Source organism: Leucoraja erinacea, chromosome 23, assembly GCF_028641065.1.
Source record: "Leucoraja erinacea ecotype New England chromosome 23, Leri_hhj_1, whole genome shotgun sequence".
NCBI classification, from domain to species: Eukaryota; Metazoa; Chordata; class Chondrichthyes; order Rajiformes; family Rajidae; genus Leucoraja; species Leucoraja erinaceus.
Window position 1 is genome coordinate 26,975,518 of NC_073399.1, and position 117,970 is coordinate 27,093,487.

A 117,970-nucleotide genomic window follows, 5' to 3' on the forward strand; every position below is an offset into this window, starting at 1 on the left:
AAAAAACAACATTTACTGCCTGCATCAGTGGCAGGGGAAGTGCTTGAACAAACCCAGTGTGGATTTATGAAAGGGAAACAAATCTGTAGTTTGATGGTTGAATAGTTAAGGAAGAACCAATGGAAGTGATCTATTTGAACTTTCAAAAGGATTTTGATAAGGTCACACAATAATGTTTGTGTGCAAAATTAAATTATTATTTTTTTTAATTTTATTAATTTATTGAACATGTTAAAAATTACAAACACAAATAAACTTGTAAGCAATAAAAAATAAAACACAAAGGAAAACAAACAAATAAGTAACTCAAATAATACAAATAATATCGTTCATGTTCAAAAGGGGTAAGTTCGAAAACTTTTCTGGTCCTACCCTCTCTTATTTTCTATACATTTTCATGGAAAAACAAAATAATGGGAACAAATGGACCCAAAATCTGTTGAACAGTCCACAAACAAGAAATAACCAAACAGAGAAAAAAAAAATCACTGGTCCAGCTCGTAACCATTCAATCTTTTGTTTCTGAAGAGTGTTTTTAGTTTGAATAGAGTCTTACATTTTTTCAGCTCATCATGGCAGTTATTCCAGAGACTCACACCCTTTGCTGTAACACAATGGAGTTTTGCATTTGTTCTTAAATCAGCTGTGATTGGGGATATTTTGGAGAAAAATAATGTTAGAATAAATGTGTCTTTTACTGTGCGCTGGTGTGTGGTGGGGTGATGGTGAGGGGTGGGGTAACGGTGAGGGGTGGGGTAACGGTGATAAGGTACTGGTGAGCAGTTGTGTAACGGTGATGGGGACTTAAGTGGTGGGATGACAGTGAGTGGTGGAGTGCTGGTTATGGTAAGTGTTGGAGAAATCACTGCTTGTGCATCCACTGTTCATAATACAAATGATTAGGATGGGGAAACTAAATGTTTCATTTTCAAGTCCACCGATGACAACACTGGAGGATGCACGTCTGATTTGTTTTTTGAAATGTTGGGTGCGTGGGCAAAAGGTGGCATGCAGCATCACACACTAACTACCCCCCCCCCCCCCCCCGCACTCGTGCTAATGGAGGGAGAGAGAGAGAGAGAGAGAGAGAGAGGGGGGGGGGAGGAGAAGAGAGAGGGAGTGCTGAGAGGGGGGTGAGATGAGGGGCGGGGGAGAGGTGGAAGGAAGGGGGTAGGGGTGTGTGAGGGGGGAGAGGAGGGGGGGGGGGAGAGGAGGAAGGGGGGAGAGAGGAGGAAGGGGGGAGAGAGAGGAGGAGAGGGGGGAGAGAGAGGAGGAAGGGGGGGAGAGAGTAGGAAGGGGGGGAGAGGGGGAGAGGGAGGGAGAGGGGGGGGGAGAGAGGAGAGGAGGGGGGGAGAGAGGAAGAGGAGGGGGGAGAGAGAGAAGGAGGGGGGGGAGGGGGAGAGAGGATGGGGGGAGGGAGGAGAGAGAGGAGGAGGGGGGGAGAGAGGAGGAGGGGGAGGAGAGAGGAGGAGGAGGGGAGAGAGGAGGAGAGGAGGAGGGGGAGGGAGGAGGGGAGGAGAGAGAGGAGGAGAGAGGGGAGGAGGAGAGGGAGGAGGAGAGGGGGAGGGGAGGAGGAGAGGGGGAGGGGAGGAGGGAGGGGGGAGGAGGAGGGGGGAGGGGAGGAGAGAGGAGGGAGGAGAGGGGAGAGGGGGGAGAGAGGAGGAGGAGGGGGGAGAGGAGGGAGAGGGGGGGAGGGGGAGGGAAGAGGAGGAGAGGGGGGAGGAGAGGAGGAGGAGGAGGAGGGGGAGGGGAGAGGAGGAGAGGGGAGGGAAGAGGAGGAGAGGGGGGAAGAGGGGGGAGGGAGAGGGGGGGGGAGAGGAGAGGGGAGAGGGAGGGAGGAGGGGGGGAGGAGAGAGGGGGAAGGGGGGAGGAGGAGGAGGGAGAGGGGGGGGAGGAGGGGAGGGAGAGGGGAGAGAGGAGAGGGGGGAGAGAGAGAGGGGGGAGAGAGGGGGGAGGAGGAGAGGGGGGGAGGGGAGGAGAGGGGGGGAGGAGGAGAGGGGGGGAGGAGGAGGAGGGGGGGAGGAGGAGAGGGGGGGGAGGGGAGGGGGGAGGAGGAGGGGGGGGGGGGGAGAGGGGGGGGGAGGAGGAGGAGAGGGGTGAGAGGAGGAGAGGAGGGGGAGACGATGAGAGGAGGAGAGGAGGAGAGGAGGAGGGGGTGGAGAGGGGGAGAGAGGCGGAGAGGAGGAGAGAGAGGGAGTGGTGAGGTGGAGGAGTGTGAGAGAGGAGGAGGCGGGAGGGGGAGAGAGGAGGAGGGAGGAGGAGAGACGAGGAGGGAGAGGGAGAGAGGGGGAGGGGGGAGAGGAGGAGGAGGGGGGGGAGAGAGGGGGAGGGAGGAGGAGAGAGGGGGGGGAGGGAGAGAGAGGGGGGGGAGGAGAGGGGGGGGAGGAGGAGGGGGGGGGAGGAGGAGAGAGGGGGGGGAGGAGGAGGAGAGAGGGGGGGGGGAGGAGGAGAGGGGGGGGGGGAGGAGGAGGAGAGGGGGGGGGGGGGGAGGAGGAGGGGGGGGAGGGGGAGGAGGGGGGGGGGGGGGGGGAGGAGGAGGAGAGGGGGGGGGGGGGGGAGAGTGCCTTTTTACTTCAACCCAAAACAAAAAAACCATTTGCAGGCAGTGCTTTTTTACCTCTAACCATATTTTCATTTTCAAACCAAATTAAGGGTACTCACAGTGCTGTAGACATTTGTCAGTGTCATTCAGAGTTCTGATTGAGGCACACCACTTGCAGAGACTGATTGAGGCACACCACTTCCTGGTTTTATAGTCCCTCCCCCTCCCTCCAGCAGGGGCAGCAGAGAGAATGGGGAATTTTGTAAAAACATTAATATCTCTGTCAATTTTCATCGACGTGAAAAACCCTCGGCACACATGCGGCGGAGGGGGGCTCTGAGCGAGGTGGCCAAAAATGACGGCCGTAGGTGGCGGCGTACTCTCGGAAATCGCAGCACAGAAAGCCAAAACCGGTCAAGAACAGACTTTTAGTAATTTATTATATATAGAAAGATAGATAGATAGAAGATAGAAGATAGATAACTGGACCAACAGACATGATGGTGGGAGGTTGTTGCTGGTGGCTCAGGGTGCTATGCCATCCAGGCATGATTATTTTTCCACCCAGATGGTGATGAACCCGTGGAGCGCTTCATCACAGAGAGCAGTGGAGACCAAGTTATTTAAGATCTTCACCGAGGAGATTGATATGTTCTTCAATGCATCAGTGATCAAAAGGAGATAGACACAAACAGCTGGAGTAACTCAGCGGGTCAGCCAGCACCTCCGGAGAAAAGGAATAGGTTTTTGATCGAGACCCTTCCGGTTTAAGACGGCATCTGTAGATCCGTCCTACACTGATCATAGGGAGTAATTGGTCGGAAGATACTGAAGTCACAATTACTCGTGCCCCCCTTTCATAGAAACATAGTAAATAGGTGCAGGAGGAGGCCATTCGGCCCTTCGAGCCAGCACCGCCGTTCATTGTGATCATGGCTGATCGTCTCCACTTAATAACCCGTGCCTGCCTTCTCCCCACATTCCCCGATATGACCACTCTCCTGACCAGTTTTCTATGTTTCTACCAGCTCGGGAGGAAGCGTCGAGGCAAGAGGCTGGTCAATGTATTCTACTTGTTGCGCGACCGTTAAAGGGCCGCCTGGTTTTATCTGGACACGGCTCGTGCCCGGGCTCCGTGCAAGGAATCAGTGTCTTGCCGGCGCGCGCGGGCGCGAGAAACAGGCGCCTTGTCTTCCACCGCCAGTGGGCGCGCGGGGCAGCCACCGGGACCGCGCCTCGGACACGCGCTGCCGCTGCCGCTGCCGCTGACTGAGGGCGACCGACCGACCGGTCGTAGTTGGAGCTGCTGCCGGGGCCCGGGATCGGGGTGTAGCTGGGGGTCGGGGAGAGGCCGGGGATCGGGCCTCCGCCATGGCGTCCCGCTTCGACTACATCGCGCCGTGGTGGACCTACTGGCTGCACAACTTCCCCCACTTCAACCTGCGCCTGCAGCCAGGGGACGGAGCCTTCCGCCCGCAGGAACCGGACTACCAGCAGGTCAGCGTGGACCTTGCCCCTCGCCCACACCTCCCTTACCCCTCCTCAACCCATCGCCCTCCTCAATCCGTCCCCTCACTTCCACTCCTCGCCCACTCTTACCCCCCTCACTCACAATCTCTCCCCCCTCACCCCCCACCCCTCCCCCTCCCCCCCCCCCCCCCCATGGCACCCCAACTTGACACCTTCAGACCCCCTCCGTCCCTCCCGTCATCAATCCCACGCCGTTCCCTCTTCACTCATCCAGTCCCCTCCTTCGGCTCCCCTCTTCCCCTCTTGCCTCTTCTTCCCCGTCACACCCCTCCCTCCGCCCTCCCCGTCCCACTCATTGTCGTTCTCCGCCCGAATCCTTGAACTGCCAGACCCCCCCACCCTGCCCCTTTCCCTGAGCACTCATTCTCCATTTGTCTGAATCCTGACCCCCCCCCCCCCCGTTCTTTCCATTCCACTGCCAATTCCTCCCGCTGTCCCTCTTTTGTCTCACACTTTCCATCACCACTCCTCTTTGACCTCAGTCTCCCCATTAACTCCATTTTCCAATCTGTTTCCCCTCCTATCTATAGTTTTCTTTCCTGCTCTTCCCATCTCTGTTCGCTCTGAAAAGCTGTCTGTGTTCAGAAGGGCCACTATCATTTTTCAATTTCCTGCAAGATTTGCAAGCAGCTGTTTTAGTGTAGTTTAAGTAAAAATGTAAGCTCTATAATATTGGCTGAGTTGAAAGGACAGAAACATCTGGAGAAATCTGACTCCTTGCAGACGTGACAAGAGCCTCTTTCCTTGTTCCATGTCACCCTGTTTGGGCACATGTGTGACGAACAGTTGGTGTAAAGTCAGACGATAAAGAAATTGGACTCAATGCACAGTGCAGAGCTAATGGGTGTGCGAAGTTGAAACTGACCATTCGGCCTCAGAGTCGCATCTCCATCTTTAGTCTGAACTAACTCTGAAATTGTTTCCAAAAAGATTTAAAAAAACAAAATGTGCTGTGATATATGTAACTAACATAGGTTTTTACAATGTTACTTTACAAGGAGCCTTAATGTAAGAACTGGAAATATATTGCAATATTGGGTTTTTTTATGAACAGAGGTTTTAAATTGAGGGTTACCAGAATAATGCTTGGCGGTATTGGGTAAAAGGAGAGACTTTTTACTCTTTAGACATACAGCGTGGAAACTGACTCTTCGGCCCACTGTGTCCGCGCCGACCAGCAATCATCCCATTAACATTATCCTACACACGAGGGAAAATCTTTTTTACAATTTACTGGTCAATTAACCTACAAACCTGTACGTTCTTTGGAATGTGGGAGGAGACCGCAGCACCCAGACAAAACCAAATCAAAGGCTAGAGGGCAGAGCTTTAAAAATGAAACTTCAGACTAATTGGGGTGGGTGGAAAGTGAGGAGGAGGGGAGAAATAGATGAATCAAGTGGGGTATGGGGAAAGGGGGTGTGCGTGCGATGGAGGGGGTTTGTAGTTAGCTAGAATTGGCAAATTCAATGATCATACATATGGGTTGTAAGCTAACTGAACGGAAAATGAGGTGTTGTTTCTCCAGTTTGTGTGTGGCCTGACTCGCAAGTGAGGCTCAGGACAGAATGGTCAGTATGGAAAGGGGAGTTAAAATGATTAGCAATCGGGAGATCCAATAGGCCTTGGCAGATTTGAGTGCAAATGTTTTGCAAAACGGTCGCCGAGTCTATGCTTGATATTGCCGATGTCCAGGAGACCATATTGAAAACACTGGAGGCAGTAAATCAGGTTAGAGGAGATGCACATGAACCTCTGTCTTCCCTGGAAGGACTGCTGGGCAAAGTTTAAAAGTAATGCGCAAGGCAATTATGGTGGTGAGTGTCTGGAACGGGCTTCTGGGAATGGTGGCTGAGGCAGATATGATAGTGGTGTTTAAGAGACTTTTGGAAGGCACATCAATATGCATGGAATAGAGGGAAAATGGATTATTGGTAGGTAGATAAGATTTAGTCTTGGCATCATGTTCTGCATAGACATGGTGGGTCGAAGGGTCTGCTGCTGTGTTGTGCTGTTCTATGATCTACAAAAGTGACCAGCCTCCTAGTAATTTCCTGGCACCATTTACCCCTGCAAGTGCTGACAGATTTGGGACTTCCGTGTGGGTGAGCGGGTCGATCTCTGATGGCCATCTCACAGCTGCAGTCTGCGTGGAGTCCAGCAGTGGAGCAGGAACTTGCCGGCATTTCTCGGCATTTGCTCGGGGGAATTGCTTCTCAGATCATGCGCCAAGTTAAACCTGGCACAGTATCTGACTGCTCATTCATCTGGACAGCAATTGTCGGGCTGCCTAGGATCAAGATAAGAAGGCTAAATTGTATATTTGTCACTTTAATGTTTCAGTATTTAAATGGATTTATTTCATGCATTTTAAATATTTTAATTTTTTTTAATTGTTTTCTTTATTTTACTGGTTTTGTGTGTCTGAAAGTTGAGACGATCTGAATCATTCAAAATCCTTCTCTGCTTTGATAGATGGCAGAACTGTTTTCAAAAACAGTTTCAAGAGCTCAACACTAGTTCCAGCCCACCCACATCAACTGATAACATTGTGTTGGGCCCTGCCAATGCACACAGCTTTGCTGCTTGGTTCTCAGCAGGAGGACCCACTCTTCGGATAAAGATCAGATCATGTCAGGATGCTTGGGGATACACAGCGAGAGGGTGGCTCTTAAAATCCAAGCTGGGAATCTTTGCCCATTGCAGTGGCCTCTCAGACCTTTGATGCAGAAGGAAACCTACAGAATTGAAGTATATAAAATTATGAGAGGCATAGATAGGCTAGACGGTCAGAACTTTTTTCCAGAAGAAAATATCAAATACTAGAGGGCATAGATTTAAAGTGACAAAAGGGGCAAAATTTAAAGGAGATGTGTCCAGCAAGTTTTTTTTTTTTATACAGAGAGTGGTGGATGCCTGGAACATCTGGCCAGGAATGGTTGTGGAGGCAGATACCAAAGTGGTTTTAAGAGGGTTTTGGATAGGTGTATGGAGGTGCAGGGAATAGGGATCACATGGAGGCTGGGGTGATTAGTTTAACTTGGCATCATGATTGGCACGGACATTGTGAGTTCAAGGGCCTGTTTCCGTGCTATACTGTTCTATGATCTATGTTTTTCAATGGCTCTAAAATATAACACACATTGGCATTGAGGGAGAAAAGAGGGGAGAGAGTAGGAGATTTCCCCCCCCCCCCCCCCCTCCCGCATAGTTCCATCAGTCCAAAGAAGGGTCCCAACTCGAAATGTCTGTCCATTACCTCCTCAATGCTGCCGACCAAACCTGCTGACATCCTCTGGCACTTTGTGTTTTGCTCTCATAGCGTGGATCTTGAGTGTTTGGGCTTTAGCAGTGCTTAGGGATACATCCATGTCATGGTTGTCAGCAAGTGGCCTGCACTGTCTCCATCCACCATCTGCTGCATCCATGCCTCCAGTAGAGCTTTACTTTTCCCCATGAATGAAAGTTGACATTTCCAATCCAGGAATAGTCCAGATTTCCGTGGATTTACTCCTTACCCTCCCGGTCAATTTCATCAAACCAATCCTGGATTTTATTGGTAGAGAAGCTTGGAGTTTCTTCACATTCAGTTTTAGCCGACTACACAACAGGCTGTAATCTGCGAACATTTTGTTGCTCCAGTATGCCGGAAGTACAATACAATCAATACAGTAAGTTTTATTCGTCACTTGCACATAAAGTGCAAGTGAAATGAATTTGCCAACAGCGGTACAATGAAAAAGAACACACAAAAACACAATTAAAATTTAACACATTTAACAGCATTCATCACTGTGGTGGAAGTCACAACATTTGGCCAGTCCTCCTCCATATTCCCCCGTGGTCGGGATCTCAATCCTCCGCAGCAGTCGCTGCGGGCATCCAGATGAATGAAAGTCAAGGTAAGGCCTGAAACTGTGACTCCCCCACCGGAGACCGCGGCTTCAGGTTGGTGTAGGCTGCAGGCCGGCGGTCAGAGTTTTAAAGTTCCCGCCGCGCCGCAGCCAGAAGCACCGCAGACTGCAGGGCCGGCGGTCAAAGCTCCCCTCCAGGGGTCCCCGGCGAGGGACCCCGCTCCTGATAGTATGTCCACGACGTGCCCGCGGTAGAAGTAGGCCGCGTGACGGCAGTCAGAGTTTCTTCTCCCGTGTCCCCAACGAGGGATCCCAGGCTGCGGACCGCGGCTTCAGGCTGCCGCGGGCCAGCGAACGGTGCGCTCCCCTCCGGTGAGGGCTCGCCCGCTCCACGCTGAGAGTCCGCGCTGCGCCCGCCGCTGGAGCCCTGGGCACGTCTCCGGGAAAGGCCACACCGATCCTCAATGTGAAAAGTCGTCTCTCTGCGGAGGAGACGGCCAAAACGGTTTCTCCCTTACCCCCCCACACCACCCCCCACACAAGACACACAGAGAAACATTAAAAACATACATTTAAACACACTAAAAAAAATAAAAAAGTTGAAAAAACTGACACGCTGCTAGCAGGGCTGCCGGCTTGCAACGCCCCCACCAACCTAGTAGGCAGGTAGTCTGAGAAGAGGTATACAATGGCGCAGTGATGGAGCAATTGCGCCTTGCAGCGCCAGAGACCCAGGTTCAATCCTGATTGCGGGTGCTGTCTGTTCAGAGTTTGTACGCTCTCCCTGTGACCACATGGGTTTTGTCCGGGTGTTCCAGTTTCATCCCACACTCTAAAGATGTACAGGTTTGTAGGTTAGTCACCTTTGGTAAAAATTGTAAATTGTCACTAGTGTGTCGGAGAGTGCTAGTGTAAGGGGATGATCGCTGGTTGGAGTGGACCGAAAGGCCTGTTTCCACACTGTATCCCCAAAGTCTAAAGAGCTACTTTTGTGGGGTCCTCGAGAACTTTGACATCAGACTCTCGAACACCGACCTTCCTCAAAGACTATGATCTCCAATGACCTTGTTTTAGTGACACTACGGACTTTGGCTTTGCACTGTCATGGTCTACTTACCTAGTATTATTGGTTAATAAATGCATATTATTAATTAATGTATATTTATCTGTGTTATTAATGGACCTATAAAGCTGCAGTAAGTAAAAATGTCATTGTTATGTTGCCAGTACATATGGCAATTAAATACTTTTGACTCTTGACTTGATCTGACTGTGGCAGCAGTTATGTTACATGTTTTGAGGCAGATTGATATGCGTAATAAATTAAATTAGGTAGTGGTTAACCCTGCTGTCTGGTGCATATTATGGCTTTGATCTTGTGAACTTCGAGTCCTTCACTGTAGTGATGATAGCATCGAACAGGTGACAGTGTTTGAATAAGGGAGATCGCCACAGATGGGGCACGTGTTGTGTTCTTCACTTGTTATGGCAAGCCTGTTCTACAAATAATTTATCAAGGATGGGAATGGACCTCAAAATCAAGCACTCTGCTGCGGGAGCACATTTTAAGGTGTTCAAAGGAAAATGTTCAAAGGTGTGATCAAAGTTTCCTTGAAGAAATGCAACATCTCCACTAACTCATGGAACTATCTGGCCCATAACTGTTCAAAGTGCAGACAGGGTGTCCAGAATGGGATTGAGAACTCAAGGCCATGTATTGGGAGCAGGCACTCTTGCACAGGTAGCGGCATGAAAAACCCTCATTCACCTCTAATGTCAGCCACCTCCTACCCTGTCTGTGAAAGAGTCTGCAGACCCTGCCCTGGCCTTGTTAACCATCGCTCACGGTGGAAGCAAGCAAAACATTCATCGTTCCAAAAGTCTGTTTTAGGAGAACGGCCAAAGCCATCATCTGGCTGCAAAATTCACATTCAACTTCAAGGATCCCTTTGCTTTAACTTTTGCAAGTTTTCTTTAAGCATGTGAACAGTTTTGAAAGTTCACATTAGTTGGATGTAAAGTCTTCAATCTGAAATGTTTAAAGACTTAAATATCAGCAATCCCAAAGGATCACGAATTTCCCTGGACATGCACATGACTTGAGTTAATGATTTGTTAACAAAGTTTGTGCGTGTAGTATGTCAGTTTTGACAAGAATGTCCCTATTGTAACATGATTTGGCATGGAGTACGGTTTCTGTAAAATAATGATATTGCGGGTATTATGATATGTGTCAGTTGTTCTGTGACATGAAATGTGATAGTTTGTCCAATGTTGAGGAAAATCTTCTCGTGTTAAAGGAAATAATCCAGTGATTTACAGAGGCTTTCCCATTTATCATTGAGTTGCTGGCAGTGCGTCTATTGAGCTCATTGTTAGCAGGATGTCTTCAAAATGTTCAGAAGGGAGTCAAGGGCAGAGAATAAACAGAATAAGCTATAATACGTTCATCGTTATATAATGAGATAAAGATATTTTTTAAATATATTAACCTTTAGACCTGGTGAAGTGAACGTTTGCAAACAGAGTGTATAATGAAGAGGTTGAGACGAGAGGAGTTCAGTAGTTGAACTCAACTCAGGATAAGAGTTGATTTAATTGAAATGCACACATCTCTGAAGAGGTTAGCAGGCAGCTGCTATGACATGTTTTCTCTTTTAGGGGAGTAAGAATCTATGTTTGTGAAAATTTGGAATTCTCTCCCAGAAAATATATGTATCATTAATTGTAAGCTAGCCACCTGAACTATATTGTTGCTTTAAATTGTCTTCTGAATAATCAACCAGGCATTTCAAAGCCATGATCAAGTGTTTAATTGTCATATGCACCAACAATGAAATTCTTACTTGCTGCAGCTGAACAGACCCATAAACGCAAGAACACACAGGTACACACAAGAACACACAGGTACTTGCTAGAATTTAGAAGATTGAGGGGGGATCTTATAGAAACTTACAAAATTCTTAAGGGGTTGGACAGGCTAGGTGCAGGAAGATTGTTCCCGATGTTGGGGAAGTCCAGAACAAGGGGTCTGGATAATTTAAGGATAAGGGGGAAATCTTTTAGGACAGAGATGAGAAAAACATTTTTCATACAGAGGGTGGTGAATCTCTGGAATTCTCTGCCACAGAAAGTAGTTGAGGCCAGTTCATTGGCTATATTTAAGAGGGAGTTAGATGTGGCCCTTGTGGCTAAAGGCATCAGGGGTATGGAGAGAAGGCAGGTACAGGATACTGAGTTGGATGATCTGCCATGATCATATTGAATGGCGGTGCAGGCTCGAAAGGCCGAATGGCCTACTCCTGCACCTATTTTCTATGTTTCTACACACAAGAACACACAGGTACACACAAGAACACACAAAGAATACGGCAAATTAATAACCATAATCGTGCAAAGCAGAAATCCGTATTGTAACTAAAGAATTAGTCCAAAGGAGATCACAGTTGCTGAGGTCGGTGTTCAAGAGCCTAATGGGAAGAAACCGTTCTTGAACCTGGCAGTCATGGTTTTCACCTTTATCCTCATTTGCTACAGGACAAGAGGTGGGAATTAATGATAGGATGGAGAACATTCTGGAGGTCTAGGGCAAATAGGTCTGCCCTTGCCTGAGTGGCATGGAAAGCCAGCCAAATATAAATAATATGAAGAGGAGGGGGCACAATTTAAATCAGTAACGTGACTGACTGCAATTAGATAATATTAGAATAGAGGATTGGTTAATCAAGTGAAAATAGCTAGCCTAAATTTTTCTTTCCAGGTTGGTAATTAATGAATTAAATGAAATCACAGCATTTGCAGCTGACACAAAGATGTTGGGAAAGGAAGGTGTTAGTATGGCCCAAAGTTTGTCAGGGGACATAGACTGGTTAACAGAGTGGGGGGGAATTTGACAGATGAAGTGTGGACACGTGAGATTGTCCATCTTGGTTGGAACAGTGGAGAAGCAGAATGGAGAGAGATGACAGAATGCTTCTGTGCAGAAGGGTTTGGGTGTTTTCATACTTAAAGAATAGAAATCCTAGAGACACATAGAAACAAGGAACTGCAGATGTTGGTTTACACAAAAGGAGTAATTCAGCGGATTAGGCAGCATCTCTGGATAGCATGGATAGGTGACATTTTGGGTCTGAAGAATGGTCCCAACCTGAAATGTCACCTATTCATGTTCTCCAGAGGTGCTGCTTGACCTGCTGAGTTACTCCAGCACATTGTGGCCCTTTTTTAAGCCTACGTACACATTCAGCAAATAATGTGGAATAAGAGCAGGGAGGTCTTGTAGGTCTAGAACTGGAACACTAAATCCAGTTCCAGCCTCAAGAGTCAAGAGAGTCAAGAGTGTTTTATTGTCATATGCCCCAGATAGAACAATTAAATTCTTACTTGCTGCAGCATAACAGAATATGCAAACATAGTATAATAATGACAAACGAGAGAGAGAAAAGAAAAGGTGTGTGTGTGTATTTCATAGAAACATAGACATAGAAACATAGAAATTAGGTGCAGGAGTAGGCCATTCGGCCCTTCGAGCCTGCACCACCATTTAATATGATCATGGCTGATCATCCAACTCAGTATCCCGTACCTGCCTTCTCTCCATACCCTCTGATCCCCTTGGCCACAAGGGCCACATCTAACTCCCTCTTAAATATAGCCAATGAACTGGCCTCAACTACCCTCTGTGGCAGAGAGTTCCAGAGATTCACCACTCTCTGTGTGAAAAAAGTTCTCCTCATCTCGGTTTTAAAGGATTTCCCCCTTATCCTTAAGCTGTGACCCCTTGTCCTGGACTTCCCCAACATCGGGAACAATCTTCCTGCATCTAGCCTGTCCAACCCCTTAAGAATTTTGTAAGTTTCTATAAGATCCCCTCTCAATCTCCTAAATTCTAGAGAGTATAAACCAAGTCTATCCAGTCTTTCTTCATAAGACAGTCCTGACATCCCAGGAATCAGTCTGGTGAACCTTCTCTGCACTCCCTCTATGGCAATAATGTCCTTCCTCAGATTTGGGGACCAGAACTGCATGCAATACTCCAGGTGTGGTCTCACCAAGACCCTATACAACTGCAGTAGAACCTCCCTGCTCCTATACTCAAATCCTCTTGCTATGAAAGCCAACATGCCATTCGCTTTCTTTACTGCCTGCTGCACCTGCATGCCTACCTTCAATGACTGGTGTACCATGACACCCAGGTCTCGCTGCATCTCCCCCTTTCCCAATCGGCCACCGTTTAGATAATAATCTGCTTTCCCGTTTTTGCCACTTTCCCGTTTTTGCCATTTCTGTGTGTGTGTTTCTGTGTGTGTGTGTGTTTCTGTGTGTGTGTTTCTGTGTGTGTGTGTTTATGGGTGCCAGATTCGGCCTTTGATTCCTTGGCCCGCCAGCATTCCGTCATGAAACTCCGTCATTTATTCCATTTCGCTAGCTCATTCACTTTTACATTCAATTGTGCATTCCTCAAAACATTTAAATTTTTTTATGTACCCATTTTTAAAATAAAATCCTCCACACCCCCCCCCACTCCCGCATTTTGTCGCCTCCTGCTGGCGGCTGCTGACGCCCGCCTATGCTCCAAAAACGGCGATATTTTTCCCTGCCGCTGGTGCCCGGCCCGGCTCGCTGCCTCAAGCCAAACATTGCATCTTCAACCGCTGCTTTTCCAGCAGCGGGAGAACAGCCAGTGCGACAGAGCCGGCGTCTCAGAAGTGCCGAGGATGCGAGGCCTCACACTCTCTAACCACAGCTTCACTGACTGAGTTCATTAGCCACCCCCCCCCCCCCCATACACACACACACACACACACACACACACAACTAGAACAAGTGCAGACCCATTCAGCTGCGGCTCACACTCACACCAACCACATACCACACACACAGGTGGGGGGAAGGGGGAGGGGTGAGGGGTAGGGGGAGGAGAAAAACGGGGGAGAGGGGGAGGGGAGAGGAGAGTGGAGGGAGAGAGGGGGGGGAGAGAGGTGGGAGAGGGGGAGCGAGGGGGGAGTGGTGGCAAGAGAGGGGGGGGAAGTGGGGGGGAGGGAGAGGTGGGAGAAGGTTGGGGGAGGGGTGCAGAGAGGGGGGAAGGAGGAGGGGAGTGAAGAGGGGGGGAAGAAGAGGAGGAGGAGTGGGGGGGGAAGGAAGGGAGGAGAGGAGGAGGGAGGGGAGGGGGAGAGAGAAGGAGGGGGGAGAGAGGAGGGGTAGGGAGGGTGGGGGGGGGTGGGGGAGAGAGTGAGAGGGGGAATAGTGGTGAGGGAAGGGGGGAGGATAAGAGTGCGGAAGAGGGGTAGGGGGAGTGGTGGAAGAGGCAGAAATGGGTAGGGGGAGAGGTGGGGGGAGAGAGGGGGTGTGCGGGTTGACGTGAGAGGGGTGAGGAGAGAGGGGGGAAAGGGGGGAGGAGGAGAGAGGGGCGCTGGAGGGGGTGAGAGAGGGTGGGGGGGGGGGGGAGGGGGGAGAGAGGGGTGGGGGGAGGGGGGAAAGAGGGTGGGGAGAAGAAGGGAGGATGGAGGGGAGGGGGAAGAATGTGGAGGGAGAGGTAGGGGGAAGAGTGGGGTGGAGGGAGAGGGAACGGAGGGGGGAGAGAGAGGGGGTGGGGGAGGGAGATGAGGGAGGGGATGGGGGTGGGGGGAGGTGGAAGAATGGGGAGGAGGGGGGAGAGAGGGTGTACGGGGTGTAGGGGGAAGTGGGGAAGTGGGAGGGAGGGGTAGGGGGAGTGGTGGAAGAGGGGGAGAGAGAGGGGTAGGGGAGGGAGAGGTGTGGGGTAAGGGGGGAGAAATGGGAAGAGTAGAGGGGGAGAGGGGGGTAGGGTAGGGTGGGTAAGAGGGACAGGGGTAGGGGCAGGGGGAGAGATTAGGTGGGGGGGTGGGGGGTAAGGGAAGGGGTGGGGGGGGAGCAGGGAGGGGGAGGAGAGGGAGATGCAGAGGGAGGAGGAGAGAGGGGTGGGGAGGGGAGGGGGAGGAATGAGATGGGGTGGACGAGAGAGGGGGGAAGAGTGGGGAGGGAGAAGGGGGTGGGAGAGAGGGATGGGGGTGAGGGGGGAGGGGGAGGGGGAGGAGGAGGAGAGAGGGAGGGGGGGGGGGGGAGGGAGATGGCGTAGGGGAGAGAGGGGAAGAGTGTGGGGGAGGGAGAAGGGGGGTGAGGGAGAGAGGGATGGGGGTAGGAGGAGGAGGTGGGCAAGGAGAGAGGAGAGGGAGATGGGTGAGGAGAGGGGTGGGGGATGGGAGGAGAGAAGGATGGGGGAGGGGGGGAGAGGGGGGGGGGAGGGGGGAAAGAGGTGGGAGATGGGGTTGGGGAGGGAGGGGGAAGAGTGTGGAGGGAGGGGGAGAGGGGTGGGCGGAGAGAGGGGGAAAGAAGTGGGGGGGGGGGAGGAGTGGAAGTGGGGATGGAGGGGGAGAAGAGTAGGGAGAGAAGTGGAAGAGTGGGGAGGGAGGGTTGGGGGAGTGGTGGAGAGAGGGGCAGGGGGAATGGGGCGAGAGGAAAGAGGGAAGGGGAAGGGGGTGAGTGGGGTAGAGAGGGGAAGAGGGTGGGGGAGAGAGGGATGGGTGGGAGGAGGAGGAGGGGGGGTGGAGGGGTGAGGAGAGGGGAAACACAGAAATTAGGTGCAGGAGTAGGCCATTTCGAGCTTGCACCGCCATTCAATTTGATCATGGCTGATCATCCAACTCAGTATCCCGTACCTGCCTTCTCTCCATACCCCCTGATCCCTTTAGCCACAAGGGCCACATCTAACTACCTCTTAAATATAGCCAATGAACTGGCCTCAACTACCTTCTGTGGCAGAGAATTCCAGAGATTCGCCACTCTCTGTGTGAAAAATGTTTCTCTCATCTCGGTCCTAAAAGATTCCCCCCTTATCCTTAAACTGTGACCCCTTGTTCTGTTCTGTTCCCCAACATCGGGAACAATCTTCCTGCATATAGCCTATCCAACCCCTTAAGAATTTTGTAAGTTTCTATAAGATCCCCCCTCAATCATCTAAATTCTAGCGAGTACAAGCCGAGTTTATCCAGTCTTTCTTCATATGAAAGCCCTGACATCCCAGGAATCAAGTCTGGTTAACCTTCTCTGTACTCCCTCTATGGCAAGAATGTCTTTGGCAAGGGAGGGGGGTAGGGGGGGAGAGAGGGGAGGAGGCGGAGGGAGATGGGGTAGGGGAGAGAGGGGGGAAGAGTGTGGAGGGAGGGGGGAAAAGAGCGGGGAGAGAGAAGGGGGGGGTGGGGAGAGAGAGGGATGGGGTGGGGAGGAGGAGGGGAGAGAGAGGGAGAGGGCTGAGGAGAGCGAGAGATGGAGAGGGGTGGGGAGGGGAGGAGAGAGCGATGGGAGAGGTATGGGGGAAGGATGGGGGAGGGAGGGGAGGAGGGAGATGAGGTATGGGAGGGAGGGGGGGTGGGGGGGAGAGTGGGAGGGCGAGGGGGGGGGGATAGAAGTGGAAGAATATGGAAGGAGGGGGAAGGGGGGGGGGGTAGAAGAGGGACAGAGGAGAAGGGGGAGGGGGGAGGGAGGGGGAGAAAGGGGGGGGGGGACAGAGGGAGAGGGGGGGGGTAAGGGGAGAGAAGTGGAAGTGGGGAGGGAGGGGTAGGGGGAGTGGTGAAAGATGGACGGGGGGGGAGGGAGGGATGGGGGTGGGACGAGGAGGGGGAGAGGGGTGAGAGGGGGAGGAGATAGGGGGGGGGAGGGGGGAGAGAGGGGTGGGGGAGGGGGAGGGGGTGAGGACGGAGATGGGGTAGGGGGGTAGTGGGGGAAGAGTGTGGATGGAGGGGGAAAGGAGGGGGAAGAGGGGGGAAGGGGGTGGGGGAGAGAAGGAAGGAGGTGGGGGAGGGAAGGGGGAGACGGATGGGGGAGGGGGGAGAGAGGGGGATGGGGGAGGGGGGAGAGTAGTGTGTGGGGGAGGAGTGAGATGGGGTAAGGGAGGGGGAGAGGGGAAATAGTGGGGAGGGAGAGTGGAAGAGGGAGGGGTAGGGACAATACCCCTGTTCCCCATTCCCTATCACCCCCAATCCTCTTTCTCTATTCCCACACACATGATGACACGCTTCGACACAGGCTTTGGGGCTGCGGCTGCTGCAAAGGCATATGTAAATGGATCCATTCCGATTGGACATCTGTGAGCATTGGGCATTGTGACATCACACGATGGAACGTTGCATTGTGACATCAAACGTTTATGGCTGAGAGCTGTTTTTTTTAAATTTTGGGGTCTTTCCTCAGATTAGGAGACCAAAACTGTACTCAATACTCCAGGTGTGGTCTCTCCAAGGCCCTGTACAACTGCAGTGGAACCTTCCTGCTCCTATACTCAAATCCTGTTACTATGAATGCTAACATACCATTCGCTTTCTTCACTGCCTGCTGCACCTGCATGCCTACTTTCAATGACTGCTGTACCATGACACCCAGATCTCGTTGCACCTCTCCTTTTCCTAATCAGCCACCATTCAGATAAAAGTCTACTTTCCTGTTCTTGCCACCAAAGTGGATAACCTCACATTTATCCACATTACACTGCATCTGCCATGCATTTGCCCACTCACGCAACCTATCCAAGTCACCTTGCAGCCTCCTAGCATCCTCCTCACAGCTAACACTGCCACCCAGCTTCGTGTCATCCGCAAACTTGGAGATGTTGCATTCAATTCCCTCGTCCAAATCATTAATATATATTGTAAATAGCTGGGGTCCCAGCACTGAGGCTTGCGGTACCCCACTAGTCACTGCCTGCCATTCTGAAAAGGACCCATTTACTCCTACTCTTTGCTCCTGTCTGCCAGCCAGTTCTCTATCCACATCAATACTGAATCCCCAATACCGTGTGTTTTAAGTTTGCATACTAATCTCTTATGTGGGACCTTGTCGAAAGCCTTCTGAATGTCCAGATATAACACATCCACTGGTTCGCCCTTATCCACTCTACTAGTTACATCCTCAAAAAATTCTATAAGATTCGTCAAACATGATTTACCTTTCATAAATCCATGCTGACTTTGTCCAATGATTTCACAACTTTACAAATATGCTGCTATCCCATCTTTAATAACTGATTCTAGCATTTTCCTCACTACCGATGTTAAACTAACTGGTCTGTCATTCCCCGTTTTCTCTCTCCCTCCCTTTTTAAAAAGTGGGGTTACATTAGCTACCCTCCATAATCTAAAGAGTTTTGAAAAATTATCACTAATGCATCCACGATTTCTGGGGTTACTTCCTTAAACACTCTGGGATGCAGCCTATCTGCCCTGGGGAATAATCGGCCTTTAATCCATTCAATTTACCTAACATCACTTCCCGACTAACCTGCATTTCACTCAGCTCCTCCATCTCATTTGACCCCTGCTATTTCTGGCAAACTATTTATGTCTTCCTTAGTGAAGACAGAACCAAAGTAGTTATTCATTTGGTCTGCCATGTTCCCCATGATCAATTCACCTGTTTCTGACTAAGGGACCCACACTTGTTTTAACTAATCTTTTTCTCTTCGCATATCTATAAAAGCTTTTGCAGTCAGTTTTTATGTTCCCTGCCAGTTTTCTTTCATAATTTATTTTCCCTTTCCTAATTAAGTCCTTTGTCCTCCTCTGCTGGACTCTGAACTTCTCCCAGTCCTCTGGTAGGCTGCTTTTTCTGGCTAATTTGTATGCTTCATCTTTTGTTCTGATACTATCCCTGATTTCCCTTGTTATCCACGGATGCACTACCTTCCCTGATTTATTCTTTTGCCAAACTGGGATGAACAATTGTTGTAGTTCATCCATGCGGTCTTTAAATGCCTTCCATTGCATATCCACCGTCAACCCTTTAAGAATCAATTGCCAATCTATCTTGGCCAATTCACGTCTCATACCTTCAAAGTTACCTTTCTTTAAGTTCAGAACCCTTGTTTCTGAATTAACTATGCCACTCTCCATCCTAATGAAGAACTCAACCATATTATGATCACTCTTGCCCAAGGGGCCACGCACAACAAAACTGCTCATTACTCAATACCCAGTCTAGAATAGCCTGCTCTCTCGTTGGTTCCTCTACATGTTGGTTTAGAAAACTATCCCGCATACATTCCAAGAAATCCTCTTCCTCAGCACCCCTGCCAATATGATTCACCCAATCTATATGTAGATTGAAGTCGCTCATTATAACTATTTTACCTTTGCACGCATTTCTAATTTCCTGTTTGATGCCATCCTCAACTCCACTACCACTGTTAGTTGGCCTGTACACAACTCCCACTAGCGTTTTCTGCCCCTTAGTGTTTCGCAGCTCTTCCCATATTGATTCCACATCCTCCAAGCTAATGTCCTTCCTTTCTATTGCGTTAATCTCCTCTCTAACCAGCAGCGCGACCCCACCTCCTTTTCCTTTCTGTCTATCCCTCCTGAATATTGAATATCCCTGGATGTTCAGCTCCCAGCCTTGGTTACCCTGGAGCCATGTCTCCGTGATCCTAACTATATCATATTCATTAATAACTATCTGCACATTCAACTCATCTACCTTATTACGAATGCTCCTTGCATTGAGACACAAAGCCTTCAGGCTTGTTTTTACAACACTCTTACTTACCCCTTGTACAATTATGTGGAAAAGTGGCCCTTTTGATTTTTGCCCTGGATTTGTCTGCCTGCCACTTTTACTTTTCACATTGCTACCTATTGCTTCTACCCTCATTTTTACACCCCTCTGTCTCTCTGCTCATGCTCCCATCCTCCTGCCACTTTAGTTTAAATCCTCCCCGACAGCACTAGCAAACACTCCCCCAAGGACATTGGTTCCATACCAGCCCAGGTGCAGACCGTCCTGTTTGTACTGATCCCACCTCCCCCAGAATTGGTTACAATGCTCTAGAAATTTGAATCCCTCCCCCTTGCACCATTTTTCAAGCCACGTATTCAACTGAAATATCTTCCTATTTCTACTCTGACTAGCACGTGGCACTGGTAGTAATCCAGAGATTATTACCTTTGAGGTCCTACTTTTAAGTTTATCCCTTAGTTCCCTAAATTCACCTTGTAGGACCTCATCCTGTTTTTTACCTATATCGTTGGTGCCAATGTGCACCACGACAACTGGCTGTTCACCCTCCCCATCCAGAATGTTCTGCAGCCGCTCAGAGATATCCATGACCCTTGCACCAGGGAGGCAACATACCATCCTGGAGTCACGTTTGCGGCCGCAGAAACGCCTATCTATTCCCCTTACAATTGAATACCCTATTACTATAGCCCTTCGACTCTTTTTCCTCCCCTCCTGTGCCACAGAGCCACCCACGGTGCCATGAACTTGCCTGCTGCTGCCTTCCCCTGATGAGCCATCTCCCCCAACAGTATCCAAAATGGTATATCTGTTTAGGAGGGAGATGACCGCAGGGGACTCCTGCACTACCTGCCTACTGCTACACTGGCTAGTGGCCACCCGTTCCCTTTCAAGGCACTTCATCACCATGGACACTAGTGCCACTGGTCGATGGTCGTTGAGGCGCGTCACCTTATTCTTCTTGGACACCGGTATTATTGATGCTCTCTTACAGCAGGTGGGAACCTCAGACCTCAGTAGTGAGAGGTTGAATATGTCTAAAAACACCATCCAGTCTGCACAAGTTTTGAGAACTCAACCGGGTATACCGGGGATGATCAGCCATGATCATATTGAATGGCAGTGCAGGCTCAAAGGGCCGAATGGCCTACTCCTGCACCTAATTTCTATGTTTCTATACCATCAGATCCAGGCGCTTTCTGAGGGTTCACCCCCCGTGAAGGATCTTCTGACGTCGGCCTCTGTGACCGTGACTGTAATAACATCAGGGCGTATGGGGGCTCGGGAAGGCGCATCAGTGTTCTCCCTATGAAAGCGTGTGTGGAACGTATTAAGCTCTTCAGGGGGTGATGCTTCGTTTATTTAAGGAAGAATATAGTTACATTGGAGGCTGTTCAGAGAATATTCATTATTTAAGGGAGGATATAGTAACTGGAGGCTGATCAGAGAATATTCACAAAGTTGATTCATGGGTTGAAGGGGATATCTTAAATTGAAAGGATGAGCAGAATGGATTTTAAAGGATTTCCAGGCTCACAATAGGTTTACCAGAATCCTGCCTGGATTACAGGGTATTAGCTACAAGGAGAGGTTGGTAAAACTTGGGATTGTTTTCCATGGAGGTTCTTAGAGACTTGATAGAAGTTAATCAAATTATGAGAGGCACAGAGATAGACAGTCAGAATCTTTTTCCCAGGATGAAAATGTCAAATACTAAAGGGCATAGCTTTAATATGAGAGGGGCATATAAAGGGCATAGCTTTAATATGAGAGGGGCAACTTGAAAGGAGATGTTCAGGCCAAGTTCTTTTTTAAACAGAAAGCAGTGAGTGCCTGGAAAGGGCTGCCGGGGGTGGTGGTGCAGGCAGACACGATAGTGGTGTTTAAGAGGCTTTTGGATAGGCAGAAGGATATGTTGGAATATGGATCACGTCTGGGCAGAGGAGATTAGTTTAACTTTGCAACATGTTTGCACCGTGCTCCAAGAGCTGAAGGGGCTGTTCTTGAGCACTACTCTTCTGTGTTCAATGATAACAATCAGAGTTGAGAAGAACGATAGGTTATTAATTGAAAATACTTGCCAAAGGTGATGCTGTTTTCCTTTTGGGAGAATGTGGAATGGCGGGAATGTAGTGTCAGAAAAAGGAGATGCCGTTTAAAAATGATGAGCACCATCTTCTGCTCAAGGTTACTGAAATTTTCATTGAGGTCAAATATATCTCGGGTAGTGATGTATTATTGTATAGTTTTATCAAGGGTTATGGGGATTGAACAGGAAAGTAGAGATAATGTCACCCATTCCTTCACTCCAGAGATGCTGCCTGCCTGCTGAGTTACTCCAGCATTTTGTGTCTACCTTCAATTTAAACCAGCATCTGCAGTTCTTTCCTACTCAGTAGAAATAAGATGACAGATCAAATTGGCAGTAATCTTGCTGAATCGTGGAACAGGCTGCAGTGCCTCCATTTTCTAAAGGGACTGCCAGACGAGCTAAAGATCAGGGAGCCAAATGGGGTTTACAGTAATCTGGTGGTTTCAAGATCTCCATAAATACCAGCTTTTGATTCTGCTATTCTGGTAGTTTTTGCAATCAAATCTCTGGATCAATAGTCCTGGACTTTGGATACTTGTTCAGTAATGTCACCACGTTGCTAACATTCCCTTTGTGTATTCCATTTTTCTTTAAATATTTTGGGCATTTTAACGGAATAAAATAAATAAATAAAGGTAACATTTTGGGGCAGTCTTAAGGAAGTATTGCATTTACCTGAAACCCTCCTTTAGATTAGGTGTTAAAGAAAATTTTCCATGTATAAGCTGCCATGTGAAGAAAGTTTCGTTATCTGTTGTAACTAATGTCAATGAAAACAAATCAACATTATTAATTTTGTGCTGAACAATGCCAAGTGTTTCAACATTCCCAAAAAATGTTTAATCTACTGAGATATAAAATCAGCCCTTGGCTAATTAAGGAGGTTAAGGTTGGTATTAGATTAAAAGAGTCTAGGAGAGGATCACATTGTCAATCTGCAATTTCAATCGTTTAGTAATGAGATGATTTGGTAATGATCTTTTCGGAATCCTGCACCTTGGGATGTTAATGGTGAGTTTTTGAGTGTATGCACGGTTGAATGTGATGTAATATGGGGCATGAAGGGAATTGGACACATGGTGATCAAATGGTGATGTGGATCTGAGGCAGAGGATCAGCTTTGATCTTTTTAAATGATGCAGGTGGCATGATGGTATGTTCCCTTTCTCTTACATTCATATATGGTGAGAAGGCAGGAACGGGGTACTGAATGTGGATAATCAGCCATGATCACAGTTAATGGCAGTGCTGGCTCAAGGGGCTGAATGGCCTACTCCTGCACCTATTGTCTATTGTTTATGACTGTTTGTATCCTGATGTTAAAAGTGTGACTGCATTTTTAAATAATTCATCAAGTCTCTAAGGAGACATGTTGAAGATGTAAGGTTGGGGCACACTTTTCTGCGCACCATTGTTTTGTATCCGTCATTGAGATAGAAACCTTGAAGTGAGCTACTGTTACGTCTGAAGTCAATAGACAATAGGTGCACGAGTAGGTCTTTGGCTCTTTGAGCCAGCACCGCCATTCATTGTGATCATGGCTGATCATCCACAATCAGTACCCCGTTCTTGCCTTCTCCCCATATCCCTTGACTCCGCTATCTTTAAGAGCTCTATCTAACTCTCTTGAAAGCATCCAGAGAATCGACTTCCACTGCCACTGAATTCTACAGATTCACAACTCTGGGTGAAAATGTTTTTCCTCATCTCTGTTCGAAATGGCCTACCCCTTATTCTTAACTGGTTCTCTACTCCCCTGGTTCTCCACTCCCCTAACATCGGAAACATGTTTCCCGCCTCTAGCGTGTCCAATCCCTTAATAATCTTTTTCAATAAGATCCCCTCTCATTCTCAATTCCACTGTATACAAGCCCAGTCGCTCCATTCTTTCAACATATGTCTTTCAACATTCCAGCCATCCTGGGAATTAAACTCGTGAACCTACGCTGCGCTCCCTCAATAACGAGAATGTCCTTCCTCACATCTAGAGACCAAAACTGCACATAATTCTCCAGGTGTCATCTCACCAGGGCCCTGTACGACTGCAGAAGGACCTCTTTGCTCCTACACTCAACTCCTCTTGTTATGAAGGCCAACATGCCATTATCTGTCTTCACTGCCTGCTGTACCTGCATGCTTACTTTCAGTGACTGATGTACAAGTACAACCAGATCTTGTTGTACTTCCCCGATTCCGAACTTGACACCATTCAGATAATAATCTGCCTTCCTGTTCTTGCCACCAAAGTGGATAACCTCATATTTATCCACATTAAACTGCATCTGCGCGTGCATCTGCCCACTCACCCAACCTGTCCTAGTTACCCTGCATTCTCATAGCATTCTTCTCACAGTTCACACTTCCACCCAGCTTTGTGTCATCTGCAAATTTCCTAATGTTACTTTTAACCCCTTCATCTAAATCATTAATGTATGTTGTTAATAGCTGCGATCCCAGCACCAAGCCTTGCAGTACCCCACTAGTCACTGCCTGCCATTCTGAAATGGGACCCGTTAATCCTTATTCTTTGTTTCCTGTCTTCCAACCAATTTTCTATCCATGTTTGTGTAAGGTTTTTCTGCGTCGAACTTTCGCCCGACCTAAGGTCCCTGTGGTTTGCTCTGGTCCCTCGACCAGGCCGCGCACACTGGTTCCCCGTGAGTGGCTCGACCCACTCACCCCCTACGGTTCTAGACACTGGACTTAGTTGCAGGAGCGTTGATAGTGCAGAAAATTCAACCAGACCAGATTTGAAGGCCAGGGTTTAAACATGAAAAAAACTTTTATTTAGCGGTTGGGACTACGGGACATGAATACTTTGACACAGTTCTATAAGGCGTATGCATAATTACAGTTCCTGTTTTGGGATCATAGACGCAATAACTACGATACAATACTTGAGTGCGGGATGGGGAACGTACAGCACATCGTAAAATTTGCCAGCACATCTACACTTACACCCACGTTAATATAACCCCCTCCCCCTCCCCTCTACACTAAACTATGTCCAGGATGTGCAGGATCGGGATACATGCTCACCATGGGACGATTACTGAGGTTACTGGCTGGTCGTGCTGCTTCCTCCGATTAGGTGGCTGTGGAAGGGTCGTCGGCGGTCGTCTCGGTCTTTAGGGTGGTCCCTGGGGTTCACCTCGCCCAGGGGTCCTACTGCTTTCCTTTTCTTTCTACGTGGCGGGGACTCCAGCCGGAGTGTGGGTCACACTAGACACCGTGTACTTTTTAAGCGCTGTCCTGTGTCCTCTCTCTCTCTCCGCAAGTCTCCAGATTCGTTCAGTGACTCCTTCCGTGTCTTGCTCCTTTTTTCTTTTCTTAAACCCAAAAATCATGGCCAGTTATTCTAATCCTGACCCGTCCTATCTCCCGCCAGATCTCGGGATCTCTTTGCTTACAAGATGGGTTTCGAGCTCTCTCTTTGTTCTGCGTTATGTCCGGGAGTACCGGTGATGGCTAGACGGTCTGTTAATTTGTTTCTCGATAAGAGGTGATGGGTTTAACTGGTTTTCCCATCACCGGCCAGGTAGGTTTCTATGAGCTATTGTGCTCCCTTAATGAGATTAATTATGTAGGTCGGCTTGGGGCATTGTGATGCCTGCTGATGTCAGCGCCCCAGTGTCTGGACTTCGACCTGGTTTTGGGGGTTTCTGCACGGCCAATATCCATCTATTGTTCAGGCCGTGACTTTGCAGAGACTGGGCTCTGAGGTTTCGCTTTTGTGGCTGGTCACGAGGTCCCGCGGCCATCTTGGGCCCCACTGATTGTGACATCCCTTGTTAAAACTGATTGCAGCTTTTCTCTCTCTCAGTCCCAGTCCCGTATAAAAAAATGTCCAAAATGCAGCTCTTTGGTTTTGTTGATTGTAGCATGAGGGAAAACTTCTCAAATCTTACATTTGTACCCTACCCCCAACATCATGTGCTCTAATTTTGCCCATTAATCTCCTATGTGGGACCTTATCAAAGGCTTTCTGAAAGTCCAGGTACACTACATCCACTGGCTCTCCTTTGTCCATTTTCCCAGTTACATCCTCAAAAAATTCCAGAAGATTAGTCAGGCATGATTACCCCTTCGTAAATCCATGCTGATCGGACCGATCTTTTTACTGCTATTCAAATGTGCCGCTATTTCATCTTTTATAATTGACACCAGCATCTACCCCACCACAAGGCTAACTGGTCTATAATTCCCTGTTTTCACTTTCCCTCCTTAAAAAGTGGGATAACATTATCTAGCATCCACAGGAACTGATCCTGAATCTATAGAACATTGGAAAATGACCACCAATGCGTCCACGAGTTCTGGAGCAACCTCCTTAAATATGCAGACCATCAGGCCCTGGGGATTTATCAGCGTTATTAGCCGCTGCGTGACTTGAAGTCTTGTGATATTTTTGTCTCTGCCTGTGGATTACTTCATCTTTTGTATGTGGTGTCCATGTGGCTTGAAATGAACTTTGTACATTTTTAAAGTGGTTGGATGAATACAGACTTATTTTCTAAATTCCATTTATTTCAAGATGCAAACTCGCATTCCTATACTTTTTCACAGTTCCTCTGGGTTCCCTCTGCTATAAACCTATTGCCCCATGGGTTTAAAAAAAAAAGAATAACCTTGTTATAACATATACTTTGGTGTAAATAGGGGGAAAGTAGAAAAGCAGCCCTGATTCGTCTTCATTTTGAAATGCATTGGCCCATACTTTGACATCACAGGAAGTTTCAGGACTCGCAGCAAATGCAGAAGTCTCCAACTTGTTGCATTCAGGCTCAATCTCGCTAGGATTTCTCAACAGTTAAGCTGGGGTCATGTTCTTGGTTTCTGCGCCAATCTAGACTTGGCAGAAGACCAGCAAGCTATTCATTTGCAAAGAGAATAAAAGGGAAACATGTTGGCTTGGATTAAAAAAAATCTCTTTAGTTACTCAAGTACTACGTGATTTGAAGTTTTTAAAATCAAATGAAATAGTTAAAACATTTTTAAAGTATTTATGGATGTCAGGTTCCAAATCATTGAACTTGCTGACAGTCTGAATCACCTTTGCCAGCTGCCACAGGCTTTTGGAGGTGTTTTGTAGGGATGGCACACATTGGTCCCAGAGCGTGATGCTTTATTGTTGCTCAACCTCACCACGTGGTCAGAGGATTGTCTTAAAAAAAAGACGGGTTTTCAGGATTCAACGGGTTTGTTCATAAAAATGGGTATCGCAGTCTAGGTCAAAAACAGTTGGTACACAGACCAAGGCGCCTCAAAAGGCCAGTGTGAAAAGAATTGCATTCATGACTTTCATAATCCTGGGATGTTACAACATCGTCATATTTAAATACTTTTGACTATCTTTCACTGTTACTTTACACAAAACGCTGCAATGAATTTCTCAGTTGAATTCCACCTCGAGCAAGGAATAAAATTATGATTTTTTTTTTAATCAAATGGTTTTGGGTCATTCTCAGTTTTGTTTCAGGGAAGTCAGGGCAGTAATTTATTAACTCATCAAAAAGGCAGCACTTGGAGCAAAGCAACCAGAGAGTCATACAGCAGGAAACTGATATCCGATCTAAGCTGGTCCTGTTTGCCTGCATTTGACCCATATCCCTCTAAACCTTACCTTTCCCTGTACCTGACTATGCTGTCCAGGATGCACTATCCAAGCTCATCCTCATTTGCCCACGCCTGACCCAGTCTTAGTAAGACAGCTAAGATTTGTTGGCTGAAGTTTCTTAAGAGAGAACAGACTCATCACTATGTAGTGTGGGGAAGGCTCCTGAGCAAAGGCTGAGACTATGACCAAGAGTTGGTAACACAAGCTCTTTCAGCGACATCAGATAGTTCACTTTGAGCACTTTGTCATATCATCATCTGTATACATGATTTTTTTCATATCAAAAATGAAATATTGTATTAATGGAAACCATGGAAAATGCCATTTGAATCTGGTGCAGTAGAAAATAGCTAATGGATCTGTATGTTACTAACCCATGTCCTATGATCAGATATATGGGAGCTGGTTGTCAGTCTTGGCTACTTTGCCAGATGTGGTCTTTGTAGCAGCTGGCTTCTGGTTACTTCACAGGAAGGGAGGAAAATGGATCAGAATACATTACTGGGCACTATTTGTTATGCGGGTCAGGTTGTGGAGAAGGGGGAGGAGTGGAGAGGGTGACAGGAACACTTGGTATAAACAGGAGACCATGGGTAGTGAAATGCCGCACACAGTAGTGGTATTGTGAGGGAGGGCGGTGAAGGTTTGCCTCAGCCACTTCACTATCTATGCCCCCCCTTCCTTGCAATAAAGCAAAGCCAAATCTGCGGACACATCTAACAGCCACATGAGGAGGAAGAGAGAGAGAGAGAGTTTGCCTAGATACAACTCTGGTTCCAGGTGGTACAGACAGCAACGGAAAGGAAGTAATTTATTTTTAAGTTTCTCAATACTTTAGGGGCATGTTAAAACTAAATCTTCATTTTGCATAATTTAAAACTTTCAACACGTGACGAACAATCAGATTGTCAGCTCAGGCGATGATTATTTGTTGATTGTCTTTGAATATTTTAAAATCACTAAGAAATCTGCCTCGTGTTCCAGTGATTTCCAGTCCATTTATTTCAAGCATATTAAATATTATCTTCACCAGTTTGCAGAACATACTGCTTTAAATAGTGTGTACATTCAGCTTTGTTCATGTCTATGTAATTTGCAGAGCTTTGTTGTTGTGAAAGTAGAGGTAAGGAACATTTCTCCCCAGCTCAGAGCAGCCCAGGGGTATGGCAGGGCAGTAAAGTTACAAGAAACTGCAGATGATAGTTGATAAAAAAAACAGACACGTGCTGGACTCAACGGGTCAGACAGCATATCTGGAGAACATGGATAGGTGACATTTTGGGCAGGGACCCTTCTTCAGAACTTCTTCAAAATTGTTCAGTTCTGATATGTGGTGACTTGTTTACGAGTTATGAGTTTCCTCTGTGGTAGATAACCATACATTAGATGTAAAAAGTGGCTGTGGTCTACCTTCATTGTCAATATTGCTGATAGTGCACAAACATGTTTTCAACATTTTTGTTTTGAGACTGATCTGTAGTCCTTGGTTAAAACTGTTTTCATTTTATTTGCACTGCTTTAAAAATCACCTGAGTCTCATGCTCAAAGCGCATTCAATACCTTGGATTAAAATCATAATTATCATAAAATTAGGTGCAAACTCTTTCTGTTGTAATGATCAATATCCTTTTATTATAGCATGAATCAGTTCATATACAGCATCAATCATGACCAAAAGATTGAGAGACTTCACTCTTCTTTTCTCCATACTATGTCCATTGTCCATATCTGGAATGAGCTGCAAGAGAAAGCTATGGAAGTGGAAGCAATTATGATTTTTAAAAGACATTTAGATAGACATATGGATGGGAAGGGTTCCGAAGGCTAACGGCCAAATGGGACTAGCCCAGTAGGCCAACTTGGCCGAGAGGGACAAGGTGGGCCGTAGAGGTTCTTTCCATGCTGTACAGCTCTATGAATCTGTTAGTGTGCTGAATTATTGCCAGTACCCGTACATGTTATGATCTGAATCTTTACATTAATCAATTAAATACACAAGTGATATTGATGGCTGTGATTCGATGTGTGCAAATGTTGAGCAATAGTTTTAGTTTTGTCTTTCTATTGTTCCCTCAGGCACTGATCTTTTTGGCTGCCATTGCCATTGTCTGCTTGGGCCTCAATTTGATTTGCCTCTTGATTTACTTGCTGTGCACCTGCTGCTGCAAGCCAGCTGATGATGAAGAGACCAAGAAGCCACATTCCCGCTGTGTCACGTGGACAGCTGTGACTGCTGGTCTGATCTGCTGGTGAGTGGGGACGTGGGAGGTGAACAAACCTGTAGGTGTTGTCCTGTGAGCCATTGTGTGAGGTGTAATGTAGTCTTGTTTGAGCTTCATCTACAAACATTGCATGTTTTACGAGGATGCTGCCAGGACTCAAGGGCCTGAACTTTGGGGGAGATTAGGCAGACTTGGACTATATTCCTTGGAGCGCAGGAGGCTTAGGGGTGATCTTATGGAGGTGTAAAAGATCTTGAGGTGAATAAATAGGGTGAATGCATAGTCTTTTACCCAGATAGGGGAATCACAAATGAGAGACCATTGGTTTAAGGTGAGAGGGGAAAGATTTCGTAAGATCAGCCAAAAATAAGCTTTTTCACTCAGATGGTGGTGTACATACGGAAGAAGATGCCAGAGGAATTATTTAAGACGGGTACAATAACAACATTAAAAGGCACTTAGACAGATGTATGGATAGGAAAGGATTAGAGGAATATTGGCCAAATACAGACAAATGGGACCAGCTAAGATGGGGTATCTTGTTTGCATGGGCGGGTTGGGCTGAAGGGCCAGTTTCGTGCTACAATACTCTATGACCACATGTACTCAGTAAAATAGTAAGATTAAACGAGTACTTACCAGTATGAAGTTTGATCTGTATTTTATGAGGAGTTACGGTGAGGTATTACGTGAAGATCCCAGCCCAGTGCGCAGGTGTGGCATACTTCGAAGCAGCGGTGTGAAATCACAGGATAGACACAATATTTGAAGTAAGATAGTAAAGATCATGAGACATCAGTTTATTAGTTTGATCTATATATTGAGGGTGGGAGCGGAGGGCACGTAATACCTCACCGTAACTCCTCATAAAATACAGATCAAACTTCATACTGGTAAGTACTCGTTTAATCTTACTATTTTACTTCGGAGTCACGTGAGTGATTCCGTGAAGACTTCAAAGGTCTGTGATTTCAAACCGTGTAACAGTTTTTATTTCACTCACTGCCGAAGTTTTTGAGGGAGGAAGTGTTATCGTAATCAACCAGTGGATCTGCTTTCACAAGAAACAGAAAGGTATTTGTTAACAATAACAACATAAAGAGCTCCCCTGAGCTTAAATTAATATTGCAGTTTGTAATATTCTTTCTGCAATTAAATCAGGTTTATCAACGGTTTACAATAAAAATGTTCTGAACGTCGTTCCCTTGACCATTCTGCCGTATTGAGAATGTGGTCAACCGGGATGTCCATTCGTTCAGCCGCTGATATCAATGCTGCCCTAGTGGAATGGGATTAAAATGTATTATTATCTATTCCGGCAGCTTTCAGTACCTGTTTGAGCCACCTTGGAGTGGTTTGGCTCGTACCCCGTCTTGGGGTTTCTGTGGTTGACCCATAGGCTTCCCTCTCCCTCTAAGATTGTGGGTTGTGTCTATATATTGTAGTAGATGGGTCACCACACTCAACCTGGACTCTGGTGGGTAGGCCCGGAATCCCACCATTGAATTGGGCGTTCCTGGTCCATATAGCCATATAACGATTACAGCACGGAAAAACACAGGCGATCTCGACCCTACTAGTCCGTGCCGAACTCATAATCTCGCCTAGTCCCATATACCTGCGAGTTAGATTTTTACCAGACCTAGAATATGAACGTGATGCGTCTGGGGTAATCACCATGTTATCCAGTCTAGTTTTATGGAGTGACTGGACTCTGTGAGCGTATACGAGAGCCATAAGCATGAGCGTTTTTAACATAGATTGAGCAAGCTGAGGGATCTGGCTGGTGCCATTCTCTGAGATATGTCAATATCACACCAATATCCCATACATGGGTATACCTGGGTTTTTGGGGCTTATTATTATAGTTGCCCTTCATAAGTTTATCTTCAGTGGATGGGATCCCATGCTCTGCTGTCATGCTGTTTTAGATAAGCAGACAAGGCGCTCCATGCTGTATTTACGGCACTGTAACTCACCTTTTAGTCATGGTGTAGATGTTCCAGGAACTCCAATACGTCAGTGGTTGAATAGTTTGGTATGTTGTCCCTGCGTCGTGGCAGTATTTTACCCATGTTAGCTCTTGGTGACTGTTCGCAGGGATGCCGACATGGTGGCAATTTTGGATAATCCCAGTCCCTGGTAAGGTCTATTCAACACCTGCACCCAGGACTTTGATGTTTTACTGGCATGGGTGGCTTGTGCCTGATACTGGGTTGAGTCAGCAACCATGGTCCACTAGGGAAATCCATAGGTGACTCGCCCACCGTGTCGTGATGAACTGGGAACCATGGCTGTGTAGGCCGGTCGGGCACGTTCAATATCTCTGAGACAGATTCCATCTGTATTACGAAGTGCCCGACTGATGAGGCAGAAGGGAGGAAGGCAAAGCAGAAATTCCCCCTTCCAGCGTGTAGGCATCTATCGCTGCTGCCTCTGATCTGGTTCCTAAGTCACATACATAGGTTACTGGTGATTCCGTCTTGTGCAACCAAATTGATATCTGGCTTTCAAACTGCTTAATACCTTTAGCAGATATTTTGGGTTTGACATCTATTCAATGTTATCATAAATTTTACTCGTGACGTGGTGTTTCCCACTGTTCTAGCTTCCTAGGAAATAGGCAGCTGATAGTTAAAATGTCTTTTGACACACCATTGCCAGATCTGTTTCCAATTTGTTGCACGATAGTGATTTTGTGCTCCCCATATGGTTGATATAAGCCACCACCATAGTATTATCAATCCGTAACCGCATATGTACGTGCTGCATTTGAAATGCATATGCTTTTTAGCCCAATAGGCGATCACCAATCCCAAATTATTGATGCCCGGTGTGTGTAGTAACGATGATTCTGATTTGGTCCATCTGTTACCTGTGCTGGATATGGAGTTTAGTTGCTCCCCAGCCTAAAGTACTGGCATCGGTTTTTAATAACCAAGTTGGGATTGGTGACAATAATAGGGCTGAAAACTATGCCAACATATGTCTGCCCACCACTGTAATTGTGATATAGCTTCAGTGGGTACATTCATGATTTGATTATAGTGACCCAAGCACCTGGCAGAGTAACAGTCATATGGATGGAATTGATATTGAAGCCCAGATAATCCATGGTAGTTAATAGCTTCAATACTGGTTTATCTGGGCGTGGGATGAACCTCAGTGCTTTAGGGAGCTGTTTCGTAGCTAGAACTGCTGCCACAGCTAATCCCTTTGTTTCCCCTAATATGAGGATATCATCCAATATATGCCATGATTAGATTCAAATTCAATTTAATTGTTTTCTTAATATTTTCATGGCTATTTTAATAGTTATAATGGTTTAGGGCTGAGATTAGACCATTGGGAATGCTCTATACTCCCATAGTTGCCCTAACCGGGATATCCATTATCCAGGTAAAATGTTTTGTTTTAGGTATCTACAATGATCCTAGTGTATGGGTATAAGATAGTTTTCATCTTCCATATCAATGCTCGCCATAAGGTATCCTTTGGAGATCAGATGTCTGGCAGTGACAAAACCCGTCTCCATCTTAAAGTGTATATACTCAACAGATTTATTTAGTGATATTAGATCAATGATGATGTTACATTCACCATCTTTTGTAGTTTTAGTGAATATATTCGATACAATTCCAATAGTTCATGTTTACTCCCATGATCCATTTAGTAATGAGCCTTTCTAGTTCAGCTTGACCTTCTCACTTCTCTTTTTTTAGAGGGAGAAAATGCCCTTTGGGCGCATTGCTGAACTGGCGGTAATATGCCCAATTTGAATTCAAGTTTATATCCACTAATACTGTTGAGTATATATTAGTTATTTGTGACTGCACCCATGCTTTATCAACAAGTGTAAATGCCCCCCCCCCCCGCACTGTTAGTAGAACACCCTTATTTAGTGTAAACTGGGAGGAACCAGACTACCTACCTCCATGTTTATTGTTTGTTCATGAAGGCCTAGTTTGCTGGTATGCTGGTACTGTCGATGGGGCGGCGCATTTTCCCACGGCTCCGCTCTGGGCCCCTATCTAAAAAGAACTTTGGGGGTAATGTGAAGCGGTCGCCAGGCTTTCACCAGTCCTTGTTTAAGAGGGAACTGTGCAGGAGGGATCACAGATGGGGGACAGTCTGAAGAAGGGTTTCGGCCCGAAACGTTGCCTATTTCCTTCGCTCCATAGATGCTGCTGCACCCGCTGAGTTTCTCCAGCTTTTTTGTGTAACTTTCACCAGTCCTTGTTTGATATTGCTGGTGGATGCCGAGGGGTGCTGCCAGCTGGGTGTTGGATGCGATGTCCTGCTCGTTCCATGGCCTGCCCTCATGAGGCGCACAGGTTTAGCTGCCTCTCTTCCCGCAGCAGCGGTTTGCATAGCCCCGTATACTTGGGGTTGCGGGCAGGTCTTATATGCACCAATGTTAGTCGAGTATCCCAAATTTGGGAACATCTTAGGCGTCAGCACCCTCGTAGTGCAACGGGATAGTCTCATCCTGGGAGAACCACCTTGGTGATCATGGCGTCTCGCCTGCCAGGTGAGTATGATCCGTGGAAAACAAGCAAAGGCGGTGACATCTTGACCCTTCTGTTAGGAGCTTCAGAATTCGCTGCTTTCAGCTCTTGTCTGCGAGTCTGCTGACCCAGCTGCCTGCGGATTTGCCTCTAGAAAGGCCTGCTCCTGCAGGGCTTTGTTGGGAAGATGGTCGCGTGGAGGAGCCATGTAGTGGCCCACGACACCCAGTAGCTCTTCCTGATCCTGCTCCCCTGGCATACTGCTGTTCTCGTCCGCCTGCCCAGCGTTTAAGCCAGCCCAGCCCTGGCCTCCTTAGCTAGCCTCAAAAGAGGGAGCAAAAGGGTGTGCTATACATTGGAGGAGGCATAGCTCAAACTCCGTTGTTGCATCAATCCCTCGATAAGGGAGATGCTAGTGCAATAGCACTGGGGTAGGAGTGTCAGCTCCCTTGGCATTCAGCCAGTGCCCCTTTTTTCCCTGGAGGTTTTGAACTCCATGACCTCCTCTGGCTTGGGGAGACAGACATACTTATTTTTGCTGTCTCCAACCTGTTCCAGTGTTGGAGGAAGTTGATTCCTATAGAACCTGTAAATTGGTAAGATTTTGTCTTACCTGTATTTAGAGGCTGCCTGCCGTTTTTCAGGCGGCATTGTAGCGGTTCCCGGGCGGCGATTCTCCTTGTCAGGAGTCTGCAGGGCTGCCGGTCGGGTTTTTTAAATTTCCCGCCGGTCCGCTGCTGTTAACCAAACAGCTGTTCAGCGGACCGGCATCAGCGCAGCTCCCTGCAGCGGTCCGCAGCCTGTGCGGTCCCGTTTGCGCCTTTCCCCCTCCACTGTCGGCTCCTTCGCTGGAGTCGAACGGGGGCCGCTTCCTCTGCTATTTTGCTCCCCCTGGAGCAAAAACCACAAGGCCCGATTAAGGTAAGTACTTGCCTCACGTCCTTGGATGCGGGAGCGCCCGACTCCCGCTGGCCGCGTTGCACAGCTGTGCGATAATGCCGCACCTGCACACTGGGCTGGGATCTTCACGGAATCACTCACGTGACTCCGAAGTAAAATGTAATGTTAAATGGTGAGAGACTGGTTACTGTTAATGTGCAAAGGGAATCTAGTGTACTGGTGCACCAGTCACTGAAGGCCTGCATATGGATTCAGCGGAAGACATTTTGTAAGTTAGCCTTTATGACAAAGTTATTGGCGTGAAGAAGTCTTGCTGTGAGTCATCATGACACTGCGTCAAGAGTATTGTGAACAATTTTGGTTTCCTTACTTGAGAAAGGACATACTTGTCAAAGTGGGAGTGCAGCAAACATTCACTGTTGGTTTGTTATATGTAGAGCGATTGAGCTGACTGGATCTGTATTCTCCAGAGTTTAGAACGGGAGGAGGTCTCATTGGTTCTAACTCAGAGGGAGTTAAAGCTTTGTATCTCGCAACCCCAGAGCTCTGTGGAGCTCAGTCATTGAGTTCATTCGCACAGAGATTTGTAAATTGCAAGGGAATCAAAATTTGTCCTCTTTCAATCAGGTACTTTAATTATTTTAAATTCTATCGAATCTGAAACATTTAAATGGTAACCATTGGAATGTTAGATCATTTAGCGTTATGACTTTATAGTTCTGAAGTGTGTGTGTGTCTCTCTCTCTCTGTCTCTGTCTCAAAATATTGGTTTGTACACAATGGTCAATGTTGTTTGGTCCACATTGGCAAAGGCTTCAATGAGCAGCAGCGGAGTCATGTGAGATATGATTGCTAATTTCTTCTCTCTTGACATAAATTCATAAGTGATAGGAGTACAATTAAGCCATTCAATCATGGCTGATCTACCTCTCCCTCCTAACCTCCATTCTCCTGCGTTCTCCCCATAGCCTCTGACTCCTATACTAATCAAGAATCTATCTCTGCCTTAAAAATATCAACTGACTTGGCCTCCACAGCCTTCTGTGGCAAATAATTCCACTGAATCACCACCCTTCATGGTATGGTCAGAGGGAGGTGTAATTCAGTTCCCTGAATGACCATCCAGTCACATATACTGACAGGCGGGGGGATACTCTGTGAGGTATTGCATTAAAATATCATCGGACCACACCAAGATGTTCACTTCCAAGCAAGGATAATTATTGAGGGGTAGCACTCTGACCTTTGGCCTAGCCTAGATTGTGGAGATTTAAGAACTAAAGGTTGGATGGAAACTGATCGTTTTATTTGCATATTCTGACACTTTACCACGCATTTTACACACTGGAATTTCAGGTTAAACACTTTCCAACATGGTGCTAAAGCTTAGAATATTTGTTTTCATCAATAGATTGGCAGGTCAGCAGTAACTAGTTAAGTGGCACAAGATTTTGCTTAGAGCCTTCTCATTTTGCTTTAAATTGAATTTGGTTACAAAATGCTTCTTGTTAACTAACTATAAACAAACTCTTTTTGTAAAACTGTCAGGGTTAAAAATAGCATCTGTCACTGTGGGGGATATCAATAAATTGAATTTTCATGGAATTTAGAATTGTCATGATGGTGGTGCCTGAGTGCATGGTCAAACCAAGTGGTATCTTGTGAGGAGCACACGATGCCAGAGTAACTCAATGTACGTATCTTGTGACTGTGATGTAATTAGTAGGCTGCATTTTCTGATTTGATAGTGTGGCAGTAACGACATTTTGTTCATACTGAACCAGTTGCTCCCTCCTTTCCTAATCCATTTATTTATTTTGGAGTAGAAGTAATTCATTTCAATATTACCCAGTCACGTTTTATCACCAATGGGAGGCATGGTGATGCAGCTGTTGAGTTGGATAGTTTTTGGATAGTTAGTGTACGGGGATCGATGGTCAGTGTGAATTTGGTGGGTCAAAGGGCCTGTTTCTGTGCTGTATCTCTAAACTAAATTCAACTAAACTAAAAATAATAAACAGGCTTTTGCCACTGAGAATTAAGTTGTGATCTGGTGCTGAAATCCCATGAATTTTGAAATTGAGAATTGGTGCTGAAATCCCATGAATTTTTCACCCATTGTTAAACTCTACACTTTAAAACATTAGAGGGAAGGTATTGGATTTGCCAGTCTGTCATTTTTTTTTAGAGTTTCCTAAACTTTCGGGTCTAGATCATGGGTCATGAGTCCAGTCATTTCATGGGCTGAGCCGGTCGAGGGCGACGGAGGAGGCCCTGCAGCAGCTTGGGACTTATCTGGAATCGGGAGTCACTCCCAATACAACGAGAGCGTGGACCAGACTTTGGACTTTTTGAAAATGGTGCCAAAATATGGTAACGCGTGCATATGTGATCTATGCAAAAAGAATTTCACTGTGCAGTGCCATTAAAGCACCATTGAAGCATTAAAAACTGATCACAATCCTATCATTGCCGGATTGTGGAAAGTTCTATTTGTGTGAAGCCCTAGGTACTGTGTGCGGCAGGATAGACCTTTTTTTTGTGGAGTGCGAGGTGGTGGGTGCAGAGAAATGGAGTGTGGGGAGAGTATTGCTGGAGGAGGGGAGGGGGTCAGGAGTAGCAGGATGCATGCAGCGGTTGGTGGAGCGGAGCAGGAGATCGACTCTGGTTGTTGCATTACTGCATTGAGCAGAGAATTATAGGAATGGGGACAGGTTGGTGAGGTTAATGGGTGAAGGTGGAAGGTGAATGTTGATCAGGTGGGGTATTTGCAGACCAGTTGATGGGGCTGGGTGACTTGTTTGGGCAGACAATGGTGTGGTCAGGGTTAGGCTTTGGACAGATCATAGTGGATTGCAAGGTTGGACAGATGATTGTAAGATAGAGTCATACAGCATGGAAGCAGGCATTTCAGCCCAACTTGCCCATGCTGACCAAGAAGTCCCATCTACATCAGTCCCACCTGCTTGTGTTTGGCCCATATCCCTGTAAACCTCTCCTGAGGCAGAGAACTTTATCAGAAAAGCATGGTATAATCAGTAACCTGAACCTGCCACTGTCATTGAAATGATGCTGCCGGCTTTCAAAGAGCAATCCTGTAATATCCCGTTGTACTAAGACATCAAATATAATTGGCACAGATGTGACTGCTGCTAGGATTCGGAATGAATTGAAATATTTCCTGCTGTGCTATTTAGTTACACTGCGTTCAGCTGACAGACCAATATTCTGAAATAATTACACTGGGAAAGAATACAATGTTGTCTGAATCTACAGATGTAAGTCTTTATTCTACATCCAGCATAACTTTAAATTGCTTGTAGAACTAAGGGGCATACCATTATCTTGATTATTTAGCAGCATTATCTTGATTATTTAGCAGCAAAATGTTGACATCATCCTATTAGTGGCAGGTTACACAAGAAAGCTGGAGAAACTCAGCGGGTGCAGCAGCATCTATGGAGCGAAGGAAATAGGCAACGTTTTGGGCCGAAACCCTTCTTCAGACGGAATTAGTGGCATTTGTTTTGACACTTTAATCCCTCTTGTGAGTGCTTGTGTGAATGCGGGATGCATTTTCCCTACTTTTAAGAAAGTAATAAAGTAGCAATTACTGGTCTGTCCATCAAACTCCAAGTAATATGCTTATGTGGCATTCCCTTTAGCAGCATTGAGGTTAGTTCTAAACCATTGAATGAGTAATTCAGAAGTCTATCTTGATTTGACATTTAGAAACAAACACATGAGGGAAGGAAACCAATTAAAATAATGTTTTGCATAGGGAGTTCCTTTTTGGATACCAGGAATATTCAGTTGCATTTCCCATTTTTCGTTAAAACAGCAGCCACAATTTTTACCATTGCCAAAATGACTGTTAATTCTTCCTGCCAAATGCTCAGAATTCATTTCTGTACTCTGTTGTTTGGGTACATTCATCTCTACCCTGAAAATGTTGTTGGAAGCCATTTCTGGACTGTTATCTCTTTAGCTGTTTTCATGGTGTTGTAAACACTAGCTGGGAAGAAGAAATGGCCTCTATCATTATTTTCCTAACAGAGTTTTGTACAGTAAAATTGTGGGAGCCCTGGTTGAAATTTACGACTCATCCTTAAATACAAGAGAGGTGCTGGAAGACTGGGGGGTGGCAAATGTTGTGCCTCTATTCAAGAATGGCTGCAGTGAAAATCCTGGGAACTATAGGCCGGTGAGCTTAACATCTGTAGTTGGAAAGTTACTAGAAAGTATTCTGAGGGATAGGTTATACAGGCATTTGGATGGACAAGGGCTGATTAGGGATAGTCAGCATGGTTTTGAACATGATAGGTCATTTCTCACAAATCTAAGTTTTTTGAAGACATGACCAAAAATGTCTGTACAGAGCTGTAGATGTTACTAGACTAAGTGGGACCCGTTGGGTCCCAGCATCACATGGGAGTGCTGGTCACCAACGCAATATTCCACCTCTCCACCAATTCCAATACTGTTCGCCAGTGGGGGGTTTACGATTTTAAAAGCCAAGCCAAGGCAAACAATTGGGCTGCAGCCACCCGACAACCAAAATTCATTTTGTGAACACAAACTTGTTAAAAAGGCGAGACAAACAGACACCCGACAACCACCCGACAACCCGATAACCTGTCGGGCTACAGACACCCGACAACCAAAATTCATTTTGAGAACACAAACTTATGAAAAAAAAGGCGAGGCAAACAATTGGGCTACAGACACCCAGCAACCAAAATGAATTTTGTGAACACAAACTTGTTAAAAAAAAAAGGCGAGGCAAACAATTGGGCTGCAGACACCCGACAACCAAAATTCATTTTGGTATCAAAGGTATCAAAGGTATTTTATTAGTCACATACACTTAGGTGTAGTGAAGTGAAATGCTTTTTGCCATTTTGCAGCACACAAAAAAAGAATACAGACATAACACCAATGAGAGTATTAAACACATAGAACATCCCCCCACAATGGCTCCCACCATGAGGGAAGGCACAAAGTCCAGTCCCCAACCCCAGTTTCACCCATAGTCGGGCCCATTGAGGCCTCCACAGTTGCCTCTACGGAAGCCCGATGTTCCTGGCCGTTCTCGCCGGGTGATGTTGCTCCGGCGTCGGGAGAGTCCTCCTAGCGGCCTGGGAACCCTGGAACGGCCACTTCCGCACTGGAGGCCGCGGCTTCCGAAGCCGACAAGGCCGCGCCGGTTGGAGCCCCACAACTGGCGATCTCGTCGCGAGATCCCAGGCTTCCGGTGTAAGTTCAGCGCCGCCGCCCGCAGCTCCGCGATGTTGTTCCCGGCAGTCTCAGCTCACTGGAGCTCCAGCGCGGCGACCCAGGCAAGGCATCGCCCGCTCCGTGATAGCGCTCCAGCGTTGTGCCGCCGCCGAAAGCCGGGAACACAAACTTGTTTAAAAAAAAGCGAGGCAAACAATTGGGCTGCAGACACCTGACCACCAAAATTCACTTTGTGAACACAAACTTGTTAAAAAAAAAAAAAAAGGCGAGGCAGACACCCGGCAACCAAAATCCATTTTGTGAACACAAACTTTTAAAAAAGGGCTGCTGCCACTTTACAGCCGCATCGAGGGGACTCACCGTGGAATAGACATGCATTCAGTGTTATTCGCAGCTCAGAGAGCCGTGAGCCGTGACCCTCTCGCTTCCTGGTTCTGGCAGAGACTGATGAGGCACGACACTTTCCTGGTTTTAATAGTCCCTACACATGCCACCAGCGGGGGCAGCAGAGAGAATGGGGAATTTTGTAAAAACATTAATATCTCTCTCATTTTACATCAACGGACAAAATCCTCCACACTCATACGGCGGAGGGGGGCTCTGAGCGAGGTGGCCAAAAATGACGGCCGTAGGTGGTGGCGTTCTCTCGGAAATCGCAGCACAGTCGGCCAAAAGTGGTCAAGATCAGAGATTTAGTAATATAGAGAAGATATACATGGATTTCAGTATGGCATTCAACAAGGTCCTGCATGGTAGACTGTTCTGGAAGGCAAGATTGCATGGGATCCAAGGAGACATAGCTGAATGGATAGCAAATTGGCTTCATGGAAGGAAGCATAGGGTGATGGTGGAAGGCTGCTTCACAGACTGGAGGCCTGTGACTAGTGGTGTGCCTCATGGTTCGTTGCTGGACCCGTTACTGTTTGTCATCTACATCAATGATTTGGATGAGAACATACAAGGCAAGATTAGCAAGTTTGCTGATGATACAAAAGTGTTTTGCAGATAGTGAAGATGGTTTGAAAGATTGCAGCAGAATCTTGATCGATTGAGCAGGTGGGCTGAGGAATGGTTGATGGAATTTAATACAGAGAAATGTGAGGTGTTTTGGGATGTCTAACATGGGCGAGACCTTCACAGTGAATGGTAGGCCTCTGGGGAGTGTTGTAGAGCAGAGGGATCTATGAGTGCAGGTGCATGGGTCCTTAAAGGGCGAGGCACAGGTAGATAAGGTGGTTAAAAAGGCTTTTAGCATATTGCCCATCATCAGAGTATGGATGTCATGTTGCAATTGTTTCAGACGTTGGAGGATGAGGGGGGATCTTATAGAGGTGTATAAAATTATCAATTAATCAATCAATCAATCTTGTCATTTAGAAATACATCAATACATGCAATTCTGAACAAAATTTCGTTGCATGTGGCTTCCCCGTGCAACACAAAATAACAGAAGGATAAAATGGATAAAAAGATAAAATGGATAAAAAGATAAAATAGATAATGGTGGCGGCACATTACATGGCATTCAAGAGTCTGATGGCTCGGGGGAAGAAGCTGTTGCAAAACCTGGCCGTTCTGATCCTTATACTACGATATCTTTTGCCCGAGGGCAGCAGAGTGAACAGTCCAGGTGTGTGGGGTCCTTTATAATACTGCGGGCCTTAGACAAGCAACGTTTCCACGCAATGTCCCTGATTGAGGGAAGAGAAGTTCCTATGATTTTTTTCAGCCGTCCTCACCACTCTCTGCACGAACTTCCAGTCGGAGGCTTTACAGTCCCCAAACCAGACAGAGATGCAGCTGGTCAAAATGCTCTTTATGGTGCCCCTGTGGTGAGGACGGGATGCGGGCGGTGAGCTCTTCTCATCCGGCGCAGAAAGTGCAACCACTGCTGCGCTCTCTTAACTAATGATGTGATTTTTTTGGACCAGGTCAGACTGTTCGTGATCTGCACCCCCAGGAACTTAGTGCCACTGACCAACTTCACATCGATGTCATTAATGTGAAGTGGTGTGTGACTGTGCCGGTTACTCCTGAAGTCGACGATGCCCTCCTTTGTTTTGTCGACATTCAGGATCAGATTGTTCGTGTTGCACCAGTCCACCAGTTGTTTCTCCTTCTCCCTGTAAGCCAGTTCATTGTCGTCCCGGATAAGGCCCACCACTGTTGTATCATCTGCGTACTTCATGATGTGGTTTGTACTAAACCTGGCATAAGGGTCGTGGGTCATCAGGGTAAACAGCAGTGGACTCAGGATGCAGCCCTGAGGGGAGCCGGTGCTCAGAGAGATGATGTCTGTCAGTGAGGAAGTCCAGTAGCCAGTTACACAAGGGGATGCTGAGGCCCGATGGACCCAGTTTGCTTACCAGGTGCTGAGGAATGATTGTATTGAACGCTGAACTAAAGTTCACGAACAGCATTCGCACATATGCATTCTTCTCCTCTAGATGTAGACTCCTCTAGAGGAATAGATTGGGTAGATACACGGAATCTCTTGCCCAGAGTAGGGGAATCGAGGACAGAGGACATAGGTTCAAGGTGAAGGGGAAAAGAGTTAATAGAAATCTGAGTGGTAACTTTATTCACACAAAGGGTGGTGGGTATATGGAACAAGCTGCCAGAGGAGGTAGTTGAGTGGGATTATCCCAACATTTAACAAACAGTTAGGCAAGTACATGGATAGGACAAGTTTGGAGGGATATGCACCAAACGCAGGCGGGCCTAGTGTAGCTGGGAAATGTTGGCCGGTGTGGGCAAGTTGGGCCGAAGAGCCTGTTTCCACACATGCATGACTCTGACTAATAGTGTCCATTGCCACTGGTTGGAAATCCTGATGGTTTGGACTCTTGCTCACTGGGCCTGTTTCCCGCATGTCTTTAACTCACTGGGGCCCATTTCTCACACTTCCTTTGAACTCGATGGGGCCCCATTACCCACACTCCCACCTTATTGGGTTAATTAGAAAGTTTATTACACTACTAAGTAGCATCTAAACATAGGTGAGTTAAAATGTAGAAACCAAGAACTGTAGATGCAAGTTTACCAAAAAAAGGACCAGAAATATAATTTATCCATGTTCTCCAGAGGTGCTGCCTGACCCGCTGAGTTACTCCGGCAATGTGTCTTTTCTTTAATTAAAAAAGTAGTGTTCGGCTGATCGGAGGAACATCCAATTGTCCCCAAAATCCACAAGTGTAGAGGATTATTATTTTAATGTATCTTGCAACCTGGAATGTGAATCAGCTGTATTTGCAACTGCTAATTCTCTGCAAAAATCTTTGATCACAAAGAATTTCTTAATTTGTATGTAGGCACCTTGTTCTGTGGGTACGGTACCTGACTTCTACAGTGCCCTCTATAATGTTTGGTACAAAGACTCATCATTTATTTATTTGCCGCTGTACTCCACAATTTGAGATTTGTAATAGAAAAAATAAAGCGCACATTGTCAGGTTTTATTAAAGGGTATTTTTATGCATTTTGATTTCACCATGTAGAAATTATAGCTGTATACATAGTGTCCCCCTCCCCATTTCAGGGTACCATAATGTTCGGGACACATAGCTTCACATGTGTTTGTAATTGCTCAGGTGTGTTTAAATGCCTCCTTAATGCAGGTATAAGAGAGCTTGCAGCAACTAGTCTTTCCTCCAGTCTTTCCATCACCTTTGGAAACCTTTATTGCTGTTTATCGACATGAGGACCAAAGCTGTGCCAATGAAAGTCAAATAAGCCATTATGAGACTGAGAAACAAGAATAAAACTGTTTGAGACATCAGCCAAACCTTAGGCATATCAAAATCAACTGTTTGGAACATCATTAAGAAGAAAGAGAGCACTGGTGAGCTTACTAATCGCAAAAGGACTGGCAGGCCAAGGAAGACCTCCACAGCTGATGACAGAATAATTCTCCCTATAATAAAGAAAAATCCCCAAAAACATTCAGGAGTCAGGTGTGGATTTGTCCGCAGAAGACTTCATGAACAGAAATACAGAGGCTAAACTGCAAGATGCAAACCACTGGTTAGCTGCAAAAATAGGATGGCCAGGTTACAGTTTGCCAAGAAGTACTCAAAAGAGCAACCACAGTTCTGGAAATAGGTCTTGTAGACAGATGAGACGAAGATTAACATATCAGAGTGATGGCAAGAGCAAAGTATGGAGGAGAGAGGGAACTGCTCAAGATCCAAAACATACCACCTCATCTGTGAAACACGGTGGTAGGTGTGTTATGACCTGGGCATGTATGGCTGCTGAAGGTATTGGCTCACTTATCTTCATTGATGATACAACTGCTGATGGTAGTACAGGTGCACAACCTTTTATCCGGAGTTCCGGAAACCGAAAAACTCCGAAAACCGGCCATTTTTTCCAGGATGTCGTCTGCACACCAAAGCTCGCGTTTGGCGCCAAACTTGACCCGAAACGACCCACGGTCAACCCAGGTCTGTACTACTGTAGCGGCTGCCTCCTCCCCGGAGACCGGGGAGACACTTAAACATCTGTAAATCATTGCTTAAATGTTAGTCAGTTAGTTTGGAGGGCTTTTATGTGAAGGGGGGGGTGAAGGGGTAAACTTTAATTCTTAGTCCCCTACCTGGTCGGAGAGGTGGGGAGCGGTCAATGCCTTACCGGGTCGCCGTGCAGTAAGCTCCGCAGCGCTGGGATACCAGCGGGGAGCGGGCAATGCCTTACCAGGTCGCCGTGCGGTAAGCTCCGGAGCGCTGTGGCCGCCGACTCCCAACATTCGCGGAGCTGGGGCTGCGGGCATCCGACTCCCAACATTCGCAGAGCTGGGGCTGCGGGCGTCCGGATTTGGAGCGCCTCGCAGGCAGGGGTAGAGTTGCCGGGGTCGGAGCTCCAACCGGCGCCGCCCGCGGCCGGACGGAGCCCCCAGCTCCGCGATGTCGGGAGTTGCCGACCAGGTAGGGGACTAAGAATCAAAGTTTCCCGATTTACCCCCGCCCACCACCACCACATAAAATCCCTCCAAATTAACTGACTAACATTTATGCAATGATTTACAATGATTCCCCGGTCCCCGGCTCCAGACTTTTCAAGCCGCCCGCGCTACCTTCCTAATCTACGCTAAAAATCTTCCATTCAGAAATCCGAAAATGTCCGAAATCCACAAGTGTCTGGTCCCAAGGCTTTCGGATAAAAGGTTGTGCACCTGTAGCATAATGAATTCTGAAGTGTATAGACACATCCTATCTGCTCAAATTCAAGCAAATGCCTCAAAACATTGGCCGGCGGTTCATTCAACAGCAAGATAATGATCCCAAACATACTGCTAAAGCAACAAAGCAGTTTTTCAGAGCTAAAAATTGTCACTTTTTGAGTGGCCGTCAATCACTTGATCTGAACCCAATTGAGCATGCCTGCCATATGCTGAGGAGAAAACTGAAGGGGACTCGCCCCCAAAACAAACAGAAGCTAAAGATGACTGCAATACAGGCCTGGCAGAGCATCACCAGAGAAGACACCCAGCAACTGGTGATGTCCATGAATTGCAGACTTCAAGCAGTCATTGCATGCAAAGAATATGCAACAAAATACTAAAAATGACTACTTTCATTTACATGACACTGCTGTGTCCCAAACATTATGGTGCCCTGAATGGGGGGGGGACTATGTATAAAAATTGCTGTAATTTCTACATGGTGAAACTAAAATATATAAAAATAGCCTTTATTAAAATCTGACAATGTGCACTTTAGCCACAGATGATTTTTTTTCTATTACAAATCTCAAATAGTGGAGCACAGAGGCAAATAAATATATAAATGATGGGTCTTTGTCCCACACATTCTGAAGGGCAATGTAACTTTGGATAACCCACGAATCATCAGGGTGATTACTCTAATTCCTGGTTCCGATTCCTATTCCTGTATCACTGACTCCATCTTTCGAGCCTAGCTCTCTGAAACGCAACCAGGGTGTCTGCAGTCCTGAATATCACCAACTTCCATCTCTGTGACATGGGCCAACTCCTCCCCAGCTCCAGCTCCTCTGCGACTGAATCCCTTGCCCTAATTTGACATCTCCAAGCTTGGCAATTGTACTGTATCACTGGCTGTTGTTTCTTTCTCCAATAGTACCCGCCAGAATTTACTGTTCTCCGACTCATTCATTGGTGCAAGAACCTTAGTGACTAGCACCAATTTCCATTTAACCAATGCCATTAAACATTAGTATAAACTTCTCCAGCTTATTTACAAACACTGCCATGGTCCTACCTTTCTGTAGCCCTGTGCTCTCCTCCAACTTATGACCCCTTGTGATGTATGTGCTCCTTAAACTCCTCTAGTTTGGCAGCACAGAGTAATTGTCCTGCCAGTGGTGGCCATGGGCTAGTAATCTCGGCTCTGGAATTCCCTGCCCCAACATGCCAACTCTCCAGCCATTGTGAGGTGCTCCTTAGCCTTTCACCAAACAGTAGGGCTTTGGTCACCTGCTCAACTCTATTCTACAACTCTGCAAGAGTTTATTTTCTTTGACAATGTACTTGTGCTGGGTTGATGATGCTATTTATATATTGTTCTATGATATAAATGCTTATTAACAGCAGATAAAATAAAATATAGTCTTGAACATTTCTACCATTGAAGAACTGCTGGAATTTAGTGACCTGTCATACTTGATCTATTTTCCAACATGACATATTCATTGCTTAAACTTTTTTAAACTTCAGAATCTTCATTAAAGAAAACAACCATTATGCATCATGCCGTAGTTCAACTGATGGCACTCTTCCTCTTTGATCAAAGCTGTCCTGTCAAAGTTTATCTAGGGCAACATTTTCTGTGGTCAGTTATGGTCGCAGAAATGGTTTGTTGATTTTCTCTTGTGATGTTATCTCCATTAACTCTGGGATTTGCTGGCACACGGTTTATTGAAACATACTTCAGAATAATCTGCAGCTACAAGTGCATTGTTTTTTAGTGGATAGTGAATGTTTAGAAGTAATTCTGGTGTGTGTGATTAGTTCTAGAGGCTTGATTGTCCTATCTGGGACATCTATCTATCCATCTATCCATCTATCCATCCCTGCAGTACGGATCCCTTCCTGCCTTTTGATTCGTTGACGGTTGCTCCTTCCTAGCAGCTTCCAACACACTTCGAAACAATGTTGCAAGACAGGAACACTGAACTTTTCACTGCTGCAGCAGGCAGGGGAGGTGCAATTGAGGGAGGCAGGGGAGTGCTGGAAACTTACATTTGGCAACGGCTTCAGTTCCATTGGAGGAGACGGGTGCATGGTGGAATATTGGGTTGGGGGAATCACACCATTGGGGGAGCAGACCCAACGGGTCTGCACTTGGTCTAATATCTATTAATATATAAAACTCAAATCAGTCCGCCTGCAATACGGATCCCTTCCTGCCTTTCGATTCGTTCCCGCCATGCAATGTCACAATGCCCGATGCTCGCGGACGTCCAATCGGAATGGATCCATTTGCATGTACGGCTCCCGGCCGCATTTCTTCCTTTGATGCTCCGCAACTCCGAAACCGGACGCAGAATCGCCGACGTCTTTTCCATTTCGGTAGAGATTTCGCTTTTCTTTCTAAGTATCCGCTCCTCATTACATTTCGTTGTGTTTAAGTACACTTTTTAAATCAAATCCTTCACCCCCCCCCCCCCACCACAATATTTCAAAAAGAAACTGGATTCTAACCCATAAACGCAGCCCCAGCCCCCTGGTGAATGTTCCATCGTGTGATGTCACAATGCCCGATGCTCACAGATGTCCAATCGGATTGGATTCATTTACATATGCCTTTGCAGGAGCCACAGCCCCGGTGAACGTTCCATCGTGTGATGTCACAATGCCCAATGTTCAAATACATTGTTGCCATATTGGGAGTACAGAGAATAGGCTGTGGGCCGAGGAGCTTTATTCAGCAGTTTCGTGACCCAAGTCACCAAACTACATGAAATTGTCACATATTGTGTAAAAATATTTATATAAATCACCGCTGAAACTCGATATGAAGAAGACTTGCACATTTTTATTAAATTAGAGAAAACCGGAAAAATGTCGGGAGTACAGAGAAGGTTCTCCAGACTGATTCCTGGGATGTCAGGACTTTCATATGAAGAAAGACTGGATAGACTCGGCTTGTACACGCTAGAATTTAGAAGATTGAGGGGGGATCTTATAGAAAATTCTTAAGGGGTTGGACAGGCTAGATGCAGGAAGATTGTTCCCGATGTTGGGGAAGTCCAGAACAAGGGATCACAGTTTAAGGATAAGGGGGAAATCTTTTAGGACCGAGATGAGGAAAACATTTTTCACACAGAGAATGGTGAATCCCTGGAATTCTGTGCCATGGAAGGTAGTTGAGGCCAGTTCATTGGCTATATTTAAGAGGGAGTTAGATGTGGCCCGTGTGGCTAAAGGGATCAGGGGGTATGGAGAGAAGGCAGGTACAGGATACTGAGTTGGATGATCAGCCATGATCATATTGAATGGTGGTGCAGGCTCAAAGGTCCGAATGGCCTACTCCTGCACTTAATTTCTATGTTTCCCTCTCCCCACCCCTCTCCCTCTCCCACCCATCTCTCTCTCCCTCCCCCACCCCCCTTCCCATCGCTACCCGCCACCCTCAGAGAGTGGTACCCCTCTGTGTGGAATCTTTCCCCACTCCCCCTACCCCTCCCTCCCCACTCTTCCACTTCTATCCCCCCCCCTCTGCCTTACCACCCCCACCCCTCTTCTTCCCCTCCCTTCCCACTCTCCCCCACCCCCTCCCCCTACCCCTCTTCTCCCTTGGTAGGCCCACTCCTTCCCTCCCCTTGTATCACCCCGTTCCCCACCCCTCTCCCCCCCCACTCACCCCTCCCTCTCCCCCAGCTTTCACCTCTCTCCCACTCTCCCCCCCCATCCCCCACCCTCCCACACAACCCTCTGTCCCTCCTTCCACCCCACCCCCTCCCTCTCTTCTAAACCACCAGCCCTGGTCTCCCCGCCTACCTCGCGCGTCCACCCCTCCTTCCCCCCTCCCCCTTTCCCTCCTCTCGCAGAGTTCCCTACTCTCCACTTCTCTCCCCATGTGGCTCTCCCCTCCCCCCCCCTCCTCCCTTCCTCCCTTCCCCTCCCATCCTCTCTCTCCCCCACCCCCACACCCCGCTCCTCCTGTCTACCCCCCCGCCCCCTCCCCCTTCCCTCACCCCTCCCCCCCTCCTCCCCCTATCCCTCCCTCTCTCCTCCCCTTCCCCTATAGTTTCTAATTTGGCCTCCTTCACTCCCTCGCTACCCCTCTCCACCTCCCTCCCCCCGTCTCCTCCTCTTTCCCACTCTCTCCCCCCCTTCATCCCTTTCCCCCTCCTCTCTCCCTCCCTCCGTTTCTCCACTCATTCCCTCTCTTTCCCCCCCACACCTCTCCACCATCCCTCCCTCCTCCCCATCCCCCCCTTTCCCTCCGCCACCATCTCTTCATAAACCCCTCCCCATCTCTCACCCCCCCCCACAGAAACTCCTCGCTCTCCTTTCTTCCCCCTCCCAAATCCACATAATCTTTTCCTCCTTCCCCTCCTCCTTCCCCTCCCTATCACTCCCCTCCCTCCTCCACCTCACACCCCTCCCCCCTCCCCCCCCCCCCCTCCCCCCCACCCCACTCTGTTGGGGAAACACGACCCAACGGGTCTGCACTTGGTCTAGTTAATATATGTAAAACTCAAATCCGTCCGCCGTCCGCCTGCAGTACGGATCCCTTCCTGCCTTTTGATTCGTTGACGGCTGCTCCTTCCTATCAGCTTCCAGCACACTTCGAAACAAAGTTGCAAGACAGGAACACTGAGCATTTCGCTGCTGCAGCAGGCAGGGGAGGTGCAATTGAGGGAGTCAGGGGAGTGCTGGAAACTTACATTTGGCAACGGCTTCAATTCCATTGGAGGAGACGGGTGCATGGTGGAATATTGGGTTGGGGGAATCACACCATTGGGGGAGCAGACCCAACGGGTCTGCACTTGGTCTAGTTAATATATAAAACTCAAATCCATCCGACGTCCGCCTGCAGTACGGATCCCTTCCTGCCTTTTGATTCGTTGACGGCTGCTCCTTCCTCAGCTTCCAACACACTTCGAAACAATGTTGCAAGACAGGAACACTGAGCATTTCGCTGCTGCAGCAGGCAGGGGAGGTGCAATTGAGGGAGGCAGGAGAGTGCTGGAAACTTACATTTGGCAACGGCTTCAGTTCCATTGGAGGAGACGGGTGCATGGTGGAATATTGGGTTGGGGGAATCACACCATTGGGGGAGCAGACCCAACAGGTCTGCACTTGGTCTAGTATATATATAAAAGTCTGTGGCTGCCGCCTGCCGTCCGGTTGCCAGCTGCCTTTCTTCCTTTTGATTCGCTGCTCCTTCCTGTCAGCTTCCTACCCCGCTCTCCTTTCCCTCCCAAATCTATCCCGTTTCCTCCTCCTCCCTCCCCTCTTCTCACCCCCCCGCAAATGCCGTTGGGGAAACAGACCATAGAGGGAGTACAGAGAAGGTTCAACAGACTGATTCTTGGGATGTCAGGACTTTCAAATGAAGAAAGACTGGATAGACTTGGCTTGTACTCGCTAGATTTTAGAAGATTGAAGGAGGATCTTATAGAAACTTATAAAATTCTTAAGGGGTTGGACAGGCTAGATGCAGGAAGATTGTTCCAGATGTTGGGGAAGTCCAGAACAGGGGGTCACAATTTAAGGATAAGGGGGAAATCCTTTATGACCGAGATGAGAAAAACATTTTTCACACAGAGAGTGGTGAATCTCTGGAATTCTCCGCCACAGAAGGTAGTTGAGGCCAGTTCATTGGCTAGATTTAAGAGGGAGTTAGATGTGGCCCTTGTGGCTAAAGGGATCAGGGGGTATGGAGAGAAGGCAGGTACAGGATACTGAGTTGAATGATCAGCCATGATCATATTGAATGGCGGTGCAGGCTCGAAGGGCCGAATGGCCTACTCCTGCACCTAATTTCTATGTTTCCCTCTCCCCACCCCTCTCCCTCTCCCACCCATCTCTCTCTCCCCCCCCCCCCCTTTCCTCTCTACCCCCACCACCCCTTCCCCCTACCCCTCTCCTCCTCCCTCTCCCTCCCCCATCTTTCCCGTCTCTCTCCCTCCACCCCTCTCCCCCCTCCTCCCCTCCCTCCCCATCCCCCCCCCCCACATCTCTCTCCCCCCTCCCCCCTCCCTCACCCCCTACTCCGCTCTCCTTTCCTCCTCCCAAATCTGTCACGTTTCCTCCTCCTCCTCTCCCCTCCCTCCCCTCTTCTCACCACCCCCCCCCCCCCCCCCCTACCTGTGAGTTTGGGGGGTGGTCAATTTGAGTGTGATTTTCCGCAGCCCCTACTCCCCCTCACCCCCCCAAACCCTGTTCATCCCCTACAGACCCAATGGGTCTGCACTTGGTCTAGTTAATATATAAAAGTCTGGCCCCATCCGTCCGCCTGCAGTACGGATCCCCTCCTGCCTTTCGATTCGTTCCCGCCATGCAATGTCACAATGACCGATGCTCGCGGACGTCCAATCGGAATGGATCCATTTGCATGTACGGCTTCCGGCCGCGTTTCTTCCTTTGATTCTCCACAACTCCGAAACCGGAAGCAGAATCGCCGACGTCTTTTCCATTTCGGTAGAGATTTCGCTTTTCTTTCTAAGTACAGAAATTCTCATTACATTTCGTCGTGTTTAAGTACACTTTTTTAATCAAATCCTTCACCCCCCCCCCACCACAATATTTCAAAAATAAACAGGCTTCTCACCCATAGAAACAGCCGCAGCCCCAGCCCCCTGGTGAATGTTCCATCGTGTGATGTCACAATGCCCAATGCTCACAGATGGCCAATCAGATTGGATTCATTTACATATGCCTTTGCAGGAGCCACAGCCCATGGTGAACGTTCCATCGTGTGATGTCATAATGCCCAATGCTCAAATACATTGTTGCCATAGAGAACGCTCAGCGATTATTCAAATTCTTCACTAACTGTCATTCTGGTTTGCTTGTGAAGTGAAAAGTCCTGAATTGCATTTGTCTGATGCAGGAAGATTGTTCCAGATGTTGGGAAAGTCCAGGACAAGCGGGACACAGTTTAAGGATAAAGGGGAAATCCTTTAGTACTGAGATGAGGAAAACATTTTTCACACAGATAGTGGTGAGTCTCTGGAACTCTCTGCCACAGAAGGTAGTTGAGGTCAGTTCATTGGCTATATTTAAGAGGGAGTTAGATGTAGCCCTTGTGGCTAAAGGGATCAGGGGGTATGGAGAGAAGGCAGGAACAGGATACTGAGTTGGATGATCATCCATGATCATATTGAATGGTGGTGCAGGCTCGAATGGCCGAATGGCCTACTACTGCACTTAATTTCTTCTATGTTGCTATGTGTCCCTCTCCTCACCCCTCTCCCTCTGCCACCCATCTCTCTCTCCCCCCACCCCCCATTCCCTCTTTAACCACCCACCCTTTCCCTCTCTACCACCACCCTCTTCTTCCCCCACCCCTCTGTCCCTCTTTCACTACTCCCCCCTACCCATCCCTCCCCACTCTTCCACTTCTACCCCCTTACCCCACGCCTCTCCCACCCCCCCCACCCATCTCTCTTCCCCTCTCTCCCCCCCCCCCCCCTTCCCCTACCCCTCTGTCCTCATCCACCACTCCCCCCCCTTCCCTCTTCTACCACTCCCGCTACCCCTCTCCCACCCCCGCTCCCCCTCCCCTCCCTCCCTCCCCCCTCTTCCACTTCTCTCCCACTCTCTCCTCCCCCTCTCCTCACCCCTCTCCCATCCCTCTCTACCCCACCCCCTTCCCTCTCTCCCCCCACACCCTTCCCCTATCCCTCTGTCCCTCTTCCATCACTCCCGCTACCCCCTCTCCTCTTCCCTCCCCCCTCTTTCCCCTCTTTCCCCCCCCCCCTCTCCCCATCCCTCCCTCCTCCCCTCCCTCCCCATCCCCCCTCCCCCGTAAGCTCTCTCCCCATCCCTCACCCCCTACCCCTCTCTCCTTTCCCTCCCAAATCTATCCCGTTTCCTCCTCTCTCCCTCCCCTCTTCTCACCCCCCCGCAAACGCCGAAAGTTCACCAATGGAGAGAGTACAGAGGAGATTTACTAGAATGTTGCCAGGGTTTCATCAACTAAGTTACAGAGAAAGGTTGAACAAGTTAGGGCTTTATTCTTTGGAGCGCAGAAGGTTAAGGGGGGACTTGATAGAGGTCTTTAAAATGATGAGAGGGATAGACAGAGTTGACGTGGATAAGCTTTTCCCACTGAGAGGAGGGAAGATTCAAACAAGAGGACATGACTTGAGAATTAAGGGACAGACGTTTAGGGGTAACATGAGGGGGAACTTCTTTACTCAGAGAGTGGTAGCTGTGTGAAATGAGCTTCCAGTGAAGGTGGTGGAGGCAGGTTCGTTTTTATAATTTAAAAATAAATTGGATAGTTATACGGATGGGAAAGGAATGGAAGATTATGGTCTGAGCGCAGGTATATGGGACTAGGGGAGAATACGTGTTCGGCACGGACTAGAAGGGTCGAGATGGCCTGTTTCCGTGCTGTAATTGTTATATGGTTAAGGTTCACCAGACTGATTCCTGGGATGTCAGGACTTTCATATGAAGAAAGACTGGATAGACTCGGCTTGTACTGGCTAGATTTTAGAAGATTGAGGGAGGATCTTATAGAAACTCCTGATATATTTTGTGTCGTATTTATGTAGACATTTTTAATCAAATCCTTCTCCCCCCCCCCCCCCCCCCCTCCCAATATTTAAAAAAACAACTGGCATCTCACCCGTAGAATCAGCCCCTGGTGAACGTTCCATCGTGTGATGTCACAATGTCCAATGGTCAAAGACATTCTTGCCATAGAGGGAGTACAGAGAAGGTTCACCAGACTTATTCCTGGGATGTCAGGACTTTCATATGAAGAAAGACAAGATAGACTCGGCTTGTACTGGCTAGAATTTAGAAGATTGAGGGCTGATATTATAGAAACGTACAAAATTCTTAAGGGGTTGGACAGGCTAGATGCAGGAAGATTGTTCCAGATGTTGGGGAAGTCCAGAACAAGGGGTCACAGTTTAAAGATAAGGTGGAAATCCTTTAGGACAGAGATGAGAAAAACATGTTTCACACAGAGAGTGGTGAATCTCTGGAATTCTCCGCCACAGAAGGTAGTTGAGGCCAGTTCATTGGCTAGATTTAAGAGGGAGTTAGATGTGGCCCTTGTGGCTAAAGGGATCAAGGGGTATGGAGAGAAGGCAGGTACAGGTTACTGAGTTGGATGATCAGCCATGATCATATTGAATGGTGGTGCAGGCTCAAAGGGCCGAATGGCCTACTACTGCACTTAATTTCTATGTTTCCCTCTCCTCACCCCTCTCCCTCTCCCTCTCCCACCCACCCCCCATCTCTCCCCCCACCCCCCTTCCCTCTCTACCCACCACCCCCTTCCCTCTCTCCCACCCACCCCCTTCCTCCTACCCCTCTGTCCCTCTTCCATCACTCCCCCCCCTACCCCTCTCCTCCCTCCCTCCCCACTCTTCCATGTCTCCCCCTTCCCCCTCCACTCTCCCTCCCCACTCTTCCCCTCTCTCCCCCCATCCCTCTCCCACTCCCTCCCTCCTCACCTCCCTCCACATCCCCCCCTCCCCCACATCTCTCTCCCCATCCCCCTCTCTCACCCCCTACCCCCGCTCTCCTTTCCCTCCCAAATCTGTCCCGTTTCCTCCTCCTCCTCTCCCCTCCCTCCCCTCTTCTCACCCCCCCCCCCCCCCCCACCTGTGAGTTTGGGCGGTGGGTTAATATGAGTGCTCCCCCCCCCACCACCCCCCCCCCCCCCCCTCGCAAACGCTGTTGGGGAACAGACCCAACGGGACCGACTGCCGACCGGCGCCCTTCCTGCCTTTCGATTCGTGCCCGATACTCGCAGATGTCCAATCGGAATGGCTGATGCCTCGCAGATGTCCAATCGGAATGGATTCATTTGCATGTACGGCTGCCGGCTGCATTTCTTCCTTTGATTCATTGCCACGCCCAATCCAGACGCTCAATCTCCGAGATCTTTTCCATTTCGTTAGAGATTTCGCTTTTCTTTCTAAGTATCCGCTCCTCATTTCATTTCGTCGTCGTGTTGAAGTACACGTTTTTAATCAAAACCTTCTCTCCCCCCCCCCCCCCCCCCCCCCCCCCACCCCCAAGTATTTCAAAAATAAGCTGGCTTCTCCATTTACATGTCAGCTTCCAACACACTTCGAAACAAAGTTGCAAGACAGGAACATTCTGAACTTTTCACTGCTGCAGCAGGCAGGGGAGGTGCCATTGGATTTTTTTTTAATCCACTGCTGAGGGAGGCAGGGCAATGCTGGAATCTTACTTTTGGGAACGGCTTCAGTTCCATTGGAGGAGACGGGTGCATGGTGGAATATTGGGTTGGGGGATCACACCATTGGGGGGAGCAGCCCCAACGATCTGCACTTGGTCTAGTTATTATATAAAAGTCTGTGGCTGCCGCCTGCCGTCCGTCCGGCTGCCTGTCTGCCTTTTGATTCGCTGCTCCTTCCTATCAGCTTCCAACACACTTCAAAACAAAGTTGCAAGACAGGAACACTCTGAACTTTTCACCTCAATGGGATATCACAGCAAGTGCTTCAACAGGAGGGGGAGGGCCAATTGGTATTGCAATTGGAACTGCTGCAGCAGGCAGGGAAGGTGAAATTGGAATTATTTTTAAATCCACTACTGATGGAGGCAGGGGAGTGCTGGAATCTTACATTTGGGAACGGGTTCAGTTCCGTTGGAGGAGACAGGTGCATGGTGGAATCTTGGGTTGGGGGATCACACCATTGGGGGAGCAGACCCAACGGGTCTTCACTTGGTCTAGTTAATATATAAAACTGTGCCTGCCGGCTGCCTTTCTTCGTTTTGATTCGTTCCATCGTGTGATGTCACAATGCCCAATGTTCACATATGTCCAATCGGAATGGATCCATTTACATATGCCTTTGCAGGAGCCCCAGCCCATGGTGAACGTTCCATTGTGTGATGTCACAATGCCCAATGCTCAAAGACATTCTTACCATAGAGGGAGTACAGAGAAGGTTCACCTGACCTATTCCTGAGATGTCAGGACTTTCATATGAAAAAGACTGGATAGAAACATAGAAATTAGGTGCAAGAGTAGGCCATTCGGCCCTTCGATTCTGCACCGCCATTCAATATGATCATGGCTGATCATCCAACTCAGTATCCCGTACCTGCCTTCTCTCCATACCCTCTGATCCCCTTAGCCACAAGGGCCACATCTAACCCTCTTAAATATAGCCAATGAACTGGCCTCAACTACCCTCTGTGGCAGAGAGTTCCAGAGATTCACCACTCTCTGTGTGAAAAAAGTTCTCCTCATCTCAGTTTTAAAGGATTTCCCCCTTATCCTTAAGCTGTGACCCCTTGTCCTGGACTTCCCCAACATCCGGAGCAATCTTCCTGCATCTAGCCTGTCCAACCCCTTAAGAATTTTGTAAGTTTCTATAAGATCCCCTCTCAGTCTCCTAAATTCTAGAGAGTATAAACCAAGTCTACCCAGTCTTTCTTCATAAGACAGTCCTGACATCCCAGGAATCAGTCTGGTGAACCTTCTCTGCACTCCCTCTATGGCAAGAATGTCCTTCCTCAGATTTGGAGACCAAAACTGTACGCAATACTCCAGGTGTGGTCTCACCAAGACCCTGTACAACTGCAGTAGAACCTCCCTGCTCATATACTCAAATCCTTTTGCTATGAAAGCTAACATACCATTCGCTTTCTTCACTACCTGCTGCACCTGCATGCCTACTTTCTATGACTGGTGTACCATGACACCCAGGTCTCGCTGCATCTCCCCTTTTCCTAGTCGGCCACCATTTAGATAATAGTCTCGGCTTGTACTTGCTAGATTTTAGAAGATTGAGGGGGGATCTTATAGAAACCGATGTTGGGGAAGCCCAGAACAAGGGGTCACAGTTTAAGGATAAGGGGGAAATCTTCTAGGACCGAGATGAGAAAAACATTTTACACACAGAGAGTGGTGAATCTCTGGAATTCACTGCCACAGAAGGTAGTTGAGGCCTGTTCATTGGCTATATTTAAGAGGGAGTTAGATGTGGCCCTTGTGGCTAAAGGGATCAGGGGGTGTGGAGAGAAGGCAGGTACAGGATACTGAGTTGGGACGACAGATGGCACAATGGGCTAAGTGTTCGGCTGGCGACCGGATGGTAGCCGGTTCGAATCCCGCTTGGAGTGCATACTGTCGTTGTGTCCTTGGGGCAAGACACTTCACCCACCTTTGCCTGTGTGTAATGTAATGTAATTATGTGAAGCACTTTGGGGTCAATGCAAGTTGTCTGAAAATGTGCTATATAAATAAGATTATTCATATTAATATTGATTAATAATTAATTATTAATCAGCCATGATCACATTGACTGGAGGTGCAGGCTCGAAGGGCCGAATGGCCTACTCCTGCACCTGATTTCTATGTTTCTAAGTTTCCCTCTTCTCACCCCTCTCCCGCTCCCATCACTCCCTCTCTCCCCACCCCCCTTCACTCTCTACCCTATCCCCTTTCCTCTCTCCCCCTTCCCCCTACCCCTCTGTCCCTCTTCCACCACTCCCCCTACCCCTCCCTCCCCACTCTTCCACCTCTCCCTCAACCCACCCCTTTCCCTCCCCCTCCCTCCCCTCTCCACCCCACCCCTTCCCCCTACCCCTCTGATCCTCCCCACTCTTCCACCTCTCCCCCTCCCACTATCCCTCCCCACTCTTTACCCCCTCTCCCCCCACCTCTCTCCCCCTCCCTCCACACTCTTCCCCCTCCCTCCTCCTCTCCGTCCCCATCCCTCCCCCCCCCCACATCTCTCTCCCCCTACCCATCCCTCTCTCTCCCCCTCTCTTCCACTTCACTTCTCTCGCCCCTTCCCCCTCCACTCTCCCTCCCCACTCTTTCCCCTTTCTCCAACCCACCCCTCTCCCCTTTCCTCCCCTCCCTCCCAATCCACCCCCCCTCACCCACATCCCTCTCCCCCCCCCCCTCTCTCTCACCCCCTACCCGGCTCTCCTTTCCCTCCTAAATCTGTCCCGTTTCCTCCTCCTCCTCTCCCCTTCGAGCCCCAGCCCATGGTGAACGTTCCATTGTGTGATGTCACAATGCCCAATGCTCAAAGACATTGTTGCCATAGAGGGAGTACAGAGAATGTTCACCAGACTGATTCCTGGGATGTCAGGACTTTCATATGAAGAAAGACTGGATAGACTCGGTTTGTACTCGCTAGAATTTAGAAGATTGAGGGGGGATCTTATAGAAACTTACAAAATTCTTAAGGGGTTTGACAGGCTAGATGCAGGAAGATTGTTCCAGATGTTGGGGAAGTCCAGAACAAGGGGTCACAGTTTAAGGATAAGGGGTAAATCTTTTAGGACCGAGATGAGAAAAACAGTTTTCACACAGAGAGTGGTGAATCTCTGGAATTCGCTGGCACAGAAGGTAGTTGAGGCCTGTTCATTGGCTGTATTTAAGAGGGAGTTAGATGTGGCCCCTGTGGCTAAAGGGATCAGGGGGTATAGAGAGAAGGCAGGTACATGATACTGAGTTGGATGATCAGCCATGATCATATTGAATGGTGGTGCAGGCTCTTTCCCCCACCTCCCTTCCCTCTCTACCCCACCCCCTTCCCGCTCTCCTTCCACCCCTTCCTCCTACCCCTCTGTTCCTCTTCCACCACTCCCCCATCCCTCTTCCACCACTCCCGCTACCCCTCTCCCCCTCCCTCCCTCCCTCCGCAGTCTTCCACTTCTCTCCTCACCCCTCTCCCTCTCCCATCCCTCTCTCCCCCACCCCCCTTCCCTGTCTCCCCCGCCCCCTTCCCCCTATCCCTCTGTCCCTCTTCCATCACTCCCCCTACACCTCTCCTGCTCCCTCCCCCCCTCTTGCACTTCTCTCCCCCCCCCCCTTCCCCCCTCCACTCTCCCTCCCCACTCTTTCCCCTCTCTCCCCCCACCCCTCTCCCCCCTCCCTCCCTCCCCCCCATCCCCCCCCTCCCCCACGACCTCTCTCCCCATCCCCCTCTCTCACCCCCCTACCCCGCTCTCCTTTCTCTCCCAAATCAGTCCCGTTTCCTCCTCCTCCTCCTCTCTCCCATCCCTCTTCTCACCCCCCCCTCCCCCCCACGTGTGTTTGGGGGGGGGTTAAGGTTAGTGTGATGCCCCAGCCCCCCCCCCCCCCCCCCCCCCCCCCCTCCCCGCAAATGCCGTTGGGGAAACAGACCCAACGGATCTGCACTTAGTCTTGTTATTATATAAAAGTCTGTGGCTGCCGCCTGCCGTCCGTCCGTCCAGCTACCGGCTGCCTTTCTTCCTTTTGATTTGTTTCCATCGTGTGATGTCACAATGCCCAATGCTCACAGATGTCCAATCGGGCTTTCTTCCTTTGATTCACTGCAACTCTGAAACCAGACGCAGAATCGCCGACATCTTTTCCATTTCGGTAGAGATTTTGCTTTTCTTTCAAAGTATCCACTCCTCGTTACATTTCGTCGTGTTTAAGTACACGATTTTAATTAAATTCTTCCCCACCCCCCATAACCCCAATATTTCAAAAATAAATTTACTTATGCCTTTGCAGCAACCCCAGCCAATGGTGAACGTTCCATCGTGTGATGTCACAATGTCTGATGCTCACAGATGTCCAATCAGAATGGATTCATTTACATATGCCTTTGCAGGAGCAGAAGCACACGGTGAACGTTCCATCGTGTGATGTCGCAATGCCCAATGCTCAAAGGCATTGTTGACATGAGGGAGTACAGAGAAGGTTCACCAGACTGATTCCTGGGATGTCAGGACTTTTGACATATGAAGAAGACTGGATAGACTCTACTTGTACAGGCTAGATTTTAGAAGATTGAGGGGGGATCTTATAGAAACTCCAGATTACATTTCGTCGTGTTAATGTACACATTTTGAATCAAATCCTTCTCCTCCCCCCCCCCCCCCCCCCCCCCCCCCCCCCCCCCCCCCCCCCCCCCCCCCCCCCCCCCCCCTCAATATTTAAAAAAAAACTGGCTTCTCACCCATAGAAGCAGCCCCAGCCCAAGTCCCTGGTGAACGTTCCATTGTGTGATGTCACAATGCCCAATGCTCAAAGACATTGTTGCCAAGGTTCACCAGACTGATTCCTGGGATGTCAGGACTTTCATATGAAGAAAGACTGGATAGACTCGGCTTGTACACGCTAGAATGTAGAAGATTGAGGGCAGATCTTATGGAAACGTACAAAATTCTTAAGGGGTTGGACAGGCTAAATGCAGGAAGATTGTTCCAGATGTTGGGGAAGTCCAGAACAAGGGGTCACAGTTTAAAGATAAGGGGGAAATCCTTTAGGACAGAGATGAGAAAAACATTTTTCACACAGAGAGTGGTGAATCTCTGGAATTCTCTGCCACAGAAGGTAGTTGAGGCCAGTTCATTGGCTATATTTAAGAGGGCGTTAGATGTGGCCCTTGTGGCTAAAGGGATCAGGGTGTATGGAGAGAAGGCAGGTACAGGATACTGAGTTGGATGATCAACCATGATCATATTGAATAGTGGTGCAGGCTCGAAGGGCCAAATGGCCTACTCCTGCACTTAATTTCTATGTTTCTATCTCCTCCCCACACCCTCTCCTCACCCCGCTCCCTCTCCTCCCCCCTTTCCCTCTCTCCCTCACCCCCTTTCCCTCTCTACCCACCCCCTTCACTCTATCCACCCGCCCCTTCCTCCTACCCCTCTGTACCTCTTCCATCACTCCACCTACCCCTCTCCTCCTCCCTCCCCACTCTTCCATCTCTCCCCCTTCCCCCTCCACTCTCCCTCCCCACTCTTTCTCCTCTCTCCCCCCCACCCCTCTCCCCCTCCCTTCCTCCTCCCCTACCTCCCCATCCCCCCCCCTCCCCAACATCTCTCTCTCCCCATCCCCCTCCCTCACCCCCTACCCCGCTCTCCTTTCCCCTCCCAAATCTGTACCGTTTCCTCCTCCTCCTCTCCCCTCCCTCCCCTCTTCTCACCCCCCCCTCCCCCCCACCTGTGTGTTTGGGGGGTGGTTAATGTGAGTGTGATGCCGCAGCCTCCGCTCCCCCCCCCCCCCCCCCCCCCCGCAAAACGCCGTTGGGGAAACAGACCCAACGGGTCTGCAATTGGTCTAGTATAACAATAAAACACTCTCTCACTTTTCATGACTTATATCTTATTTGCAAATAAAAATAGCAGAATTGAGTAACAGAAGGGTAAAATAAGTTCAAAGGTTCAAATGTCTTTTATTATCACGTGTACCAATGAAGGAACAGTGATATTCGACTTACCATACAGCCATACTAAAAAAAAGCAACAAGACACACATCTACATAAAAGTTAACGTAAACATAAGTGGAGTAAGAAGCAAGTTGTCGAAGTTAACTCAGTGGATCAAGCAGCATCTGTGGAAGCAAAGGGACAGTCAAAGTTTCGGATGGAGACTATGTATAAGGACTATGACTATTCAGGCATTATACTTTATCTATGTTGATAAATACACCAAAAATGCAGGACGCACACATACTGCATATTTACCAAAAATGCAGGATTATAGCAATAAGGTGCATTCATTCATTTAAGTGCTAACACAGTGAATATATACTTGCTGTCATAACTGTCACAGGCCACCACACACACACTGATAAGTGATGTCGGGTGGGTGAGTGAGTGAGCAGTTGTCAATGTGTTCCAATGCACCAACACAGTTTACTCTCAATGTCGTTCTGGTCTTTGGCGGATGAGCTCCATGAACCAAGAGCTCTCTCTGGGAATGTTGCCCAGGATGTGGGACTTCACTGGGTGCTGGGCCTGGACACATGGACACGTTACTGAAGATAGACACAAAATGCAGGAGTAACTCAGCGGGTCAGCGTCTCTGGTGAAAAAAATCTCCAGATTTTACTCAGGATTTTCTCCCGAGGTGCTACCTGACCCAATGAGTTACTCCAGCATTTTGTGTCTATCTTCGGTGTAAACCAGCATCTGTAATTCCTTCCTGAACATGGAATGTACGGTCACCTTATCTGAAACAAAATATATTCACTTTATTTCCAAGAAAAGATGTCCCGTGTTATGAGATTAAGCACGGGCAAAAGAATTGGGTTTTTTTAAATATGTCAATTTTTTTAACAGCAAGGTCGAAGCAAAATACTCCCTCCCAAGTTTGATTGTGAACTGAAAATGCTAGGCAGTGGTGAGGATAACATCTAAACAACATTCAAATTCATTTTAATAAATGTTGCCGTATTGTTCAAATGATGCCTGGATTAGGGGGGTTTAGCTACAGGGAGATGTTGGACAGACTTGGATTGTTTTCTATGGAATGCCAGAGGTTGCGGGAAGATCTGATAGAAGCATTTAAAATTATGAGAGGCATTGATAGGGTGGACAGTCAGAACCTTTTTCCCAGAATGGAAAAGTCAAATACCAGAGGGCATAGCTTTCAGGTGAAAGGGGCAAAGTTTAATGGAAGATGCCGACCCAAAATGTCACGTATCCTTTCTCTCCAGAGATGCTGCCTGACCCGCTGAGTTACTCCAGCACTTTGTGTATCAACCAGTATCTGCAGTTCTTTGTTTCTAAAGTTTAATGGAGATGTGCAGGGCAAGTTTTTTTTACACAGAGGGTGGCGAGTGACTGGAACACACTGTTGGAGGTAGTGGTGGAGGCAGATATGTTAGTGGCATTTAAAAGACTTTTGTATAGGCATAAGGATATGCAGGAAATGGGGGGATATGGGTCATGTATAGGTTTGGTAAGTGATGGTTGGCACAGAAATCCACAGTGAGCCAAAGGGCTTGTTCCTGTGCTGTACTGTTCTATGTTGTAAGTAATTGTAGAACAATGGAAATTGATCACTGTGCGCTCTAAATTTATTTCTTGAATGACAACATTCTATATATTACAACTTTAAAATGTACATTTTGTGACCACATAGAAAATTGCCAATCCTGGATTTGTGGTATTGTTTTTATTTCAAGAGTATGTTTGTTTGACAGTGCTGCCATTGGGATTGGCTTCTATGGGAACAGTGAAACCAATGACGGTGTCTACCAGCTGACCACCTCCATCTACAATGCCAATCACACGTTTGCTGCGATCGATGGCTTGGTAAGATGATCAGTCTCGCGTACAGCAATTATCAAGTGATAATTTTCTTTTGTGTAATAAATGGCAGCATATTACTTCAGCCTAAGTACTTTTAATTGCTTTTGATTATTTTGCATATTTCTGCTTGCAGAATTTAATTTTCCCTATCCCAAGAACAAATTATCTTCTAATCCTGTGTTTAATGCTAACCAGAAATTACCCATAAAAAGAGTATTTTGTTCCCTCTTGAAGGATGCTGCTTTTCCAGACAATGTGCATTGCAGAATCCTCTTTTTTTTGTGTCTGTATGGTAATGAGGTGCTTACCTTAATGAGACTTCCAAAGATAATGGTCTGGATTTTGCTGATAAATTCCAGCAGTTCCCTGAGTAAATGTTCTTAAAATTCCTTATTGAATGGTAGCAAGACCAAATACTTTTACACACCAAAACCCCATACTTTCCATTATTTGTAGTCTGCAAGCTCTGTTATTTGGTCCCTGTGGAGTCTAGCAGTGAAGCTCTACTTTTCCATGACTCCCTGGCATTCACATGCTGTGTCACTTAAGCTTGAGCAAGGCATGATTAGATGCAATATTTCAGCAATCGAGATCAATAATGCTTCATGGAGCTTCCAAATGTGAGCACCAATAATTGCAAACTGACCCACCATTAAAGCTATTTTGGTATTGATTTGTTAGATGGAAAATGGGCACTGGCGATTTTTTGAATAATGGCTCCTTTCTCCTCTACTGGAGAATGAAACTATTCATTCATCTTGCCTTTGTGCTTTTTTTTTCACCCATTGATATCTCACTTTTACACAACAGAACTGCTTTTTGTGTTTTTGCATGCATGTAAACACCTGTACATGTGTAAGTGTGTTCTCCTTATTCTCAGTGAGTTGGAGGGGGAGAGGGAATGGGGGGGGGGGGGGGGGGGGGGGGGCATTTCCCTGAGGAGGTTACCATTTATTGCTTACCCGTAAAAGGCAATACGCAATCATCAGCGAATGTCCTCACTTCTGATCTTATGAAAGAAAGAGCTCCATTGATTGATGAGGCAGCTGCAACGGGTTTGTTCGAGGGTAATGCTCTGAGAACCTCCTTAATGATGACCTGGGACTATGGCAATTGACCTCCAGCAGTCGTTAACAATATCCTTTGTATATCGAATGACTCCAGCTGGTGAAAAGTTCTCCCTCGACTCCCATTAATTTAAATTTTCCTCAGGACTTTTTGATTTCATTGTTTGTCCAAGTGTGCTTGTGTTAAGAGCATTCTTTCTAACTTTGCCTTTGGAATCAGCTATTTTGTCAATAAGCAAGTTTGGTATTCTGAAAAACGCAAGAATCATGGGATTTGTCAAAGGTCAAACGCTATAAATAAAAATCGAACTAAGCACTGTAGATTCAGTGAGTATAGTTTAGGTCCGGTTTTTTTTAGTGACTTTTTTCAAGATTTTCAAGTTTGTATTTGTCAGGGGGCAGATAGAGGGGGCAGATACGATTGGGAAACCGTGAGGGGGAAGAGACTGGACCGGCTCTTGGCAGCTGCACGCACACAGAACCGCACCTCATCCGTAGCCAGGATTGAATCCGTGTCCCTGGCGCCGCAAACATTGCCGAACCCCCACTGGAACCTCCTCGCCTGCGCCAGAGTGCACAGCCTCCTCCGGCGCTCGACTGGGCCACGCTGCGGGCGGCCTTCAGTCCCTACCTGGAGTTGGAGCTGGCTCGGGCTCTGGGCTCTGGGCTTTGGGCTGGGCAAGGGAGGGGGAGAAGGTTTCTGCTGCCGCCAACAGCACCAGCAGCTCCAGCGGTCGCCCGGCCTTCCATGGCCGGCAGGAGCACCATCCGCAGACTCTCTCCGACCAGGACGACTACAGCAGCAGCGGCTCTGAGTCATCCGTCTTCGAGCAGGGCCGGCAGCTGCCCATCTTCACCAGGATCTTGATGTCATACTGAGGGGAGGGAGGTGGAGATGGAGGGCTGCCGGCCAACTCGGTGGGACAGGCAGAGCCGAGCTGGAGCCAGCGGCTGCAGCACTGGCTGCAAGTCCGGGGCCGCACTGCTAGCCCATGGGCGACCTCGGAAAGAGATGGGACACCGGGGATGGGGATGGCCCAACAGCACCCGCAGCGATGGAAAACAGACCCCGTCCACAGACGAAACGCAAGCCTGCACACAATGCAGCACCACTGTTGCCAAGTGTTTTTCACTTGTGACCTATGACCTGGGCATGCACAGTCGGAATAACGAACTTGCTTATATTGGGATGAATGATTTAAGGTAATGTACATCACAGTGGCTTGGGAAGGTCATGGAATAGGCAATCTTCAGACCTTCAGAAGCTGTACAGCATGGGATTGACCTTCATACCTTGTTCATACATAGGTACATAGGTTAGATCCAAGCATCAATGGGCAAGACCTCACCTTATCCATGCCCCTCATGGTCTTATACACCTGTTGGACTATAATTAAAACAGATAAAGCTGGAAATATTCAGCACCTTAAGCAATACCTGTGAAATGTGAAACAAATTAACCTTGCAGGTCATTGATCTAGTAGATGCCGAACTTGAAAGTTGATGGTACCTGTCTCTCAGGTTGACAACACTTGTCCCATTTCTGGAGACCTTCGACATGGAAACACATAGGTAAGATTCAATTTTGAATTTTGGATCAGGACACATTTTAATTTTTACTTCTTCACTATCCCATTCTCAGGACTGATTGTGACAACACTTGTGGGAACATGGGGTGGGGATCAGAAATTCTTTGAACTGAGGGTGGGTGGGTGGCTAGAAAGAAAGGGGGAGATAGAGGGGCAGGACAAAGCCTGGCAGGTAATAGGTGGATACAGGTGAGGGGGGTGATGGGTGGTCTCTTAATAATCCAATTACATATATCGATTAACCCCATACATAACAGACATTTTCCTAGCCCAATAATACAGCAGCGTAATACATTGTATTCAAACCGGACTTCGTAAGGAAGCCAACTCAGAAACATTTACCCTGATCTGCCAGAAACCCAGACAAGGCTCAATACCTCATCCAATCAACACTTGGTAAAGCAGAACGCTGCAACATTATCTACAATTATTTACAAGGTGTATGTCTGGTTTGCAGCCATCCAATCTATTCTATGCATTTTGCACCTAATTGACAGGGTCTGCAGATGTTCTTATTCTTTTCTTGCAAATTGTATCTAGGCTCTAGACACCCTGGCACCTCTCAGCAGCTTGTCCCAGCTCTGCAGAGAACAATTCCAAATTGACCTAATCTCTCATCAGCCCTGAAGCTTTCACCACATTTTGAAGTCCTAGCCTCTCCAATTTAGCCAGGATTAACAGTCTCTGCATTCACACATATCTCTTCTGCAAATCACCTCCCCCCAACCCCTTCCCCTAACCCCAATGCAGCTGATATTACAGGTGTCCTGTAGCCTTTTAGCACTTTTGCTTGTCGAAAAGACTAATTTAGAGACCTACTGGGAACATCATATCATGATAAACATGTCTGTTGAATTGGCTTGTGCTGACCAGGTTTGCACCATATGAGACCTCTCAAAAGAAAATTGATCTGAAACCTGTGTTATCTTATCACTTTCCTTATAGCATTAGCTAATTGCAGTACATGATAGGATTGTGTGCTACAATAGAAACAGTAAATCACACTGGGCGAAGTTACGCTGGCTGTGAACTGGTTTAGGTTTATTATTGTCACGTGCACTGAAGTACACATTTTTTTTGTATGCTATCCAACATATCAGATATACTTTACATAGAAGCAATCAGTTCAAACTCTGAAACCGTTTGATGTTTTTCAAATCTTGTGACCAAGATGAACTGGGCCCTCTTTAAATTCCTTGATAAAAGCGATACAGTCCCTGCTTTGATTTAAAAAAAGAGAATGTTTTTATTTGTGTAAATGAAAGGGTTTCTAATTCTGCAAACTGCCGTTCCATTCACAGAAATAAGTTTTAGGCTGTTTACATACTTGAGAAGAATTTTTAAAAGTTATTTAAAATATAAATCATTTTTAAACAAATTTTAAAAAAATCTAAGTGATGCAACTCAACTATTATAGATTTTTTAAATGACCATTTGAAATATCTCAGGAAAATATTTCATTTTGATTGAAAATAATTTTAAAATAAAGTGTGCTGAATTTTTCTCTGGATTGCCACTGGCTACGAGTTGGCGTGTAAAATCTCAAGTGGAAATGAGTTGGGCAGAGAAACAAAGAATGAGGACATGGGAAATAGTCGCCAGATTGTACTTCCCTGCACCTGATGCTGGGGGAAACACTGTTAGAAGGATTTCCTCTCAATTCTTCTCACGCAATAAGGTCTCAGAAAGTTCCCCTTCCCCCATATTTTGGTCAGGAAACCAATATAATACACATACAAAGAATATCAGGATAAGGTTTAATCCACATACTGACTTCCTCAAGCAAACACTTGTCATGAATCTATTGACAGGATGCTTGAAGCATCACACAGACACAGGCACACACACAGACATGCACGCACACGTGTGCGCATACACGCAAACACACACAGGCTGTGAAATTTTGGGATGTTTAATTGTTTTTTATTTTTAAGTTTTGAGTTTGATATGTTTTACAACCATTGGAAAAGCATTAACGTCATCAGAAGCAGCATTATTGCTCTGAATACATCTATAGTGAATTTCCTGGGAGATCAGTAGCTGAGTTATAATTTCGCTGGAATCTGACTCTGCAGTTGACCTATAACAAGAGGTGAATCCAAGTGGAATAGATATCTGCTCTCACAAAGCTGGATAAACTTTCAGTTGAAAATAGGAGGAGATAAATTGCCACTTCCTGATTTCCCAATACCTGGTAAGAAATGTGATCCTTAACATCCTGGTGAGATTTTCACCAACACTAGAAACATGGTTCCAGTGTAAAACTCACCTCATGATAATAGTACTGCTCCATACAGACAGTAGGTGTACATAGACCACATTCTTGTAGCATTATTCTCAGAGACTTCCCCGGCAGCTTCCTGCCCCTGCCTCAAGCCCAGAAGTGTGGCCGTGGATACAACATGCTAACAGTAATGTTCTCCACAACCTATCCATGTTTTGGTTACTCTGACTTGCAGCTCTCCTCCCCCACCCTCCTATCCATTTTAGAAGAGCAGCAACCTTCAATCTCACCCTGGTACACCTTCCGTCAACAACATTGACTCTCCACTATCCTTTCTGTTTGGCTCTTCTGAGAAAATCCACCTATAGTTCCAACTTTTGGTCACCGTTCATAACATCGGTTTCAGGCTGGTATATTCACAGTTCCTGCACCATTGATCTAAATATATTTTGTTAGAGATATTACATTTAGATACTAATTTTAATTTACAAAGCAAAAGAGTAAGTGACTGCATCTTGACTGCAAATACCAGCCTTCCATATTCATCCGCTGATAGATTTAATCTCTGTGTTAGGCTGTTTTAGTCTACTCCCATATTACTTGTCATCTGAGATGAAACTGTCAATTCTGATTGACACTAAAAGTCCATCAACAAATATCCCCTCAATCCTTCTATTGCAACAGCTTCTGAGGTGGATGGATTTAACCGAACAGCTCTTCACCATGTTGAAGGATGATGTAATGAATCAAATTATATTAAAAATGTATTGTTGGGATTTATCATAACAGATAGTGATAATTTTCTGGAGAATAACAGGAATTATGTTTTAACATTTATTATAACTGCCATTGATTTCTCTTTAGGTATCTGGGACGATTGGGAATATGAGAGTTGATCTAAAGCAACATATTGCAAGGCTGGATGAGATCTTCACCCAAAGAATTGAGTTTATTTATACACTGCGGTTCATGCAGCAGCTGGCAGATGCCATTGTCTCCCAGCTATCCGGGCTCCCGACGTGGAATGATGTCGACCTGAATGTGGCAGCAACAGCTGACCAAATCGGCTACTTTGAATATTACAGGTAGGAATTTATGAGAAATCTTATTGGAATTTTTTTATTATGAATCTCAGGTAATTAAGATGAAGTGATTAGTATTGGTGCATGATTTTTCAGATGAACGCTTGTTGTTCAGTGTTTTGGGTAATGGCTTTTGTTTCCTGGAAATATTCTTTGTACTTTAGGTTGACCAAAGTGCTGGAGAAACTCAGCAGGTGCGACAGCATCTATGGAGCAAAGGAAATAGGCAACGTTTTGCGCCAAAACTCTTCTTCAGACTGATGTAGGGTGGTGGGGGGTGGGAAGAAGAAAGGAAGAGGAGGAGCCAGAGGGCTGAGGGAGAGCTGAGAAGGGGAGGGGACAATAAGGGCTACCGGAAATTAGAGAAGTCAATGGTCATACCGTTGGGGTGTAAACTGACCAAGGGGAATATGAGGTGCTGCTCCTCCAATTTCCGGTGGTGTTCACTCTGGCCATGGAGGAGGCCCAGGACAGAAAGGTCGGATTCGGAATGGGAGGGGGAGTTGAAGTGCTGAGCCACAGGGGGATCAGGTTGGTTAATTCGGACCGAGCGGAGATGTTCGGCGAAAACGATCGCCAAGCCTACGCTTGGTCTCACAGATGTAGATCAGCTGAGATCTAGAGCAGCGGATGCAATAGATGAGGTTGGAGGAGGTGCAGGTGAACCTCTGTCTCACCTGGAACGACTGCTTGGGTCCTTGAATGGAGTCGATGGGGGAGGTAAAGCGATAAGTGTAGCATCTTACAGTTGCAAAAGAAAGTGCCAGGGGAGGGGGTGGTATGGGTGGGAAGGAAAGAATTGACCAGGGAGTTATGGAGGGAGTGTTCTTTGCGGAAAGCAGACGGGGGGAGATGGGAATATGTGGCGAGTGATGGGGTCACGTTGGATGTGGCGAAAATGACGGAGGACTATTTGTTGTATGTGACGGCTAGTAGGGTGGAAGGTGAGGACTAGAGGGGACTCTGCCCTTGTTACGAGTGGGGGGATGGGGAGATGGAGTAGTGTTACGGGGTAATGAAGAGACCCTGGTGCGAGGCTCATCTGTAATGGAGGAGGGGAACCCCCGTTCCCAGAAGAATGAGGACATATCTGATGCCCTCGTGTGGAACACCTCATCCTGGGAGCAGATGCGGCGTAGACAGAGGAATTGGGAGTAAGGGATGGAGTCCTTACATTTTCCACTACCTCGACTCCATCCTATCCCTCCTGGTTAAATCCCTCCCTACTTTCAAGACACCTCAGACACTCTCTGTCGTCTCCGGCAATTCCGTTCTCTAGGCCCCCATCTCCTCATCTTCACCATGGACGTCCAGTCACTCTACACCTCCATCCCCCACCAGGAGGGTCTCAAAGCCCTCCGTTTCTTCCTCGACCGGAGAACTATCCAATCCCCGTCTACAGATACTCTCCTCAGCCTAGCGGAGCTGGTCCTTACCCTTAATAACTTTTCGTTTGACTCATCCCATTTCCTCCAAATACAAGGCGTAGCTATGGGCACTGCATGGGCCCCAGCTATGCCTGCCTCTTTGTTGGATACGTCGAACAATCCTTGTTCGAGACGTACTAGGACCCTATCCCCGACCTCTACCTCCGCTACATCAACGATTGCATTGGTGCCAACTCCTGTACCCACACACAACTCACTGACTTCATCCATTTCACCATTAACTTCCATCCAGCATTCAAATATACCTGGACCATTTCCGACACTTCCCTACCATTTCTTGACCTTACTATCTCCATCGCAGGGGATAGACTTCTGACCAACACCCACTATAAACCCACTGACTCCCATGGCTATCTAGACTACACTTCCTCCCACCCTACTTCCTGTAGAAGGTAGAATGTGCAAACTCTGCACAGGCAGCACCTGAGATCAGGATTGAACCCAGGTCTCTGGGTTCCTATTAAATCTTTCTCTTCTCACCTTAAATCTATGCCTTCTAGTTTTTGATTTTCCTATGCATTCACCCTATCTATTCCCGTCATGATTTTATATAGCTCTACAAGATCCTTCAACCTCATGCACTCAAAGAAATAAAGTGCTACCCAACCACTCCCTATAACCCAGGCCCTTGAGTCCTTGCAACATCCTCGTAAATCTGCTGTGTACTCTTTCCAACTTAATGACATCCTTCCTACAGCAGAGTCACCAAAACTGAACACAATGTTCCAAGTGCGACCTCACCGATGTCTTGTGCAACTGTAACCTAATGTACCGACTTCTATACTCAGTTCCCTGAAAGCCAGCGTGCCAAAAGTTTTCTTCATCACCCTGCGACGCCACTGCCATGTCATGTCATGCTAGCTCAACATCCAGGTTTTTTTTGTTCTGGATGACTTAACTTTATTCAGATCTCAATAGAATTATTAAAGTGGAAGGAATGCATTGGTGTTAAGCTGGATGAGCAGTGAGTTAATTGCCAATGGAGGTAGAATCTAAATGAAAAAGTGTACGTGTAATTCAGCTGCTGCTTTCCCCCACTTGTTTGTTCTCCCTATTTGCCTGAACAAAGACCTGAATAATTGACGTCAGTGGTGTGAGTGTTGCTCCTATTCAGGCTTCTGGCTGTATTTTCTCCAGCTGTGTGTCAGCTGTGTTCAGTCACCTCAGTCAGCCAGTAACCCAAGTGGTGAAGTGACCCACAGAAGCAGTGGAGGCTGGCGTGGGAGTGATGGACGACGCGGGGAGTTAGAATGTGGTGGTTGCAGGAGAAAAGTATTGAGGAAAATAATAGAGCCCAGGGAACTGATGAGTCGATAATCAGAAATGTCATGGTTGATTGAAGTGAGACAGTCCAATAAAGAGTCCAGCTTGTTTAATCATCATGTACTGAAAATGGAACAATGAAATACTTACTTGCAGCCCCATAAACACAGTATTCATAGATAACATAATAAACAAAACATGCAATAAATTAAACAAATCCCAATATTATTGCAATAGTCGGGGCGGCCCAGCCCGAGGCTGAAGACGGCGCAGTACACACGTGAGGGTGGCTGGGACGGTGTTCTGGCGGTGGTGGCCTGAGTCCGGGGTTCGGCCGCGGGCCAGCGGCTGCGTCTGCAGGACTGGTGGGCGGCAGCTTCAACCACCCCGGGCCGCGGTGTTTGAGCCGCGGGACTGTTCTTAACATCGCCCGGGGGGGGGGGGGTGTATCGCCTCAGCGCAGAGGGAGAAGAAGAGGGAAGAGACTGCAGACCTAAGACTTTTGCCTCCATCACAGTGAGGAGATGCTGGGTGGACTCACTGTGGTGGATGTTAATATGGGTTTATTGTTGTTTTATTGTATTGTATTATATGTATGACTGCTGCAATTTCGTTCAGACTTCGGTCTGAATGACAATACAGGTGCACAACCTTTTATCCGGCGTTCCGGAAACCGAAAAACTCCGAAAACCGGCCATTTTTTCCAGATGTCGTCTGCGCACCAAAGCTCGCGTTTGGCGCCAAACTTGACCCGAAACGACACACGGTTAACCCAGGTCTGTACTACTAAAGCGGCTGCCTCCTCCCCGGAGACCGGGAGACGCTTAAACATCTGTAAATCATTGCTTAAATGTTAGTCAGTTAGTTTGGAGGGCTTTTATGTGAAGAAGGGGGGGAGGGGGGGGGGGGGGTGAAGGGGTAAACTTTAATTCTTACTCCCCCACCTGGTCGGAGAGGCGGGGAGCGGTCAATGCCTTACCGGGTAGCCGTGCAGTAAGCTCCGCAGCGCTGTGGCCGGTGGGTCTGCGGGCGGCGCCGGTTGTAGCTTCGACCCCGGCAACTCTACCCCTGGCTGCGAGGCGCTCCAAATCCAGCGCGGCTTTGGACGCCCCAGCTCCGCGAATGTCGGGAGTCGGCGGCGTCGCAGCGCTGGGACACCAGCGGGGAGCGGGCAATGCCTTACCGGGTTGCCGTGCGGCAAGCTCCGGAGCGCTGTGGCCGCCGACTCCCCAACATTCGCGGAGCGTCGCTGGATTTGGAGCCGCGCAGCCAGGGGTAGAGTTGCCGGAGTCGGAGCTCCAACCGGCACCGCCCGCGGCCGGACGGAGCCCCCAGCTCCGCGAGGTTGGGAGTCGCCGACCAGGTAGGGGACTAAGAATTAAAGTTTTTCTTTCCCCCTTCACCCCTACTCTACCACCACCACCACATAAAATCTCTCCAAACTAACTGACTAACATTTATGCAATGATTCTCCCGGTCTCCGGGGAGGAGGCAGCCGCTCCAGACTGTTCAAGCCGCCCGCGCTACCTACCTAATCTACGCTAAAAATCTTCCATTCGGAAATCCGAAAATGTCCGAAATCCGACAAGTGTCTGGTCCCAAGGCTTTCGGATAAAAGGTTGTGCACCTGTAAAAGGCTATCTATCTATCTAGAAGTTACCATGGATGAAGAAAATAATATGAAAGGAAATGTGTCTGATTTGTGGATTTGTCTTTCAAACATTTTGTACCATTTGTCTTTTGGGAAGAATCTTTTTCCTTGCTAATGCTACTGTATTCATGTTAATAGGTTTCTATTCTGGATTACATGTTAGTATTTACTTTTTGTTGTCATCCATTCACTAAGTCTAAAGGCATGGTTGAGAAGAATGGTAATGTTTTAAACAATCACTTCCATGTTCTGTTTTGACCAGGTCCTGGTTTGTAAAGCATATTTACATCTACAAAGAAAGAATTCAAATAACATATTTCCATCCACTGCAGCATAAATTTATAGCTTTATGATTCGGAGATCTTCCTTTTTGGGGCCCTTTTCCCTTTCTAACATTAAAAATCCAAATTTAATTGTGTTCTTAATTTTGAACATTTACCATTTTCTAATTATGTCGTTTTCCCCCTCTACCTAGTGAACATTCCAGTACCTTCAACACACATTTCCTGAGCAACACAAAATTCAAATCATTCAGACCAGGCAGCTTAGCCATTCTAGGTTTGGGCAGCATTTCTATGACATACTGTATTAATTGTCACCCTTTCTATTCATTCCACCATCTCCATTTCTTCTGATATTTTGTTAATATCCCTTTCATGAGGTTGCATCAATAAAAGGTACTGGAACAATATTCTGGCCTTGACCTAATAGGTTAACCCCTGTGTCTTGCCACTTGCTTAATATTTACTTGCAAATAGCAGATCTTTAAATTAGTACCCCTTCTATATTCATATATAAACAGAATATTCTAAGCAAACATGCAGCATCTGTGGAAGAGGATGTATCAGTTCAAAGGCCCTACACAGAATTATTTTGGATTTTTAATTCTATTACAGTATTGTCTTGCTTTGCCATTCTTATTTTCTTCTTCGCTCCCCCTCTCCACTTATTGTACTAGTCTTGGTTCTTACATGAAGAATTCACTGATGAGCATGATATGCTCTCTTTTCATGTTTCATCATATTCTGTCTCCCTGGCTTTGATTCTCCTACCCTCTGGTGGGATTGTACACAGCCTGTACTGAGAATGCCATCTCCTGAAAGGCTGTCCATGGTCTCATTTTACCTTTTTTAAATATATACGGGGTTGCATAATCTTGCAAATAAATGCAGAGGTTTTGTGACCTGTGAGGACGCGAGGCCTGAAGATATGTGGTGGTACATGGTCTTGCAGTCTGTTGTTATCCATGCAGTTCTATTGCAGTTTCAGCTTGACTCTTGCCTTTTGTCCACCCACTTTCAGGACCTCACCATAATATTGAACCATGGGCCAAATTATTTGAAGTGGCTACCAATTATTGGTGATATTTGATTTTGGAGTGGATGTGAAGTTGATTCTCTGTGTCTGTCTTTTCAGATTGCCGAATTAAATGCTGAAGCAACATCAGGACATGTATTAGAGTATTTTTTGGATTTTAACTTGGAGATTTGTTATCTTTATATATTTAATGTGTTCCCTCTTAACTTCACTGCAGGTGGCTGTCGTATCTTTTGCTCCTAATTATTGATTTGGTTATTTGCCTGGTAGCATTTCTGGGTCTGGCCAAACGATCCCGGTTGCTCCTCACACTGTGAGTATCATCTTATCAAATCTATCCCATCAAGGCAAAATGTACATAAAGCACTTTGTATTCCAAGTGATGCAGACGAGGAAACTTTCCATTTTGTGTGAAAGGATTTCCTTTATTGAAAGAGAGCACCTCAGTTTTTAAGTTTTGTATTGCCAGGACATGGTGGTGTAAATGGAGGAGCTTCCCTTTGCATTTCGTCCACTGTCATCTGACCCAAATTGATAAGGTGGAAGGAGGTGGTGATCTCCTTGACATGGAATGAGACAAGCCAAATGTATTAAAGCATCAGTTTTCTTTTGTCCTGAAAAATGTATGTGTGAGGCACATGTCAAAGCAAGTATTGTGTAAATACTGGAAATAAAAGGGACAATTGATAGGAGTGAAACCTCAGAATATATTTTCCCATTCATCCAATGAAGCAGCTTTATGATTGAAGCATCATTTTGCACAAATTACCCTTTTAGTCTTCATTAAGAAAGAACTGTTATATGGTTAACTGCAGATGCTGGAAAAATCGAAGGTAGACAAAAATGCTGGAGCGGGTGAGGCAGCATTTATGGAGGCAGCATCTATGGGGAGCAGGAATAGGCGACATTTCAGGTTGAGACCCTTCTTCAAACCTTTGGTCTTCTTTGTAAGTTTTGCCAACTTTCATGAAGATCAGTGTATTATGCAGTACCCAAAATAGGACACTAAATTCTAACGTGGAATGGCTGTTTGCTTTTTATATTTTCAATGATTATCTGGTCATTCAGTCCACCGTGTTTGGGTCCTTTGGAAATTACCTCCTATTGTGACATTCAAATGTACTTCACTGATCACAAAATGTGTTGGTACATCATGAAAGGAATGTGAAAAGTCTTTTAATGCAGCTTTTTTGGAAACGGTATATTCTGTATTCTGTAAATGTAACTTCCATGCAGCATCTGTTAGAATGCACAACTAAACATAAAAAATCACTGTTGCTAATTTGTTTGGGACTTCAAAGCTTAAAATTGATCTTATTTATTTGGCCGACAGTAAAAAAAGGCTGTGATAATTGCAGTGTAGGTAAGCATTCCTTGCTCACCAGAATGTTTCAGAACCAAAGTCATTATTGTCCAGATTCTGGGTCTAATTGAGGGATCACCTCCCCCTGCAACCCACCTGACAAGGAAACTACAATATTTCCAGTACATTACCTCTTATTTATCCAGTGAGAAGTTATGAGGCAAAGGAGTACTATTTAAAAACACACTCTGCTCTATTTCCGTTTCCAGCTTAATGGTGATTGTTAAAGATGAGTTGGACTTCGGTATATCTCCTCACCCTGATTCCTCCAGTAACAGTCATTGATTTTCTGTCCTGTTGCAGCTGTCATAAAATGTAATTGGTCGTGTTTTAGTTAATATTTGATGTACCCAGAAGTATTTCTTTTGCATTGCAGCTTAAATAATCACTTTAAAATAATTTATTTATAGTCATTTTTCTTTAAAAAAAGTTAGTTTATATTTGTAACATTTGAAAACGTTGGTAATTAGTAAAAATTGCAGGCTATGTTCAAAATATGTGTTTTCATGACAATAATTGTGTGTTCCTGTATCGTCTGCTTGCCTGACAAGCTTCAGATTTCAAGCTCCAGCAGCTTGAAACATAAAAGTACAACATAGTTGTTTTCATGTTTTAAAAATGTTTTAATTAGTTTTGAAATAACTACTCATTAAGTTTGTTTGTGATTGTTGTGCAGAATTATTGTTTTTTTCTTTGTCTTCCTTTTTCCTCTCTCACATTCCAACCTCCAAGATGAGATTTCCAATTCAAGGGTTGCAGGGCAGCTGTAATAATTTGAATGCAGTCTTTCTTTGCCACAAGCCCAGTTTATTGTCATATACATAGATTCAGTGAGGTACAGGTATAATGAAAAGATGTTGGCAACGGCTTCACAGGCATGTAGATTCAGACAACACAGAGAAACATAAATTTTACAAAAATTACACAAGCACTACAAGCCAGTGTAGAGAAAAAGACTGTACAAAAACAACAGTTTAGTGCGAAACACAATTAGAAAACAAGTCCATGGTAGTGCAAGAGGTGGTCTGTAGTGTTCCTTTGTCAAGATAGGATTATGTTTGTGCAGGTCGGTTCAAGAACCTGATGGGTGTAGGACTTGTGTGGGACTTCCTGCTCCTGTACCTCCTGCTTAACTGAGGTGGGCATGGCCCGGATGGTGGACATTCTTAATGACACATGTTGCCTTCCTGAGGCAGCGCCTCGTGTGGAAGCTTTGACCTGAGCTGAGTCCACCACTCTCTGCAGCCTCTTGTCCTCCCGTCTATGGAATTGTGAGCCAGGCTCTGATGCATTCAGTCAGGATCTCTGCTCAACATTTTCAAAATTTAAAATCCATATCCATTGAAAAATAATAATTTAACATCAGGAATTATGAAGTTGACAATGGTGTAAAAATTTGAACTTGCCGGCTGTAGGGAATGAACAATACTGACAAATTGCTAAATATTGTGAACCATTATTTAAATTAAGGTTTAACGAAATGGTTGGAAAAAGAAATTAGTTATGGTAGCTGTGTACTGAAAAACTAGTATCATAAGTGACAGCTGCTGGAAAGCTCTCGAACATTACATGGGACATTGTGTGTAACGAGGTTCAGCTGGCTAATTAATGCCACCAGGGACAGAGCACTTTACTGTGGCAGCAGACTCCTGCTTTCAACACATTTTAAAACATTACCTTGTTTGTGCAAAGGTCTTACTCCTCGAGTACATTACTATTTCATGTTTTTTAAGAAAGATGTCAGTCTTTTGAAAAGCATGGCTTTTACTGTTTAGCTTCCCTTGTTCTGTACGTTCTACAGCTTTTAGAGCTAGTTAGCAGCCCAAACCGATACTTAATGCGGCTTCTGACATGCCACTAAAGATACTTCCAAATTACCATGGCAAATGCACCCTTCTTTCACCATCAATCCTGGGAATTGTAAAAAGCTTGACCTTCTCCTGATCCCTTTTAGCAGAACCTTGCGAACCATCATAGAATTGTTCCTCTCTCCTGGGCTGTTTAATGCACAGATCTGGTTCACTCTTTCCATACGCTTAAAATTTGTTCAATGCTGAAAAATGGGATTGGTGGTGTAAGTACTGACGGTATTATAAGTGTATGTGGAACATTAGCCTCACTGCAGCAAGTTCCTTATGATGTGATGTTTGGTGAAAACAAATCCAAGTGACCCAGTGCAACCAGGAGGCATTAAAACTATTCCTCCCACATTGGGTTAACACAGAGGGCACTTGAGGTTTGGAAAAACAAATCTGGTGTTTGAATCAAGACATCTTTAAACCAGCTCCCATTGAATTGAACGGGATGAGGATGGCTACATTTCCCATTTAGTAAAAAGTTCTCTGGTCCTCAAATTAAGATGCTTCTGGTTAAGGCGATTTTTATTAAGAAAATGAAACAGTTTAGACTTTCTGTACTTGCACAGTTTAACATAAATGCGTTTTAAAAAACAGTGAAAATACAATGCAAACCTACAGATGCTGGAAACATAACACCAAAACTGATAATACAGGTGCACAACCTTTTATCCGAAAGCCTTGGGACCAGACACTTGTCGGATTTCGGACATTTTCGGATTTCAGAATGGAAGATTTTTAGCGTAGATTAGGTAGGTAGCGCGGGCGGCTTGAAAAGTCTGGAGCTGCTGCCTCCTCCCCGGTGACCGGGAGAATCATTGCATAAATGTTAGTCAGTTAGTTTGGAGGGATTTTATGTGGTGGTGGTGGAGTCGGGGTGAAGGGGGAAACTTTAATTCTTAGTCCCCTACCTGGTCGGCGACTCCCAACCTCGCGGAGCTGGGGGCTCCGTCCGGCCGCGGGCGGCGCCGGTTGTAGCTCCGACCCCGGCAACTCTACCCCTGGCTGCGAGGCGCTCCAAATCCAGCGCCGCCCGCGGTCGGACGTCCCAGCTCCGGGAATGTCGGGAGTCGGCGGCGTCGCAGCGCTGGGATACCAGCGGGGAGCGGGCAATGCCTTACCGGGTCGCCGTGCAGGAAGCTCCGGAGCGCTGTGGCCACCGACACACGACGGAGCGTCGCTGGATTTGGAGCCGCGGAGCTGGGGGCTCCGTCCGGCCGCGGGCGGCGCCGGTTGGAGCTCCAACCCCGGCAACTCTACCCCTGGCTGCGCGGCTCCAAATCCAGCGACGCTCCATCGTGTGTCGGCGGCCACAGCGCTCCGGAGCTTGCCGCACGGCGACCCGGTAAGGCATTGCCCGCTCCCCGCTGGTATCCCAGCGCTGCGACGCCGCCGACTCCCGACATTCGCGGAGCTGGGGCGTCCGGCCGCGGGCCGCGCTGGATTTGGAGCGCCACGCAGCCAGGGGTAGAGTTGCCGGGGTCGGAGCTACAACCGGCGTCGCCCACAGCCCCACCGGCCACAGCGCTGCGGAGCTTACTGCACGGCGACCCGGTAAGGCATTGACCGCTCCCCGCCTCTCCGACCAGGTAGGGGACTAAGAATTAAAGTTTACCCCTTCACCCCCCTTCACATAAAAGCCCTCCAAACTAACTGACTAACATTTAAGCAATGATTTACAGATGTTTAAGCGTCTCCCGGTCTCCAGGGAGGAGGCAGCCACTACAGTAGTACAGACCTGGGTTGACCGTGGGTCGTTTTGGGTCAAGTTTGGCGCCAAACGCGAGCTTTGGTGCGCAGACGACATCTGGAAAAAATGGCCGGTTTTCGGAGCTTTTCGGTTTCTGGAACACCAGATAAAAGGTTGTGCACCTGTACTGGAAATACTCAGCAGGTCAGGCAGCATTTTGGCACAGATGGGGAAGGGAAACAGAGTCCATGTTTCAGGTCGGAGAGCCCAGCTTGCTGAAATGTTCCAGCAATTTCTGTCTTTGTTTTGACATTTGAAAAACCTCTGTCAAGGCTGACCTCAATTTTTTGAGGCAAATGTGGATAATACTAATTTATAATAAATCCAGATTAATGAAAATCCTGCAGTGTTTTTTGTCTGCAGTTAAATTACAAGTAAAACTGTTTTCAATGGTTTACATTCTGAAAGCCAACCCTGTAATTCATTACATTTATATGTTTTATATTCCAGAATGATTGTCATTGGCATCCTGACTCTGATCCTCAGCTGGGTTTCTCTAGGTCTGGACACGGCTGCAGCTGTGGTAAGTCATGGAATGATCCTGTGTGTGTGCAATGTAATTCTTCCTGCTGCATACAATCAGTAAATTCTACTTGTAAAAATATGATAATAAATTGGAACATCATTAAAACTGGCGCGTTACTAATCGCAAAGGGACTGGCAGGCCAAGAAAGACCTCCACGATGACAGAAGAATTATCTCTCTAATAAAGAAAAATCCCTAAACAGCTGCTGAGAGATCAAAAACACCCATCGGGGGTCAGTGGATTTATCAGTGACTTCATGAACAAAAATACAGAGACTACACTGCAAGATGCAAATAGCTGATTAGCCGTAGAAACAGGATGACCAGGTTACAGTTTGCCAAGAACTACTTAAAAGAGCAACCACAGTTCTGGAAATAGGTCTTGTGGACAGATGAGACAAAGATTAACTTATATCAGTGTGATGGCAAGACCAAAGTATGGAGGAGAGAAGGAACTGCCCAAGATCCAAAGCATACCACCTCATCTATGAGACACAGTGGTAGGGGTATTATGGCCTGGGCATGTATGGCTGCTGAAGGTACTGGCTCACTTCATTGATGATACATCTGCTGATGGTAGTTGCAAAATGAATTCTGAAGTGTATAGACTATCCTATCTGCTCAAGTTCAAACAAATGCCTCAAAACACATTGGCCGGCTGTTCGTTCAAGAGCAAGACAATGATCCCAAACATACTGCTAAAGCAACATAGGAGTTTTTCAAAGCTATAAAATGGTGAATTCTTGAGTGGCCAAGTCAATCGCCCAATCTGAACTGATGGGGACTAGCCCCCAAAACGAGCATAAGCTTAAGATGGCTGCAATACAGGCCTGGCAGAGCATCACCAGAGAAGACACCCAGCAACTGGTGATGTCCATGAATTGCAGATTTCAAACAGTCATTGCATTAAAAGGACATGCAACAAAATACTAAGCATGACTACTTTCATTTACATGACATTGCTGTCCCAAACATTATGGTGCCCTGAAATGGGGGGACTATGTATAAACACAGCTGTAATTTCTACATGATGAAACCAAAATGTATAAAAATGGCCTTTATTAAAATTTTAATGTAACAGCAAGTTCAACCTTTTCCAATATCCAACTTTCCATTGCCATTACTCCACGGGTAGGTGAAATGATCGTATGCAGACAAGCAAAAACGGATCTTCCAGTCGTTATTTCCAGCTTAATTAGTTCCTTATTGAAGTAGTTGTGCAGACAAAAAAGTGGATATACCAGATCCCATTTATTCTTATACAAATTGTAACTTTCCGTTCTTACTATCTGGTAAGAATAGTTTTGTCTCCAAATCCCGTGGCTGGTCTGATCTGGTTAGTCCCTCTCCCTCTATTATATACTTGACTAAGTGGGACCTGTTGGGTCCCAGCATCACATGGGAAGGCTGGTCCCCCAACGCAATATTCCACCTCTCCAACAATTCCAATATTGGTGGGCAATGGGGGGAGGCTTTCTGGAGCACTAGTATGGTTGTTGTGGGCTGAAGGGACTGGTTTCTGCCTGTTGTGCTGGCAGCTCATCCACTCACGGCTGGTGGACTGGCAGTTAACTCATGGCTATCCTTGAAATTCCATTTCAAGCAGGGTGCAAGGCCACCAAATTCAAGTGCAGTTTCTTACCACTACAAGCAGGGTGCAAGGCCAACAAATTCAAATGCAGTTTCATACCATTTCAAGCAGTGTGCAAGGCCACTAAAGACAGGGAGTCATGACCTCTCCCTCCTCCACCTTGCAGAGACTGAGCCACACCCACACTTCTGGGTTTTATAATCAAATGTGTTCAGTATTATTCACAGCTCAGACTGAGAGACGTGACCCTCTTGCTCCCCCATCTTGCAAAGACTGACTGAGGCAGTCAACACTTCCGGGTTTTATTGTCTTTCTGGAAGGGGCGTGACCTTCAGGAGAGAGAATCTTAACATTTTTTAACCACTAATAACTATTTTATTTTTAATCGATGGGAAAAATCCTCTTGTCCTACGCAGTGGAGGGGGACTCTGAGTAAGATGGCCAAAAATCACAGCCGTAAGTGGCACCGTTTTATCAAAAAATCAATATACAGAACAACTGGAAGTGGTCAAGATCAGACCTTTAGTCATATAGATGTCACGCCCATCTACGTATCAAAAGCCCACCCCCAAGCGACAAAATAATTCAGCAAGAAATATCTAGACAACATAATATAATATGCTAACAGTAACTAGCCTAAGCACGAATGGCTCATACACACCGGCCCCTAATTGTTCAATGTATATAACAAAACAATTATCAATAAACATTAAAAGGAGCTGTAAAAGCTTAACATATTATCAAAAACAAAACGTATGGACTATGTGTTGGCATTCAAACTTAGTGATTCCTCATTCTTCTTCTTTGGCTTCTTGGAACAGACTTACATTAGTTATCATTTTCCAGTCTTAAATATGAAACAGTACCGTAGCCACTTTCGCTTGCATCTGAAAAGCGGTGCAGCTGTGCATATCTGACGACCAAAGTTAGCGGGCTTCATGCACTGGTCCACTTTAAATTCCGACATCTTGTCGAGATCTGCTAACCATCCTGTCCATCGCTGAGAGAAGGTTTGTGTTATGCTCTCATCCCATCTGAGTCTTTCTTTGCAGAGGTCCTGCATAATCAGCTTGGCTGGCAGAGTAAATGGTGCAAGAAATCCTAAAGGATCATCTATAGAGCCAACCATGGACAAGATGCCCCGTCGGGTATATGGTCGTTCCTGTACTGCAATTCTGAACTTGAACACATCTGCTGCAACATACCAGTGCAATCCCAGTGCACTTTCCATAGGCAAATTGTCTTTGTCTTTGACCAAGTCTCCTTGGCTCTGCTTTCTCGTGGAATGGATGCCAATACAGCACGGCTGCTGCTGATCCACTTCGACAGCATGAATCCTCCCATTTGGCAGAGGGAAGTCAGGTGTGCTGCCATTTGAATTGCTTCCTGTTCCGAAGGCATGGACTTTAAACAATCATCTACATAGTTGTTCTTTACTGTGTTTGTCACCTCTGCTGAGAAATTAGCTTTGTTGTCTTCAGCACTTCCTCAAAGCAAAGTTTGCACAACTTGGCGATGACACTGCTCAAAATGATGTACCTTCATCCGATATGCAACAAGATCATGCTGTGTATCACCCTCAGGCCACCACTGGAACTGTAAATAGTCAATATGCTTTTCTGATACCTTGACCAGATGAAACATTGCTTTAATATCAGCCATCAAAGCAACCGTTTCTTGTCTGAATCTGGTGAGAACTCCAATTAGTCAGTTGGTAAGGTCCATACCCTGCAGCAGCTGGCAATTAAGTGATGTTCCTTTGAAGACTGCTCCATAGTCAAAGACCACCCTCAAGGTTCCTTTCCTTGAATGATACACCCCATGGTGTGGAGTGTACCAGAGCTCTCCATCACTTCGATTCAGCTGGTCCACTGGTACCATTATAGCATAACCATTATCAATCATTTCTGTGAGGAAAGATGTATATTCATCATGAAATTTATTCTTGCCAAACCTGCGTTTCAGGCTCTGGATGCGCTGCACTGTAATGCAACGGTTATTCGGCAAACTGACACTTTCTTGTTTGAAATATAAATCTAGACAATAGTGTTCATCTATCATCTTTACTGAGTGATTCATAATATCCAAGTACTTTACCCCTTCTCTGGACATTTCTTCTGCTTCCTTGCTGGTTCTTTCACTGAAGTCGTGGTTGTATTGCTTGACCAGTAGCTCCTCTGTTTACAGTGGATATTTGATTGAAAGCAGCAGCAGGGCAGCCATTTTCATCCCTGCTTTTGTTGTCTTAGGTCTTCCTGGCTGGGAATGTTCAGATGAGAAACAGGGATGGTCTTATGTGTGAACATATCAGGCAGTTGTTGTATAAAATAATCTTTGGCCAGACTAGATATTTCCAAACCTGAGATATGATGACTGATCACAAGCTTCTCTTCATTTATGGTATGCAAGAGAATCTTAGTCTTTTGTCCTGTAATGTTCAGCCTTCTCATCAAGCTTTTTGTACAAAAGGTTGTTGAACTTCCATGATCCAAAAATGCAAATGTTTGTAACACCGTGTCCCCCTTGCGGCTCTTTACCTGTACTGGTAAGATAGAGAAGATGCAGGCTTCATTGCCGGCCCCAATATGCGCACACATCTGGGATGAGGAAACGGCATCATTCACAGTTAACTTCTCATTCAACTTCTCATTCTGTTCTGTATGCTCCGGCTTCTTCTCTGTGTTCTTCTGTTCAGTGTGGGGTATTTCAGGATGATCTTGTTTGCATACGTCACAAGTCATATGGCTTTACTCATGTGTACCTTCTTCAAACATCCAAAGTTGACTCCCTTTTCCTTTAAGAAGTCCATTGTTTCTTTGTGCCCCTTGTGCTTGATCAGTCGACACCGCCCTAATGTGTGACCACTTTTATTGCAGAACAAACAAGACCTTGAGTATTAATGGTAGGCACATCTCTTCTCATTCCACCTGTCGTCGGATTTCCTTGCACTGCTGTTTCTACAGGTATTACAGTTGTTGCAAAACTTTTTCCTTTCAATCCTGATCTTTCTCTCGTTTTAGCAAAATCAGAACCTTTGACAGTTGCAATTGGTCTAGGATCCTGAAAAAGGTTAACTGATAACTAAACAAACAGGTTCACTTCTTAATAACAAGACAACTCACGGTTGGTAGACCAGTTCGAAACTATACTTCTTGTGCCTCAGGCTTGGCATTGGTTGCTGCCAGCACAGTCTGTCTTTTCCATTGCTCCTTTGGTGCCTCAAGCTTGTGCTTTTTCTTCATGGCGACAGCCTGTTCCAAATGAACAGCCCAATCTGCCTGAACTTCACTATGAGCAGAGACCCTTGAAGATACACGTGATGCAGAACCAGATTTGTGGCTTGAACTTTGTCTTGAGACATTTGAAATACTGTCTTCAGGTCCTATTTCAGATTCTACAACACTGTTGTAAGCCACTTGAACTATGAAGTGTGTAGTTTGTTGTCCAACTTAGATAACCATCTTGTATAAAACCATTAAAAGATTCCGTTGTTTCTTGAAACAACTGATTCTGCTTTTCAAGCTCCCTTTCAAGCCGTGGAACTTGGCCAATAATTCATGGTTTTCTCTGACTTCATTGCAGAGCTTGATTAATTGAACCAGGTTAGATTGGACTTCCTTCGCATTCTCATCTGATTTCATGATTTCCTTCAGCTTTTCAATGAACTTGTTAGCTTGTTTACATAACGTTTCTTGACTTCTCATGTCTTTCCATGAGCAATACCTGGCCTTTGTCGGTGAGATTAATGCTGCTTCTTTTCCAGTATCCTGTTCCACATCGCCCTCTTGTGGCTGAGCTATAGACATACTGGCTCACTATCCCTTTAGGACGTGCTGACGTAATGCCGTATGCTTCCAGACTGGAATTCAAAGCAATTCTGTCCCTGCGTGTTGGGTTCCGTGGTTTCAAATCGTTGTTCTTCAGATAGCGCACGAGTGGACCTTGTCGAGTTGACTGCATCAGGCAGATCATTTGTTCGCAGGCTTTCACAAGCTCCAGTTTCACTTATAGAGAGCAATTCTTACTTTAATGTAATGGCAATTTCAATCTTTTCCAATATCCAATTTCCGTTGCCATTACTCCACGGGTAGGTGGGAATGATCATATGCAGACAAGCAAAAACCTCCAGTTTAAATTCCATTTTGAATATTTTGGAGGTCCAAGAAATCAAGAAAAACGGATCTTCCAGTCATTATTTCCAGCTTATTTCATTCTTTATTGAAGTAGTTGTACAAACAAAAAAGTGGACATACCAGATCCACTTTATTTTTATACAAATTGTAGCTTTCCGTTCTTACTATCTGGTAAGAACTGTTTTCTCTCCAAATCCCGTGGCTGGTCTGATCTGGTCAGTCCCTCACTATCATATATGTCACGCCCGTCTACGCATCAAAAGCCCACCCCCAAGCATACCAAAAAATTCAGCAAGAAATATCTAGACAACATAATATAATATGCTAATAGTAACTAACTTAAGCATGAATGGCTCCTACACTGACAATGTGCACTTTAACCACGTGATTTTTTTCTATTACAAACCTCAAATTGTGGAGTCCAGAGGCAAATAAATAAATGATGGGTCTTTGTCCCAAACATTATGGAGGGCTCTGTAAACATAAATAGTTTACGTATTTATGCACTTCAAAAGGACATGCAATTCATTAGTAACCCATACCCACCACTTAAAGGAATCTTTTTAGTTTCCACTACCATCACCGTGTCAATTTCCTCCAAAAAATGTAATTCTAGATTAACAATACAGATTGAGAGAAAGTGCTGGAGTAGCACATGGAAAGAGATGTTTTGTGTCGGGACCCTCTTCAGGTGTGAAGAAGAGTACCGACTCAAAACGTTATTTGTGCATGTTCTCCAGAGATGCTGCCTGACCTGTTGAGCTACTCCAGCACTGTGTCTTTTTTAAATATAAACCAGCATCTGCAGTTCCTTGTGTCAACAACACAGTTCCTTGGATTTCGCCTGCCTTCAAGGATGTGAGCAATTCTAATTAGGAATACAAACAGGACATGGTAATGTGGCCAATTAACGTAGAACGGATAAATCAAACCTTCATCTGCCTATGTATGCAGTGATTTAAACTAAGTACATCATCACACCTTGTATACCCTGTGCAATATCTTTGAGAGAATCTCCCATTCCAACAAATCCAAACAGTGGCTGGTATACTTCAAGGTTAATATATAAATTTTCCTTCAGGCATACACAAGAAAATGAAGTCTCCACCATAAAGTTCTTTCATTTTAATATCTTCTCATATTTTCTGACATTTTATTTTAAATTGCAAATTGTTTAACTTCCATATGTTTCAGGGGATCAGTGATTTCTGCGTGGCTCCAGATAAAGTCATCATGAACATGACCCAGAATAAAATCAGCTCAGGTAAAGTAACGCTTTTTAAAGTTTTTAATTATTTTATATAAAAATGATTCTTCCTCCTCCCCAAAACTGGCAACTTACATAAACAATGCTGTTCTGTGGGCTATTGGCTTTGCTACCCCTTTAATGGGTAGTATTTTGGGACATGTGTTCTATATATAATTATTTATCCTTTTGTGGGACAATGGCTTTTTCTCAATACATTTTTCCAAGACTCAAAATTGATAATTGGATGGTTATGCTTTTTGTTCTATGGAAATGACTTTGTTTTATTTTGAAACTAAAACCTATATGTTGATGGGGACCATTTAGCATCTTGGTAGAAGATGGAATCAAAAAAATTCTCAGTCAAGTTGCTGCTTGCATTTTCAAATTGTGCCTACTACCTAGATAGAAACTGATTTCAAAATAGTTGTACACTTGTACAGGTTCTTTGCATGAATAGGTAGAAATTTACTAACTTATGGTTGTTTGGTTCTGTTCCAGATGTTGTGCATTATTATCTATACTGCAGCCACAGCACGCGAAACCCATTCCAAAAGGTACACGTTCTGTTTTATTGAGATAGGATATAAAGGTGATGTAATTTAACTTTTTTTAAATGAGCTTCAGATACAGTACTTCTGACTTCCTAGTAAACTAATACAAACTGATTTCTTAATATAATGCTATCTTATAGTCTGTTTGGAAAAATAAGGAGGAAAAGGGCTGAATCTACTATGTGTTTTTGTTGCAATACAGACCAGTTTTGCACTATTATGGTCTAGTTACCTTTATTACTGATTATTAATTTGATTGTATATTTATATGTACATTTTGTCTAAATGTACATTTTACACATTTTGTGTAAAGCTGCAGCAAAAATCTATTTTTTATAATTAAACCAGGATTTTTTATGTTGTTAGATAATTTAAATGGAAAATGAAATTAGAGTGAGTTTTGAATGCAGTATATTTGTCAGTATTTTCTTTCCCTTTCTGCAGACTCTGTCAAGTTTCCAGCGCTCCCTGACAACCATGCAACTGCAGGTCCAAGGATTGATGCATATTGCCGTCCCAGTATTCCCCATGGCACAGGTAGGAGCGGAGACTTCTCTTTGCAGTCTTTTCCACTCTGATTGTTAACGTGTCCAAAAGTGTTTAGTCACGTCCTGAGATCCAGTGCTTTTGTTGTGCTCTACATGCCGGCACCTCTAACTGTATGTTTCTTCATTGTGCTTAGCTAAAGAGGGCACTCCCTCTTCTCCCCTCTCCCCATCAGGCAAGAGGTACAGAGGTTTGAAAACGCACACCTCCAGATTCAGGGACTTTCTTCCGAGCTGTTATCAGGCAACTGATCTGTCCTCTCAGCAGCTAGTATTGTCCTCTAACCAGCTGGAGAGTTTTCCTAACCTCTCATCGACCCTATTGGAAACTTTTGAACTATCTTTAATTGGACTTCATTGGATGTAGGAGCCATTAAGCTTGTCAGTATATTATAGGCATGTCTAACATTTTTAATATTTTTGTTTTTATCTGTGTGTACATTTTTAGGTGTGATTTGATACGTAGAACGGGTGCGTCTATTTCTAGAGAAGACTAGCGCAGACTCATAGATTAGGAGTCAGTTGGGTCTAGGAAGGATGGTGAGAATACAGTTTTTTATCACACACACACACAACATGATCACGACATACACTAGTTAATGAGATGACATACTTTTATATGACAGGAATGGAACACCGATTAGGAACAGAAAGTAACGGATTATTTCTTTGCTGTGTACTACTTCAATTAAAGACCAATTAATCACGAAACAACGTTTGGAAGATTCGTTTTTACTATCTTAAGTGTGTCGATGAGTGCGTAAAATATACTTCCCCGAGGAATAATGGCTATCGAAGTTGGACTTTGAGAACGTCGTAAAGACTGCCATTATATGAAGTAAAAAACTGTTTTACTACCAGGAGGTAGTAAGCCAAAGACCGATTCAACAGTGGAACCGATGAAGATGCTGAATCTCTGCCAGAGATTAGAGCTTAAATCCTAGATCAAAGAATCTGCTGGTGGCTGGCAACTGACACGGTGGAGCCTGGGTCATTAAGAAGAAGATTGGAAACTTCATTGACCGGACGCCATGAGTAGACCGACTATTTTGTCCATTTGAAAGTGATCAGAAGTTTAAAGTTTAAAAGCCTGTGAGAATATTCTGCAGAAGGAAAGCCAGCAGTCAGAAGCATATTTACCTTAATTTGAAGATAAGACAGCTAGTGCTGAGCCAGCATCTGCAGTTCCTTCTTAAACACCTTGGAAATAGCGATGTTTTGAACGTGCTCAGCTAATGAATGTTTACATTAGACACTGGCAGAAGAATCCAAAACCTTGAAAATAGTGAGGCGTTATTGAAGAAGCAGAACAGACTGTTTGAAACTCCTGCTCTACATTTGAATAACGATCTGGCAGCCAGCAAAGGATACATTCAGTTATGGATCTTTCGGCAGGTAAGTACGAAGAGTCACCACAGGAGGGAGATGTGGAGCCAGGAGTGAGAAGATATGAGAAGAGAGGTCAAACTCTGTGAAAAGGCCCGAGCTGCATTTCTGGAAAAATGCTAGAAGGTAAAACAAAAGTTATGGAAGCAGATTAATGTTAATCGAGAACTAGGAGGAACGCATGTATTTTGAAGAGAATACAAAAGAAGTAAAATCTAATCAGGTTCGATTAGTCAACCTCTGCCTTCAGGTTGGACAAAACCACTGCCTGAGGAGGAAAGCGAAAGGTAAAATCTGTAGTTTCAAGAGAAGATGGAATCTTTCGATGGTTTCATGGAAAAAGTAGAGAACTGGTTATTTGAAATTGAACAAAAAAAACGCATGCTCTACAGTGGGAACAACTGCACAACAAGGTGCTGAAATTGAGGAAGAAATTGGACCCCAAGATAGTATTTCAAACGTCTTAATACGAAGATCAAGACATAAATCTGGTTCTGTAGCCAGTTCAACTACAAGGGTCTCTGCTCAAATGGAAGCTGAAGCTGAGGTAGCTGCTCTCTCGCTACAAGCTGTCGCCTTGGAGAAAAAAAAATTGATTGAGGAACAAGACGAACAGCTGAATAGAGAAGCTGAGGAACAAAAAAGGCAGTTAAGTAGACAGAAGGAACAGCTGGAGCTAGCCACAAAATTAGCAGTTGCCAAGACAAAGAAGGAGATACTGGAAGGTCATGGTTCAAGATGCGGCTCGAGAGTATCTCAGAAGAAGAGTTCCTTAGTCCAAGAATGAGCTGCTAAGCTGGAAACAGCAGCAAAATCAAATCTACAGCCAGACAATATCTTGCATGACTCAGAACTATCACTAAGTAAGTGGATGGACGACAAAACTTCATCTCAGCAACCGGGTGCTAGACCGAAGCAAATAACTTAAGGCTCGTGACAAACCAGCAACTTGGCACTCTTCTCAGAGGCCTACTAGACAGGCTCGAGCAAACCAAGATAGGCAGAGGCCTGTTTATCATCCATTTGGGCCCAGCCAGGGATAAACAACTAGCCATGAGGCTTGCGACTAAACCTATGCAGACCAGTACTCTTTTCAGAGGCCTGTTTACCGTTCCTCTGAGGCCAATGAGGGATTTAAACGTGAAATCTGTGAATTGGTGAGGAATCAAAATCAAATTAGCGAGTCTCTAGCTCAACATAATATCTCTTCCACCTTACTTCCAATGGAAATTCCTAAGTATGATGCTGATCCTATGCAAAATGAAACTTTCATAATAGCGTTTCACTAAGGAGTGGAAATGAAAACTACTAATGAAAGAGATCGTTTACGATTTCTGGAGTATTACACAAGCCGATATTCAAAGCAGCTTGTTAGAAATTGTCAACATTTGCCTGCAGATGAGGGCTATCAAGTAGCAATAAAATTGCTTAAAGAACATTTTGGTAATGAACACCAGATTGCAAATGCATACATGAAGAAGGCCTATGCTTGGGCAGCTATCAAGGCAGAAGATGCGAAGGCATTGCATGAGTTTGCGATATTTCTTAGAGGTTGTTGTGGCTCGATGAAAAATCTCAACCACATGCAAGAAATGAATGTTGTTAGTAATATGAAAGCTATCATTCTAAAACTGCCCTATAGGCTTAGAGAAAAGTGAAGGGATAAAGCAGGTCTGATGCAGGAAGGTGAGGATCAAGAGGCCATGCTTCCTGATCTGGTGAATTTCATGGAAAGGGAAGTACGGTTAATGTTAAATTTACGCTATGGGAGTATTCAAGATCCTAAACCAATTGCAATTGTCAAAGGTTCTACTTTTACAAAAGGAAGATCAGGACCTAAGGAAAGCAGTTTTGCTACTGCTGTAATACCTGTAGAAACGACAGGTGGAATGAAAGGAGATGCATCCACTATTAAGCAAAAAGAGTTCTGTTTGTCATGTGATGAGCTGATCACACCATGAGGTGGTGTTGAAAATTCAAGAAGAAGGACTATAAAGAAAAGATGGACCTTAAAGGAAAAGGGAATCTGCTTTGGATGTTTGAAGAAAGGACTGCAAGTCGTATAACTTGTAATAAATGCAAACAGGGTTATCCTGAATTACTTCACACTGAACGGAAGAATACAGAAAAGAAGCCGGGGCAAATAGAATGGAAGGATAAGCCAGCTACGAGTGATGCTGCTACCTCACCTCAGATAGGTGCACATATTGGGGCCAGGGTAGAAACCTGCATTTTCTCCATCTTACCAGTAAAGGTAAAGAGTAGCAAGGTGAATACAGTGTGGCAAACATATGTATTTTTGGATCATGGAAATTTGGCTACCTTTTGCACAGAAAGCTCGATGAAAAGGCTGGACATTACAGGAGAATACTTAAGATTATATTGAGTACCATGAATGAAGAGAAATGCTGTGATAGTAATCATATTACTGGTATGGAAATATCTAGTCTGGATGAAGACAATTTTATACAACTATCTGATTTATTTACACATGAGACCATGCTAGTTTCTCATCTAAATATACCCAAGCAAGACTTGAAACAATGGCCATACTCCAAGGATGTCAAGATACCTAAAATAAATTCTGGTATCGACCTACTTATCGGAACGAATACTTTGAAGGCATTGGAACCTAAAAGGTTTGTCAGCAGTCAAGGGGACAGACCATTTGCCGTGAGAACCCTACTCGGATGGGTTATCTATGGCTCCTTGAGAAGGAACAACAAAAACAGGAACCAGAATAACCACCCTACTGCTGCTGTCAAAGGAATATCTATTAGAAGAGCTATTGATCAAGCAATCCAATCACGACTTCAATTAAAGTACCGGTAGGGAATCAGAAGAGATGTCCAGAGAAAAGTTAAAGTTCTTGGATGTTATGAACCACTCAGTAAAGATGATAGAAGGACATTATTGTCTAGACTTGCCTTTCAAACAAGAAAGTGTTAGTCTGCCGAATAATCGTCGCATTGCAAGCAACGCACCCAGAATCTGAAATGCAAATTTGGCAAGAATATGAAATTTTATGATGAAGATACATCTTTCCTAAAGGAAATGATTGGCAATGTTTATGCTGAAATGGTACAAACAAACCAACTGATTCGAAGTGACGTAGAGCTTTGGTATATTCTGCACCACGGGGTGTATGATTCGAAGTAAGGGACCTTGAGGGTGGTCTTTGACTGCGCTACATTCTTCAAAGGAACATCACGTCACCTACTGCAGGGTCCGGACCTTACCAACTCACTCATTGGCGTTCTTATTAAATTCAGACAAGAACCTGTTGCTTTGATGGCTGATATTAAGGCAATGTTTCATCAAGTCAAAGTATCAGAAAAGCATATTGACTATTTGCGATTCCTATGGTGGCCTGAGATCAACAAGATCTCGTTGAATATCGGATGAAGGTACATCTCTTTGGAGCGGTGTCATCACCAAGTTGTGCAAACTTTGCATTACGGAAGACCGCCGAGGACAATAAAGCTCACTTTCCAGAAGAAGTGACAAACACAATAAAGAACAACTTCTATGTGGATGATTGTTTAAAATCCATGTCTACGGAACAGGACGCAATTCAAATGGTAAAACATCTGACTTCCTTCTGCAATAAAAGAGAATTCATGCTATCCAAGTCAAGTCAAGTTTATTCGTCACATACACATACGAGATGTGCAGTGAAATGAAAAGTGGCAATGCTCGTGGACTTTGTGCAAAAAGACAAACAAACAAACAACCAAACAAACTACAAACAGAATCACATATTCTTTTTACATGTTAAATATTGTGGGTGGAAGGAAAAAGGTTCAGTAAAGTTAGTCCTTGATGAGATAGGAGTTTACAGTCCGAATGGCCTCTGGGAAGAAACTCCTTCTCAACCTCTCCGTTCTCACAGCATGGCAACGGAGGCATTTGCCTGACCTAGCAGCTGGAACAATCCGTTGCAGGGGTGGAAGGGGTCTCCCATGATTTTATTGGCTCTGGAGTTGCACACCTCAAAATATAACAGGTATTCTATTAATTTGCTAGGGTTACTAACCCGTCAGACCCCCTTTTTAAACAATGCAAATTCGCAGTACTCTAATCCTCCGGCAATACCGAATGAAATTGAAACTGTTCAATATGCTCCCCCCTCTCTTTTGATGTATAGTTCCTGCAGGGGGTAGCGAGTGAAGTTCCCATAGTGCGTTCGGCTGAACGCACTACTCTCTGCAGAGCCTTCTTGTTCTGGGCAGAGCAATTCCCAAACCAGATGGTAATATTTCCGGACAAGATGCTTTCCACAGCCGCAGAGTAGAAGCACTGGAGGATCCTCGGAGACACTCTGAATTTCCTCAATTGCCTGAGGTGGTAAAGGCGCTGCCTTGCCTTACCCACGAGTGTGATGTCCATGTCATATCCTCAGAGATGTGGACTCCCAGATATTTAAAACAGCTCACCCTATCCACAGTATCCCCATTTATCCTCAATGGTGTGTACGTCCTCGGATGATGTGCCTTCCTAAAGTCCACGATCAGCTCCTTAGTTTTTTTGATGTTCAAGAGGAGGCTGTTGCCCCAACACCAGAGTGCTAGATCAGCCACCTCCTCCCGGTATGCCTTCTCATCGTTGTCTGAGATCAGGCCCACCACCACAGTGTCATCAGCAAACTTGATTATTGAGTTGGAGCTGAACCTAGCCACAGTCATGTGTGTACAGGGAGTACAATAGGGGGCTGAGGACGCAACCCTGGGGCGATCCTGTGCTCGGGGTGAGGGACTTTGATGTATTCCCTCCCATCTTAACTACCTGGGGCCTTGCGGTGAGAAAGTCCAAGGCCCAGGCACACAGTGTGTTGAGCCCTAATTCCAGTAGCTTCTCGGCCAGTCTGGTGGGGACTATCATGTTGAAGGCTGAACTAAAGTCTATGAACAGCATCCTCACGTAGCCCCCCTTCTGGTTGGCAATATGAGAGAGAGCAGTGTGCAAAACCTGGGAGACCTCATCGTCTGTGGATCTGTTCGGACGGTATGTAAACTGTAACGGGTCCATGTTGCGAGGGAGGAAGGCGCAGATGTGTTTCTTCACCAGCCTCAAAAAGCATTTCAAACAAGAGGACATGACTTCAGAATTAAGGGACAGAAGTTTAGGGGTAACATGAGGGGGAATTTCTTTACTCAGAGAGTGGTAGCGCTGTGGAATGAGCTTCCAGTGGAAGTGGTGCAGACAGGTTCGTTGGTATCATTTTTAAAATAAATTGGATAGGCATATGGATGAGAAGGGAATGGAGAGTTATGGTAAGAGTGCAGGCAGGTGGGGCTAAGGGAAAATAATTGTTCTGCATGGACTTGTAGGGCCGAGATGGCCTGTTTCCGTGCTGTAATTGTTATATGGTTATTTCATGACTACCGAGGTAAGGGCCACCGGACTGTAGTCATTCAGACAGGCTGGGGAGGCATTTTTTGGTACCGGTACGATGATGGATTTTTTGAAGCAGGCAGGGGCCACGGACTTGTCCAGGGAGAGGTTGAATATTGTAGTGAGCACCAGAGCTAGCTGCGTAGCACAGGACTTGAGTACTCGCCCCGAGATGCCATCGGGGCCTGCAGCTTTCCTCATGTTCACCCGTGTCAGAGCCCTCCTCACATCGTGCTCGGACAGCGAGAATGTGTGCACATTCCTCCCTTCAGCTGTGTTAGCCAGCCCGCTGGCGGTATTGTCGATAGTCGGCAGACCTGGGGTGGTGTTGCGCATCTCGAAACGAGCGTAAAAGGAGTTCAGGTCATCAGCTAGGGAGGTGCACTTGCGGATGAGGGTGGGGTGCTCTGGTAGTTGGTTACAGTCCGTAGCCCCTGCCACAGGCGTCTGGTGTCCTGCTGCTCCGTATGTGACTCCATCTTGTCCCTGTACCTCCTTTTTGCGTCCTTCACTGCCATTCGCAGTCGGTAGGACTCTACCTTGTAGACGTCCATGTTTCCTGATGCCAAGCCCGAGTTGTAGGCAGCGGTGCGCGCATTCAAGGCAACACGAATGGACCTGTCTACCCAGGGTTTTTGGTTCGGAAAGGTGCTTACCCTTACCGTGGGGATAATGTTGTCGTTTATTGGTGCGATGAAGTCCGTGACTGCTTCGGCGAACTCACTGACATCACTGGAACTTGCTTGGAACATATTCCAGTTGACATCGCTCAGTGGATCAGCAACAGCCATGTTTTATTGAAAACCATTCCACCAGATAACAGTGCCAAGGAGACCAGAAGGTTGGATTTGGACAAAGATAATCAGCCAATGGAAAGAGCACTAGGATTACACTGGTGCGTTGAAACAGATGTATTCAAGTTCAGAATCTCAATTCAAGAGCGACCATGTGCAAGAAGAGGTATCTTATCCGTGCCTAACCCTAACCCTAACCCTAACCCTAACGCCAATAAACCGAAATAGTCCAAAGACGAAACGCCTACTAATCGAAAGGATGGGACAACTAAATGCAAACTAACCGAAAGGGCGGGACGCCTAAAAGCCAACGAACCGAAAAGCTGCGTCGTCTAAAAGCAAACTTACCGAATGGCCGCTCTGTCAAAACGCCACGTACCCGAAAGGCGGCGTCGCCTACAAGCCAAAGGACCGACTGCCAGTCTCGTTTCCATTCGGTTCATCGGCTTCGACTTCTTTGCTTCGGCCTCTCGTCCGTCGGCGCCACGTCCGCACACGCCTCAGCAATGGGCAGAGTGGTTAGCGGATCTCAACAAGATTTCGGAATTTAAAGTGGACCGGTGCATGAAGCCTAGAAACTTTGGTCGTATCAGATTTGCACAGCTGCATCACTTTTCAGATGCAAGTGAAAGTGGCTACGGTACAGTTTCGTATCTAAGACTGGAAAATGATGACAATAAAGTACATGTTGCATTCTTAATGGGGAAAAGCCAGAGTTGCGCCATTGAAGCAAATGACGATTCCCAGAATGGAACTTTCTGCCCGAGTCTTAGCTGTTAAAATTGTCATAATGCTACGGAAAAAACTACAGCTTCTGCTGGAAGAATTTATCTTCTGGATTGATAGTACTACAGTGCTTAAGTACTTCAACAACGAAAACAAACGTTTTCTAACATTTGTAGCAAACAGAATCTCTTATGTAAGGGGTGCTACTAATGGTATCACAGTGGAAATATGTTAACATAAAGGAAAATCCTGCGGATCAAGCTTCTAGAGGACTAACAGCAGACCGCTTCTTAGGCAATAAGAGATGGATTAATGGACCAGAGTTTCTCAGAGTCAGACAGAGAATGGCCAAAGCTTGAAGTGGGATTTGAAATCTCTGCTGTTGATCCGGAAATCAAGGAAAACATCACAGTGAATGTTATTGGTAAAGATTTGTCGAACCCAACGAACGAACAGTCTGAAGAAGGGTTTCGGTCCGAAACGTCGCCTATTTCCTTCGCTCCATAGATGCTGCCTCACCCGCTGAATTTCTCCACAGGGATTACATCTTGAGGATCTTCTCAAAGCAAAACAAGCAATTATCTCTTTCTGTCAAAGACAATGATACAAAGAAGAGATATTGACATTAGAAGCTGGAGTACATGGTGTCAAAAGAGACAGTCAATTGTACAAGCTTGATCCGGTATTGGAAGAAGGACATCTGAGAGTAAGTGGTCACCTGAATAGACTAGCAATGCCTGAGGAGGCTAAGCATCCTATTATTCTCTCGAAGGACTTTCATATTTCAACATTACTGTTACGACATATCCATGAACTGAGCTGATATGGAGGAAGAAATTTTATTCCAGGTGATATCGTTTTGGTGGTTGATTCTACTACACCACAAGGTTCTTGGTTGATGGGAAGGATACTGGAAATCATGCCGGACGTTAAAGGTTTGGTGCGGACAGTACGACTTCAGACTAAGAACAATGTCTTGGTAAGACCGATAACCAAGATATGTCTGCTTCTGGAAGGCGAAGGTGAAGATGGATGAAATCGCTAAAGAAGTCTGAATGCTGACATATAATGCATATTACTTTTATTTTTTAATGTATGTTAAGCTTTTATAGCTCCTTTTTTTAACGTTTATTAGTAATTGCTTCGTTATATACATAGAAAAATTGGGGGCCGGTATGTAGGAGCCATATGTATGGTGAGAATACAGTTTATTATCACATACACGACATGATCATGACATACACAGGTTAATGAGTTTATAAGTAGAAACTTTTATATGATTTATATGACTGGAATGGAACAGCAATTAAGAACAAAAAGTAACGGATTATTTATTTGCTTTGTACTACTTCAATAAAAGACCAATTAATCAAGAAACAACGTTTGGAAGATTCGTTTTTACTATCTTAAGTGTGTCGTGAGTGCGTAAAATATACCTCCTAACCAACCCCGAGGAGTAATGGCTATCGAAGTTGGACTTTGAGAACGTTGTAAAGACTGCCATTATACTGGACTTTATCTTGATCTAAATGTTATACCCTTTAACCTTTATCTGTAGACTGTGGACGGCTTGACTGTAATCATGTATAGTCTTTTCGCTGACTGGATAGCACGCAACAAAAAGCTTCTCCCAGTACCTCGGTACAAGTGAAAATAATAAACTAAACTAACGGATAACGTATGTGTATGCATTAGAACATTTCTAGTAAAATACAAAGCACTGGAGTAACTCAGTGGCATGACAGTCTCTTTGGAGGACAAGGATGTGTGACGTTTTGGGTCAGGACCCTTCTCCAGACTCATTAGATTTCTTTAGACTTAGCACTCATTTCTTTAGACTTAGCGTTCAGTTATTCTATTACGTGTTAAAGTTTCCGCAATGTTGGGTATATCAATGGAAAAAATTGTTGATAAATGCAACTTAATTTTATTTGATATGGATACTGGCATCGTTTTGTCTACAAAATAAAACATTGCCTAGATCTATATCCATTTTACAACAGCTCATGGTTTGAGTCATTAAATTAGAGTTTTAACCCGGCTCCTGGATACAACAGCCTAAAACAAGGTCAAAATGACATCTACCATAATTATGGACATTATGGACATGAATCCTTCATGACCTCTTTAATTAGACTCAGTAACTGAAATCCCCAGGAATCATTAAACAGCAGAAAATCATTTGAAAGCCACCTTTGCTGTTCAGTTTCCAGAGAATAAAAATCATGAAGGTGTCTTATCCCATGCAGGCTGTAGTTTGTGGAGTCAGTGTTCTAAGCATGGTAACAGATGTAATGCTATTTGATGGAGCCACTAAATTCTAACAAGCCAGTTTCCTCCAACATTTTTATGACTGAAACTGCTTTGATTTATTTTGAGTAAACAAAAACTCTCCATCTTTTCTTGACAGAAGGACATTATTGGAATAATGCAGGTGCTCAATAAATCTGAATCAAATTTGCACCAACTCACAGCAATGCTCGACTGCCGAGGTCTGCACAAGGTAAACATACACATAAACTAATCTCATCTGCCTGTACATGATCCCTATCCCTCTTCCATGTACCTATCTAAAAGACGCACACCACTGTTGTATCTGCCTCCACCCCCACCCCTGGTGGCACATTCCAGGGCCCCACTACTCTGTGGGTAAAAAACTTGCCCCGTACATGTCCATTAAACTTTCCCCCCTCACCTTAAAACTTTCGCCCTCCCACCACAAAAATAATTCCTCTACTTCTTTAGTAGGATGTGCACTTCTATTTAGTCTGTTTGCTGCCTTTTAGCTTGGTCAAGGATGCCTTGGGAAGGTGGAGGAGAGCGATGGATAGAGCAAAGGGAATGTCTGTGTAAGGGGAAATGATACAGCTATCGGAAAGGTGACCTCCTGTAACTGTGTGAGGTGTGGCTGCTGATGTGAGGTCTGGGTGTGGTATAGTCCAGCCCTCTGAGAGCTGGTGCATGGAACAGAGTATACAAAGGAAACAAAAGCAAAAATTGCCGATTTGCCAATTCTGACAAAACAGAGCAAGAAAGAGCATCTGAAAGATGCTCTACTGATCCTTCAGTTTGTGTTTGGCCTTGTTGTAATAGTCCAGCAGGCCACGGAGGGAGAGGTCGGAGAGGGATTGAGATGATCAGTTGAATGGCAGGCAAGTTCACCTCTGTAGACTGAGTGCAACTGCTCCCTGCGCTCGGTTTCCCCAACATGGGGGAGGCCACAAATGTAGCAAAGCAGATAGGAAAAAGTGTAGGTGAGCCACTGCCTTAACTGGAATGACCGGGTCCTTGAGTGGTAGGAAGGGAAGTTGTAAGTGGACAGATGTACTGTGGAGGCGTACTATGGGTCAGGGAGCGGTGGGTGGAGATAGAACAGTGGATCCAGGAGTACATCAGCTGTGTAGTATAGTTTAGAGATTCAGCAAGAAAACAGGCCCTTCGGCCCACTGGGTCCGCGCTGACCAGCGATCCCTGCACATTAACACTATCCTACACCCACTTGCGACAATTTTTACATTTACCGATCCAATTAACCTACAAACCTGTACGTCTTTGGAGTGTGGGAGGAAACCGAAAATCTCAGAGAAAACCCACGCAGGTCACGGGGAGAATGTACAAATTCCGTACAGACAGCACCTGTAGTCGGGATCAAGCCCGGGTCATTCGCTGTAAGGCAGCAACTCTACCACTGCTCCACCTTGATTGCAGTTGTCCTAATTTATCTCACTTTGTTGGATCTAATTGTTTGTTTTAACAAAGGATTACCTGGATGCCCTGAACGGTGTTTGCTACGATGGTGTTGAGGGGCTGCTCTACCTGTTATTGTTCTCGCTCCTTGCTGCAGCTGGATTCTGTGCCTTGATCTGTGCCATATCCCGTGGCTACGTTCACTTTGCAAGCAGGTAAGTGGCGGAAATTTTAAATATTTCTAGGAATTATTGCTGAGGTCCAAAAGTACCTTAGAGGGGCAATTGGAGGGTGATTAACTGCAGAAATTGACATTGCAAGTAATTGGATAAAGACCACAGGGGTACTGTTTCTAGAGATTGAGTATTCTCAAGCAGAGGAACATAGACGGAAGATTTATAACAACATCTCTGCTTTGTGCAGAACGTTCTGAGGCTGAGGAATGAGTTACTTTTGGAGTGAATAAATAGAATAAAGACCATGTTGTCATTTAAGGATGGATCCGAATATGTAACGTGCAGTTGCTTCAATTAAGATTAATGTGGAATTACACTTGTGTTAAGAAGGAACAGGTAACAGATGTCTGAAAATTAATGCTTTCATGAAAATTAAGATGCTGAATATGTTGCTGTTGGAAAATCATTTTCAGCAGTCCAAATATGGTGCATATTAATTTGTGGAGATAGAGAAAATGACCTAGATGCCTCTACAAATGTGTATTTTGTGACAACAGGAACTGCATGGATTCCTCTTGTTGTTTTATTGCTGCCATCCTAACATGAGCTGTTTTGTGCTGCAGAGATCGAGATTATGATGACATGGATGAAGCCGACCCTTTTAATCCACAGGCTCGTCGCATAGCAACCCACAACCCGACACGAAGCCAGATACACAGCTTCTGCAGTTTCAACAGCAGTACAGGCAGTCAGACCAGTGTCCAGCCGGCTGCCAACACCAGCATCGCTCAGCCACTCAACACGGCTCCTGTGTCCGAGTACATGTACGTACATCAGTTGCACTAAACTCCAGTTACACTACTGGCCTTGAAACACCTTCTGATCTTGTGTCTCTACTGTAAATTGCAGTTTGTGTAGTCAAGTGGTTCATTAAAACTACTGTAGGTTATGAAACCACTAAGTTACTACATTATTTATTTCTATCATACCGTTTAACATAATTTACAAAGATTGGGTAAAACCACGTAGTGAACAACGAGATATTTTGCAGAAACAAAAAAGCGCAGATGCTAGTTAATACATAAAAGGACACATTGCTGGAGTAACTTGGCTGGTCATGCAGCATCTATGGGGATAGACACAAACAGCTGGAGTAACTTAGCAGGACAGGCAGCATCTCTGGAGAGAAGGAATGGGTGACGTTTCGGGTCGAGACCCTTCCTCAGACGTCTGAAGAAGGGTCTCGACCCGAAACATCACCCATTCCTTCTCTCCAGAGATGCTGCCTGTCCCGCTGAGTTACTCCAGCTGTTTTGTGTCTATCTTTGGTTTAAACCAGCAACTGGTTCCTTCTTACACACAGCAACTCTGGGGAACATGGATAGGCGATGTTTTGGGTTAAAACCCTTCTTCAGAAGTCTCGACCCGAAACGTCACCTGTCCATGTTCCTCACAAATGCTGCCTGACGTGCTGAGTTACTCCTGTACTTTGTGTCCTTGAGAAATATTGTGGAACTGTTCATTATAAAGAAATACATCTGTTTATGTCGTTGTCTAATACTAAAAATTAAAGATCTAAAATTAATTAAAATAGCTTTGTGAGAACTATAATCACTAAAGGTTATCCAATACATGTTCTGGTAGGTTACTGAGAATTGCAGAAATTATCAAGTGTGTATAAAAACCTTGGGATCAGTTTAATGAAAACAAACCCCCCTCATAACATGATGCTAATTATTTTATTATACAGATTAATTATTTTATTTTACAGATTGATGCAAACCACAATTAATTTCATTTCTCCTACACAGGAATAACACTGTGTTATTTGGTGGGAATCCTCGATTTGAAAATGTTCCACTGATCGGCAGGAATTCACCACCACCTTCGGTATGTAGGCACAAGAGGCAAATCTCTTTTGATGATGTTTGCTGTGATTCTTTTCCTCCTCATTTTCCTTTTGGACCGTTTTCATTCCTTGTTGTAATATTGAGCAAATAGTATCATAGGAATGGTGCAGCACATGAGCAGGCCCTTCGCCCACAATGTTTGTGCCAAACAAGACCAACTATTACCTGCCTGTACGTAATCCCTATCCCTCCATTTCCTGCATATTCATGTGCCTATCCACAGGAAACATTAACTGTAGGCCTTGTCACCCTGTCCCGATGAGTGCAAAATATCCCACAATGAGGAGGAATTTCTTTAGCAAGAGGGTGGTGAATCTGTGGAATACATTGCCACTGATGGCTGTGTAAGCCAATTCTTTGGATAATTTTAAAACAGAGATTAATAGGTTAATGAGTAGTACAGTTGTTAAAGGTTACGGGAGGAGGCAGGCAAATGGGGTTGAGAGGGAAAAATAGCTCAGCATGATCGAATGGTGCGTTACCTCGATGTGCCGATTGGCCTAATTCTGCTCCTATGGTTTATGGTCATACTTTCGAAGGAGAGCAGGGTAGTTATGCTTTTTATTTAGTTACCACCTACTGCTTAACCAAATCACACTGTTATATCATATTCTAATATTTTTATTGTACAAAATGCCAAGTAATTTTGATCATGGCCACAAAAATACTGAAGACAGTCTGTCAGCTTATCTGTAAAGTTACAGTGGTATAAATATATTTAAAAGTGGATTTACTTGAAGTATGTGTTGCTGAATGTGATATGACAGTTGTTCATAGATAGGGAAGGTTCAGAAGGATATGGGCCAAACAAGGCAAATGGGACTAGCGTAGATCTTGGTCAACATGGATGATTGGAGCTGAAGGGCCTGTTCTGTGCTCTATCACTCTTTGACAGTCTAGCTAAACACAATGTACATTATTCAGGATGTCCGTCTCTTTACCTCCTTGATGGAAATGCATGAGTCAGTGGGAAAAAGAAACGCAGTGATCTAATGTAGCTCCATCCTCTGAGGCTTCTTACTCAGGCAGTGGAAATAGATAATACATTTTGAAGAATACAAATTAACAAATTCACAGGTTTGATGACTGTTCAGATGGGATAGCTATGAGGTGCTGGGCAGCAGTTTGGGTGAAAGAGATAATGTTGGGGGAGCCTTTATCTTCACAGCAGAAAACCACGTTTCCTAGTTTCAATTGTCGTCATAGAAAATGGAACTGGTTGTGATGTTGCAAACCTGGCGACCTCACACGATCAAATGTAGACAGAGGACACTCATGAAATACTCTTGGTAACTGATGGGACCAGTCCTTATCCTGACATATAAAATAGGCAGCAAAATATCTCTCACTTTCTTTATGATACATCTGCATTCCATTTATTGCAACTTCACAGTCCAATTGGGACAAGGTTTTGTAAAATTTATAGGTATTCGTAATGACAATATTTCTCATACATTACTTGATCATCATTTAGGCTGTCACACTACTCAAAACTGTACCTCGGTGACTGCCCCCCCCTCACCCCCTCCCCCCCCCTCCCCCCCCCCCCCCCCCCCCCCCCCCCCCCCCCCCCCCCACTTATCCCGGACACTTATCCCACAAAAAACACTATGACTGTATGCATGTAAATAGATTTATTTATTGAAATCATATTCTATGTTGCTCTCCAGAGAGATGCTAACTGATTTCGTTGTCTCTGTACTGTACACTGACAATGACAATTAAAGTTGAATCTGAATCTTAATCGGATTTGATTAATGGAGAGAGAGGACACTCAGAGATGATAAAGAAAACTATGATGTTTTGTATAAATATTTTATGGCAAAATATTTACAAATTTTGAAGAAATTTTAATTCACATCCACAGGATCATATTAATTTCAAAGAAATGAGTCTTTCTGTGATTGACTCTTTTTACATTTAACATGGAGTTAGTGAAATGTTCAACACATATTAAACCGATGAAGGAATGCTTGAGGCAGCAGCTTTCCAAATGGAACTATTTGTGTTGATGCATTGTGATGGTGCTTCTCCCCGTCATGAAGTCAAGTACTTTGTACTATTTCATGGTAGCTTCAGTGAACAAAGATTAACTTAAATGTTTGTTTTTAACTCCTTTTACTCATAAGTGATGAAATATTTTGTTAAAGCCCATTGGAATATTTTCTGGATACTAGTGTAAATGATGTTGGTTGTATTAGGGTGCACAATGAGATTGGTAGGATCCAGAGGCTGAGTATTCATCTGGTTCACAATGTGGTAAAGTCACATCAGCCATGACCAGCAATGGCTGCCTCGCCAACAGTGTCTGTCCTTTCCTTCTTTGTGTTTTAATTGTGTGTCAAATGTATGTTTTATGAGGGGGTGGTGGGGGGGGGAGGGTGTTTGGGGAAACCTTTTCTAAACTCTTACCTCGACGGAGATGCAATTTTTTTCCATATCGTATCTACGTCCGCGTTGTGGCCTTTGCTGGAGACTGATTTTGAGAGCTCCACTGCAGTCGCCTGCGGACTTGCTATCACGGAGCTCTCGATCCCTTTGCCAGGGGTTGAGCTCTGAGCTCCAACCGTGGGTGCGTGCGGACTTAACATCATCGATCCCGCGGTCTCTAGTCAGAGGCCAACTTTGGGGACTCCAAACCACAGGAGTTTCGACCGCCCCGACGCGGGAGTTTCGATCGCCCCGACGTGGGGGCTTCCACCGCCCTGACGTGGGGGCTTCGATCGCTGGCTGCGGGTGCTTCGATCACCCCGATGGATGGTTTGAGTGCCCCGACCGTGGGAAAATAAAGAGGAAGGAGATTGGACTTTTTTGCCTTCCATCACAGTGAGGAATGTGGGGAATCCGCTGTGGTGAATGTTTATGTTAACATTTATGTAGTTGTGTGTCTTGTCGCTTTTTTTCGTATGGCTGTTTGGTAATAAGCGAGTTCGGTATTCCGACCGCGCAGGCCCAGGTCATAGGTCACTAGCTATAAAACAGTCTTGGCAACGGTGGTGCTGCATTGTGTGCAGGTTTGCGTTTCCTCCGTAGTCGAGGTCAGGGTCGGCTCTCTGTCGCTGCGGGTGCTGTTGGGCCGTCCCCATCCTCTCCTCAGCGTCCGCCCAGTTCGGAGGTGTCTGGGGTGGCCCTGGGCTGGCGGGGCAGCCCCGGACCTGCAGCCGCTGGCTCCAGCTCGACTCTGTCCCGCCGGGTTGGCCCCGGCAGCCCTCCACCTCCTCCCCCCTTCCCTCAGGCCGACACCAAGATCCTGCTAAAGATGGGCAGCCGCCAGCCCATCTTGAAGACGGGCGACTCAGAGCCGCTGCTGCTGGAGCCGTCCTGGTCGGAGAGAGAGTCTGCGGACGGCTTGTACTTGGTTTAGCAGCTGTGGCCGTAGGTGAAGTGGCAATTGTCGCCATAGCGGCCCATTGGGGAGCGGGTTCCTCTGGAGTTGGAACGGGGTTGGGCTAGAGTTGACGCTGGTCTTCTCCCACCCCCCACACGCCCGGTCTCCCACTGAAAAAATACAAAAAAAAATCAGACACAAACTATACTCACTGAATCTACAGCGCTTCGTTCGATTTTAATTTATAGCTTTCGACCTTTGACAAATCCCTTGAATCCTTGCGTTTTTCGGAATACCGAACTCGCTTATTCGCATATCACTGTACCTTAATTGGTACACGTGACAATAAAAGACCTTTGAAAAACCTTTGTGAAGGGGGGGAAAAATACTAATACAAGGATTTGAATCCAGTTATTATTTGAGAAATAAGATTTTTGAATTGGATTGAAAATTTAATTCAGCAAGTAAACAGGCCTTTCGGCCCACCGAGTCCACACCAACAATCGATCGCCCATTCACACTAGTTCTGTGTTATCCACTTTATCATCCACTAAGGACAATTTACAGCGGCCAATTAACTTGCATGTCCTTGGGATGTGGCACGAAACCAAAGCATCTGGGGAAATCTACATGGAAACAGGGAGAAAGTGCAAACTCCACACAGACATCATTCGAGGTCAGGATCGAACCCGGTTCTCTGGAGCTGTGAGGTAGTAGCTCTACCAGCTGTGCCACTGGTAGTATTTAGCTGGTACATTCACCCTCACAATTTCTCACTTGTTTTTGATTCCAAGCCTCCATTTGTTGTTTTGAATTTTTTTAATTTATCGTATGGTTTTTGTTTCAACGACAGAATGTTCTCAAAGTTAAGTTGGTACTTTGTGTATTTTTCCTGCTGCCTATTAAGATTGAGGAATATTCCATGTGATCAAAGTTGCATTCTGTTACTGGTTCTGCTACTAAAATTGTAATACCAATATTTCATTTTTCTGGATAATTTTCGAGCTGAATTATCAGTGATACGAAACAGTAAGTTCTTGGCATTTTTTGTTCAACATATTTTGTTTCATTTCCACCAGTGGTCATTTGATAATTTTTAAATCAGCCATCTGTCATGAATTTTCCATTGTTATGTTTTTTTAAAAATCTCAACCATTATGTAAGGAAAAGCATGAGTTTTGGATTCAGCTGACTTGAATATGATTTGCCATCCCCAGAGGTTTCCTTTTCATTCTTTATTCAGGCATCCCTCACTTACAAGAGAAACTTATCCAATTTAGTTTTTGCATTATGAAACATTTTTGCCGCCATCTAACTTACCGGCCGACATTTCACAGCAAATAATTCTCCTTTTTTTCCAAACTTTCAAAAAGTTCTTTAAGCTCCCAGTCTTCCTGCCTGACCCACCCATTCCTTCTATCCAGAGAAGCTGGCTGTCCCGCTGAGTTACTCCGCATTTTGTGTCTATTAGGGACACCGAACATTGCTCAGTTTCAGACGCAGCCCAAGTACTTGATTTTTATTCCTTAGTTAATTGTTTTCAAAACCCTTTCCCCATCTTCCCCCTTCTGGTGGAAGAGCTGATATAATTAACTGAGAAAACCCATTATTAAAAACAGTGAAAGCAAGTTTATTTTCTTGTTTTACCACCGTAAGCAATGATGGCGTCATTCAGTGTTTTGAAACAATTCCTCCATGGAAGATTGACAGGTAATACAATGTAGCTGTATACAAGAGGTTTAAAAATAGCTGCAGATGATAAAGGGCGAAAGCAAAGACAGGAAATAGAAATGAGAAGAGTGTTTGCAGTGGACGGATATGACCATATGTAACCTAGTCAGAAGTCATGCAGAAATTACGCCACAAAACCATCACTTCGCCCTAAACTTGGCTTAATCTGTTTCAGTCTTGGGGTGTATGTGTAAAACTCTAGTTACAGGAGACTGTTGTGTCATTGTTTGAATTCAGACCCATTGTCCTATTGCCATTTTCCTGTTTGTAAACTAAAGCCTCAACCCTATAATTACCCGTCATTTCATTCCCAGGCCTCTCTTTAAATTATGTTTGTGCCATACTTTTATACTTGTTCAAATATTTGGAGAAATCTTTACAATTCCGTATTGAGAATAATATTGAGTAACAGTAACTACTGCAGTTGCCAAGCCTTTTTGGTCTTTACGAAGGTCCTTGTAATCATTTAATTTATCACTTCTATTAAACTACCTCCATTACGTTCACTTGACCCTGCCCATCAACACTTACCAGTAATCCTTTTTTTCAATTTATTAATACCAATACAACGTTGTCCTTGTTCAGAATCGTCATTCAGAATTAAAAACCACTTGTTCCTGTGCTCTTTTAGACAAACAGATCAGCATTTGTTGGGAGATTTTTAAATGAAGCAATCAAACCAAGTCTACTGTTTGCATATTAATTCAACACCAGAGAAATTTCTGATCTCCTGCACAACAATGTCCCTCTTACTCATTTAATCTGAATATCTTTCATTTAAAATTAAATTGAATCTACAAAATAATACACACTCCTGCAACCTTTTGTGTACATTTTTGTAATTACTTCAATAATTTATATTTGACTCATGAAATTATGGTTTGTGGTAAATTAAAACTAACCCCTATCGTTTATTTCTTGTATTAGTAATACAACACGGAAACGGCCCTTTGGCCCAACATCCATGCTATCAAATGCCCCATCTAAACAAGTTCCCCTTGCCTGCATTTCTTCCATATCCATATTTCAAATCTTTTCTATCCATGTACCTGTCTTTTAAACGTTCCTGCCTTGACCACTTCCTCTGGCAGCTCATTCCATATACCCACCTGTGTGAAAAAAGTTGTCTCAGATCCCTATCAAATCTTACCCCTCTCACCTTAAACCAATGCCCCTGGGTTCTTGATTCCCCTAATCTGGGCAAAAGACTGTGCATTCACCATCTCTATTCCCCTCATGCTGTTATACAACTCTCTCAGATCACCTCTCAGCCTCCAACGCTGCATGGAATAAAGTCCTAGCCTGCCCAACCTCTCCTTGTACTGTAGCTCAGGCCCCCAAGTCCTGGCAACATCCATGTAAATCTTCCCGGCACTCTTTCCAACTTAGTGGCATCTATGGAACAAAGTAATGGGATATTTCTTCATCACTCCTCTCCATTTTATTTTTTAGCATCTCTGCAGTTAACCTTTAAAAGCATTCCATAAACAGCAAGTTACATCCAATTGTGGCAAACTTGATTTTTCATTCAACCTTGCTGACAATACAAAAGTGAGTGATTTTGCAGATAGTGAAGATGGTTGTGAAAGATTGCAGCAGGATCTGGATTGATTAGCCAGGTGGGCGGAGGAAAGGTTGATTGAACTTAATACAGAGAAGTGTGAGGTGTTTCATTTTGGACGTTGAACAAGGGCTTGACCTACACAGTAAATGGTAGGCCTCTGGTGAGTGTTGTAGAGCAGAGCAATCTAGGAGTACATGTGCATGGTTCCTTGAAGGTCCAGTCGCAGGTGGATAAGGTGGTGAAAAAGGCACTTAGGCCAAAATACTAGTCAAAGTATTGAGTATGGAAGTTGGGAGGTCATGTTACAGTTGTATAAGACGTTGGTGAGACAACATTTAGAATAATTGTGTTCTGTTCAGGGCACCATGTTATAGGAAAGATATTGTCAAGCTTGAAAGGGTTCAGAAAAGATTTACGAGGGTGTTGCCAGGACTAGAGGATGTGAGCTATAGGGAGAGGTTGAATAAGCTGGGTCTCTATTCCATGAGAGCGGGAGGATGACGGATGATCTTATAGAGGTATACAAAATCATGAGGGGAATAGATCGGGTAGATGCACAGTCTTTTACCCAGAGTAGGGGAATTGAGGACCAGAGGACATAGGTTCAAGGTGAAGGGGAAAAGGTTTAATAGGAATTCGAAGGGTAACTTTTTCACACAAAGGGTATAGAACAAGCTGCCAAAAGAGGTAGTTGAGGCTGGGACTATCCCATTGTTTAAAAAACAGTTTGACAGGAACATGGATAGGACAGGTTTGGAGGGATATGGACCAAGCGCAGGCAAGTGCGACAAGTGTAGCTGGGACATTGTTGGCCGGTGTGGGTAATATGGCCCGAAAGGCCTGTTTCCATACTGTATCACTCTATAACTAACCCGTGTCAATGACATTTCTCCTGTAAATGCTTCTACCCTTTAACCTAGAACAGTTTATTATCTGTTTGCTAACTGTATTTTGTGATCACTGAATTCAAAACTTGCTTTTTATTATCTTACATTAGTGTTGTCACTGAACTCCGAGACTCAAATTGTGTTCATCAAAAATCACATTGCTTTGTATATTTTTATGTTAGAATGTTTATTGAGATGTTTCCTTACTGATAATTTTTGTCTCCCTTCCAGTACACACCCAGTATGAGAGCGACCTACCTTGCCGTGAGTGAAGAACCAAACAGAATATACGGAAATATATTTCCTGTTTAACATTTCTGCTAGGCTTCATAGCAGAGTTCAAAAGTTCCAAATAATAGCCCAAAGTCTTACTGTACTAAACAAAGAACGTGCTCTGGCCAAAACCTTCTGGTTCAATGAAGTCTGACGGAGCAAGTCAAGAGATGTCGGCAATCTATTAACATTTTTCTGAAATGACTGTTACTGAATGCTTGACATTATCTCTGAAAATACTGCATGATTTTTATGTACCTTTATTGATGTACAGCAGATATGTGATTAGAAGATGATTTTGAATTGCCTTTCAATTAGCATTTGATACATGGAGTGCCTTGCAGACACCTTTTTAGAAAAACGTGTTAATTTGTACTGAATATCCACAATTAAGTTTAATGATGAGTTTAATTCTAGGGCTTTAATCCATGATTAATTGCAGAACACCCTGGAGTGTGATTTATTTTATTCTTGATCAGGATCACGATCAAAGACTGCATTTCCCCAAAAAATCAACACTATTCTAACCGGTTCACTGTGCTTTTGTGTGTTTGCTTTCTTGCCAATTGCAGCAAAATATTGTCTGATCATGGAGTAGACGAGGAATCTTGCATTCTGCCAGTCAATAGAGGAGGGATCAGCAAATGAGTGTGGGGGCCAAGGGGAATAAGAAAAGTACAACATTTTTTAAAACAAATACAAATTCTCAACACGTAATTTCTTTAAGGACTGACACTGCCATGAATTTTCTTCAGTAAATTTTAGTTAATCCCATTTTATACGAGAGATGCAAATCCCACGCCAGTCAGTCTGAATGACATAAATGGCACCGTGGGTAATGTGTGTTTTCTGATAAAATAATAATTTGCCATTACAGTAATAGAGTGCTTTTTTTCTAATAAAACTGAATCTAAATTCAGATTCCAGATTTAAAATTTGTATTAGGTTCCTTTTATAAAATAATGTGACAGTATTTCACCAAATTGTATTGGCTGATATGCATGTATGGAATGGTGCCTGGCTTTTTCACTATGGTGCCTCCCTTTCACCTATGATCTCCTTTCTGGAGTTGGTGATTTCCCTAAACATTATCCTGTATTCTGCAGCAGCAGGAACACTTGACAGTATCAAGCTGCATTCACTGATCTTATACCGTGAAAACGGCAGCAATCTGAGGATTTGTTGGAAATGTGAAAATTTCAAAGTAGCTGCAATTGACTTAGAGCCCCATCACAAACATACTGCCACAGTGACTGTCACTGGAATTAACATGAGCTTCAAGAAGGCTGTGTGAACTTGGGCTAATTGTCTGCTGCTTACAAAGTTCACATGCCACTAGATGTTACTGCAGGTTTGTGGAAAAGACAGCATGCTGTGTTCCAATCATGTATAATTAATGAAGATTGTGTAAAAGGGTTTTTATGGAAGAAAGTCTCAGGCAATGACAAAGCGAGGCTCAGGATAACAGAAGGGTCTCGACCCGAAACGCCACCTATTCCTTCGCTCCATAGATGCTGCCTCACCCGCTGAGTTTCTCCAGCATTTTTGTCTACCATGTGGTAACAGCTCAGCATTTGGCTCTTAACCGGTTTATTAACTTAAAATGATTTTTAAACTTCCTATGTTTACATGCCACATTTATGTTTTAGCTATTTAAATGAAGTGCAGATTTTATTCGTTTCACCTGTATGTTCCTTTGTGTTTTCAACCATCCCATCTATGTGTCCGTAGATGAGGAGACCCTGAAGGAGGGAAACACCTTTTTGATTTGTGATCCAGAATTATGTTTGTGGACTTTGTAAACCCAATGTAGCGAACTATAAGCAAATGTCAGGTGCCATGCCTGGAGTACGGAACGAGAGCTGCTTTGACCCATCCAGGAGAGGGTGCCAGCAGAGGTTTTCAATTGACATGAGACAATGTTGTGTGAATAAGTAATGATCCAGGTGGCCACCTCTATGATGTATGAAGGAGGACTTTCAGCACTGCTCTGGGACTCACACTGCCTCACAATTAATTCAACCATGAAACACAAATTGTGAGAACATGGATCATTTCAGTCAGGCAACTACATTATCACCGTGCCACCAGCTGATGGATATCACATCCCTGGCAGTTTCTGACCACCGATTTCTGACCCATCTCAGGCACAGAAAAGAGACATCCATCACGTTTATTGGCACAGTGCAGACTCGAAAGGCCAAATGGCCTCCTTCTGCACCTATTTTCTAAGTATTACTGATTAATGCTTGGGGTCGTCCTTGGAACCCAATTACATTTTGATGGCGTTGAAACTATCACATCAGGAAAAGATTGATTAAATGCGATGATCCATTCCGCTGTGTTTCCCAAATTCAGTGTAATTTTTGTGAAATTAGTGGAAAGATATTCATAAAGCTTAAATGTTATATGACATCTCTGACTGCAACAGCTGCCATTGGAATTAATATTAGGCAACAGAGATTATTACCTGAATTATTGTTACTATTTTCAATTTGAAGAAGGGTCCTGACCTGAAACATCACCTATCCATTTTCTCCAGAGATGCTGCTTGACCCACTGAGTTATTGAGCATTTTGTGTCCATCTTTGGTATAAACCAGCACTTATTATTTTAGAGATGATTACCCACTGAAGTAAAATGCACAGTGCTGGAGGAAATCTGGGTCAAGCAGCATCTGTGGAGGGAATGGACAGATGATGTTTCAGGTTGTGACATTTCTTCAGACTGAGACCTGAAAAGTCATCTGTCCATTCCCTCCACAGATACTGCCTGTCCTCCTGAGCTCCTCCAGCATGTTGTGTTTTGCCCAAGACGTCATTATCGCAGTATGTTGTGTCTCCATTACCCAGTGAAGTAATGGGTCACAGGACAACTAACTAGAACCAGAAGGAAAGGTCCACGTGTGATGTGTGCCCATAGCAAGTAATGAGGCTAATGGCTGGAGGGCTCATTGTTCCAAATGAGACAATGCAGTCGTACTCTGTAAATGTGACACAGATTGTGTCAAGGATTTGCACGTTACAGCATTCTCTTTGTAGATCCTTGACTAGCAAACATAGATGAGTCTAATGTCTAAATAAGGGCCCAACCCGTAACATCATCTATCCATTTCCTCCAGCGATGCTGCCTGACCTGAGTTACTCAAGCACTTTATAGCACGATTGCCTCAGGTTCATGGGCAGGCGGAGGAGGCAAAGGAGGTTGTGGGCAGGTTTCACTGCCATGTAGATGAACAATCCTGTATTGCACAATCTTTGTCCATGGGCCAGTACCCTCAGTCCAGGAATCAATCAGCCTTCTGATTCCATGCTGCATTCACACGTGAGCAAATCCTTCCCTGGACAGAGAACACAAAAGAACATAGGGTATCAACAAAGCCTTGTCATTATCTGGAAAACCTTTTATTTTGTGTTTCAACCCCTTTGTCACAAACCCCTGCGTCAGTTCAGTCTGTTTGCATTAGAAAACGAGAGCTCCAGTGGCCACAGATCAGGAAGCTTTCTTTTCATTCCTTTTGCGTGGAGAATTGGACAAAGTAAATGGGCAGTTTCCTTCAGGCCACAAGTGAATACTGTTGGTTTCTGCTGACTGCAAATCTGGACCACTTTCAAAAAAGGTCTGCTGAGTTGTCCCATACGTGGAGCCAGCATTTTCTTTACCATGCTACATGCATTGATTTAAATTAAAAGAAGAGCTGCAACTTAAAATGCTTTACATACTATGCCCGAACTATATCGGATGTGATTTGTTTACTGGACATCCACGTTTATTAAATCCTTATCAATGTTGCTAAGGAATTATCTGACAAACAATTAATGACAATAGTTGTGTGTTTAATAAACAGGAAACTTGCACATACTGTCCAGAACAAATGTTCTGCAGTTTGACTTGTAATCCAAACAGCTTCAGCCAACAAAAGAATTATAATGATCTGTAGAATTAAGTATGTTTGGTGCTGTATTACAATTTATGTTGAATTACTGAGTGCACAAATGTTTTACAGCAGCTTTATTCAAGTTATTTACCCCGTCCCAAATAATTAGTGAATGTAAGATTGTCGTGTTGAAATTAAGTGAATATTTAAGCAGCAGCTTAATTAATGTTTTTGTTTAATTTGTGTCAGAAAGAGTTCTAACTTTTTCTACTCGCCATTGATTCTTCATAAAAGAAATTCCCAAAATGCAATCAAGAGTAAACCATGGTGAAGATGGTAAAAGGATTAAACTGAAAAATCCAATGTGATGCAAAGCTTCCCAAACTAAACAAACCCTTGTGCTTCTCAACATTAGGTTCTGACTAGATAGTTCTCGGGCAAAAATTGTACATTTGCCACATTTGAATTGAATGCACTATTATGTTTTTGTTTTGTTATATAGTTTTAATGTTAGAATAAATTAATTCTGATGCATGAAATTCTGTATTGTACCAAACACATTATTGTAGTGCAAAACATCTCGGTTCAATGTCACTGAGTAATAAAATAATGGCAGACTGGCTAAAATTAAGAACTCTGAAGCTAAAATTAATTTGGATATAGAAAATGGATATTCATTGCACTGAATATTGTTTATTATCAAGATCTAAAATCTTACATACTTCATTGTGAAGTGGAATTATTATTGTCTTTTAGTTCTGCATTTAAGCACAATTCCTCAAACTTGCTGCTTTGTCTGCTCCTATTTGGGTCATCTTTACGTTCCATAATACTAAGATAAACTAAGATTTACCAAGCACAAATGGAATTTATTCAAATGTTATCAAAGTATGTTTTACTGTATGTTTTACTGTACATTTGGAATAGACAAAGCATGTTACTCTATATTGTGAACCACTGTTGAAATCATCTCACAAAGCCAGAATGCTGTGTGAGTTGTCTCTACTTGTGAAACCTTATCACCTGTTGTGGGTTTAAGGAGAATGCAAGAAAACCATTTTAACGTTTGCACTCTGCAACAAAAATAGAAAAAGAACTCAAAATGCTGGAGCAACTCAGCGGGCATTCCTGGAGAACATGGATTGATGATGTTTCGGATTGGTACCCTTCTTCACTCTCAACCCAAAATGTCACCCATCCATGTTTTCCAGCGATGCTGCCTGACCACCTGAGTTGCTCCAGCATTTTGTGTCTTTCCTCGGTGAACGGCATCTGCAGAACTCAGCAGCTCTTGTTGTTTCCAGTCTCTATGTGTTTGCAGTTGTTTACTTCAATTGATTTTTGTACTGTTCGACTGAATGTTGCAAGTTAATATCTATATATTACTAAAACTCTGTTCTTGACCGGTTTTGGCGATCTGTGCTGCGATTTCCGAGAGAACGCCGCCACCTACGGCCGTCATTTTTGGCCACCTCGCTCAGAGCCCCCCTCCGCCATATGTGTGCCGAGGATTTTTCCCGTCGATGAAATATGACAGAGATATTAATGATTTTACAAAATTCCCCATTCTCTCTGCTGCCCCCGCTGGCAGCAGGGGGGAGGGACTATAAAACCAGGAAGTGGTGTGCCTCATTCAGTCTCTTCAAGATGGAGGAAGGCAGAGGGTCACGTTTCTCTGAGCTGTGAATAACACTGAACACATGTCCACACAACTATGAGTAAGTACCCTTAATGTGGTTTGAAAATGAAAATATGGTTAAAGTAAAAAAGCACTGCCTGCAAATGGTTGTTTGGGTTGAAATAAAAAGGCACTCTCTCTCTCCCCCCCCCCCCCTCTCTTCTTCCCCCCCGCCACCCTCCTCCTCTCCCCCCTCTCCTCCCCCTCACCTCACCCCCCCCCTCCCAGCAGACCCCCTCGCCCCCCCTTTCCCCCCCCCCCCCCTCCCCCCTCTCCCCCACCTCCTCCTCCCTCCTCTCCCCCCCCCCCCCTCCTCCTCTCCCCCCACTTCTCCTCCCACCCCTCTCCTCTCTCCCCCCCTCCTCCCCCCTCCTTTCCCCCCTCTCCTCTCCTCTCCCCCCCTTTCCTTTCCCCCCCTCTCCTCTCCCCCCCCTCCTCCTTTTCCCCCCTCCCCCTCCATCCGCACCCCCACCGTACCACCCCTAAACCCCCCCTCCCCCCACACACCTACCCCCTTCTCTCAACCCTCCCTGATCCCCACCTCTCCCCCTCCCCTCACTTCACCCCCCTCTCAGCACACCCTCTCTCTCCCCCTCTCTCCCTCTCTCCCCCCCTCCCCCTCTCTACTCCCCCTCTCCCCTCCCCCTCCTCCTTTCCTCTCCCTCATCTCTCCTCCCGCTCTCTCCCCTCCCTCTCTCTCTCCCTCTTTTCTTCCCCCCCTCCTCCACTCCCTCCCTCCTCCCCCATACCCCCCTAACCCCCCTCCCCTCCACCCACCCCTACCCCCCCCTCTCTCAACCCTCCCTGATCCCCACCTCTCCCCCCTCCCCTCACTTCACCTCCCTCTCAGCACACCCTCTCTCTCCCCCCTTTCTCCCTCTCTCTACCCTCCCCCTCCCCTCCTCTACTCCCCCTCCCCCCCTCTCCCCTCCCCCCTCCTCCTCTCCCCCCCCTCTCCCTCCCGCTCTCCTCCCCTCTCTCTCTCTCCCCCCCTCTCCCTCCTTTCCCCCCCTCCTCCTCCCCACCCCTCCTCCCCCCTTCCTCCGCTAAACCGCCCTCCCCTCAACACACCCCTACCCCCTTCCTTCCCCCCCTCCCTCTCCCCACTCCCCCTCCCCTCCCCCCCCCTCTCTCCCCCCCTCTCCCCTCCCCTCACCCCCCCCTTCAGCACACCCTCCCTCTCTCCCGCCCTTCCCCCCTCTCCCTCTCCCTCCCCCTCCCCCCTTATTCTCCCCCTCTCTCTCTCTCCCCCCCCCATCCCCTCCCCTAAACCCCCTCCACACCCCCTACCCTCTTCCCTCCCGCTCCCTGCTCCCCACCTCCCCCCTCTCAGCACTCCCCCTCTCTCCCCTCATTCTCACCCTCTCTTTCTCTCCTCCTCCCTTCACCCACCCTTCCTCTTCTCCTCCCCACCCTCCTCTCCCTCTTGCCCCTCTCTCTGTGTTTCTGTCTCTCTGCCTTTGCCGCTTCTCTCTCTGCCCCCACTCTCATCCTCCGCCCCCCCCCCCCCCCCCTCTAGATGTGACTGCAAGTTGGGGGCTATGCGTCAGTAGTGGTTACGGTGGTTATGGGGTAAAAGGAGCAAATTAATAATATTAATATTATATCAAGGGGGGGTAATTGCCGTGAGTGCGGGGGGTGGGGGGGGGAGATAGTTAGCGTGTGGGACGCTGCATGCCGCCTCCCCCCCCCCCCCCCCCCCCCCACAACCTCACGTTGGGGGAACAGACCCAACAGGTCTGCACTTGGTCTAGTACTTTATAAACCACTGTTTCAGTAAGAAATTAATTCTGCAAGATACTACTTTTTGAGGCATTAATATCTACTATAGATTTCAAGAGAGCTAAAACATTGTTGTGAAATAACACATTTGTTCTGCTATGCCATTTCCAGTCAAACTTAAGATAAAAAGTAAAGGTGCACAATACAGACTAACCGCATTGTCAAAAAAACTGCTTTAACACTTCAATGATCCCAACACAAAATAAACTGAATTGTCAAATGTCATTGATGTTCATTTGACAAGACCACCATTAATTTCTTGAATAAATCTGGCTCAGGGATCCATTTGCTTATTATTGTGAGTTATTAAGTATTACACAGACATTGCTGGGTAGCTTTTGACTGGGTATTAGCAAGTT

The 117,970-nt window shown here is 45.7% G+C and overlaps 1 protein-coding gene across 2 annotated transcripts; it reads left to right on the top strand.

Moving 5' to 3' along the window:
• The first annotated feature begins 3,804 nt into the window (after window positions 1-3,804).
• Window positions 3,805-111,209, top strand: ttyh2 (tweety family member 2). 2 transcript variants are annotated; one of them, XM_055654152.1, is made up of 14 exons: window positions 3,805-4,039; window positions 29,235-29,407; window positions 63,106-63,217; window positions 68,959-69,179; window positions 75,073-75,168; window positions 80,275-80,347; window positions 87,268-87,337; window positions 87,821-87,876; window positions 88,318-88,410; window positions 99,132-99,221; window positions 100,478-100,620; window positions 101,205-101,405; window positions 102,393-102,471; window positions 110,233-111,209. In XM_055654152.1, exons 1-14 carry the CDS (start codon window positions 3,914-3,916, stop codon window positions 110,311-110,313), a joined length of 1,614 nt encoding a protein of 537 aa, XP_055510127.1. In that variant the 5' UTR covers window positions 3,805-3,913; the 3' UTR covers window positions 110,314-111,209. The 2 variants fall into 2 exon arrangements, with proteins under 2 accessions (XP_055510127.1, XP_055510126.1); XM_055654151.1 differs by having other exon boundaries at window positions 3,807-4,039; window positions 99,129-99,221.
• The last annotated feature ends 6,761 nt before the right edge of the window (window positions 111,210-117,970 follow it).

Bases quoted from the DNA above. Each gene is read 5' to 3' on its own strand.
- ttyh2 (XM_055654151.1), top strand. From the start codon at position 3,914: ATGGCGTCCCGCTTCGACTACATCGCGCCGTGGTGGACCTACTGGCTG. The intron at 63,218-68,958 runs GTAAGATGATCA...ATTTCTCTTTAG, and splicing joins TTGCTGCGATCGATGGCTTG to GTATCTGGGACGATTGGGAA. The intron at 69,180-75,072 runs GTAGGAATTTAT...ACTTCACTGCAG, and splicing joins GGCTACTTTGAATATTACAG to GTGGCTGTCGTATCTTTTGC.